This window comes from Crassostrea angulata, chromosome 2 (assembly GCF_025612915.1).
Source record: "Crassostrea angulata isolate pt1a10 chromosome 2, ASM2561291v2, whole genome shotgun sequence".
Taxonomy (NCBI): Eukaryota; Metazoa; Mollusca; class Bivalvia; order Ostreida; family Ostreidae; genus Magallana; species Magallana angulata.
Window position 1 is genome coordinate 55,862,475 of NC_069112.1, and position 137,283 is coordinate 55,999,757.

A 137,283-nucleotide genomic window follows, 5' to 3' on the forward strand; every position below is an offset into this window, starting at 1 on the left:
GCGCGGTAAGGCGGTCGATCTACACCTCGAGATTGTACTTGATGGTAATGGAACAGTTCTCAAAGCGGGAGTTATTCAAAACTCCAGATTTAATGCTCGAGTCGGACATGGTGGAACAATTAAGTTCATTTTTGACAGGTAAATTGGAATTTTCAGAATTATAGGGAACGATTTGAAGATTCTGTGATTGTTGGCCGGAAATTACACATGAATCTTCAGATGGATCATTTATTTTGACACTTTTGCGGTGGTTATTGTAGATAAAGTTGCACTCGCACTCACTTTTTTGGGGGGTAGAAGACAGTTCACGATTATAGCTACGTATGGAAGCTTCGTTGCGATGCCCGGAGAAGTACATGATGTGTCTTGCTTCAAATCCAGCGTCGTTCATGGCCTGAATTGCTGTCGCTCTTAGACAGTGAGCTGTGTAACGTTTGCACCCGGCGGCCTTGCAAATATCCGGAAGGAAATTAACATATGATCGCTTTTTCATGGGATCGGCTGTGTACCATATGTTGCAATCTTTCGGGTAAGAAATGGCATCTTTAACGCATTTATTGAAAAGATGAGACGCATTTGGGTCCGTTTTAGACAAGAAGAACTTCAACATCTTCACAGGACAAGTTTCGTTTCCAGTTTCATACATTCTTTTGTCGTTCAGTGCTTCAAGTTTGTGAATGCCACCTTGATAGTTTTTTTGTTTTGTTTCATGCTTCAAACAAGCATATATGGAGCCTTCTTCGTCAACTTTGAAATCGAAGGAATCTACCCGAAGCTGATGATGGAATTCAAGACCACGAGACACAAAATGTATCGCGATGATGTACCACATTGCAAGTCGCAGATTGACTGGAGAAGAATATGCACTCTCCAGGTAAGCAGAAATTTTCTGTAAATCTGATTTGTGAATGATCTCCTTATGAGTTGTAGGGCGAGAAGTTCCAGTGACCATTCTATGCTTCATGAGACCGGTCAAACTTTTATTTGCAGTTTTGAATGCTTTATCGTTTACAATGTCTATATTTCGACCGATGTCGGATAAATGCCTGTTTATGGCGGCTCTGATTGCTTTCATGGTATTTTTATGATATTCGGAGGTATGCTCCTTTTTCGGGTTTTGGGGTTTTGCTTCACAGTAAAAGCGACTGAGTTTGTTCGCCAAATCCTCCTCGCAAATCTCAGCCAGATCTAGAGGGACTCCAAACGTTTCAATATGCCAATCTGTAATAGAAAACGCACAATGGTATCCATGTTTTGACAGTTATTTGAGAAAAAACTGTAACTGCATAATATGGGCTGTTTTTTGTTTGCGTTTAATTGCTGCTTACTAATATTCACTTTTTAAAAAAAAAGAAGCGTACCTGTAAGAATCTTTAAACCCCATTTGGTGCTTTGTTTTGTAGCCTTTGATTCTGTGAGTTCCTGAAATCCTTTAATTTCGTCGTCGGAAAGCTTGGCAAAACGAGTACTTGTTGGCGTTTCTGGGGCTGGCAACCCGGGATCATCGGATTTTTTCAAATCGGCAAATGCCTGTTGGGTTAATGTTATATCGAAGTCCGAAACGACCATTTCGGATAGAAAATTGTCAAAATCAGAATCAAAACCTTCTAATTTTAATTCTGGCAGGAGGGCTTCATAATTATCCCCACTAAATACTTCAAAATCGCCATATTTTACCGCATCTGATATATCGTCGTTCATGGTGGCTGCATTCGATCGAAATAAAAAATGAAGTGATCAGCAGACGATCATTATAAGAAATCTATTCATCAGCAGACGAGCCGTTTACATAAAATATTTAAATTGCATATTAAGATATTTTTCTATAAATTTTATTTTAAATGGTAACCTTTACATGCTCATTTTAATTTTCATTCATTTTGTGTGCGAAAAGAAAACATTTCAAAACCACTACTTTTTTTATTTAGCACATGCAATGTATTACTACGCGCGCCGTGCAGCCAATACCGTTTTTCGGTTTTGCTATAAGACACGCCCATTTTGTGTCACTCATATTTTTTGATGTTATTCGGTTTTAGGGTTCAAATTGATTTGTAATGTTATCACAAACAAAGACAGTTGAAAATGTAAATATTAAATGATAAATGTGGATTTTCAATTAAAATAAATATAAGTTATGAATATATGTCGATAAAATTGTCAATTTTATAAACATTACGTTTTTTCTTTGAGACCTCTAGGTGTTTTAGTGGACACAATAACTTCTCAAATAAAAGTCAAACTAAAGAACTTTTTAGACTGGTCAGAATGCTTTCAAAATAGAAAGAAAAAATGGTATTATGATGCATCATGCAATACCTTTCTTATGGACTTCAAATAATTTCAAGATCTCAAAAATATGTGTTCGGGATTTCAATAAGGAGAATTTTATATTGAGAAACAGGTTAAAATGCATGTTGCTGACTTTGAATTGTGTAATTTATTGCTAAACGGATTTATGATTATTTTCATTTTAAGCAATATTCAGGTTAAGGATAAAGCGTTTATTAAATTAAGGAACACCTGAACATTTAAACACTTGTAAACATAAAATAAAACAATGATAAAAACACAGTAATGTATCAAAGTAATAGATAAATATCAAAGATCAAGTTATAGTATTGTAATGAAGTAATACATTTATATCAATATATATCTTCAAATATCTATGTCTGAAAGAAACATTATGATAATTATTGGAAAAAAAACTTTTAGGCAAAAACATTAATTATATCATGTAATAAAAAACCCATGTATTTCCATATCTAAAAGATATTACTTTACTATGACATTATGAAATTACTTTGACTATGACAGTGTATAAAAACAAAATTGCTGTGGGTAAGAATTAAATCTTGAGTGCATATATGACCTTGAACATCACTGCAAATACAAACCAATACACTTTCACATTTATGATGTTTTATCATACTTAAAAATTATAAAAACTCAATAAAATAATGAAAATAAGATTGTTAAAATATCTACCATGATAAAAAACGACTTTTTGAAAATCCAAACGTCAGTAACGTGTTAATAATAGATCTATTAAAAAATATATAACACCACATTTCGTCTATGAAATAAAACACCACTCACTGCATGCTGATAATCATACAATTTTTCTGTGTATCGTATACCTTATATATATATATATATATATATATATATATATATATATATATATATATATATATATATATATATATATATATATATATATATATATATATATATATATATATCTCATAATGATGATGATCAGAAGTTATATACATTGGTGTGGATTTTATGAAAAAACGCAAGAAGAATCAAAACAGGGTGAACATATATAGTAAGTTGAAATGCGAAAACAAATACTGATTTTTAATAAATTGCATATATATGTAGAAGCAGATGTACAAGCAAAGCAATAATAACTGCTGATTACTCAGGTATAAACCTCAAATAAACATGTACGTATCTATACTTTGAGATTGTAATACCGGTATCTATGACAACTTACCTGAAGTTCGCCCCGAACTTTAAAAAAAAAACATCGTATTAAAATACGTGTTACTAAGACAGAACATGGATAACTGCCATGGCGTGAAAAACCCCACAATTTCCATTCATTTACCATGACTAAAAATAAGCAGAGAAAAAAAAAATATATAAAAAATGTTGATAGATTTCTTGGATTCCAAAAACTTTGCTTTGTTACGCAGTGTGTTGTTTATACAACAAAATGAACAATTGGGTCATATCTGCATTATTGCGATTAAGAATTAGCATTTTTTAAAGGATTTTTTTGGAAATTTTACACCCATCTGCATTAACGTAGAAATTGCTTATTTCTGGAAAGGCGTATCATAGAGAAACGGCTGGGTAACTTCTCCTAGCGCCTGATAAGCTGAGTTATCTCCCTCAACGTTGACGTAAAAATCAGGGTTGACGGCGGTGTGACCAAGATCGACTCTCTGTGGTTGATTGGTGACTTCGTTGAGCTCCTGGTATGCCGTGCCGTCATCAACGTTAACGTCGTGACCAGTTGTAGATGGTGCAGTGTCTACAGGTTTGTTGTCCTTCGGTTGCTTATGCTGATGGCACTTATAACATTGTTCGTTTTTGCATAATCTGAAATGATATATATTTTCTCTATAAATCATTAACAAAGCAATATCAGTGAGTTAATATGAACGGAGTTGATGTTAAAACATTCTAATTAAGTCCAAGGAGTTGGGTTATAAAAGAAGAGGGCATTACCGCCTTGTATAAATTTAATGTTTAAGCATTTGATTACATAACACCATAGACCATTCATATAAATAAAAGCTAGTGACACGGATCAAATAGATATCAATCTTTTTACATTAAAGGAAACACATTTATATACAGGAGATTTCAAACATAATGTTTGAAATCTTATAATAATTGCAGAGGAAACTGCAACAAAAAGTTGTTATTGGTAAATTAAATTTAAAAACAACCTTAGGAAAGTCTGACAAAAATATACAAAAATTCTTAAAACAAACCTAAAACATATATAAAACAGATAACTTCACCTATTAACACAGTATTTTAAAAAAAATCACTTCATGAACTTTTAGATTGCTTTAAAGCATTTTTGATTAACTTAGCTTTTTCCACATTCATAAGCTTTGAATTTTATTTGATATTAATCATATGTTATTGCAATGATCTTACCTTAAGGTAAGAAAAATGATAACGATAACACAGAGAGCGAGCAATGCAGAAACACTGTAAGTAATGGAGGGATGGTCAGCAGACTCTGCTGACGGTGGGAGATACTGTACTGTAAGTAACATTTAAAAATGAAAAAATCTTAGCATATAGTTCAAAATTTGACGTCAGAATTTTAAAAAGTTCAATGTATAAATGCTTTCATGATATAAAAAGTTTATAATGTTTTGCTGATAAAGTGCAAAATAAAACTACCTTTGTCACACTTTTCTCCTTGAAATCCCACAGCGCATCCTTCTGGGCATTTTCCGGTCACGTGATGACATTGTTGTTTGTCAACGCAGTTACCACAAGTCAACGAACAAAGGAGTCCATACGTGTTGTTACTACAAGCTAGTAAGAAAAGTTTCAAAAGAAACACAAATGGTCATTTATCATAAATTTACAATTATTTGAACGTTAATACATCGAGGATGCACATTGGCTAACACAAAAATAAATACTGATATGTACATGTACATGTAAGCATGCAAAATTGATGTATAAAAAGTACGAGAGAGATGATAAGAAGAAAATGGTGTTAGAGAATGATTAATCGGTGACCGAATACAATTTATACGTACTTTCTTTACAGTTGTTCCCCGTGTAACCAGTGTCACAGCCATTGGGACACACTCCAGTCACTGTATCACACTCCTCTCCATTCCGACAGATTCCACAGTGCTCTTGATAATTATATCCATATGTATGACCGTCACATTCTGCGAACAATAATTATGGTCACATATTTTTTACTTGGAGGCTGAATATCTGATAGAATTTGAACATTTTTCATTTTATTTCAGATCTAAAGGCTTGAATTGTTTTATATGACATTAACATTACATTGCTATTAGATTTTAAATATGATTCCTTCTGCAATTACCTTTCCTGGGTATTTTGGGAAATTTATTGATATTATAAAAGATTTTTATTCTACATTTCGAAATTTATAATATGTTGTTTAGCGCGAAACAATAGTTAAAACGACGATGAATTGTAAATAAAAGTTTTGTACCTTCAGTGCAAGTGTTTCCAATGTACCCTGAGTCACATCCAGTTACACATGTTCCGTTTATATGATGACATTGTTGGTGATTAAGACATCGTCCACATGATATGCTACAGTTCACTCCAAAAAGTCCACCATTACATTCTATCAATAAAAGGATATATGCAATTTAAAGGCTATAAAATTATTTGAAGAGATATGAAGCTGTAAATAGTGAGGTTTCAAATCATCTTTACTGAATGTTATACAACTTTATAAATGGTTGACCTCTCTCTTGAACGGCGGACTAAAGTACGGACGAAAATACATAAAACAAACACTTATTCACTATATTCCAAAGTTATACCTGTAAACCATGATGAACTTAATAATAAAAGAAAGTATCTCTACCTTCCGCGCAGTTGTCACCCATAAACCCTGAGTCACATCCATCTGCACATGTTCCGAATATATGATGACATTGTTGGTTTTTAAGACAGTGTCCACATGGTGTGCTACAGTTCACTCCAAAAAGCCCACCATCGCATTCTATAAATAAAACAATGACTCCGATTAAAAGGGTATAAACGTATTTGAAGAGATATATAGCTGCAGATAGTGAGGTTTTAAATCATATTTCCTGAATGTTATACAACTTATACAATGTTTAACGAACGGTGTTCAGTTTTTAATCCAAGGGAATGCAAAATTGATGTATGAAAAGTACGAGAGAGATGATAAGAAGAAAATGGTGTTAGAGAATGATTAATCGGTGACCGAATACAATTTATACGTACTTTCTTTACAGTTGTCCCCCGTGTAACCAGTGTCACAGCCATTGGGACACACTCCAGTCACTGTATCACACTCCTCTCCATTCCGACAGATTCCACAGTGCTCTTGACAATTATATCCATATGTATGACCGTCACATTCTGCGAACAATAATTATGGTCACATATTTTTTACTTGGAGGCTGAATATCTGATAGAATTTGAACATTTTTCACTTTATTTCAGATCTAAAGGCTTGAATTGTTTTATATGACATTAACATTACATTGCAATTAGATTTTAAATATGATTCCTTCTGCATTTACCTTATATTGATATTTTGAGTAATTTGTTGATATTATAAAAGGTTTATATTCTACTTTTCGAAATTTAAAATATGTTTTATAGCGCGAAACAATAGTTAAAACGACAATGAATTGTAAATTAAAGTTTTGTACCTTCAGTGCAATTCTTTCCAATGTACCCTCGGTCACATCCAGTTACACATGTTCCGTTTATATGATGACATTGTTGGTGATTAAGACATCGTCCACATGATATGCTACAGTTCACTCCAAAAAGTCCACCATTACATTCTATCAATAAAAGGATAAAATTATATGCAATTCAAAGGGTATACAATTATTTGAAGAGATATGAAGCTGCAAATAGTGAGGTTTCAAATCATATTTCCTGAATGTTATACAATTTATACAATGTTTAACGAACGGTGTTCAATTTTAAATCCAAGGAAATAAACGAAATAAAAGTACCCTAAAGATAACGATGTTTCTCCCCAAATCAGTTTGTGTGTAAAGCAGAAGAGCAAATAAACGGTTTAAAGATACATTGCAAATAATTCAGAAATCAATTTAATATCTTATGTATTATAAACATTTCTCTTGCCATTCTTGGTTTAGTAAGATTAGTTGACTTAAATAGTTCAAGTCTATCCGTTTATATGCTTTTGATACTAAATGAGCTAAAAATGATAGTAAAAATCTATTAATTTATTTCTGTGCGTTTTAGACATATAATATGAATGGGTAGTACCAAATCTTGAATATCATTGTTTTATGTTTGAATATTCTTATGACCTAATGATTTATCACGATACATACTTTCTGTACAATGTGTCCCTTTCCATCCCGGATGACATCCAAGATCACAAAGTCCAGATTTTTTATTACAGCTGTTACAGTTAGCAGGACATTCTCGAGCACAGTTTATGCCAAAGTATCCATCTTGGCACTCTTCAAAAAAAAATAAAATAAAAGTGCATGCTAATTTATCTAAAGAACAATCTGGTCCGAGTTAACAATAAAATAATAACAATTATTATTAAAACAATCTTTATATCATAACATATTATAAATAACTAAATTAGTTTATAATTAGTTTATAATAAGAATAAACTACGGTTCTCATTATTTACATCTTGATCTATATCATAAGTTAATGACAATGTTAGAAACAAGTTAATGACACAATTAGAAATAAATGACTATGAAAAAAAAATATTTATAGTAAAGTTTGAAACATAGAAAAGTAATATATTCTTGAATTGAGTGTCGCTATTCTATACCTAATTCACACTGGTGCCCTTTGTATCCAGGTTTACATCCCCCCTGACAGGTACCCGTCTGGATGTGACAGTATCCACAGTTGACGTCAGGACAGGGGAGGTCACAGTCAATACCATAGTATCCGGGTCGGGGACAACCTAGGTATATATAATCTTAACTTGTTTTCATTCTCCATTTACATTATCTTGTCTACTAACTTAATATATGCATTGTGGAAATGTATTGTCAATTGCTAACAGATATTAACAAGTAAACGACATTGTCACTATTGCATGTCATTATAAACAATATGATACATTGATGCATTGTACTGGTTTTCCAGTTAATCAAATGCAAACTTAGTGAGGGTTGTAAATTGATCAATTTGATCAAATTTGTCAATGAAAGAGATACGATTACTGAAATGTTTACGTACCTATTGAATACAATCCATACAAATTTTATACATTGTGTTTTGAAATTTATTTTATCTTTATTATTTGATTAAAAATGCAAATTTGACATTCTACGACGAAACTATAAACATAAACATGTCTACCATAGACTTCTACTTCGCAGAGTTCGTTAATAGCGTAGTCAGAATATCCACTAGGATAGGTAACTCCTGACAGTCTCTCGTTGTAGTAGATGACGTACTGACCATGAACAAAGCAGGTGGTGTTAAAGACAGCTGGTATCGTGCTCCTAGTGAAGTTCCTGTCTTTGTAGCAAAGTTTTCCCTCCGACTTGTCTGTTGTGTTTGAGACATATATTGAAAATCCAAGAAACCTCGTTGTATGCCCGTTTAATGGACCTTCAATAAAAAATATACTTTATGCTCTCAAAACATACCACAATGAATAAAACAGAAAAAAAAAATAAAGCAACAAAAAGAACTGTCCACTCGTTTAGTATGTGTAACAAAAGGACCCTCACTCTATAATACTTTAAAAGGTTTAATTGTATAGATAAATCTAAATGTATATTAATTATCAGGTAAATGCCTACATGTGCTTAGGCCACCCACTCCTATTTACAGCTATATTTTAAAGTTTAACTTATTTTTTATTCATCGTAGGTAATTGTACTAAATTTTTTATATTATAAAAATATCGATTAACCAGTATTAACAATTCATGGCTTACGGACCATAATCCCTGACTTATCATCGACATGACTTTTAATTTTTGTAAAATAGCCTATAAATGTAACTTCTTTAATGACTTAACATGCAATAAGTTTTGCATAAGTTATGTCAATGTTCCGTATTATTTTGCAGGTAATACCAAAAACTAAAATCAAATCTGGAAATAATAGATTAGTATTATACTGTGTATATATAGAGTACATGTGTATTGCGATTGTATCACATTATCAGCACAAATCGAGTTCAAACTCTTTGGCATCATAAAAGGTGGTCCATACGCTGAGCACAAATATTGCAGTAGCAAATCGGTAAATCTCTGCAGAAATAATTGTTCATCGAGTATAGATGGCTCTCTAAGATATCAATTACTTAAATAATTTTTTTATCATGTACCCCTTACATTAAAAAAACACCTTTTGCTTGCTTTTGAACGTTTAAATTCTTTGCATAAACACTTGCTGTAATAATTACATCATAAATCAATTCAATTTATTCCCTCTTTTTGAGAAAAATAGATCCCATAGCATTTGGCATACGGCCTCTGAAAGTTTGAACAATACACCAAAAATTAGATTAAATTCTAATCTGATCCCTGTCTTTATAATTATTACTATTTTTAGCAATATCTTCTATTTCTATTGGCCCCGTTTCCTGCTAAAACGATAATTATAATATATCAGCGGTTGTATTATTAATATACAATTGAAAAGAACTATTTTAAATTAATTACAATTGTAAAAATATTACTGATATATTGGTACGTACCCCAGGCAAAATTCTCGGTCCTGTAATAGATACGAATGTTATGGATGCTATAGATGCTCTCTAGATTAACCCACCAGGTGGCAGTGCGTTGTTTCTCAGCTGATATTGAACACTCTCCTCCTAAACCGTTCAAGTTTGATTTGTTTCCATCCACAGCATTGCCGGCATTAACGTTATCATGGATGTATATTTTCTCCTCATATGCTGGTTTGCGTAGAGCCAAGTTAACTGTAAAATTATTCAGATCATCACTATTTGAGCCTTTTAACGAAAAGAAGTGTCTCACAAATGTTGAACTCTTATTTCGTATCACAGAAGTTTTGGGAATGCATATAAAATCTCGCTACTTGTAAATTCTTAAAATAAAATATCACCGTTATTATGCATCATACAAAAATTTAAACCTAACATAGACCAAAAAATAATAACTATTAGAGACAATTTCCCTCGAATAATTGTGTAACGCACATTTACATATTTCTCTCCTAAAATCGTATGATACACCGTTTTATATTTCATATCTCTAATTAAGAAGACTTGGTATATATCTGTTTTACGTTGTTCGTATTTGGAACTTAGTACAAGGTAACAAGTAACCTAAATACAACCTAGGTTACATGTGCGTCCTCCATATCCCTCTGCACATCCCTGTAAACAAGTTCCATCAACGTGATCACATTTGGAGCTGTTTAAACAATGTCCGCATTTCCTCTGGCATCGGTAACCATATGATCTATTTTGACATTCTATAAAAGAAAAAAAAAATTTAAAGCAATTGGTGCAAACTTATAGAGTTGTTCAAAGAAAATATTTTAAACGCAATAATAATATTGTTCTCAAGAGCAACACAGTCTTATAACCAAAAGATATATTTAGCTTATTACTAAGTATACTACATAAATAATATCTCTTTGTACAATTATTCTCAGTTTTCGCACTCAGTAAAAAAAATATGAATAAATCTGAACCACCTCTACCTATTAAGGACGACGGATCCAATTCAAGATTTCGAACCTCTGGGCAGTAATCTGCGCATATGCTATGATTATGACTGTCGTAATAACGTACATCAGAATAAGTTCTACTAAACATAACTTGTGATGCCGAAATATTTCAAGTGGAAAAATTTAAGACACAAAACATAATCCGAATTTCCTCTGTATGCGACGAGTCCGTTATGTTTCCAAGGTTTATAAGTACTAAAACGTCCAAAGTCAGTTTATAGTCTAGAAATCTGGTAGAAATTGAATTTATACCTTAACCTTACAATAATTATATAGATAGCACTTAATGTGACGTCAGGCAATAATTAATTATGTCCTTTTTAAATGATCTTTCTATAATAAAATGAACCACGCAGTAAACATTGCATTGGTAAGCTAATTGACTTTTTAATATTACAAATGAATTTTCAGAATTTTTAAAATATCAGTTTTTATACCAAACCTCAAAAAATTTCCATTACTTTCTATTATATCTGAAAATGTTCGTACCCAAATTCTGAAACGCCCCCAAATAAGGAAGTCGATGATCATGTAATTTTTTTAATTGATTTTCACTTTCCATTCACTGATTTACATTATATAAAACTTGGATAAAAAATCTATTGAAGAAATAAATTGGGTCTCACAACAGTTTTTTCAGAAGTTTTTCAAGAGCATACATTTACGTTGTTATTTGTACATTTCAAAACAAATACCGAATATTTTATTGGTCCTAGTTTTCAGAACCTAAGTGAGTTTTTCTTGAACAGACTAAGTCTCCATTATATCATGAAGTTTATGAAATGTTTTAGGATTGCAGCCTATCTACAGATCGAAATCTTGATAAAAACATATACTAAACATCAACTTTATTTTATTCCTTATTCGTAGATGCGTTGTGCTAAGTTTGATATGAACTGGTTAAGTAACTATTGGTGAAGAAGTATAGAAAATGTAAGCTGATTACAACTTCAACCCCCCCAACAATATCAAAACATCACCTATGGCTGACACAACCCTGTTGAACTTGAGGAATCTCTATTCTAACTTGACGTGTATATTGTACTCATATATGAAATGTTAAAAAACAGTTAAACTTAAATTTTATTTATTTCAAAATTGAGAGTAAAGTCTTTGAAATTTGTTTGATGATATTCTAATATACAGAGTACCAATTGATTCATACAAAATTTTGATAAATCATGCCAACGTGGTTTATAACTTGAATGTGGTTTTCGAAAAGAACTTTAAACCATAAGATAAACGATTTTGTTGTTTTTTTATTTTTTTAATCCTTTAATCCATGGCTAAAAGCGTGATAGGCAGAACACTTATTACCAGGTTTAATAAAATAATAGTAAATCGGTATTAAAACTACACGTATGAAAGAGAAGAAAAATACTGATGAATGTAAGTTAAATTGTGATGAGGAAAGCTCATTTTAGCCTTCGGACAATAAAGATGGGAATTATGACCTAAAAACTGAGACTGTGTGCAGGGAAAGTGGTCCTTGGTATTACTATTCATAGCTGTTTAACATAAAACTGGTCACTTTGTTAAGCTTTATTTTTTTAATTATAGAAACTTTTTTCTACATTATGTATAAAAAATAAAAGTGCTTACTTGTAAATGATAAGAAAACATACTTCGCTTATTTATGGGTATTTCGATACAATTAACTGGTAAATAATCATGAAGAGTTATTGATAACAATATGAAAAAGTTAAATATTAGGATTAATGGCCTAAAAGCAATGCATTGCCAGCACATGTTTATAGTTACGTACCCTGGTTACACCTTTGGCCTTCATATCCAGGATCGCAGCCGTCAAAACAAGTTCCATTTATATGGTGACACTGACTCATGTTCAAACAATGTCCACAGTTTGTTTGGCATCCGTCTCCATATTTGTTATTGGTACATTCTAAGATAAGAATATTCATTTGAACGGAATGACCAACATGGTATATCATTAATCAGCTCTATCAATGTAATGCGAAAACATTAGGGTGCATACAATAATCAAAATGAATAAGATAGCTCGCACCGTTTTATTGATTTCTGAAAAAGCGAGGCATGAATAAGCTTTACTTTTAGTAAACGAATTGTACTTCCAATTGATATTCTTACGCAAGGTATGTATGTATGTAAGGAAAAACGGAACTTGAAAAATTATGTATCTGACTGTATAAACGTTTTATTCTCAAGACAAACACATTAGAATAACGGTTTATGTCATCTACATGTAATTTAAGATTTATATGAGATTGTCATTGCACGGTAATTTAAGAAGTGCAAAGCGCAATGCGTGCGCAAATTGTAAAACTTGCCGGAAACCTCATATGGACACAACTGTGATCGGCCAAAGTCAATCACAATAATGGAGTATAAACTGTTATATTGAATAATTATGATGTTTGTAGAGGATGAAAAAAACTTTGTTGCTTGTTGATATATCATTAAATTAATTACTATAATCAAATGAGTTCAGTTAAAAAAATATACAGCTATTGACTGACCATGCGGGCAAATATGATTTCTATTTATGTCGTCAGGTCCAACAAATTATAGTTTCCCTTTATACCAAGTCAACAATTACTTTGTATTGCCTTCACTACAAATGCAAGTGTAATGTTAAGCAGCCACCAGTTATTAATGTAGGACAGCCCGTCGGCTCTTTTCATTCCTGCGAGTTTAGACGAATTTATTCATTGTGACGTAAACGACTTTTTATGTAAGACAAATTGACCCGGTATGCATCACAATGTTCAGACTGGTTGAATCATCAATTTTTTTTACTTGATCTTTTGTGATTACATGTAAGAACTAAGAATCATATTGCTGAAAATATGATTTTCTTGATTCCGGATTAAAGAACAAGTTCTCTGCACTAACTCTTGTCTATGTAACTTTCAGTCAGAATTTTATAAAACAATCACTCTACTCTTAAGAGCTTTGGAAATACTCGCTCTTGTCTATGAGGCAAAGACTGTTGATATTATACTGTATTATTTATTTCATTTTCTGTAATTAAATTTTTTTTTAAAATTACCTGACATAATTGAATGAAAACGTTAAAAGGCAGCGGGAATAGACCAAGAAAACGTCTAAAATAGGGAATATCGTCTGCTTGATACTATACAATTATGCATTTATTTACTGTAGTATAACACATAAAATGTATTAAGCATACAAGACAATTTATGCTTGTTGTTTCTGAAATTTATGAATTTTTTTGCCATTTAAACGAATTCTACGTAGACTGTCAACAGATCTTTTGTTATACTGATCAAAGCGTTCGTGTAATTAAAAATCCCCCGGAGTGTACAGCTTACCTTGATAACACCGAGAACCTCTATATCCCGGATCACATCCCCCAAAGCAGGTCCCGTTCACGTGGTTACAGAGCGACTTGTTCACGCAATGACCACATGTTTTATTGCATCCGTTCCCGTATGTTCCATTGTCACATTCTACAATCAAAGTATCGAAGTACTGAAAGCCTTGATCTTTTGATGTGTCATTATGCATAATGTGTAGTAAAGGCTAGCAACATCTTTCTCGTTTTTTCTCTCTCATGCTTTTAAAGTCGGCAAAGCGTCAGAGCGACTATTAACTATTTACAATAATATGTCTGTCTGGTATAAAATGAGCAGTGTGTAGAATTCCAAACATGTGTTGAAAATCCTCCTCCATTCGTTGATTTGCAGCCTTTGCATACCTTTGCTTTGTAAAGTAGTTCATTCAAAATTGCGTAGTCTTGTTTTAAAACACAATAACAAAAACACACTCGTCGCTGAATTTATTTGAATACCCCCCCCCTTCCCCCGAAATAATAGATTGAAAGGCGACACATGAACATAAAATAAATAATTCTAATTTTAAAGATATTTGAATATGTATAAAAACATAATATGATTGGGCATCAGGGGTTCTGCCTATCTAAGAAACCACACCCATGTTTAAAAATATTTTTTATAAAGGGAATCTTATTCTGCAATTAATTCTTGAAAGAAAATCCAAATCACACCTACGTTCATTGTCACGTATAGTTAGAAGTATTTCTTGGCAAGTAGTCATCCCATTAAATCAAATTAGTCAAAAAAATTCAAAATATCAAAATATATTTATAGGATCCTTTTAAGCCCTTTAGAAGAAGGTTGTTAAATGACCTAAAGTTTTTAGTAACTGCATTTAAATTCTTCGAAGCTATTTTAAACAGATATTGTTCAACCAGATGCCTTTTCTAATCAACTCTTCAAAGTTTTGCAAGAGAGAGAGAGAGAGAGAGAGAGAGAGAGAGAGAGAGAGAGAGAGAGAGAGAGCGAATCTAGATTAAAGAAACTTATTATAAACATATTATTTCAATATCTAAAACATAGAATATACAATATAAATAAAAGATTCTGGAGTTCTCTGCAGTTTCAGAGATACATACAATAAAGACAGATCAACAATAAAACAGCCAACCCCCCCCCCCCCCACCCCACAAAAAAGACTTAATATATATGTGTGACTTGCCGCTCACGACACTCGACTAAATTTCTTTGTTTGGATAATTCAAGTCGGATTGTATTTGTCCTAACATATAGGGCCAAAAAAGCCAACAGTGCATTCTCTTTTTGAGACAAAAATCAACGAAATCTTTACGTTCAGAGAGTAAAGGGATAAGCTTCAAAGGTTAATCATTTGTTTTATAACTACAGGAACACTGATACTGAAAAAACAGTGTTATAAACAATAAATGCAATAACTAAACCACAGTCTCACGTTCTTTGCACGTGTCTCCGCGATATCCTGGAAGACAGCCCTTTGAACAAATTCCATTGAAGCGACTGCAATCTGTTTGGTCTCTACAGTTTCCGCATTGACTCGTGCATCCTCGGCCATAAAAACCTACTCCACATTCTGAAACAGTATTTAAAGTTAGTTCTTTAATACCACATAATTGTTTTTTGTTTGTTTAGTAAAACCATTCTATTGACACTTCTACATGTATCTGTAATGCATGGGAGATATTTTTGGAACTTTTATGGAAAGAATGATTTCCAAGTACAATTGCGTGAATTCGAACTTTAAAAAACAAAACAAAAAACCATACGAATCGCTTTAATTAAATCCAGTTCAATGTTTAGTTACTAGCCAATGTTATTATATATGCATGGTCCAAACTTTAGTTACAAATTAACAGCTTTAAACAATAACAATGTTTATTGTATAGTTCATCTGAAAATATATACTACAATGATTGACAATTTCAACTTTCCAATGCTGTATAATATCTTAATCTAGTATAAATTCACTTAAAATAAACAATTTCAGACCGAAATGGCCGATTATATATGGAATTCAAGTTGACATTTACTGAGGATCTATCATTCCAAAATATGTCTTATGTTACGTACATTCTTTGTATTCAACCTAAATATACGTTTGAGCAAACATATTGACAACCAAAAGAAGAGCACCAACAAACAAAGAAACCTAACCAAAATTTATATAGTAAACTCAATTCCAGAGAATACCATTTTGGAACAATATTTGGTGAGATTATATGTTAATTCGTGCTATCGGGACGAATAATTATTAAATAGCTGTGACGATCAAACATGCGTTTATTCAATACACATACAACACAATTAAATCATACACCGAACCCGACCCGAATTCCGAACCTGTTCCAAATATTTAATACAGCATTTCATCAACATTATAATTCTGTTCTTAAAGTGTTCTTAAAGAATGTCTTTTAAATGCCCCTTTTAGTGAAGTGGATTTCTAGCTAGACTTTTCCTTTCCTTTTGAATGCTAATAATACACTAGTTAGGTTGGGAAAAATATCACTGAAGGTTAAATTAGCCCATTTAGCCCGTATAAACCATTCAATGAAGCATTGTGCATTTTACATAAACAACTCTTAGTTTTTTCGTTTCTAAAATTATAAAAAAAAAGTCAGCTTACATGTGAGTTACGCTGGGTGTTAATGAGTCCGATACAAAGTAAATGGCTGGTTAATATTAACATTAATTAAAATTTCTACAACTTGTAAAAGTCTTTTGACGTACGACAGTCTCTTTGTGTTTTAAATGTCACTTAAAATCGTAAACGATCAGAAGCATAGTAAAAGATATAAGCATGAAAAATAAAAATCATTTCACGATATTTACATTTTGCATTATACATTTCACTGAATGTATAATATATGTAGAATGTAGAATATAGCCAATTTTTGGATGTTGTTCAAAGATTTATTAATTATGAAGAAAAATCTGAAAATTTGTATTACACAAGTACATGTAACACAGAATCGACACAGATGACAAGACAATTGTACATAATCACACATATGCAACGCATTTTATACAATTTAGAACTTTAATTAATTATATGTATTCTTAACGGGCAAACAGACCTAGTACTTATAGCATATCCCTATACAAAATTTTTGCCAGTCCCGTTCAAGGGCTAGGCAGAGAGTTCCAGTTCTGTGTACGATTTTGGCGTGGAAGGGTGATGAATTAATCATGTGACCCAATCTTGTCTTTGCTTTCATTAAAGATTTTAAATATTCACTCTACACATGTATACAAACCCAACACTTAACGCCAGTGCAATAATTAAATGCAGAAATATCGTTATATAAATGGTTATCTATACGTAAGTAATTTGATAACAGTAATTCCTTTTAAAAAGTCAATTTGATTAAAGTAAATCATTAAAAGGACTGGGTGTGTTCTTACGATTTACCTGATAAAATCTTTTTACGGTTTTGTGAGTAGTAGTAGTTTACATAACAATCGCAAGAATAAAAAACTATTAATAAATCGCAAATTAAAGTTAGCTTACAATTAAAAATCAAATTCGAATTTATTGTTGTTGATCAGGGTAATGTATATCAAGATATATACTGTATACCAATTTTTATTCGCGATAACTTTATTTCGCGATTAACTGCCGAAAAACTGATTCGTTAGTTATATTTTAGTAAATAAATGGCATAAAAACGACTAATGTTTGCGACTTAGCCGTATTGAGATCAACGTTGCAATGAAAAAACAACCGACAAAGACTGGTTCATGGCGAGAAATATTGGCGGTGACGAGGCTTTCGCTAACACCGCGAAAATTTCTCATTTGTGAATGAAACTTGGTTAACATTAATTAAATTACCATTTCCCATTGAAAAGCAACCTTGGTTATAAGTTCATTACCATATAACTATAACAGAAAGTTTAATTTGTTGAATGATACATAACGATACATGTAACTTTTTTGAATAATACATTACGAAGTTATCAACAAACTTTTCGATTACGGGTAACTTACCTTGATCACACATTTGACCTTTGTACCCTGCCTCGCACCCCTGTAAGCAAGTTCCAATTACGTGGTCACATTGCGCTCTATTTAAACAATTCCCACAATTCCTTTGGCATCCGTCTCCGTATTTTCTATTGTCACATTCTATGGTAAAAATGATTCAAAAGGTAGCGTGAACAGTTTGGAATTTGAAACGAAGACGCATGTGATGTATTTATACAGTATTGCATGCAACTTTGAGGCTCATTATAGCTTCATTTAAATCAAGGAGAGAAAATTGTAGGGAGAAAAACGCAAAATGTTTGAATAAAAATAGTTTGAACGTTCCTTTACCTGAAAAGTGCTAATATAACCCTGAGCTATGCATTTATTTGTTTGTCGTAACTAAACATATGCACTGATTAAGGAAAATGTTTATGTAAAGTACAATACAAAAGCATTGACTATAAAAACGATGACAATATATTAAAATAAAATAAAAAAAAATATGCTGATTTCCTTGATGATGATGATGATGATGATGATGATGATGACAATGATGATACATGTATATGAGAACCCTTTAAAATGTAAATAATAATTGAACATAACAACTAACTTAGTAAACGTTTTCAGAGAATTTAATTTTAAATGAATACCCAATTCACACTGGTGCACTTTGATTAATTGGTTGTAAAGAATAACTAAGAAAATACTTTTAGAGACTTTCATTTTAACTGTGTACCCAATTCACACTGGTGTCCTTTGTATCCAGGTCTACATCCCCCCTGACAGGTGCCCGTTTCGATGTGACAGTATCCACAGTTGACGTCAGGACAGGGAATATTGCAATTGATACCATAGTAACCAGGTGTAGGACATCCTACAAACGTATGATTTATTATAAAGTAATGTTTGATTTGAGTAATCACAGGGTATGAGTAAAGTTGAATAGTTCTCTGAATTGAAAATAATGGTTATGTTTGTATTTTAATTTTTGACCGAAAATGATGGCAAGGGGAAGCTTTTTTTTGACAATTTCCTCCTAACAAAGTCACAATGAGTATGCTATTGAAATTCGGAATATGCATACACGACAATTTTTTTTTATACATTAGTCACCTGCTTTTGTATGTAAATCAAATAAATTAAAAAGAGGAATTATAAAAAGCATAAATTTATTTTTAAAAAAATCGAAAACGTTTATTAGTGATAAAAGAAGACGCCTTTTAAATTTTTTTCCCAGAAAACCATAATTATTTCGAGTGTATTACTCGAGTTGAGAATTAAACTATTAGTGATAGACAGGCAGATATTAGATACAAACTAGTAAACATTAAATTGTTTACCATAGACTTCTACTTCACAGAGGTTGTTATAGGCGTAGACAGAATAACCACTAGGATAGATAACTCCTGGTAGTCTCTCGTTGTAGTAGATGACGTATTGACCATGTACAAAGCAGGTGGTGTTAAAGACAGCTGGTATCGTGCTTCTTGTGAAGTTTCTGTCTTTGTAGCAAAGTTTTCCCTCCAACTTGTTTGTTGTGTTTGAGACGTATATAGAAAATCCCAGAAACCTTGACGTATATCCGTTTGCTGCATCTAAAATAATCAACAGTCTTTTATTACAATCATCGAGAATTTTGTAAATTCTCTATGCTTTTCTATAGAGAAAAATACATGGAACAAAATGGACGTACAGCGCTAATGTTACAGGCATTCTAAATCACACAATCAACACATCGCCCTTGAATATAAAAATTTCATATGCTTACGTGTTCCTTTATTTATAAACAATTTAATTTATCTGACGTTTTTAGGAACATACCCCAATATACATTGTCTGTCCTGTAATAGATCCGGATGTCGTGGATACTGCGGGTACTGGTCAGATTGACCCACCAGGTGGAGGTACGTTGATTTGAGGCTGATAATGAACATTGTCCTCCAAGACCATTCAGATCAGTCTTAAGTCCATCAACAGCCTTGCTGGCGTCAGTATCAAAAGCATTGTTGTATGGGTACTCTTCATGAGCTGGTTTATTAAGTGCCAAGTTTTCTGTTGAATAAAAATTTAACCCAAGTAAATATGATTTACAGATTATATGATTATATAATTATCAGTTAAAAAAGATGCGCCGTTTTAAAATGTTTTGTGATTTTGTATTCTGCTTAAAATTATTCTAAATATGATATCTTCTTCCTTTACTAAAATTCTGCACTTGAGCCGGGCTTTCTAATCTCCATATTCGGGATTTTGATATTGTAAACCAAAAGATATACCATGATTATTTTTCACACGAAGTTGAATACATGACACATTCTGTATGAATACTATTGCATAACTAATGATGATCAGTTGGTTTCTTGAACCTTGGTTTTTGTTCTGTTTTGCAACCCTGTGTTAATTTATGATTACCTATGATTGGAACTATAGTAAACTATAACATGAAAACAATGTACATGTCAACTATTGACATATTTAGGCATTACTTGTTTACATTATTTATTTTAAAATTTTAAAATATGTTTCATTACTGGACGAATTCAACATATAAGAAGAATCTATTTGTCCAAAAATGTAATAAAGCGGCATATGCAAATGGAGCATGTTCAGAAGAATGTTAATCGGTTGACAATACAAAATTAATAAAGAAAGGTACTGTATACAGTGTAATTTTCGCCGTGTGTGATTTTCGCCCTTTTACTCTTGAAACAGTTTCCGCCCCGTCTTAAATTCGCCCAGACAGATGTGTTTTAAGAGAGGTAGTTTGAGACATCGTAATTCGCCCAGTCTTAAATTCGCCCGTTGACAACGAGGGCGAAAGAGGCAAAAATAAAACGGGGGCGAATATATTCCTGTATACAGTATATGTGGTGGTTCAAAATTCCAAGAGAGATAACTCTATCTTAACCCCTATTGCTTTATGTTCAGTCATTGTCCCTGTATTGTGTGAGGTGTTGTTTCGACTTTTATAAATGTAAAAAAAAAACGTTTTTAACTTTTGTACAGATAAACCTAAGCTATTTAACCACCTTTATTACACTTCTAGCTAGCAATCACTTACATGAATGACTTAGGATTTTGTCATTACTAAATGAAGGAATGTAGTATATGTTACATATATATGAAACACTTACATTAGAAGTTTAAATATTTGTCATCATAAAGCCATGTTACGATGCTAATATTGCATTTTGATTAATGCAATTAATTAAACTGAGCATATCGTTCAAAGAGTCATAAAAGCAAACGGTTCCCGTCAGATGAAGTTTTTTTTAATGTTTTGTAAAAGATCACGCCTTAGAACGCCGAAATGTCATTTACCAATGGTTAAACTGCAAAAAGGATTAATATTGTCAAAAGTCATTTCTAGGGTGAGGGCATTTGGATCAAAAGTAATAATCATGATAATTGATGTAATCATTTCATTGTTATATGAAATCCTTATTCCCGTAATTTTTCGTCGGTAAAACGCAAAAAAAAATTAATAATTATATCCCAGGGCAAAAACCGTGAATGTATAAAAAAAATTCTCTTCATTTCCCTAAATAAATAAAGGGAAGTATTTCGTATTGTGGTATGTGAATTGCTCACACAAAGCTAGCTTTCATAGTCTTCACAACGAATAAGAAATAAGTATACTTATAAATGTTTGCTTACCGTAAGCAGAAGAGAAGGAAAACCATAAAGCAATACAAGTATTTGTCAAAAACATTTCTTCAAGGTCTTTTAAAACAAGAAAACATGTTGGTCTCCAAACTTTTTTTTAAGTGCGAAAGACTAAAATCTTCCTTGTTCCGGGATCCCCCAATCGTATTTGAGTCATTTTGGTAGCTTTATTTAAAGTTGTGATAAGAGCACGAGAAACTTTAAACATGTACATGTATGTAATATGTAGTTCCGTTTAATGCATTATATCGGTTAATTGCGCCTTTCTTTTAGACAGAAAAACATTTGTACATTTAAATGGGTTTTTTTCCCTATGAGTTTCTGGTAGTTTGATTTTTATAAAGACAAGTTCGGTTTTGTTTAAAATACATTGTTAAGAAAAAAAAAACAATAAAGATAAACACAGAGAGAATAAAATACCGTATAAAGGAATAATTTCACTGTCGTGAAATTTACGAATTTGTTCGGAAACTCGCTGTTTTTACATAATATTTTTTCATGTTATTTTTTACGAAAAGAGAAATTGCGTACAAAATAATAAAAAAAAAGATTCCTATATTATTAAATTGTATAAAATGTTATTTCTGAAATATAAACCTTTTATCTGCAGATTTCTTTCATCAGAACTTCATGTGCGCGACATCAAGTATATACAAATATGTATTAAGTATCTTTTTTTTGGGGGGGGGGGGGATACGTTAATATTTTATTTGGTCCGATTAAGTCCAAAATAAACTTTGAACTTTTAACGGCAAATAATTCTTTTTTTTTATGATAAAAGTATGCCGAATCCGAGAAAATATGCTGGTCTTCAAGAAAATGACATTTACTAGGTCAAAATGGCGGACAATTAACATTCAATGGTATTAATTAAACTTCAAATGTAAAATTTAATTATAGCTTAGGGACATTCTACATGTATTACACGTGTTGAAATACCAACTGTAGAAGCGGTTACTTCATTGCAGGCGTTTGGTAGTTTATTTGCAAATTGTACTAATTTATAAGTATTTTCTTTTCCTCGTGATTTCTAGTAATTACAAAATTGGTCCCAAGATATTTGAAACCAGGTAAAATAAGGGAAGACATCTTATAAGTAGGATCTTCTGTACCAAGATATTTGCAATAGTTCAGTATTTCTTTTAATTTTTTAATTTTATTCAATTTTTTTTTTCATCTCATTACCAACGAATATGTTCAGATTTTTCTGAGATTCCCTCTAGCAGTTTGTCTTATAGGAATTTTTCAAATATTTTAGTTTCATATTAATGTGGACTCCAATAAAATTATACAATTTCATTTCATGTTAATATTGGTTTTTTTGTTTCAAAACTTTATAACATTTCATTTTCAAAAGGATTCAAAAATAGATATGTTTAAAAATTTGAAAAATAATAATTGAAAAAAATTAATCTTGAACAAGATTGATATATTATATTTTTAGTACAAAATAGAGCATTGTTCTTTAAGGTATTATTATATTGTTTAATACCGTGCCTACCAATGGCATCAGCTGCATGCAACAAAATCTCCTACACTTATTTGATGTATAGATCCACCTTAAATATCATCATTTCATTTTCAATTTCAAACGATTCATTATTTGAACAAGTTTGCATATTGATAAATGATATTGTTCAAAATTTGGTGCGGGCTTGATGAATCCTTTAAATGGACAATTAAAAATTATTCAAGTTAAGGTTTAAAACAGGTAGTGTTTGTGTGGGTTAAAGGCATCTGTTTCATTTCATATCATAATCCTAAAAAAGTCTGATGTGAGGTTTTGTTTTATTGACAAATAATTATTAAATTATGATAAATTTTATGCTTTTTTACTTCATTCGTTTGCTTAGCTATACATTATATGCACTTTCCAGTAAACTTGACATGACATACATCTTGTTTCATGTATAAATATATTTGATATTTGGTGTCATCACACCTGCACTGTATTACAATACATTATATTTGGTTATATTTGTAAGCCTCCCCCAGAAATTCCCACCAAAACCCCAATAAATCTTAATTTATTGCCTTTGCTAAACTTTGTTCGTAAATTAGTGATTTTTGTTAAAATAAATCAACTTTCATCCACAAATGTTTGAAACGTTGCTACATATCATAATTTTAGGACAAGGAAGGATATAACATCTTAAAGCTAAAGTGGGAAAAAGAAAAAAGAGGCAAAAATGAATTTTATAGGAAGTTAACGCAAAAGTGATGGTTGAAACGTGAATAACATTGACAGATGTGACAAACAAGATAACACACAGTGAATACTAGACTACTCTGCTCTTCTGTGATAAGAAAATGAACCTCTTATAAAATTAAAGTTATGTTTTTCTTTTTAGAGAAATTTATTATGTTAAAGGTTAACAAATTCTTGTAAAGAGTACAGTTAACGGGTTGGAATTTTAAATAAAAGATGAAATCACAATTATAACACAAACCAATATCTTCCTTTATCAGCTGAATTTAAAACAAAAATTAAACATTTTCATACGTAAGTAATTTTATTGAAGTCTTTAAGCAATCGTACTTTTCACAATGACATTCAAAGTTTATCTACTCTTTATCTTAAGTTTCACCATGCACTGTTTCTTGATCCTACAATGTAACAACTATGTTCGAGAATAAACAGAAAAGATACTCCATCGCTTGCTTAGAAGTGATGGAAAAAATGTCTATTATATGCGAAATTGTTAGACTTTTAAACCAAGTTACAAAAGTTTCCGTCGGAAGAAAATATGGCGCTTCTTCAATATATATCATATATTTTGGCCAAAAAAATAAATGAATGAAAATAACTTATGATTGTTATAGTTTAGATTATTAAGAAATCTTATGAAACATTCATATGGCTGTGTTTCATGTGCTCAACGAGGTTATTTTGTTTTTTCTGCTTTCTTCTCAAGACTTTTGGTCTAAGACTTGTTTAAAGTATATCATTATTCATTTGACAGGTTTTGTAAAATATGTCTTGTTACAACTCAATAATTAATCAAATCAATGCATTGTCCACCTGAAAAACAAAGTTGAACTAACTCTTTATGATTGCAGATGACCCCCCCCCCCCCCAATTAATAAGCTTTTTCTTTTTTTCGGGCAACATAAACTTGAACATTTTGCTTTTACTTACTTATATTTACTATACTTATATTGTATAGACTATATGATATTCTAGATTTCAGCTACGTTTAATGTCTGGAATTAATTCACAGTTGTGTTTCGTATTTCACCTATAAATTATTAGAAAAATAAAATGCTTCCTATGGTATTTCCATCCTGTTTGAAAATACCTGTAGTGAAAAAAGAAATCACTAAACGAAACAAACATATTTATCAAAGCAATATGTATATATGTTTTTTTTAAAGCTACTTTTTGCATTGGTGAGTTACAAATAAAAAAAAATACAAGATATTATATATATATATTATGATAAAAAGAATACAAAAGAATAGAAAAAAACCAACAGTATAAAAGAGGTTGCATAAAATAGTTTATCAAATGAGAATAGGATTAACAGTCAAGAAACACCTGTCTATGGTACATGTATACAGTCAGGTATATATATTTCTTAAAATTCAAAAGTATTGTTTATGTTCAACAATGAAGGTAATAACTGTTTTTAACTTCATGACGCTTAAGTTCTGCAATCATGTAATTAAATTAATATAATTTTGATGAACGAATACAAGTTGCTTATGTAGTATTTAAAAAAAATTAAATTGCAGATATAATGCAAATAGAAGTTAGCATTGATAAAGCAGACACAATAATATAACTTGTTCTTAAAATTTCCTCTCATCTTACAACGAACTTAAGATATATTGTGAAAATGGAACTTAATTGTTAATATGCTTTCTATATGACTACAAGTATATAAAAGATCTCATACCGAACGATTAAAACTAAGATAAGTAATACACTGTGAGGAATCTATCGTAAAAATACATTTAAACCACCTTATTGGATGCAACATAAATCTATGAGAAATATCCGAGTAAAAAGTAAAAGCAAAATTTGTACATTGAACATTTTATAGTTAACTATGTTAAAATTGTTCTTTTCCTCCGGTCTGCAACATTTCTCTTTTTCTTCCACAAATTAGAAGTTTAATCAGAATTTGCTTCATTTTCCTGTTAATAAAGATATGAAGATTCAAAATATAGCGAATTTTTGCTCAATGTATAAAATTAGTCGTGACATTTTAAGTGCCTTCAAATTTTTGATATTTCACTATTTTAATTTTTTTGCAAAGAATCTGAACTTGAATGTTGACGTTTAAGTCTTACTTTTTCATGAGAAACACTTTGTGGACAACTTGTTGACATTGTTTTCTCTGACATTGATAACTCAGACGTCTTCACTTTGGTTTGCCGAAATCTTTTAAGCAAACTCTTTTTCTAAAAAGAAAAAAAATGTTATTTTCTCTAGTAATTACAACCCAATTGATCCTCTAAAAATGCGAAGATTTATTATAGATCGAAGATCATAGAATTGCAAAGCTAGCCTTTAACTTAATTTAAGCATGATACCGTTTGCGACTAAAAATGATTGAAGGAATTCTTTATAATATCGATTTTTTAATCTAATATAAAAAACAATTATAGATACTATTGATATTTCATATTTGATTTCAAAATGATAATACTATTAATGATAATCATTTATAAAATAACATTCTTCCCTCACCTTGGGTTTCATCAATGGTTCATTTGATTTAGATGTCGACGGGCTTTGTGAACTAAGAGTAGTTTCTTTTGTTCCTCGCTCAGCGAAACTCAATATTGTACTCAAACTCGAGTATCTATTTACTATGCCTTGCCTCACCTGACAAGAAATTGCAAATATAATATTTGCTGTAAGATATTTTAATGAAATTCCCATATATTTTTTCTTTGAAATAAAAAAAAGGAAGAAGGGTCATATCTAAATCAAGATTAAGATTTTTTTTAAAAATAATAATAGTCATTTTTATATATGTATAGGTACATCATAAAATTTATTACACATTTTAAAAGCTGACCTTTTTGTCCAACAAAACGTGTGAAACAAAAATGAAGAACCCCTGAAAAATAAATATTTATTATAAAAATGGCAATGTGTAAGTAAAAAAAATGATTCTGATTTTAAAACAACAAATCAAATAAAACTTAAGAAATATGAAAGAAATAAAACTTTTTTTTCAAAAAAAAATAAACTACCCCAAACACCTCTGCAAATAAAACAAAGTTAAAAAAATAACCAAACACGAAAGAAACCTAATAAAGATATCAAACCTGGAATGAATTTGCAATGACAAACAAATACTGAAACACAACTGCATTTTCGTTAACTGCCAGGATTCCGAACAGCCAAGTCACTCCTAGAACTGGCAGAAGAGTTCCGAGGGACCGCAGACCGGATCTAGTAATTATTGAAAATATTTGTTTTATCAGAACGTTTTACAAATATAACATGTTTTGTTATGCATGTATGTTAGTAAGTTTGTGGCTAAGAAGAAAAAAAATATGTACAAGTATTTTGTATGTTTTGTGGATACACGCGATATGTTTGTGAAAACTAGTATTATTTTATTATGTTCAACTTTATGTTTGATATTCAATTGTCGGATTATGTTGGGGCATATGTACTAATAAAACAAGTTTTTTCTATACTGCTGGTAGACCAAATTATATGAATTTCAAAGCTCTTTTTGGTTTGACTCACGACGCTTTCCTCTGCAGTGAAGACCTTGCCATTATGCTCGAAGCAAACAACACCCTCAAAAGTGAAACAATTATAAGAATGTTGATCTGAAAGAAAAACATTTAATTTCTTTTAGTTAGAGAACATTAAATTTCAATTCTATGACAAACATTTAAATTCGCTGCCCACGAATAATCACCAATTTTCTTTACGCTTTTAAAGACTTTGATGTTAAAGAAAGAAATGAATAGTATAATTTGTTGCTTAAGACCTTACCAAACTAATCAGGCAGACTGGAATGATAAACAAATAAAGTGAGCCACTTTCTATGGACAACCAGCAGCTAAAAGTTCAAAAAGAGTTATCTTTTCAACGACTGAAGTCAGTGGTTAAAATATGTATGGGAATAAATCCTTTATTCAAGTATTTATGTAAGGGTACACACAATCTATAGTTCTTGCAAAGATACAATACTATGTAAAATACGCATACTATGACTTCAGGTGGTATCCTTTCCCCCAAAACGCTCCAAGATTTGTTGCAGTAATAATGACCGGTATACCTGCAAATCAACCGCTATGAGAATGGAACAATATCATCCTTATTTTTTAATACTTACATCTAATTCCATATCTGTATTTTAAGCTACTACCCGACTCTCTTTTGGATCAATGTATACCGTAATCAAAGAACAATTTGAAGATAATAATTCAAATGAGGATTTATTTTTGTGATGATAGTTTATCCCACCAACTCCAAAAAAAATAAAATTTCAACGCATTTTGATACCAAAAAAAAAAAGAAAAAAAATCGGTCACCGAAACGAATGTTTGAAAAGTCGATACGACTTTTTAAAATTTTAAAATTTATTCAAATAAAACAAAAGGAAATATCTTACGATGAAAATATATCTAAAAGGTTAAATCTAACTCGTGAAATGTTTATTCAGATACATACCCCAGATTCCACCCAGAAACCAACGAATCCTTGATTTCGACTTGAAGTTGTTTGCAACATACAGGGCATAGTAAGTCACTGTAATACTCATGAAGTAATAAACACCTAACCCGAGCATACTGAAGAATGTCACTAAGAAAAGGTAGTGGATAATGGCCGTTATTGCAACGCAAGCAACCTGAAACATAAAAAATAATTAAACGCCGGTGATTAGATATATACTCAGTGTCGGTACATGTATACAGATTACTATTTTACAAATATGAATCCAATAATTTTCAATATATTTCAGGTACAATTTTACATGATTGTTTAATGCATTATGAATTTTTTTGGATTGTTTTCTTTCTTTAGAAAATCTACGTACATGTATATATAATTAATGTATAAGAAATATATATTCACATATCGGTTACCAGATACCATTAGTGTTTTACGTAATACATTGTATATTTTATTAATTTATTTTGAATGTTTCTTGTAAAATCTACGTTTGTATCTTAATTATGAAGTTATATATTTACATTGTACACTCAAATACCTATTACTTATCAGGAGGTAGAAATCAATTTTTACCTCATTCGATGTCTGTTCCACTGACGATATAAATATTGTATACGACAGTATTAACGATCCACAAATATTCAGCATCATGATGTTTTTGTCACTCCTGATAAATCTGAAATTTACATACAATTAGATGATTTTGAATTTCTGTAGTACATGTATACTCGTTGGAGTTATATTTGTGCATGCATGATACAAATCAGTCTTACATACCTCCATGTCAGGATGTAAATCAAAGAAGTAAGAAACGTAAAAGCTATGGAGAGAGCTACCCCAACAAGTGACATCGTCTTTAAGAATGGACTTTCTTCTGTTACCTAAATAAAATGTAGTCAACTGAAGGTAGTTTGAAATACCAACAGTAAATTTTATTTTTGATTTCTTTGACTGTATTTGCATAAGAAAGGGGCGTTTACCTGAGTGTATGGTCTCATTAAAATAGCAAAGTTTGTGAGATGGTTGCACTGGCAAACTGTTCTCTGATTATTTGTTTGGTTCACAGTGCATCCTTCCTCCGACCATTTACTTAAATTAATGTTGAAATTAAATTAAAATTTCTAAGATTAATTTAAATAATAACATTTTACTTAAATTAATTTCTAGTAAATTAATTGATAATAATAATAATAATGATAATAATAAAAAAATGGTGAATTTAAAAATACACATCAGATTGCTGTCACTTTTGTATTAAAAAAAAACAGGCTTTGATTTTAAAATTAGAGAAAACAACTTGTTGACAAAAACATACTTTAGATTGAAATCCCAGGACACACATACAGCACGCATTTCTGTGGACTTATTCTAAATAAACAGTTAAAGTTACAAAGAATTAAAACAGCTTTAAAAAACCAATGGGATTAACCTAGGTTATTGCACTTTTACATACGTCGCTAATAATAGGAAACTTTTAAGTTAATTGTACATCATGACTTTATGTCAATTGTTAACCAAAATCATATATTTCTGATATCTCACTTTAACAGTGTGTCCAAAGATAAGATTGAGAGGTGGGTCCAACACTCCTCGGTCTGTTTGTGTCGTAAGGGACAGTATTGGGGAATTGACAAAGGATCTTTGCTTAGACTTTTTCGCCTGTTTACCTTTCAACTCTTTACTGATTGGTTTAATTGATTTTCCAAAAAGATATGAGTAAGATGTATCAAGTTTAGTATCGAAGGAAAAAGAAAATCAAACATTATGATAATATCAAATCAGACGTTTGAGTATTTGTCAGATTTACAAAGATTTAGCGATATGTAAAGAAAGATTTAAACGAAAACTGAAAACTTGTTTTAACAGTTTACCTGTTAGGATCAGATCCCATAATGTCTGACATTGTTTTATAGAGAACAGCAACGTAGTTGATCGCTTATAGCAAAAAAAAAGTCATTGAGAGAATGGTTAGTATACTCTTTTCTTTATCAATAATTATAATTTAGTCTAAAATTAAGTCGTGTTTTTGCATATTTATTATTAACAATAAAAGCATATAACGAAGTTGATCGCTTGTGGCAAAAGGAAAAAAAATTAAACAAATAAATTAAAAACATTGATAGATTTGTTGCTATACATTTCCACTATTAATAATTGCAATGAATCTTTAATTAAATTGTGATTTTGCATAATTGTCATTAACAATAAATGCAAATAAAGAACGAAAATTAGTATTTTACCTTTTCTAGCGTTTGATGCTTGTTTTGGCAATTCTAGAAAGGTTTGAATGTCTTCAGAGTTTGCAGAAACGTTGTTTGATTGTTCATCCGGAAAACGTATTACCGTTTCATCGATTTTTGTTTGGTTGATAACAAGCTCTTTAAAAAACATCAATTTATACTGAGTGTTTTTTCATTTACATGTATTGGCAATTTAAACGATAAGAAAATGCTTGTTTACCAAAATTAGATCCGTTGAATTTAGTTGCTGTAATATTGTCGTTTTGGAGTGTAATCTTGCTGAAACGGTCCATATTCTTTAGGAGAAATGTGGGGTCTTTTTCTGTCTAAAAGATTACAAACTTTGTAAAATACTAATAGATACTAGTGAGCAAATAAACCACAATGAAGCGATATACTCTTTTGCTGGATGCATGCAATATTTTTTTAAAATCTTTTATTTCCTTACCTTATTTATAAGAGTTTTCTTACATTATGTGTTGAAACTATAGTTCCCGATAAATTTAACACCATTCCAATTTTTTTGAAATCTGAGTTATGTGATCGTTTATGTTAAATGAATATTGTTATGCTTCAGAGATGTTTTGACTCTGTACCAAAAGAACAATGCCAAACACTTGTCACAAAATACAAATTTACATTAAATATTATGTTTTGTTCGTTTAAAAGAAAGCGTATTCGAACTACTGTTAGTATTCTTTGTAGCACCTCACTCTGAGTCAGTAAGTGTTTACAATACCTGGATTACGTGTTAACCATGCACATATGATCGAAGTATTATAACTGGTCAATGATATAATAAATATTTTAGGTTTGACATTAAACGATAGATTGATTGTGCTCAAGGCCACAAGTATGCTCTTGTAAGTAATGAAAACTTTTAACTTTGTCATATTTAGTTAATAAATACACAAATACAAGAACTTCATTAAAATTGTTATACCAAATGATTTGTTTTAAATTGATTTTACAATATTGTTTAATGTAAAATTACCTCTTTGTTTACAGTAGTCCAAGAGTTTGAGTTATCGGGCGACAAAATGTTATCAATAACAGCGTAAAATACCTGAAATTAATTAAAACATACTGTTTAATTCATAACGACATAAACACGCGCGAACCGTATTCTTTGTGTAATTGTAACTTGTACATGGCGACACCCTAAAGGACACACTAATTATTCCAACACCGTCAAATATCTTTTCTCTTTTGTGTTTGTGCATTATTCAGGTATTCGCTAATGACGATAACATGAACATTATACACCAATAAATTAAGAGACAATGAACGTTAAGTGCAAATTGCAATAAACATAAAATGATCTGTTCCCTTAATGCAGAGAACTGAAATTAGAGAGCCATATGCAAATATTTTTGTCCTAACTAGTTTGTTGTTGATAATTTTCATTACATATTTTAGAAACACAAGAGTTTATGAGTAAACGCTCTTAATGAAACATGTTAATTGGACTATTTAGGTAAGATTTTACATATTGCTTTGAACATGATCCATTGAATAAATCAAAAGGAGAAGGAAGGATAAATGTACCGCCACTGAATTTAAATTTAACAACTAGAATCACAAACGAATTTTACTTTGTACATGTTACTTGCAAATGTTATTCTACTGTTCATAAGATTTTGCTGCAGGCATAGGAAATAGGTAAACATATATATTACAATTATTATCTCTTTAACAAAGAAACTAATCAGTACTTTTGAGTAATACGGGGCAATAAAAAATATACAGGGTTGATAACGATAGAAACTTTTTCGCTGACTTTTCACAATTTTTAAGTCCAACACCTATTAATAATGTGTGAAGGAAGGAGGGGTAATAATGTAGATGATTCCAACACATGACCTCTTTTTCGATAACTGATCCCGTAGCGTTTGTTACTGTAACAATCTGCTCTAAAACGCCCAGAGAGGAGCTCAGATCCCCAGGACTGATTCCGATGGACGACGATGTAAGCTTTTTCATCAGTTGTAGAGTATTGTTAACCGTCTCCTGGATTTTGAATTTATCCTGTGTTTCATTTGCAATTATACCTTCCAACTATTGAAATGTTGAAAAAAAAAACTTGTATTGAAAGATTTTTTTTTATCTACAGTCAACAATTTGACATACATGTACAGATATTATATTATTAATCATTGTTTATGCAGTGTTTGAGAAAACGTACAAGTGATGATGCATTCACCAGAGCTTCGTTGGTGCAGTTGATAAAGTTGGGAGGTTCCCATTCTCCATGTACATCACATAATCTGGTTGCTGCTCCTATATTGGATTGTATCAAATGAATAGTAAGCCATTAAAAATATCATAGAAACCTTCATACATACCATTTTTATGTGATCTAAAAGATACTTTCGATTTTTTCTTCTTATCGAAACAGAAAATCAAGGGAAAATGTTAATGTTAATTTATTTCATTACATTCTCAATAATTGGTTTTATACTTTTGCTAAGTTCCTGGTATTCTATTGGAAAGAAATTCTGGCTTTAAAAAAAAAAGGGGGAAAAATTTGAGAATGTTCTTTAATGAGAAAATCTGAACATTGCTCGTATTTTAACTAAAGTTGACAAATGCCGAGGCATTTTTAAGCTGTATGTACCGTATTTACATGTAACTCTATTCTTGCCATGTTGGAAACCAGACCAAAAACTTCTCAGTATGATGAGCTGTATAAAAGAAAACCTTGCAACAAATGCAAGAGTATAGCAACCTCTAACAATACGATATCCACTGAAATTTCTTAAGTGGTCAAAATCCTGACATTATTAAAAAAAATTTTCATTAAGGAGCCTTGCCGTCCACTAGTGATACAATTTTGAAATGTTATCATTAAGGGACAATATTCACATCCACTTATAATAAAAGAGTAAAACGCAAAATAAGTGCATTGTTGACCTTAAATGATATAATTTTTATGTCATTAAAGGATGAATTTCAACCAATAATAATACAATTATGCATGCTATAGTACTATCCTAAATATAGCATTTGTGCATGTACCTCTTCATACAAATATGAGTGGCAAGCTTAAGTGCACTACTTGTCCATTGAAGGGGTAGGTAAGACTCTCCTCTAGGCCGTATGCGATATAAAGATTAATCAATATTGGTCAACGATGTACTTATTTTCAATTGTTAACTATGTAGACAATTCATCTAATACATTATTTTCAGCCGACAGGGAAATAGACAGAGGGATTCAATGAATGGTTCAATTCCATAACCTAATGCAATAAAAGTTATATCAATAAAGGTCTTGTTTTGTGTTTTATTTCACATCATAAGTTGATCTAGTGTGTACTAGGTTTATAGTAAATTAAATCATTAATTGTTTTAATCCTGTCCACTAATGTAACTTTCCATAATTAGAGATTGTTATATCATTTAAAGTTACTATAGCGAGAGATTGTTTATTGGTATAGATGGAGTACTATCCCTACCAAAATGAATTGTTTGCGGCAAATTTGCAGCAAATTTGTCGCAAATTTTCGGCAAAATGATTAGTTTACCAGAAAACTTTAGAACTTGTTTGCCGATCTTTGCCAGTAGTAGCAAACTTCTGGTAAACCTCTTTTATTTTGCCAGAAGTTTACCAGACACCCAATTATGTTTGCAGCTTCTTCGTCAGTAGTGGCAAACTTTTGGCAAACTCCTAAAAATTTGCCAGAAGTATACCAAAAACTTTTCTTCTTTTTCTCTGTTTTGTTTACTTCCTGAGCTTGCCATAGCTTTACCAGAAATAAGACTTATACAATTTTACACATTCAGCACAGCTTTAAGACTGTCACTTATAATGAATTGTTTCTATAATTTTGAATAGAGAAAAGATAAATCTAATTGATATTTTCGGATTTAAGTTTTGTTCTAAAATAGTCTTAATTCAAATTTCTATTATTACGATTATAAGATCAACTTTAATCGCATGATGTTCAAACTTTCAATACATAAAAGGTAAAATGACCCCCCTCTCCCCTCTCCAGACCCCACGTATTACGTGAACACCAACCTGTCTGTTTAATGTTAAGCTACGCGCGCGCTGATTGGTCGATCAATAGCTAGCCGCCAATTTTCACTTTCGATGCTGCCATGTTTTTTGCCATCACCGAGATAGTAAAATGAATGAAAATAAGAGAATAAGGCTGTGCACAAGGTAAATAAAGATTGTCAATGGAGTGTTTACCTTTTGAAAATCCACGGCTAAACAGAGGAAAAATATAAGTGAATGCATCGAGTCACAACACCTAAGTCCATTTCACCATCGGCATGATCATGAGCACGTTTTTGAAAAAGTAAGTGAAGTAGTGAAAATATATTCGTTGAATGGCAGTTTCAACAGTTGTAGGAATATAAAACAAAAGATTGTGATCTTTTTAATGAATTTGACAGTTTAAGGCAGTCCCTATGAAAATTCCGGCTGTCAAATCAAGCAAAACGCTCGTTATTGACAGCGTTGTGATGCATGAACAAATAATTTGAATTCAAAATTGATTTAAACAACGTCAAATTTAGGAAATTATCATTACATAGTGTGTAAATACATTTTTTATGATTTACATTTCTATTTCTTAAATAAAAGAATTCATGTTCTACTCACATAGTCACAGTTAGTAGTGCAAATTTGTAGCTTTATATAGATAAATAGATTAAGTTTATATGTAAGGCTAACCTGTTTTTCTTAGAAACTGCTTTAAATTTAAAAACAATTGTGCTTATATGAAATACATATATCTTCCCAATAGGTCTGCCCTGGAGACCGGGTTACACAGACGTAAAGAAAACCATGCATGAACAATTAACTCACTGATTTTATGATCAAATGGTGCAACCAAAAAAAGAGACAGTGAAGACAGACTTTGTGAAAGACTACGTAGAAAAGCATATAAACAACAGTGCTGAAGTTTGACCATTCCACTGTGGACATTATTATGATATTCGACTATTTGTGTGATATTGTTTATGAGTGAAATTAAATTGGAGACCACAGGAGACTGTCATAAAGAGATATAGACAATGCCTTAAAGAATGCTGTGATTAATTGTAATATGACCAGTGACTTCGCTCATTGTACTTGTGAAGATTTTTTCCAAGTCCATCTGTGCATGTTGTGATCAAACTGCATTCAAGTGTATCGATCTGCAGCAGCAAATATCACCGATCGGTTGAGTACTATTTGTCAAATTTCATTATGGTTTGTTCCTCATTTTTGTGTTTATTTTTGAAGTTTATGAAATGTATAAAATGTAAAGTTAAGAATTTTAACTTGTGTCCTTCATATCTAATTTTGCTGCAACTGTTCAAGTTAAACATCCTTGTTAATCACCAGGAGAAGTTAATTGTAAATTGATTGAAAAGCATTGTACATGTATTAGTTATTTAATAACTCATTATTAAATGATTATTAGTGTTTACTAATTGTTTTTCTTATGTTGTAATATCTTAGAGTTGCTATTTTTATCTGTAATTGTGCGGCAAATTTGCGGCAAACAGTTTCCCAGAAGCTAATTTGCATACGAATTCTGAACTTGCCGCAAGTTTGCGGCAAACAGTTTCCCAGAAGCTAATTTGCATACGAATTCTGAGCTTGCCACATCTTTGCCGCAGACAGTTTGCCAGAAGCTAATTTGCATACGAATTCTGAACTTGCCACAAATTTGCGGCAACTGTTTGTCGCAAATTTGCAGCAAACTCTCCGCAAATTTGCAGCAACTGTTTGCCAGAGGCCTTATGTTTTGGTAAGGGTAAAGTTCATGAGCAGATGTAGAATTTGCTTCAGGAAAAGTCAAAAGGATAACTATGTTTGCCAGGGGAATTCCGAAACCATTTTCCGGTAAATTTACGATGTGAATTTAAAACATACGCGCCTGAAAGGATAAATGGATATTATATTTATGCATATTTATATACTTACGTTTGTGTTGAGTTGCGCATGAAAAAGAGGCAGGACAGTAAGTTTGTCGACTAACTTAATTTAAAAAAGTTGTATGAAAATACTCTGATACCTTTAGAACATCCCATGTTAACAACATATATTAACTTTTTTCTTCGAATTGATTGCCCACTACCCGCAAGCGGACTGCACTTTCGCATCGACCTTTTTTGCGTACTAAATTAATAAAATTGTACTGAATTAAGTTTGTGACACCACATGATAATCAACTCTTCAAATAGGGGAGAGTGTTTACAAATCGAACAGGAATATAAAACAAATATTGACTTGTCTAATATTAAAGTATTCAAGCATCGTTTTGTAATTGAATCCAGTTATTTATGTTTATTAAATCGAAACAATATCTTTAAACGCACTTCTAAAAAACGGAGATTGTAATTAAACGATGAGGATCATACTAAAGGCAATCAATATTGGTACAGTATGACTCCGTATCGTCCGACCTTATGCGACTTGACTCATTTACTCGACGTTTGGTCGACTGCAGTTTTTATCATATTTTTTGGGACTTGGTAAAGTAATAAATCTTTTATCAAATTTTAACTAGATAAACAAGATTTATGTGATGGATCCTTATTACATGAGAATTGTTTTTTCATAATTGAACTCATTGGTCTTATATTTTTCATGAGTCCATTATTCTTTTACCTATTCACACTGAGAGTTGGCTATCATTAGATCTAGAGTGGAGAGTAATGCTTTAATTGTGGTAGTTATAGTAGAGAGAGAGAGAGAGAGAGAGAGAGAGAGAGAGAGAGAGAGAGAGAGAGAGAGAGAGAGAGAAAGAGAGAGAGAGAGAGAGACAGAGACAGAGACAGAGACAGAGAGAGAGAGTATGTCGATAAGTAATTTGTTAATAAACAATTGTAGTTTCTGCATAAGTCATGGCAATACAAAAAGGAGTACAGCTGTATTTTTTGTTGACTATATTTAAAAAACTGTCGTTGCCTTTTGTCTACCTTTTTGATTTTCTGGACACGGTTCTTCTGCAGTAATTCCCGCAATGGTAGTACCCCATAATATTCCGTATTCTTGTTGATCGTTGCAGCTCATTTGTTCTTTAAAATCTACAAAACACATGAAAGTAAAATATATCTTCAAGAAATTAGCCAAATGCATCACTCTTTGAAAATTGAGACGCTTAACAAGATATATCGTGTGAGAATTTCTTCACATACATGTATGTAAATACATGAGTGTATCAGTTACCTCGAACTTGTAGCTTATATTTTCTTGTTCTATGTATTTGTTTTTTAAGCATAAATGTTACATGTAATACGTATACTAGATAAACATAAGTTTTTATAGAAACGTATTGTGTTATACACTTTCTTGCACAACACGCAAAGCTGAATGTTGGTTTTGATACGTAATATTTGCTAGAATAGATCCTCAATGTAACAGATCTGCGGAACATAGATAAGGCTTTTCAATTTTTTTTGCGAAACTCAATCAAATTTTTCACATTTGTTATTGTTCTACCCTTACTTTTAATTTTTGCTTTGCGTTGTGTTGTTTTTCTTTTTTTTTTTTACAATAATACGATGTCACAAAACATACTGTTTATTATTTTAAACTTAGAACACCTCAATTTAGCAAAGTGAGTTAACGATAGCATAACCATAGTCATAAGGTAGCTAACGATGGGTAGTTTTTCTTTGTAATAAATGACGTATTGACAATGCAGAGGACATGAGGTATCATGTAGTTCTAAAAAGATGTCTAGTGTTACATTTATATCAAGTTTTCCCTCTGACTTTTTGGTTGTGTTTGAGACCTACATTAAAAACCCTAATATACCATATAACTATAATATGTTCTAAAATATGAACCTGCACGATACAATTATAAAATCCTGAACGCCGCTATGCATGCCAGTTTCTCCAATCTGAATCTATAAAACCAATTGTATCTTTAATGAAATGTCTTACCTGTCATACTAAAACACAAAGAAAAAGAGAATTATAAGTAACGATTTTCTAGTTTTCTACACAAATAATTCTTACTTGCAACGTACTTTTGTTCATGTCATTGTTATACTTTTTCATTTGTAATTGTAGAAGTACTTGTTATTGCTGGCAATTATCTTGCACTTAGAATATATCAGCAAAATAAACTTTGAAGCCAAAGAATAAATTAAGCTGCTTAACATCAGGGTAAAATTACATTTAATTGGGATAAGATTAGGTTTATCAATTACATTCTTGATGAATTTTGTATTTTTCTCCAAATACATGGAGAAAGAAATCTGTGAATTGTCATTTCAAAACTTATATATCATGCATTATATTTTCTTTATATGAAACTGCAAAGGTCCGTCAAACGAACCAAAGGATCGCGGAAAGTACGCACGGCCCAGCGTAAAAAAATGTCCGAACTTTTTAATTGGGTTTTTAGATATTAATATTCACAATTTTCATAAAACATTTCAAAACTTCATTACCTTCTATTATGATGTAGTCGTTATGGTGCACCTCATTTTCATACGTCGTTTGAAGCTATTTTCAAACTAGCAGAGGACAAACAATTAAGGAAACAGGAAAATCATCAAAATAGTTTGAGTTTATTTATCCACAAGTGGCACAGTCGATAATTTCATGGAGTATGCGAGTGTACCCTCTGACCAAACTGTGAATGCAGCATGTTACTCTCAGGAAAACCCAAGACTAAGACGTTAAAGAAACGTCGTTATAAACCAACGTCAGACTGGGCCGTGCGCCCTATATAGGCAATGTATATTTAAACAATAACATGCTTTCTTTGGTGATTCATTCGGGATATGAAGGTAGCGACATTGCAGACAAAATACATAACCCGCGTTAGCGGGTTATGTAATTTTTTTCTGTAATGATCGCTACCTTCATTACCCGAATGAATGATAAAAGAAAGCATTTTATTGTTTATATTAACACCTTTCTTTTAGCCAATTGATAAATTGAATATGAAAAGTAAGTAAAATTCACTAAATTACTGTTTATGTACGTAAGTACGTTAACTAAAAGAAACAGCCAAATCGTCTCCTGTGAGACTTTGAGTCTGACGTTGTCATGATTATTTCGTGCAGTCCGTGATTTTTCCTAGGTAGTTGTAGGTCTAGACCAATCGATAAACAGGGCGTGTCAAGTTTTGGTCCTGTCACTTTCTTGTCAGTTTCAGCCGCTGTAGATTTCGACCAATCAATAAACGGGGCGTGTAGATTTCAATCTGGCTGTTTCTAAAGAGCTATGAATTAACTATAAGTTTCCGTAAGAAATAGAGGGAATAATACTTGGTTTATTGTAATTATATCATGATAATTTCAATATAAAAATGTACACTGCTCTGAGTTTTATGCATATACATTATCATACTCTATATTGAAATATTATAACGCTTTAGTAATAATGGCGCCGTTATTTGGAATAAAATTACATGTGTCCACGAACTTATTGGACAACCCTATATCTAAATTGAAAAAACCTTATTGGCATTGTTTACAACGATCTCATAAGAATTTTTTTATCTTTGTTAAGTTTTGTCAAGTCGCAATAGCAATGCTTTGTACACAGTAAAGTCGATGAAATACGTACACTTTCATATCATGGTAAATATTAACTCGCTTGTTTTAGCAAACGAGTCCTTTGTTCAATTTTCTAGGGCCCTCGTTATATGCAAGAAGAATAATGAACAAGAAAACTTTCATATTTTATGGATTTGGATAAAATAATATTAATTAAAACTAAATAAAGGATGGTTGTATATTGTGTTGGGAAATCGATATTTTCGTAATAAAAAAAATTTACTTAGTGGAAAATAAGAATAAAGTTTTTCATGTATTCTCAAGTTAAATATCGTTGGCATTCAATCAATAACATGTAAACAGATAGCCATGCTATGACCTTGAATTGCTAGTATTACATAATGGTCACTATGCTATTTATGTGTACCTAGGTACTGCGCACTGAATGGTGTTAATGATAATTAACAGAATGAACTCTGTGACTCTGGTAGCAATGCGTAGTATTCCTAAATGATGTTATGAAACCAGGTGCAAAATACGGGCATAATAATATCCAAATTGAGAGTTTAACAACAAGTGACATATTTGGCGATTCTGTGTCTGCAACGATAGCTCTAGTACTCTATATTGAGTCATGTATTGTGTATTCTATATATTAACCTTTGTAACCTTTTATGCTATGAATGAATGAACGTATTTTGAGTAAGTGATGCCTCATACTAGGTGGGGGACTCCGAGACCCAGGATTCGGAGACTCAAATCCTGCATCCAGACTCTTTGATTGGCAGTTTTGACGGTTTTGCTACTTTATTTAGAAATAAAATATTAATCTTAATTTTGAACACTAAATGTTCACTCATGATCGTCGTAAATGGGCCGAACTAGTCAGAACTGTCCATCATAAGTAAAATGTTATATATACCCATGTAAAATGATGTTGGAGAGATTAAGAGAGATTGAGATTTAGATAGATTCCGCTTATAGAGATTCTGAGACTCCTGATTTGGGCTGCTATTAGCTGATGTAATTGTAACTATACGATCACGCTTAATAAAACCGCTTGAGAACGCAGCTAGGTTAAGGCCTCCCATAGATTTCACCTCATGAATATCACGTGACATTTCATGACGTTAGCTCCGCCCATTATTCATGTTTTCATCTTTTTCCTACTTTCGATAAAGTAAAGCGATCGCTGTAAAAATTTATCGATTGACTGCTTTAAATAATCATTTTGAATTTTATCTTACAGAATATTGTATCGAAAATATGTGACTAAAGGTGTTTATTTCTTAAAATTACATTGTCGTTTGCTTACCATCCGCGTCAACACAGCGCTTTCACTCGCCTTGTTTTGGTTGCGAACAGCTGACAGCGGTGTGTCAACATTTTCATAAGATGCATGGCCTGCAAGACGCCGAGAGTGGAAAATGCAGCTCAACCATCGTTTAAGAGATAATAAAGGTATGTTTTAATACAGAATATGTAGTGTTGACCTTTTCCTTTCAAATCATTTGCTCTTTTCAGTCCATGCAGTGTACATGTACGTTACACACGTGTTGTTTTGCACATTATCGCTGTTTTGAATTATCATTTCTTATTAGGCTATTATTTTGTGTATTGAACTACACACCAGACACTGTAAACATTGCATTTGAAATAGGTGGGATTCCCAGGGTACACAATTATAGAATTCATTAGGGCTTACAAAGTGCAAATGCATGTTTGCATGGTGATTATACACATGTTTTGCACTTCAGTAAATTTTTGGATCTTAGATGATATAATTCATTTTGCTGGTATAGTTTACAGTAGATATCTGTAAAACTGTTTTGAATTCTTATTTGTTATTATGCTATATATACATACTGTATGTACATGTGTGTCTTAGTTCCGGTTTGTATTGAACTATTGTATATACACACCATAATACATGTAGCATACACTGTATAAACATGTGGGGTCCCATGGTACACAAGTGTAGAATGATGTAATCATCAAGTGCATGTATGCATCATGATTTCTTTACTTATTTTAATAAAACAATATTGTATCATATTGCCATCCACAGCTTCATTTATGAATTCAAAAGTTCAGAAAGATTTGTATGTGCTGCATTAAAAATATATGATTAATATATTTGATGTGTTAAATATGTGCAGTTATGCTTCATAATAATCTGATAATAAACCCCAACCAGTAAAATCTAACATATGTGGTGGTCAGACTCGGCCGCTTGAGACCAGGTTGCATAGTGGCTAGATAATACTCGAGGGGCACAAGCTTTAAACTGACCTGGTTTGTTATTATTATTCACTACCTTATCCACATGTACATGCATACAATAACATATACATTTCCTCAATAGCAGACTTTTTAAAAAAAATTAACCAATGTAAATTAAACTTATATGCTATTCATTTATGTATTTTCTTAAAAGAAGATTTTAATTTTAAAATTGAAAAGAATTTAATATATATATTACCTCAAGGTCAGAATTTTTGGGTATTTATATTCCCTGATATTCATAATACAGTCTTTTCTGGATTTTTTTTTTACAGAATCATTGTTATTTGTTCTGAGTTATGGTTTATCTTTATGTAAATACATATTGATTCACTTCTCGGTAAAGTGTTCATGCATAGCACATGTACATTGTATACAAACAATTTTGAGATAACAAATACATGTGTATGTTTAATAAATTGTTACTGTGCTCAGATACATCAGCTTATGTGTGACCTTATGGACAATTCATTGATAGAAAAAAAAATGAAACTAATGGAATTATAATGTCAAAGATTATTTCGAGAAGAGATATATAGTATATCAAAAGAAATTAAATATTTACTACATGTATCACACTTTGAGTAAAGCAGACTCTCTCTCTCTCTCTCTCTCTCTCTCTCAATTTGATATGTGTTAATAGTTTAGACCTAAGCTATTTGGTTTGGTTTTTGTACTGCCATCTTGTCATATGCACAGATCCAGAAATTTTTTTCCAGGAGGTGGGGGGGGGGGGGGGGGGGAGGAGGTCCGAAGGGTAATTGGTTTTTTTTTCATGTGGTCTGAGGCATACAATGTTAAATCTTCCTCCCTTCTAGATCCGCGCATGTTTTCATACATATGACACTGCATGATCAGTGTATTTTTTGTAACAAATATTCATGTTTTTGCTATGCATATGTTCCCCCAGCTAATTGATTTTTTAAAATTTTTATTTCAGCCCAACATGGACTTCTGCTACCACCTGGCAACATGGGTTTTGCGGGTCGATTCTTGTGGTTTCAACTCTTGAGGTTACCCTGTCTTCCCTACCCACATATTCCCTGTGTTCTTCAGACTATTTAATAAAAAAAATAACCTGATAATGCATATAAACATGATGGATAAAAAGGTGCTCATCATCATGCTTTGGTGTATTTTGAATGTGTGAAGACATTATTAAAAACAAAATTAAAAAGCTGTTTAAAAAAATTAAAATTGTGAGTTTTGAAATTTTGCTTTTCAATAAAAGTATATATTGATGCCTTTATTTTGTATAATTCATTTGATATCATATGCACTATTTTTTATGACAATTTTATACAATTATTTATGAAAATCTTGACAAATATGAGGTTCAGTGTGTCTTAAAAAGAATTCTGTATCTTAATATGATGAAAAAAAATATTCTGACTTTATGGTAGAGATACTCTTATAGTTATAAGCAAGATTAACTTATATCGTGGCAGAGACACCATGCGCGGATCCATAAAAATTTCCAGGGTGGGTAAGGGGGGGGGGTGTCTGAAGGATGAGATTGTGATTGCCGCCGGGGGGGGGGGGGGGGATGGTCGTGTCCGAGGCATATTTGCTATGATTTTACTAGACGTATGTAAATTTAATAAATTTTCATTTTGCAGGGGGGTTGGGACTCCTCTTACCCCTCCTCTAGATCCGTGCATGGCCACACTTGATAACAATATCAAATTACATATTTAATAAACAGGGGTAGATTGAAGCAGGTACGTAGAATACGATGGGGGGGGGATGACCCCCCCCCCCTGCTTTTTCTTGCCGAAATTTTTTTTTAAAATTTACATATAAGAAATTAATATGCATGGAGTTGGCCCCCAACTGTTTTGAGAGTATGTAAAGAAATATTGATTTTTTTTCTTTGCTTGTCAAGGTTTTTTGGATGAGTCTGCCCCCTTTCAAAAACGATCCTACGTACGCGTGGATCTGGCTTCTTATTTTTTTTCTTTAGCCTGTTATATATACACTTTAATTAGTCTAAAATTATAAGGAAGACATTTATAGAAAACCAGCACCCACCCCAGACCTTAGATCCGCGCATGGGGTTATCTGATTCTGTTCTGGTGCATTGACGAATCTATCACTCTTTTCTGTTTAAACTGAACAAAAAATAATAAATTGGTAATATTCCTGTGTATTTTACGAATTGAAAGGTTTAAAAGGTTAATGAAATGTGCAGGTAAGGAATAACCAACGATTAACAATGTAAATCTTTAAATTTTCCGCGCTTCACAACGCCAGATTATCTGCCCTTGATCCTGATCATCAGTGCGTTTGAAAATCGGCTAATTTGCATAAAATCATATACATCTGTCTAAAATTGCAAAAGTTCAACGATATCCCGTCAAATTTAAGGATTGTGTTTAACTTTTTTATTTTCATTAAATACCAGTGATTGTAAAAAGTGCTGGGAGCAAGTTGTTGATTGAAAGAAAATTTTTTTTTGACACGTGAATTAACTCGGTTATTGAAATTTTTTTATTAAACTTGAACGATCAATGCTAAAGTTAAGCATGTTGCTGGTACTGCTATAGTTGCTCCCAGCATTTTTTAGATTAAGCAATTAATTTTCTTTTAAGTGATATAAACAACAATTTAATATTTTATTCGTATATCGTCGAACTTTTGCAATAAATGAAGTCATATGTAGCTGCTCTATTTTTAGCGTATCACGTGATAAACAGCTGATGCGGTGGCTGTGTTCCGGTGAAAAATGTAGGGGAGATCGGTAGTTACATAATGATGTATAAACTTTATCATTGCCATATTTGGATGAGTTTGTATACTTTGTCTGGAATAAAGTCCGTTTTTAGTGTATTTATTTCATACGGTAATCCATGGGCGTCCTTAACCTAGCTGCGAAAGAAATACTGGACTTGTCATCACTAAGTTTGAGCTGACCCTCAATTGGATCCTTAAGACAGAAGGCTTACAAAAATAATCTAAAGGAAAAGTTAATACTTTTCTGATTAGACCTAAATTTTCAAAAAGCAGTAAACAATTGGTACAGGGCAAAATATAGTTTAGCGAGGTTTGGAGGAAAACTAAATCAAGTTGATCAAGCAGATAATAACACGTCATGTTTCAACAAACTATGTTAATTTGTCCTGCAAAAAAGCTGTATTATCGTTACTATGAAGGGGTCAATAGTATATATACAAAACCTGAAGCGTACTACTATACCACACGGTTGCTGCATGCTCGCTACACACTCGCATAGTGGTTCGCATGAAACGCTGAATGGTTAACACGAAACACTACACGTTTTGCCCGAAAGTCTAAGCAGTAAAGACGAAACGCAGGAACTATCACATCGGTAGTCAACCAATCAAAATTGAACTTATTCAATTTAAGTTCCATATAAATTTCAGAATTATTTATTTTCCAGATTGAATTTTTACAGTTTCATTTACTCAATTTGAAAATGTTGTTTCACTTAGAATGATATTTTATGTAATTGACACGATATTGCTTTTTATATTTAATATTATTATAAATTGATACCATTACTGACAAATATTTACCAAAAAAAATATTGTTATCAATCGCTCAATCGCTCATAAGAAGTGTCTTTTACTAATCAAAAAATTTTGATTGTCAATAAGTTTATGACTAATTCGAAAAATGAAGAGCATTGAGGTTTTACGTACGTGCGGTTTTATTCAATATCAAAAAGTGACCGACACGGGGGTGCATACCCTGTTTGGAAAAAATGCGATTTTGTTAAAAAAACAAAACAAAACAAAAACAAAAGGTGGCGAATAAAATCCTTTCTTTAAATTATTCTTGTTTAGGGGTGTAAAAGTCACCAGCGCACGTGTTCATACAAAACATTGATGATGATGATGAATAAGAGATGGCATAACAATTTGACAACGTATTTTAAAGTTGATAGAAACTTGGACAATACTAAACCCGCACACAAAAGATAGCTGGCTTTGTGCAATCTATTAAAATCCGTGTTAAATTACTTTTTCGCCTGTACAATTTACCTAACATATCAATTACTTACAACAGCAGCAGGTGACAAAACAGAGAAGAAATAGATTTAACAACCCTGACCAACGGTAAATGGTAGACGTAATGTTACATAAAGTTAACGCCGAACAGTGGATTGAGACATGCCATTGGATTAAAAGAAGAATTTAATAGCTCTTCTTACACATGTTGTGATCTTTTCTTATTAATCAAAATATTAAAAAAAGTATAATTTTAGTTAATTTGAAAATTAGATTTTCCTCATAACAATAGTACTAAAAATCGTATCAATGGCCCAAGAAAATACGTTCCGTAGATAAAGCCAGAAAAAAATAACAACAGAAGTGCATTGAAATAAATAAAAATAATTCTAATTTTAATTTTTTTTTAGAATGAAATCATTTTTGCTTATAGCAGATTGTTTTTTCTAAACATTTAAAAATGGTTTCAAAAGGAGAATAAATTAATTAGAACTAAAGCAAAGTCCGTTGCAAAGCAACAAATTGGTCTTCAGTTGGTGTTAAAAGTAAAAGTCGAAAGTTGCTGTTGAAAAAAGTCGGGGTTCCAAATCAGAAAAAAAAATTAAGATACTCGATTGAAATAGGAAAAAATGCATCTTGGTATGACTCAAGAAATCCGAGAAATACCAGGTACGCATTAACAAATTATTTAGAATACACACTCTTGCCTAAACAAAAAGTTCCAAATTTTTTATAGGTACTTCTTTTCCTAGTTTAATGAAACATTTCAAGTATGTGCTAGTATCTTTTACCATCTACTTAAAACTTATTTTCAATCGTGGTTTAGCACGAATTACCATTAAGGGTCTGGTCAGATATGTCCTTTAAGGGATGCTTTACCAAAATTTTATGGATAGAATATTTTCAAAAGCATGATTTTGAACATCTTTTGTTCAATAGTCCCTATAAAATTGTTTGAAAATAAAGTTACACAAATTTAACGGTAAATCGCTGTGATCCCTTGAAATACCTAATAACGTAACACATGAATACAGATTATATTTTTTTTGCTTCTGCAACAGATAACAAAGTGACGTCACTTCCGGTACCGATTAGGTTTGTATTTTTTACGACCTATTTTGTGCAGAGCTGTCTCAGAACTTATCAGATATATGACTATGAAATTTTCAGGATAGGTAGACCATAGTTTTAAGTTGTGCACTATTTATTTGTTTTATGCCAGTGGCGCCATTTCTAGGGGCTCGCCAAGGCTAAAAAATATGTACAAATTTTGAATAAAAATGTTCATACGTTTTGGTCTATATCCTTCTATTAATTGGTATTTTATGTAGAGATATTAAACAAAAGTTTTAGAATATCAAACGTGCTTGCCCAAAAAACATTCAGAAAAAGGGACCGTCCCCTTCAATCAGGAGCCAAGAGACTCGTAAAGTCTATTACAAATAACTTAAAAAACGATAAAGATTGTGTAATGCATTATAGAAGCAAAGTTGTTGATCGTTACAAAATCTGTTTATAAAACTTATTGGCCCGCCGATTATGAAGTAATTGGGAATTTTTAGGGGCCAATGTTTTTAAACTTTGACGTAATATATATATTTTTTTATAATATATATATTTACATGTATATATACATATATACATGTGTATATACAAAATATACATATTTTGTTAAGCATTGTTGACGTGAAAATGTCTGCATTGATTATTCTAATCGATTCCAATAATCAAATTAAAACACCAATGCCTGTCTTCATTAAGGATAAACAGGACTAGCCTCTAAAATCTTTAACCATTTTCATCTCAAAATAACAACAATTTTAGATGGATGTAAAAACAAAAATCCTAGTACTTTTGAAACCTTTCCAACAGAATCAAGAAAAAGGGGCAGGCGTATTTAGTTAGGGGGCAAAAGACTCTTTAAGTCTATCACAAATAAGTAAAAAATAATAAAGATTTTGTAATACTTTATAGAAGCAAAGTTGTTGATTGAAACAATATATGTTTTAAAAAAAACATTGCAACGCCTATTGATGACATAATTTGGAATTTTACTATTTATCTGAAAGTAGGGGTAATTCAGAAATCGTATCGACATTTCATATGATCATTTAAAAAAGAAATCGCACGGAAGACCTACTCGTTACTCGTAACAAGATCGTATCTAGTTATTCTTCTTATTGGTCTACCTGAACTTCTCGGTCATTGCTTAAAGAATTTGAAGATTTTTTTACGATTGATGTCTTTAGTGAATTTCTCTTTGCAAACTATTTCATTTATGAATCTTTACCACTATTAGTAGATTACTTCCCAATTTCATGCATGTTTGAAGCTTATTTTGTCAACGCATCCTCTCTAAAACTATCAAAGCTAAGGACTTGAAATTTTCCTGCACGATAGAGTCATTACAATGAATGTGATTTTTTTGTTTTTGATTTGACAAGAAATATATTTTCTTAAAAATTCACGTAGGCCCAAAATTTTTTTATGTAAATTTATTCTGAAACTAACATTTGATCTCAAATATATATGTTTTTCTTTAAAATTTTGATAGGACACGTAATTACAAAAAAATATCTTTACACAAGCTTTCATTTGAAATCAAAAAAAGGGGTTTGCCTCGAAAATTAAAAGCACAAATGGGTCTAAAATGTTTTATCCATAGCTCTTTACTGAATACTAGTTTGTTACATGTTTCAAAAGCAAAAATGCGCATCTTGCAATGATTTACCTAATCACTATAATATTTTTCTGCTAAAATCTAAAAAAGCTGAATTTTTCTAAAATGAAACGTGTGAGTTCAAACAATATTTAATTCTTTGATACCATCTAATATTTCTTTCGTAAAAAGAGTTCTAATAATAAATATAATAGTCAAGATCATACACACATGCACAAGTGTAAACCGTACCCGTAGAAATATAACACATGACCCCTGCATCCTCGTGGTGCCCACAGTTGTGAATACCAAATCTATTCTGTGAGCAATTAAATATATTGGTGTCATTATCTGTGCAGCGAAGGTCGTCCATCCAAATTTTACCATTTCCTTGTCCAAAAAATGCATTATGTTTGGCCTTAGCATTAGTGCTACAAAGAACAAAAGATATAGAATCAGGAACTTTACAATCCATTTTTCATTAACACCCACTTTCTTCAACAGGGACAACAATTCTAATCTTTGAACAGACGATGGGAACATTTCATATGATGGTTATTGCAAACTACCCCCTACTTCCTTCATGCACACTCTGGTTTTACCTGTTGTAACCCAGCGTTGAGCAAACGACAGCTGCATCGTTGTCATCGAAATAATCATCACACACTGTCCCCCATTCTCCATTATAAAACACCTCTACCCGTCCTTCAGTCGACGAATTTCCTCCCACAAGTCGAACATTGTTCATTTGAGCTGAAAAGAATTCTGAACTTGCCGCAAGTTTGCGGCAAACAGTTTCCCAGAAGCTAATTTGCATACGAATTCTGAACTTGCCGCAACTTTGCCGCAGACAGTTTGCCAGAAGCTAATTTGCATATGAATTCTGAACTTGCCACAAATTTGCGGCAACTGTTTGTCGCAAATTTGCAGCAAACTCTCCGCAAATTTGCAGCAACTGTGTGCCAGAGGCCTTATGTTTTGGTAAGGGTAAAGTTCATGAGCAGAATTTGCTTCAGGGAAAGTCAAAAGGATAACTAAGTTTGCCAGGGGAATTCCGAAACCATTTTTCGGTAAATTTACGATGTGAATTTAAAACATCTGCGCCTGAAAGGATAAATGGATATTATATTTATGCATATTTATATACTTACGTTTGTGTTGAGTTGCGCATGAAAAAGAGGCAGGACAGTAAGTTTGTCGACTAACTTAATTTAAAAAAGTTGTATGAAAATACTCTGATACCTTCAGAACATCCCATGTTAACAACATATATTAACTTTTTTCTTCGAATTGATTGCCCACTACCCGCAAGCGGACTGCACTTTCGCATCGACCTTTTTTGCGTACTAAATTAATAAAATTGTACTGAATTAAGTTTGTGACACCACATGATAATCAACTCTTCAAATAGGGGAGAGTGTTTACAAATCGAACAGGAATATAAAACAACTATTGACTTGTCTAATATTATAGTATTCAAGCATCGTTTTCTAATTGTATCCAGTTATTTATGTTTATTAAATCGAAACAATATCTTTAAACGCACTTCTAAAAAACGGAGAATGTAATTAAACGATGAGGATCATACTAAAGGCAATCAATATTGGTACAGTATGACCTCCGTATCGTCCGACCTTATGCGACTTGACTTATTCACTCGACGTTTGGTCGACTGCAGTTTTTATCATATTTTTTGGGACTTGGTAAAGTAATAAATCTTTTATCAAATTTTAACTAGATAAACAAGATTTGTTGATGGATCATTATTACATGAGAATTGTGTTTTCATAATTGAACTCATTGGTCTTATATTTTTCATGAGTCCATTATTCTTTTACCTATTCACACTGAGAGTTGGCTATCATTAGATCTAGAGTGGAGAGTAATGCTTTAATTGTGGTAGTTATAGTAGAGAGAGAGAGAGAGAGAGAGAGAGAGAGAGAGAGAGAGAGAGAGAGAGAGAGAGAGAGAGTATGTCGATAAGTAATTTGTTAATAAACAATTGTAGTTTCTACATAAGTCATGGCAATACAAAAAGGAGTACAGCTGTATTTTTTGTTGACTATATTTAAAAAACTGTCGTTGCCTTTTGTCTACCTTTTTGATTTTCTGGACACGGTTCTTCTGCAGTAATTCCCGCAATGGTAGTACCCCATAATATTCCGTATTCTTGTTGATCGTTGCAGCTCATTTGTTCTTTAAAATCTACAAAACACATGAAAGTAAAATATATCTTCAAGAAATTAGCCAAATGCATCACTCTTTGAAAATTGAGACGCTTAACAAGATATATCGTGTGAGAATTTCTTCACATACATGTATGTAAATACATGAGTGTATCAGTTACCTCGAACTTGTAGCTTATATTTTCTTGTTCTATGTATTTGTTTTTTAAGCATAAATGTTACATGTAATACGTATACTAGATAAACATAAGTTTTTATAGAAACGTATTGTGTTATACACTTTCTTGCACAACACGCAAAGCTGAATGTTGGTTTTGATACGTAATATTTGCTAGAATAGATCCTCAATGTAACAGATCTGCGGAACATAGATAAGGCTTTTCAAATTTTTTTGCGAAACTCAATCAAATTTTTCACATTTGTTATTGTTCTACCCTTACTTTTATTTTCTTTTTTACGTTGTGTTGGTTTTTTTTAACAATAATACGATGTCACAAAACATACTGTTAAATATAATTTTAAACTTAGAACACCTCAATTTAGCTAAATGAGTTAACGATAGCATAACCATAGTCATAAGGTAGCTAACGCTGGGTAGTTTTTCTTTGTAATAAATGACGTATTGACAATGCAGAGGAGATGGGGTATCATGTAGTTCTAAAAAGATGTCTAGTGTTACATTTATATCACAAGTTTTCCCTCTGACTTGTTGGTTGTGTTTGAGACCTACATTAAAAACTCTAATATACCATATAACTATAATATGTTCCAAAATATGAACCTGCACGATACAATTATAAAATCCTGAACGACGTAATGCATGCCAGTTTCTCCAATCTGAATCTATAAAACCAATTGTATCTTTAATGAAATATCTTACCTATCATACTAAAACACAAAGAAAGAGAGAATTATAAGTTTTCTACACAAATAATTCTTACTTGCAACGTACTTTTGTTCATGTCATTGTTATATTTTTTCATTTGTAATTGTAGAAGTACTTGTTATTGCTGGCAATTATCTTGCACTTAGAATATAGCAGCAAAATAAACTTTGAAGCCAAATAATAAATTAAGCTGCTTAACATCAGGGTAAAATTACATTTAATTGGGATAAGATTAGGTTTATCAATTACATTCTTGATGAATTTTGTATTTTTCTCCAAATACATGGAGTAAGAAATCTGTGAATTGTCATTTCAAAACTTATATATCATGCATTATATTTTCTTTATATGAAACTGCAAAGGTCTGTCAAACGAACCAAAGGATCGCGGAAAGTACGCACGGCCCAGCGTAAAAAAATGTCCGAACTTTTTAATTGGGTTTTTAGATATTAATATTCACAATTTTCATAAAACATTTCAAAACTTCATTACCTTCTATTATGATGTAGTCGTTATGGTGCACCTCATTTTCATACGTCGTTTGAAGCTATTTTCAAACTAGCAGAGGACAAACAATTAAGGAAACAGGAAAATCATCAAAATAGTTTGAGTTTATTTATCCACAAGTGGCACAGTCGATAATTTCATGGAGTATGCGAGTGTACCCTCTGACCAAACTGTGAATGCAGCATGTTACTCTCAGGAAAACCCAAGACTAAGACGTTAAAGAAACGTCGTTATAAACCAACGTCAGACTGGGCCGTGCGCCCTATATAGGCAATGTATATTTAAACAATAACATGCTTTCTTTGGTGATTCATTCGGGATATGAAGGTAGCGACATTGCAGACAAAATACATAACCCGCGTTAGCGGGTTATGTAATTTTTTTCTGTAATGATCGCTACCTTCATATCCCGAATGAATGATAAAAGAAAGCATTTTATTGTTTATATTAACACCTTTCTTTTAGCCAATTGATAAATTGAATATGAAAAGTAAGTAAAATTCACTAAATTACTGTTTATGTACGTAAGTACGTTAACTAAAAGAAACAGCCAAATCGTCTCCTGTGAGACTTTGAGTCTGACGTTGTCATGATTATTTCGTGCAGTCCGTGATTTTTCCTAGGTAGTTGTAGGTCTAGACCAATCGATAAACAGGGCGTGTCAAGTTTTGGTCCTGTCACTTTCTTGTCAGTTTCAGCCGCTGTAGATTTCGACCAATCAATAAACGGGGCGTGTAGATTTCAATCTGGCTGTTTCTAAAGAGCTATGAATTAACTATAAGTTTCCGTAAGAAATAGAGGGAATAATACTTGGTTTATTGTAAATATATCATGATAATTTCAATATAAAAATGTACACTGCTCTGAGTTTTATGCATATACATTATCATACTCTATATTGAACTATTATAACGCTTTAGTAATAATGGCGCCGTTATTTGGAATAAAATTACATGTGTCCACGAACTTATTGGACAACCCTATATCTAAATTGAAAAAACCTTATTGGCATTGTTTACAAAGATCTCATAAGAATCAGGGGCTCTTGTTGAATTGCCTCCTTTTTTATTAAAAAGTTTTTGTTTTTTTATATTTGTTAAGTTTTGTCAAGTCGCAATAGCAATGCTTTGTACAAGGTAAAGTCGATGAAATACATACACTTTCATATCATGGTAAATATTAACTCGCTTGTTTTAGCAAACGAGTCCTTTGTTCAATTTTCTAGGGCCCTCGTTATATGCAAGAAGAATAATGAACAAAAAAACTTTCATATTTTATGGATTTGGATAAAATAATATTAATTAAAACTAAATAAAGGATGGTTGTATATTGTGTTGGGAAATCGATATTTTCGTAATAAAAAAAATTTACTTAGTGGAAAATAAGAATAAAGTTTTTCATGTATTCTCAAGTTAAATATCGTTGGCATTCAATCAATAACATGTAAACAGATAGCCATGCTATGACCTTGAATTGCTAGTATTACATAATGGTCACTATGCTATTTATGTGTACCTAGGTACTGCGCACTGAATGGTGTTAATGATAATTAACAGAATGAACTCTGTGACTCTGGTAGCAATGCGTAGTATTCCTAAATGATGTTATGAAACCAGGTGCATAATACGGGCATAATAATATCCAAATTGAGAGTTTAACAACAAGTGACATATTTGGCGATTCTGTGTCTGCAACGATAGCTCTAGTACTCTATATTGAGTCATGTATTGTGTATTCTATATATTAACCTTTGTAACCTTTTATGCTATGTATGAATGAACGTATTATGAGTAAGTGATGCCTCATACTAGGTGGGGGACTCCGAGACCCAGGATTCGGAGACTCAAATCCTGCATCCAGACTCTTTGATTGGCAGTTTTGACGGTTTTGCTACTGTATTTAGAAATAAAATATTAATCTTAATTTTGAACACTAAATGTTCACTCATGATCGTCGTAAATAGGCCGAACTAGTCAGAACTGTCCATCATAAGTAAAATAATATATATACCCATGTAAAATGATGTTGGAGAGATTAAGAGAGATTGAGATTTAGATAGATTCCGCTTATAGAGATTTTGAGACTCCTGATTTGGGCTGCTATTAGCTGATGTAATTGTAACTATACGATCACGCTTAATAAAACCGCTTGAGAATTAAGAAATACTGGACTTGTCATCACTAAGTTTGAGCTGACCCTCAATTGGATCCGTAAGACAGAAGGCTTACAAAAATAATCTAAAGGAAAAGTTAATAGTTTTCTGATTAGACCTACATTTTCAAAAAGCAGTAAACAATTGGTACAGGGCAAAATATAGTTTAGCGAGGTTTGGAGGAAAACTAAATCAAGTTGATCAAGCAGATAATAACACGTCATGTTTCAACAAACTATGTTAATTTGTCCTGCAAAAAAGCTGTATTATCGTTACTATGAAGGGGTCAATAGCATATATACAAAACCTGAAGCGTACTACTAAACCACACGGTTGCTGCATGCTCGCTACACACTCGCATAGTAGTTCGCATGAAACGCTGAATGGTTAACACGAAACACTACACGTTTTGCCCGAAAGTCTAAGCAGTAAAGACGAAACGCAGGAACTATCACATCGGTAGTCAACCAATCAAAATTGAACTTATTCAATTTAAGTTCCATATAAATTTCAGAATTATTTATTTTCCAGATTGAATTTTTACAGTTTCATTTACTCAATTTGAAAATGTTGTTTCACTTAGAATGATATTTTATGTAATTGACACGATATTGCTTTTTATATTTAATATCATTATAAATTGATACCATTACTGACAAATATTTACCAAAAAAAATATTGTTATCAATCGCTCAATCGCTCATAAGAAGTGTCTTTTACTAATCAAACAATTTTGATTGTCAATAAGTTTATGACTAATTCGAAAAATGAAGAGCATTGAGGTTTTACGTACGTGCGGTTTTATTCAATATCAAAAAGTGACCGACACGGGGGTGCATACCCTGTTTGGAAAAAATGCGATTTTGTTAAAAAAACAAAACAAAACAAAAACAAAAGCTGGCGAATAAAATCCTTTCTTTAAATTATTCTTGTGTAGAGGTGTAAAAGTCACCAGCGCACGTGTTCATACAAAACATTGATGATGATGATGAATAAGAGATGGCATAACAATTTGACAACGTATTTTAAAGTTGATAGAAACTTGGACAATACTAAACCCGCACACAAAAGATAGCTGGCTTTGAGCAATCTATTAAAATCCGTGTTAAATTACTTTTTCGCCTGTACAATTTACCTAACATATCAATTACTTACAACAGCAGCAGGTGACAAAACATAGAAGAAATAGATTTAACAACCCTGACCAACGGTAAATGGTAGACGTAATGTTACATAAAGTTAACGCCGAACAGTGGATTGAGACATGCCATTGGATTAAAAGAAGAATTTAATAGCTCTTCTTACACATGTTGTGATCTTTTCTTATTAATCAAAATATTAAAAAAAGTATAATTTTAGTTAATTTGAAAATTAGATTTTCCTCATAACAATAGTACTAAAAATCGTATCAATGGCCCAAGAAAATACGTTCCGTAGATAAAGCCAGAAAAAAAAATAACAACAGAAGTGCATTGAAATAAATAAAAATAATTCTAATTTTAATTTTTTTTTAGAATGAAATCATTTTTGCTTATAGCAGATTGTTTTTTCTAAACATTTAAAAATTGCTTCAAAAGGGGAATAAATTAATTAGAACTAAAGCAAAGTCCGTTGCAAAGCAACAAATTGGTCTTCAGTTGGTGTTAAAAGTAAAAGTCGAAAGTTGCTGTTGAAAAAAGTCGGGGTTTCAAAATCAGAAAAAAAAATTAAGATACTCGATTAAAATAGGAAAAAATGCATCTTGGTATGACTCAAGAAATCCGAGAAATACCAGGTACGCATTAACAAATTATTTAGAATACACACTCTTGCCTAAACAAAAAGTTCCAAATTTTTTATAGGTACTTCTTTTCCTAGTTAATGAAACATTTCAAGTATGTGCTAGTATCTTTTACCATCTACTTAAAACTTATTTTCAATCGTTGTTTAGCACGAATTACCATTAAGGGTCTGGTCAGATATTTCCTTTAAGGGATGCTTTACCAAAATTTTATGGATAGAATATTTTCAAAAGCATGATTTTGAACATCTTTTGTTCAATAGTCCCTATAAAATTGTTTGAAAATAAAGTTACACAAATTTAACGGTAAATCGCTGTGATCCCTTGAAATACCTAATAACGTAACACATGAATACAGATTATATTTTTTTTGCTTCTGCAACAGATAACAAAGTGACGTCACTTCCGGTACCGATTAGGTTTGTATTTTTTACGACCTATTTTGTGCAGAGCTGTCTCAGAACTTATCAGATATATGACTATGAAATTTTCAGGATAGGTAGACCATAGTTTTAAGTTGTGCACTATTTATTTGTTTTATGCCAGTGGCGCCATTTCTAGGGGCTCGCCAAGGCTAAAAAATATGTACAAATTTTGAATAAAAATGTTCATACGTTTTGGTCTATATCCTTCTATTAATTGGTATTTTATGTAGAGATATTAAACAAAAGTTTTAGAATATCAAACGTGCTTGCCCAAAAAACATTCAGAAAAAGGGGCCGTCCCCTTCAATCAGGAGCCAAGAGACTCGTAAAGTCTATTACAAATAACTTAAAAAACGATAAAGATTGTGTAATGCATTATAGAAGCAAAGTTGTTGATCGTTACAAAATCTGTTTATAAAACTTATTGGCCCGCCGATTATGAAGTAATTGGGAATTTTTAGGGGCCAATGTTCTTAAACTTTGACGTAATATATATATTTTTTTATAATATATATATTTACATGTATATATACATATATACATGTGTATATACAAAATATACATATTTTGTTAAGCATTGTTGACGTTAAAATGTCTGCATTGATTATTCTAATCGATTCCAATAATCAAATTAAAACACCAATGCCTGTCTTCATTAAGGATAAACAGGACTAGCCTCTAAAATCTTTAACCATTTTCATCTCAAAATAACAACAATTTTAGATGGATGTAAAAACAAAAATCCTAGTACTTTTGAAACCTTTCCAACAGAATCAAGAAAAAGGGGCAGGCGTATTTAGTTAGGGGGCAAAAGACTCTTTAAGTCTATCACAAATAAGTAAAAAATAATAAAGATTTTGTAATACTTTATAGAAGCAAAGTTGTTGATTGAAACAATATATGTTTTAAAAAAAACATTGCAACGCCTATTGATGACATAATTTGGAATTTTACTATTTATCTGAAAGTAGGGGTAATTCAGAAATCGTATCGACATTTCATATGATCATTTAAAAAAGAAATCGCACGGAAGACCTACTCGTTACTCGTAACAAGATCGTATCTAGTTATTCTTCTTATTGGTCTACCTGAACTTCTCGGTCATTGCTTAAAGAATTTGAAGATTTTTTTACGATTGATGTCTTTAGTGAATTTCTCTTTGCAAACTATTTCATTTATGAATCTTTACCACTATTAGTAAATTACTTCCCAATTTCATACATGTTTGAAGCTTATTTTGTCAACGCATCCTCTCTAAAACTATCAAAGCTAAGGACTTGAAATTTTCCTGCAAGATAGAGTCATTACAATGAATGTGATTTTTTTGTTTTTGATTTGACAAGAAATATATTTTCTTAAAAATTCACGTAGGCCCAAAATTTTTTTATGTAAATTTATTCTGAAACTAACATTTGATCTCAAATATATATGTTTTTCTTTAAAATTTTGATAGGACACGTAATTACAAAAAAATATCTTTACACAAGCTTTCATTTGAAATCAAAAAAAGGGGTTTGCCCCGAAAATTAAAAGCACAAATGGGTCTAAAATGTTTTATCCATAGCTCTTTACTGAATACTAGTTTGTTACATGTTTCAAAAGCAAAAATGCGCATCTTGCAATGATCTACCTAATCACTATAATATTTTTCTGCTAAAATCTAAAAAAGCTGAATTTTTCTAAAATGAAACGTGTGAGTTCAAACAATATTTAATTCTTTGATACCATCTAATATTTCTTTCGTAAAAAGAGTTCTAATAATAAATATAATAGTCAAGATCATACACACATGCACAAGTGTAAACCGTACCCGTAGAAATATAACACATGACCCCTGCATCCTCGTGGTGCCCACAGTTGTGAATACCAAATCTATTCTGTGAGCAATTAAATATATTGGTGTCATTATCTGTGCAGCGAAGGTCGTCCATCCAAATTGTACCATTTCCTTGTCCAAAAAATGCATTCTGTTTGGCCTTAGCATTAGTGCTACAAAGAACAAAAGATATAGAATCAGGAAGTTTACGATCCATTTTTCATTAACACCCACTTTCTTCAACAGGGACAACAGTTCTAATCTTTGAACAGACGATGGGAACATTTCATATGATGGTTATTGCAAACTACCCCCTACTTCCTTCATGCACACTCTGGTTTTACCTGCTGTAACCCAGCGTTGAGCAAACGACAGCTGCATCGTTGTCATCGAAATAATCATCACACACTGTCCCCCATTCTCCATTATAAAACACCTCTACCCGTCCTTCAGTCGACGAATTTCCTCCCACAAGTCGAACATTGTTCATTTGAGCTGAAAAGAAAAACAGGACATAAACGGATAATTAAAAAAAAAATCAAGTTGTTTGACCAATTAACACCACGTGATCATCAATTTTAATAAGTCAAACACAGCAGAATGTTTTCACTTTAATTTGTGGCGCGCAATAATAAGCCATGCCTAAAAACTTAATATGTTTGAATCAATCAGTTATCATGTTCATGATGAAAGGGAAGAAACACGAGCGAGGATTTATGTTTTTATTTTATTATCACCATGTAAAATGTATATTTTACATGTTGCGAACGTTTTCTATGTTTAAGCTTGTTGGTAAATGAACGTTATTTACGCTTCTTAATTATCGTGAAATTCCTCCTGACTGTGATGTGATAGAATGTAAATTAATGTTTATCAAACGTCTTAACTGTAACAAAGAAATAAGTGATGTCATCTTTTAATAACACGAGTCTTAACACGTAAATTGTTTATCATCCAATATATTTTCCAAAACATTCCAATTAGTATTTGCATATACTTATTTGACGGCTTCGAATGATATACTTGGCAAGTGCATAGATTCGGGATAAAGACTAGCACAACGGAACACGATAACAGAAAAAAGACACAGACACATGTTTTTTTTTTGAATTTTCAAGTTAATGAATCAGAATTTAGCATACAAACCCCCAACCCCCCAAAAATAATGAAATAAAATAATAATGATAATGATAGAAATTAACGGTGGTTCTTGTCGCTAAATATTATTTGGTGCATCTAATTTTATATTTAAGAATGTATACATGTATAGCATATTCTTTACTCACAATAGGCAAACCTTGATGAAAGGCAACAGTTCAGAAAAAGAACTGTCATGAACATACTCTGTCAATCGCTGAAAACAAAAGAAACAATTGCCAAAAAAATAAAATAATGAGAATATTAAGATAAAAATTAAAAGTTCTTTTTTTGTAAAAATAAATGAATATTTAAGCATACTGAATATAGTCACCCTGACCTATTATTTGTATGACAATGTATATACATTTTTTTTGCACATTTTGCCGTTAAACACAACAATATATGTTTGTCATTTAAGAGACATTTCAGAACTTTGGATACAAGAACTCTCATCAACTGTACTTAAATACGAGAATTACATTTGTAATAAATAGGACAGTGACACTCAAACATTTAAGTGCACAACTCAAGCCAGATAATACTATCTACGTACTTCCTTTTTAAATTCCTCTTATATGCAGTATACAGACAATATAGTAGTTTTGTTTTTTATACAAATAGACCATTTCAATTCGTTGGATAAGGACAATATAAAATCACACAATTATATATGTTTTACTTATCTCATACAATTGAATTTAAATTATAGAGCTTTTTGGACAGCCCCTTAAAATGACGCAAATTGATTTGTTTAAGCCTAATCAATGATGTAACGTTTTGTGACCTTCCGCGATACAATTTAGTACGACATTTCAGAGATAAAAATAACTGTTTTAATGTAAATGTTGACTGATATAGACATTGAAATAAAATTATATCTACAATTTTTTTTCTTAGAGCTTAATCTCTTTCAAATGGAAATACTAAAGATTGAATAGTATAGAGTGTTGACTTGCACAAAGATGCGAATATTCGTTAGTTTTTAATTTTCTCGAACGAGGAACAATTGTTAATGTTTTATAAAACAAATACTAATGATTCGAAGTTAAAGATATTGATTCAGGATGCTTACTGGTGGTAAAATAAAAGTCGTCAGAGGCATTTTTCGGTAAGTTCTTGTGTATGTAATAAAACACAACCAAACCGTTCTGTTTTCACTGCGTCGTCAGCGTTAAATCCTTGAATTTATAGCATGATTAGCAGTCTTATAAGCTACACACTTTTGTTTCCCCCATTTTTTAAATTAATGTCTTTGACAAATTTTTTAATCATTTTTTGTAGTTGAAATAGTTTTGGGAAATATGCAGGAAAACTTTTAGAAACTAGGTCACTAAAACATTAAAACGAAGGGCTGTGTCAAAAAAAGTTCTGACCAGAAGTATTTGATAAAGCATCACCCTTTTGAAAGACCAAAGGTTTAGCACACGAGTACATTTTGTAATATACAGTGTACATCACACGTATGACATAAAATATTTATCTTATTTTGGTTATAGAACCACGTCTAACTATATTAATATTACTATGTTTTATATGTGTATTTGATATCGGTCATGTCGGATGTGCAGCAATGGCGTGATGTTGAATATTGTAAAAAGTAAATGATGATATGAAGGTCTACTATATATGTATGTCCTGTTTATTAAATAATCATAACCTCTAAAACGATTCATATCTCATTGATGAACGGTCATATATGTACTAGCTGTTGAAATAACAACGATATATTTTAATTACAAGGTGCAAGTAATACAGTACATCAGTAAATTCATTAATAGAAAATTATTCTTATTCTTTATGTCAAAATCCATTAGTTTAATTATTGTGACTTGATTTAAATCTATGAAATAACAGGTAGATAGACCAATAGTGTTGTAATTATTTGTTAGTCAAATAGTTATAAAAATAGAAAGTACTGGACTACTCAAAAATCAGACGGGGGAAGTTGCAGAAATAAAGACGTAGTTTATAAGTACCAAATAATCTTCAAAAAGATTTTTAAAATTTGAAAATAAACATGGACAATACCAAAAATGAAACCTATAAAAGATAATTGTATAAGAATCATATCGAAAATACTTACATTTCAAAATGTTCTTTTGAACTTATATGTGTATCACATCGCAACACTGTATGCAACTGTCTTTATACGAATCCAACAGGGATATTAATAAGCGGCTTTCCTTGGGGATATTGAAACTTGCAGTGGGAGTTTGTGATACAATTAAGGCTGCATAAGCCCTTTAGATAAAACAAAAGAAAATAGGGAGGCATATACAACAATTTAAGGTTCTTGACACCCCGTGCATTTTACTTTTTATGACAGTACGTGGCTACATGGCAATTTTAGCTCATTGTGAAACTGCTTATGTCACCATAATTAAGTACCTGTAGCGCAGTGGATATGACTTCAGTCAACTAATCCGTAGGTCTTGAGTTCGATTATTGAAGGTATTTTGCTTTTATGAAAAACAGTAATTCTTAAAAGTTGCTTTTTCTCCAAAATTGAACATTTTTCCCGTCATTTTCAAGTTAAATGCATGCTTATATTTCACTTCTTCAAGGCATATAAAAAAACCGGGACTTGTATTGCAAACTTTTCCAGAGGGTGTGGGGGACCCTTAATGCGATGTCTTACATGTCAGTTATATCATAAACAATATGAAATAGGAAACGAATCGATCCCATGTCTTTTTTGTAATAACATGAACTCTGTTTTTTTTTAATATTTTACGTTTTAATGTTCGCTGTTAGTACTCTTTTAATCACACTGCAAAATGAGCTTCGCATTTTTTTGAGTATCACATCTTCATTGACGTGGCAAATAACCACAAAACACTTAGCTTTACAATGCACTTCATACAGCTAACATCAGCTAAGAACTTCCTTTATGTGTTTCGTTTTATATGCGGTAGTATTAATGTCGAGAACAAAAGAGACAGAGAATTCGACAACGATATTAACTTTTATTATTAAATTGGATAATTTTTACTAGTGTTGTCTTGAAAAAAATTAATACGTACAGTTTGTCTGCCTACAATTGCTGAGTGAATAAATACATATATTGATAATCGTGTATGAAAGAAATGATTTTCCCCCATAAGTTTATTGTTTTGGGTTATTCAATAAAATCTTTCTTGTAAATAACACTATATCAGACTTTCTTTTTATGCTCCGTTTTCCGTTTTGCGTTTTAGCTGAATCTGGTAGATTTCCAAGATCGTACGAACGATTCGAACAATTCTCAGGCCTTTCCGACAAACGGATAAAAAGAGCCTCGAATATGATAAGACATCCATAATAATTCACTTTTTTGCATAACCATAATTTAAGACAAGCCAGAGAAAAATACGATTAATGAATGGAAATATCCGCACAGCCATTTCACGGATTTGAAAGAAACACTCTCTCGAGATATGAAATGCTCGATGTGTACACTATTCTTTAACCGTCCGAATCTTAACAAAACTTGTTTCAAAATGCTCATTTATATGACCATAACTCAATCATCGAAAGAAAATTTGTAGGTTGAAAATACAACTGCCAAGCATCATGCGCGGATTCAGCGGGGAGGGGGGGGGGTCGGAGTGAGATTTAAGTTTGCTAAGTCCGAGGCTTATTTTTGGTAATTTTACCATGTAAATTTATGAGGTTTGAATTGTGAAGGAGGGATAGGTCCCCGATCCAGCAAGAACAAATAATCGATTTTTCCTAAATGAAAAAAAATCAAGAAAAATCAAACAAAAGTTTTATTTATGCCCACAAATAAAAACCAATGTCCATTTCGTTTTGGTTAGGAGACAATGATCAGAGAGAGGTTTTATGTTGTGCTAGCACAAATAATGTACATTGTAAGAGGGGACTTTAGACTAAAAAAAAATGCCTTATTTCAAACCAAGAAATGGTATGCTTCATTTTTTTAATGAATTCGTTTTACTTTTTATTTTATTGCTCTTGTACTAAAAATGCACACAATAAGAGTTCTCTTTTTTCACCCCTGCAAATGTTGTCATTTAAATTTAGATCACGTGATTTTATTTAACCCTTTGAGATTCGCAGTAAAAATAGCGGGAAAAATTGTCCCGTTGAAATGGTTTATTTCCTACAATGTGGTACTTTAAGTCATATATAAAAAAGACAACTGTTGATTTTATTTGAATTGTATTTATAGGTTATAGTGTCTTTGTTGTGATAACATTACAATGTATAGTCCAAAACATATCATCAATGACTGTTTTAACATTTAATCACACAATTGCAAATTGCAGCTCTGTAGCTCCCGGTCTGAAAAAAAAATCGGATCAACGACCTGGGAGCTACAGTTCCGTACGTGTTAAAGAACTTGCAATTAATATGATTTTAAAAAAAATTACATGTACTTCAAAAACGTTTCATGTTTTATGGGGATGTTTCAGTTTCGGGCACTGGTGCTTAATACTCGGACCCACAGAGTGTCCCTACATGGATAGTTAAACTGGCGCACTGTTCCGCTCCCCAGTTACCCCACAAAATTATTATACGGCCAACATCAACCAATTACTTGTAATAGTGGAGTAATGAATATTTCCTGCAATATTTATTGTCAAGTTCTATTTTTATAGGTCGTGGATGTTGCCAGACTCTGTGTCTTTCAGGCAAATATTATGTATTGTGCTTGGTCAGATTGGTTGATTCATTAATTAATAACATGTCATATTTTAAGTTGGTATGCGACACCTGTCCATTTTAAAGTGGATAAAAGGTCATTATATAATTGGTAAAATTTAACCAGTCTTAATATTTGACAAAAATATTTTAATTTTTTTTTGAAAAGGTTAATATTATAAAAGCAGTATTTGAGTTAATGACTAACAGATTAGTATTTTACGGTGTAACCCATTGCGTTAGATAGTAAATATGAAAAAAAAACCACTTCATACTTTATTTTATTATTAATTTCAGGTAGGAAATGCATCACAATATAGAGGTGTCCCATACCATCTTAAAGACAATGCTATCACTGCACGATCAACAACTGTGTATATTTTGCGCATGTGTGATGAAAAATCACATCAGAGCGTATCGAGCTCAAGAGTATTTAGATATGTGAATGAATTTTAATTATTTTTTTTGGTAGTTTAAGCTCACTTGAACCAAACGTTAAAAATTGTTTAAACCCCCAAACCCAACAACCAATACTGGAACTTTCAGAAGTTTGAAACAGTTACCTTTAAATCAAATATGTTTTATAACCTTACAACAACTAATAATATAAAGATCATATTCACAATACTTTATAAGCATGTTTTCATACATGCATGATTAGCAATATGAGTCAGGAATAAATCATTGATAGCTACCGATATCTACGAAGGCTTTTCGGAAATTACTGTGACATTTACTCTTATTTTCTCGGAAAAATAGATTAGCTCTTGAACATTATATAGAAAATTGGCCCGAAAGATGTTATCAATGCTATTATCTTCTTTTCAATGACATTTGGTCATCCCTAGAACTCTAGTAAGCAAGCAAACTTGCCTACTTTCAGTGACCCGAGACGACCGCACAAAAAATATAAAAAAAATAATAATACCCCCCCCCCCCCCCATGCTCGAGAGTCTTTTGGGTTGTTTCGCAATCTTCTATGTATTACAAGGCGCGCTCTCTCTCTCCCGTACGGAACTAATACTGGGTCATGAAACCTCCAACAAGTCAACACGCATTTTAGTTTTCAGATTTTTATATAGACTTTACATGAATGAGTTTAGTATGCATTAGTATCGAAAGTCTGATTCCAACTGACTATAATTTACAATTCAGAACTATATATAATGAACAATGGAATAACACAATGAAAGATTAACATAATATATACAGAAGTAAGTAAATCAATTAAAGAACAGCAATTGAGTAACTCGTGACATTTTAACAACATGTACATAAAAGGATTAATAGGATGAAAGAAGTGTCAATAAGCATAAATAGAAGTCAATTAAAAAATCAGCTGTCCATCACTGATTGTGCCTCACGTATAATAACATGTAATATTGCGCGGAATTTAAAACGTTTTTAAAACAGTTGTTGAAATAGAGGAAAAGTTTTTGTAGCAATTAACACAAAGTCCGAAATAGTTAATTTACACAATAGTTAAAAATAGTCCGAAAGATTGAATTTTACACTTTGACATATGTACTGTTATTATAATATGTATGTAGCTAAATACTAAATAAATATTGTTTAAACTAAAGCAAGACGTCATTTAACAGCGTGTCAATGCCACTCTTTGTCATTTTCTTTTGATCATTTTTAAAAGGTAGCATTTCCATCTTATGTCCATTCTTGATTTTTTTAAACATGATGTTAGAAAGAGTTAATACAAAAACCGATATCAGATTAAGTGTTATGAGTACTTACATATGTAAACTGAAGCCTCTTTGCTTTATTCTTTTTTAACAATCATTAAAAATCCCCAACAAAACAAAGCTCTTAGACCTTTCGAATCGTAGAGTCTTTGTTATTTTTTTCTAATCGCCAAGTTTATGTATGCTTTAAACACCCTGACCACCGACTTGTTTACGTATCGTTGTAAACAAAAGAACCTCGAATATGTTGAATGACTATTTAGTTTAATCATACATTGAGCTTTTGTTCAGTGTTTATTTCAATTTGAAACAAAAATCTGCCACCAAGAAGAGAAAGATAAATATGATGTCTTTAAACTTTCCGAGCAACCCTATAATATTATTTATTATTTCAAAAATATCGGAGTAATATTTAGAAATTAAACAAAAGGGTTATGGCTTGCATCACTCACTCGATAAGTATGATCATTACTGGCCCAAGTAACCAACTAGCTTTTGGTATTCAGAGAATCAAAAAGAACGACAATCTTTCACTTAATAATTAATGTTTCCCTCCCTTGATTTAGTGGTTTCATTTTTATTAAACATTAAATTTCTTCAGACTACATGTTTTTCCATATATAAATAAATATTACCTTATTTTTATATTTGTTCCTACATGTATGTAAATTTGGCCACAAGTGTGTACTCCGTGACCTCTAAGGTTGATTATATGAATACACGTACATTATTTATGTATAATATACTATAATACCAATAATTCTGCTTTATTCTGTTTTTGAAATAAAAAAGAACCATACCTATCTAAAAGCAAAAAAAAAAAAAAGAAAAAAAAAATATTCTTTGAATAATAAATTTAAAATCATTTTTTCTGTATGTGTCCATAACAATGGTATTTTATTCGCTTGATACGTTTACATTTTAACAGACAATTATGGTAACGAACAGGCAATACTTATAAAAACAAGTCCTGTAACTAATTTGTCATATGCAGTGAAAAATTGAAACGCACACAACACAAACAAACAGAAAACATGCAGGAAAATTATGGGTGAGACGAAATTACCAATAGTTAAAATATGTTTTGGCTTTGAGAGCTTTCAGTTTCATGCCGTACGACTTTTGCAAAATCTTCTTTTACGACAAAGTGGTGTCTTTTTTTTTGTTGAAAAGTCTGGTCATAATAACACCGAGAGTTGATTGGTCAAACCTGTGACAATCCGAAGGAACCCACCTTTCGGTGCAGTTTATATGAAGTTCCGCATTCGGAAAGTCCATGCAACCATATTCAAGAGCACAGCCCACCCATGGCCGCATTATATAATTAAGTGTAAAGTATGTGCGGGATATAATCACCATCCCAGCTTGTATTTCAGGAGAATTAAACATGCACTGATCCTCTTTAAATCGCTCAAAAAGCCGCGTTTGAGTTCTGACAGCAATTGAACCGGATCCCTCTAAAACCTGAATTCCTAGGCATTTCGCTTTTGTTCCTCATCATAATATATAAAATGAACATTTTCACATTGATCTGGTGTGTCATCAATCTGATTCAACACATTGTTGTTCATGGGTTTCCGAAAGAGAGAATATGCCACTCCAAGTATGTACACACCAACGCATACAGCTAAGAAAGAAGTAATAGTAAGCGACTTTGGTTTAAAGGGGATTCTTTTCATGTTGCAATCTAAAAAAAAAAACACAAAACATTACAATCTAAATATTTTTTGTTTCATCCTTGCTGCTTTTTTAGAAAACTGATATTTCTAAAATCTTCAGCGTAATATTATTTCTTTAATTATACTTCTTTCTTGTTTATTTTGACACTAAAAATTATAGGAAAGTATGTTCACGGGAGAACAGCTTGAAATTCTAAACTGTTAAAAAGCCCCAATATTATCACATTTCAGGATTAAGTTTATCAAAAGTTTAAAATGTCCATAAATATCTTCTTGAAGTCCTAATTGTTTTTTTTCGAAACAATACCAATGTTATAATAAATATCGACATGTTATCCATTCATTTTTTTTCTTTAAGTAAGATTTGATTTTTCACCACCGTTTATGATCCAATGTCACTAAATGCCATGAATATAATTAGTGTTGCGATTGCAACGCTTACTACTATAAATCATTGCATTTTCTGTTGCCATCTCAAACCGCTGATACAATATCGCCTTTTAATGATATATTTGTAACATTAGGCGACACAAATGCACAGCAACCCTTACGTTTGATGAAACCTGCACATATATACACAACCGCTAATACTACAAACTCTATTGTTTTTCATTAAGCGTTTGTTCCAATTTGTTAATGATACAAAGACAAACAATTGAATGCAAGTCTTTTATGAAATAAAGCCACTTCATTTCGCACAAAGTTGGGTTTTTTAACACCTTGTGATAATTGTTGTTTTTGTACGTGATTAGGATTTACAAATAACCTCTATTGTACATGTTACATTAATCTACAAAAAAGTGAAATATGTGGTACGTCTGTCTACATAAACATCGTAAAACCAACATTACCTGCTGTTTGAAGTAACGGTTGTTTTCTGCTCCCTCAGGTTTTTCCAATTGAAATATAATAAAATGTATTTAAGTCACGGGGAATAAAAATCACTTTGCTGTAAGCGTCAATTCATTATAAGCGTGTTCGCTATAACCGAGTTTTACTGTATTATTATTTATTTTTTTCAAAGTCACAGAAGATTTCAGACATTCCTGTTTTGCTTCATGTGCACAAAGATTAGTCGTGTTTCGCAGTGGTATGCGGACAATATGAAACTAACAAATGCATTAATTGTTCGAAGCTAAACACCCCCATAACTCTTTCAACGACAAAAACAACTTCCTGAAAGCTTAATTCATTTCTATATACATGTACGAGAACAAAGAAAAAAACCCCAAAAACAAAAACGGAGTAATGAATAACTAGCAATTAAATTTCAAAAAGCGGGAATGAATCTACTTCCCTGAAACAATTACGTATGTGTTTTGCCCCAAATGTCTAAAGGATAATTAAAGTTCGTGCGAATTAATGTTATTCTACTTAAAACAGGCAGGAGTGAGGACATTGACTAACACATTACACGTTCAATAAATGATAATAATTCAAATCAACAGCTGTTAGCCACTAACATAGTTTTGACGGATAACTAATTTGAATTATATATAATTCGCAAACAATAACAAACAGCTGTTTTCTAAGGATATGCGCAATAAGGCATTTTTTTCTCTTCATTTACATGTATCAATATCAAAGGGTATCTTCAATGCCTGTCATTTTTTTTATATGACGGAGATCTGTGTGGAAAACATCATCCTGGAAATTTTACTGCGATCGCATAAGTACTTTCCATGATACTTGGAGAAAACCCAATGTCATACCTGAACGATTTTTGAATGAAGCCGATTTGGTGCGAAATGAAATCTGACGTCACGAGATTAACGCCGCTGTAAGAAAAAAAACAAGAAAATCGTAGGGAACTGTTTATTTTCGTGCATAGAAGTGTAAATCGGACTGTTGCCAATCCACTGCATTGCTTGAAGTTGCGTTGGAATTATAGTGACCTGAAAATTAATATATTGGTACACTAATCGCTTAATTAACTAAAGTAAAAAAAAGAAATATATATCTTTTTTGTTAAGTTCCTGTAAGTCTTTAAAAAATCATGCAGATGTGTATAGTATTATATCTAATTCTCAGTTGTTTCACTTATTTACATAATGCCCCAAATATGGAAGAAAAAAACCAACGTTTAGTTATCTTCATCCATCAACTTTTTACCTTCGCACGTTTTCACCCCCACCCCAATGTTTACTTATCGGGATGACCGATGGATATATTGGTAGCAACGTTACTGTTGACAAACGACACAGACAGACGACACTGATAGCGTCACGAACAATCACGCGCAGGAAAGATATTTCCATCGCTAATAAAAGTAATGAAAAAGTGTCTATAATATGCGAAATTGTTAGGCTTTTAAACAAAGTTACAAACTTTTCTGTCTAAAAAAAATGGCACTGCTTCACCTTATGATAAATTCTTGTAAAAAACAGTAATAACTGTTATAGTTTTGAAAATAGAAAACGCAATGAAACATTTGATAGGGTTGTGTTTTTTGCGTTTGCTTTTTTCTCAAGACTTTTGTTCTAAGACCTGTTTCAAGTATATCAACATTCATTTGACAGGTTTTGAAAAATAAGTCTCGTTTCACACCCAACAAACAATGCATGCATTACAAAAACAAAGCTCAACTGACTCAAACTGCTTGCAGTTGATCTCTCCATCAAAATGAGATGTTAACATGGACATTTCGTTATTACTTACATATATTTACTTTACTCATATATTATAGACAATGTTATATTCTAAATTTAAAGTACATTTCATCATTGCAATTAATTCACCGCTGTTCCGTATTTCACCTAATATCCATTTAAACAATAGAATACTTTCTATGCTGATACATCCCTGCTTGAAAATAGTGAAAAAAGAAATCAATGAACGATACAAACATATTGATCAAAGCTATTTGTATATAAGTTGAAATCAGTTTTTAGGCGTTCTAGAGGTATGCGTACATTCATAGGAACAGGTTGCTTTGAATTCAGTAAAAACTGAAGCATGTATATTTTTAAGATTAGTTTTGTTTTGTTTCATAATGAATTTCACTCAATTTTCTTATGAAATAGAGTACAAAATAGTAAGCTATGGTGCATGAAATATTTGAACAAATTTCAAACCTTTATATAGCTGCTGTTTCTAAAATAAATGTCTCGGCCTTTTTGTTTGTCATAAGCATGTTTACAAGAATCTATTCTATTAATTTCCATAATAAACTTTAAACATTGATGGAAGGCCCTTTTTCCCAAATGATTCCTATTCGAGCATTTTGAAACTAAAAAATATGTAGGCCTACATAATTAATTTGTTTTTATTTTTTTTTAAATTAATGCCTAAAAAAAATATTTTTTACGAACTCTCTGTTTCAAATTTTGTGTATTTCTATGAAATGAACAAGAACGACAACATCAAAAACTGCCACACCATAAAAATTCTTTTTTCTACTTTTTCTACTAAGTGAGGTATGAAGAAAAACAAAAAAATATATACAAACTAGTAGACTTTTTGTTATCGAACAATTAGAGGTCGTTTCACCTTAATATTTTTAATGAAATGCTAAATTGCTCAATAAGATATAAAAAAAGATATACCTTTGATATATGTTATATTATAAAATGAAAAAACCACAAAGCCATAAATGATTTTTATAGATTTTTTTTATTTCCGGCCATTTCTTTAAGAATTATATGTTGTATATGTTGTATATCGTAAACATCTATTGAATTACTTTTCTGAATTTTTTTCCCACTTACTCAAAACTGAGCCAAGTGAATAATATTAACACAGACATATAAACAGAAAACCTAAAAATAGAAGAGACTGTTCTAGAGGCTAGCTGTGTACAAAATGAATGTTCCACTTGAGTAACCACAGGACTTGACGTGATACCTGGCCGACCCAATTGAATACCTTATTGCGCAATCCAGCAAACTATTGAAACCCTTACTATAATCCTGTATTTCAAAAGATATGAAAATTCATTAATTAATAGATTTCCAAATGACATTGACATTTGACTTTATGTCATTTTGCCAAGGTAGTTGCTTCTATTCCAAGTGGTCCGAAGTCGCTATAATAGATAGTAAAAGAGTTGGAAGTGATTTTATCGAAGTTTCAATACTTTCAGGGGCAATAACTGCTAGAAAGTGGCCTCAGATCGCTTTGGTATGAATAGATTGAAGAACTATCAAAGTGTACTGAAGACATTGGTAAAAGTTGCAAGTCTCCATGTCTTATTGTTTTAAGAGGAGTAGCGATAACAAGCATTTCTCAAAGGGCAGTAACACTGCAAGTTCTGGGAGTTTTTTGACACAGGGTCAAATGGCATCATAACTTTAATGAGCAATTACATAAGGTTTAAATTGTATGGATAACCTTAATAACAAAAAGTGACTCCGAGAAAAAAAGAAAGAAGAAGAAGAAGGAGAAGAAGTAACATAAACAAGAGGTCTTTAACCTGAAAGGTGGAAAGATCTAAATAACATATCGTATACATATAATGAAAAATCATACAAAAGAATAAAAAAGAACACTTAAAATATGGTTGTGTAAAATACTTTTATTTACAATCAAATAACAATAGTATTTACAGTCCGGGAATACATAACCGGTTTCAATGTCATGACATTTGAGTTTTGCAAACATGTACTCAAATTAGTTGCTTATGGATTGTTTAAAAAAATTAAATGGCAGATAAAGTGCATGTAAAAGTAAGCATTAATAGAGCAGACACAATAATATTACTTGTTTTTAAATATAATCTTATGTTTCAATGTAACTAAAATCTATTGTTAAAATGGAACTTAATTCCTAATGCTTTCTATAAGACAATATAAAAGATCTCATACCGAATGATTTATACTAAGATAAGTAATACACTGTGAGAAATCTATCGTAGAAATACATTTAAACCATCCATATTGCATAGAACATAAATTAATTTCTTATACTTTCATGTTAAATACTGATTGGTCAAGACGCAGTTGATAATCCGTTCTATTATACTTAGCGTTAGCAACAGACCTGGCAACGAATAACACAACGAATTGTTACATGCGTGTAAATTATGTGCGTATGGTTCGACGTAGAATTAACGTCATTTCTACATGAAAGCAACTAAGTTTTCTTAAAAAGTTAAGACATTCGGTATCATAGAATAAATAGTGCCTGCTTGTAAGGGTAACAGTTGAATTTGACATCCCTCAGAAACCATTGTTAACCTTCGCTTCGCGTCGGTTGACAATGGTTTTCTCAGGGTATCGATTTCAACTGTTATCCTTCCAAACAGGTACTATTCATATAGTGTTACATCCTAGAAATAAGTAAAAAAATTTGTACATTAAGCATTTTACAGCTAAGTTATGTTAAAAAAAATTGTCCCCTTCGGTCTGCGACATTTCTCTTTTGGTTCACACATTAGAAGTTTAATCAGAATTTGTTTCATTTCTTTGTTAATAAAGATATGAAGATTCAAAATATTGCGAAATTTGCACAATTTATAAAATTAATCGTGACATTTTAAGTGCCTTCACATTTTTAATTTATCATTTATCTGAATTTTTTTTTTGCAACAAATCTGAACTTGATTGTTGACGTTTAAGGCTTACTTTTTCATGAGAAACACTTTGTGGACAATTTGTAGACATCGTTTTTTCTGACATTGATAACTCAGACTTCTTCACTTTGGTTTGCCGAAATCTTTTAAGCAAACTCATTTTCTAAAAAGAATTCTCTAGTAGTTACAACCGAATTGATCATCTAAAAGTTCGAAGATTTATTATCAAAGAATCGCAAAGCTAGCTTTTAACTTACTCTAAGCATGATATCATTTGCGATTACAAATTGATTGAAGAAATTTTTTATCGTCGTTTTTTAATCTAATAAAAAAATATAGATACTATTGATATTTAATAATTGATTTCAAAATGATAATCATGTTTAAAAAAACATTCTTCCCTCACCTTGGGTTTCATCAATGGTTCATTTGATTTAGATGTCGACGGGCTTCGTGAACTTAGAGAAGTTTCTTTTTTCCTTCGCTCAGCGAAACTCAATATTGTACTCAAACTCAGGTATCTATTCCCTATGCCTTGCCTCACCTGACAAGAAATTGCAAATATAATAATTGCCCTAAGATATTTTCATGAAATCTCGATAGATGTTTTTTCTGTGAAATAAAAAATACAAGGATCACATCTTAATCAAGATTAAGATTAAAAAAAAAATAATAGTCATTTTTACAAATGTACAGGTACATGATATCATTTATTACAAATTTTAAAAGCTGACCTTTTTGTCCAACAAAACTTGTGAAAGAAAAATGAAGAACCCCTGAAAAATAAATATATATTATAAAAATGGCAATGTGTAAGTAAAAAACATGATTCTGATTTTCAAAACAACAAATCAAATGAAACATAAGAAAAAAAAAATAAATAAAACTTCCTTTTTTTCAGAAAACTACCCTCAACACTGCAAATAAAACAAAAGTTATAAAACCCACACACGAAAGAAACATGATAAAGATATCAAACCTGGAATGAATTTGCAATGACAAACAAATACTGAAACACAACTGCGTTTTCGTTAACTGCCAGGATTCCGAACAGCCAGGTCACTCCTAGAACTGGCAGAAGTGTTCCGAGTGACCGCAGACCGCATCTAGTAATAATTGAACATATTTTTTTTTATTAAAACTTTTTACATCTATTACATGATCGATTCAGTGTTTCATTACACAAGTCTATTAGTGGCTAATTAAAAAAAACCATGTGCAAGTATTTTGTATGTTTTGTGGATACCTGCGATATATAAAACTAGCATTATTTTATAATGTTAAACTTAATTTGATATTTGATTGTCGGATTATGTTGAGACATGTCTACTAATAAAACAAGTTTTTTTTCTACACTGCTAGTAAATCAAATTATATGAATATCAAGGTTCTTCTTGGTTTGACTCACGACGCTTTCCTCTGTAGTGAAGACCTTTCCACTATGCTTGAAGTAAACAACACCCTCAGAAGTGAAACAATTATAAGAATGTTTATCTGAAAGAAACACAGTTAATTTTTTTACGGAGAAAACATCAAATTTTAATTCTATGACCAGCATCTATATTCGGTGCCCACGAATAATCACAAATTTTCTTTACACTCTGGATAACTTCGATGTGCAAGGAAAAATTTAATAGTAGAATTTGTTGCTCAAGAACTTACCAAACTAATCAGACAAACTGGAATGATAAACAAATAGAGAGAGCCACTTTCGATGGACAACCAGCAGCTTAAAAGTTCAAAGAGATTTTTTTCTTTAACGACTGTAGTCAGTGGTAAACATATGTAAGACAATACATACTTTATTCAAGAATGTATGTAAATATATATACAATCTTTAGTTCTTGCAAAAACAAAACTATGTAAAATACACATACTACGACTTTAGGTGATATCCTTTACCCCAAAACGCTCCAAGATTTGTTGAGGTAATAATGACCGGTATACCTGCAAAATAACCGTTATGAAATTAAAATCTCGTAAATAAATAAATACTTACATCTCATTCGATATTTGTATTTTACGCAACTTTTTTTTACCAAGGTATAGCGTGTTCAAAGGGAAATTTAAATCTTTTCAAGTCAAAATCCTTTAAATTGCGTCAAATAGACTAAAAATAATTACAACAATTCCATGTATAAGGTGGAAGAAAAAAATTGACCAAGTGCTTTAAAAATACGTAAACATACATCCATATAACTTGTATATAAAAACATGAACTTGTAATGATTCCATAGAAATTGTGTTAGAATTATTCAGCTGTTCATAAGATTTTGTTTATGTTAATGTATATGTAGCCTGGAGATATAATTCAAATGAGGGTTTGTTTTTGTGGTGATAGTTTATCCCACTTATCTAAAAAAATATTAAAATTTCAACACATTATGATACAATATATTTTAAGAAAAATCGGTCATTAAACGAATACTTGAAAAGTTTATACGACTTTTTTATTTTTACTTTTTTATTTATCTAAATTTAACAAAACAGATATATTACGACGTAAACATATCAAAAAGGTTAAAATCGTGAAAGGATCATTCAAATGCTTACCCCAGATTCCACCCAGAAACAAATGAACCCTTGATTTTGACTTGAAGTTGTTTCCAACATACAGGGCATAGTAATTCACTGTAATACTCATAAAGTAATATACACCTAATCCTAGCATACTGAAGAATGTCACTAAGAAAAGGTAGTGGATAATGGCCGTTATCGCGATGCAAGCAATCTGAAACATAAAAATAATTAAACGCCGGTGATTACTCAGTGTCGGTGTATGTATAAAGAATATTAATTACAATGTGAGTCCAAAAATGTTCAAAATATAATTTAGGTACATTGTTACAGGATTGTTTTATGCATTATGAATGATTGTGGATTGATTTCTTTCTTTATAAAATCTACGTTTATATTTAATATATAAGATCCACATATTTACGCATCGGTTACCAGATACGAGCAGCATGGTTTTAAGTAATACATTTTTAAAATTTATTTTCAATGTTTTCTTTGTAAGATCTACGTATGTATTTTAATTATCAAGTTATATATGTACACACAAATACATATTGCTTATCAGGAGATGGAGATTGATTTTTACCTCATTCGCTGTTTGTTCCACTAATGATATAAACATTGTATTTGACAGTATTAACGATCCACAAATATTCAGCATCATGACGTTTTTGTCACTCCTGACAAATCTGAAATTTACATACATTTAAATGATTTTGAATTTCTGTACTACATGTATACTCGCTGGAGGTATATTTGTGCATGCATGATACAAATCAGTCGTACATACCTCCATGTCAGGACGTAAATCAAAGAAGTAAGAAACGTAAAAGCTATGGAGAGAGCTACTCCAACAAGTGACATCGTTTTTAAGAATGGATTTTCTTCTGTTACCTGAAATGTAGTGAAGATAGTTTGGAATATCAGCAGCAAATTTCATTTTCGATTTCTTTGACTGTTTTTTTTATTAAAAAGAGGCTTTTACCTGAGTGTATGGTCTCATTAAAATAGCAAAGTTTGTGAGATGGTTGCACTGACAAACAGTTCTTCGACGATATGTTTGGTTCACAGTGCATCCTTCCTGTGACCATTTTCTAAAGTTTACAAAATGGTGAATGAAAAATAAACCATCCAGTTGCTGTAATTTTTTAATTTAAAAAAATGCTTTTATTTTAAAATTGGAGAAAACAGCTCGTATACAAACACAAACTTTAGATTCAAATCCCAGGAGACACATACAGAGTGCATCTCTGTAGACTTATTCTAAATAAAAAGTGAAAGATACAAATAATAAAAAAAAACAGCCTTAAAACGCAATAAGATTAAACCTAAATTAAATTAACTGCAATTTAACACACGTCGGCAATAGTAGGAAACGTTTTAGTTAATTGTACATAATAACTTTATGTCAATTGTAAATCAAAATCATATATTTCTGATATCTTACTTTCACAGTGTGTCCAAACATTAGATTGAGAGGTGGATCCAACACTCCTAGGTCTGTCTGGGTCGTGAGGGACAATATTGGGGAATTGACAAAGAATCTTCGCTCAGACATTTTCGCATGTTTACCTTTTTTCTCTTTACTGATTAGTTTTATTGATTTTCCAAAAAGATATGAATAAGATATATCAAGTTTAGTATAAAAACAAAGTAAAAAAAAATAATAATCATACATAATATCATATCAGATGTTTAAGTTTAGGCATATTTAGCTAGGTGTAAATAAAGATTTAAACGAAAACTGAAAACTTGTTTAACCGTTAACCTATTAGAATCAGAACCCAGAATGTCTGACATTGTTTTGTATAGAACAGCAACAAAGTTGATCGCTTGTAGGAAAAAAAAAATTGAGAGAATGGTTAGTATACTATTTTCATTATCAAAAATTATTATTTAGTCTTAAATTAAATCGTGTTTTTGCATATTCATTATTAACAATAAAAGCATATAACGAAGAAAATTTTGTTTTACCTTTTATATCGTTTGATGCTTGTTTTGGTAATTCTAGAAAGGTAGGAATTTCTTCTGAGTTTTGAGAAACGTTGTTTGATTGTTCCTCCGGAAAACGTATTCCCGTTTCATCGGTTTTTGTTTGGTTGATAACAAGCTCTTTAAAAAACATCAATTTATACAGAGTGTTTTTTCATTTACATGTATTTGCAATTTGAACGATAAAAAAATGCTTGTTTACCAAAATTAGATCCGTTGAATTTAGTTGCTGTAATATTGTCGTTTTGGAGTGTAATCTTGCTGAAACGGTCCATATTATTTAGGAGAAATGTGGGGTCTTTTTCTGTCTAAAATATTACAAACTTTGTAAAATACTAATAGATACTAGTGAGCAAATAAACCACAATGAAGCGATATACTCTTTTGCTGGATGCATGCAATATTTTCTTTTTAAATCTTTTATATCCTTACCTTATCTATTACAGTTTTCTTACATTATGTGTTGAAACTATAGTTCCTGATAAATATAACACCATTCCAAATTTTTTTAAAAATCTGAGTTGTGTGATCGTTTATGTTAAATGAATATTGTTAAGCTTCAGAGATGCTTTGACTCTGTACCAAAAGAACAATGCCAAATACTTGTCACAAAATACAAATTTACATTAAATATAATGTTTTTGTTCATTTAAAAGAAAACGTTCGAACTACTGTTAGTATTCTGTGTAGCATCTCACTCTGAGTCAGTAAGTGTTTACAATGACCTGGATTACGTGTTAACCATGCACATATGATCGAAGTATTATAACTGGTCAATGATATAAAAAATATTTCAGGTTTGATATTAAACGATAGATTGATTTTGCTCCAGGCCACAAGTATGCTCCTGTAAGTAATGAAAACTTTAAATTTTGTCATATTTAGTTAATAGATACACGCATGCAAAAACTTTATTAGAAACTTTATACAGAATGAGTTGTTTGTAATTGATTTTACAATATTGCATAATGTAAATTTACCTCTTTGCTTACAATAGTCCAAGAGTTTGAGTTATCGGACGACAATATGTTATCAATAACAGCGTAAAATACCTGAAATTAGTTAAAACATATTAATATCGTTACTGTTTAATTTATATGGTCATTCACACGTGCAAACAGTATTCTTTGTGTACATTGCAAGCTGTACTTTGCGACATTCTAAAACACACTAATTATTCAAACACCGTGAAATATCTCTTTTTTTTTGTGTCTGTTCATTATTCAGGTATACGCTAATGAAGATGACATGAACATTATACGTCAGTAAAATAAGAGACAATGGACGTTAGGTGCAAATTGCGGTAAACATAAACTGATCTTTCACGTAAATTCAGAGAAATAAAATAAGAGAGCCATTTGCAAATATTTGTGTCCTAACTAGTTTGTTGTTGATAATTTTCATTAAATATTTTAGAAACACAAGAGTTAGTGAAACAGTTAATGAGTAAACGCTACTTATAAAAAATGTTAATGGACTATTTAGGCAAGATTTTACATATTGCTTTGAATATGATCCATTGAATAAATCAGAGAAGGACGGAACAAAGTATCGCTTTGAATTTAAAAAAGCAATTAGTATCTTAAACGAATTTTAATTTGAACATGTTAGTTACAAATGCTATTCTACTGTTTTAAAATTTTGCTGCATGCTTAGAAAACAGGTACACGAACATTTTACAATCATTTTCTCTTTAACAATGGAACTAATCAGTATTTTAAGTAAAAAGGATCAAAAAATTATACAGGGAAACATGTTCGCTGACTTTTAACAATTTGTTAGTCCAACACTTATGAATAATGTGTGAAGGAAGGAGGGGAATTATGATGTAGATAATTCCAATATTTGACCTCTTTTTCGATAGCTAATCCCGTAGCGTTAGTTACTGTAACAATCTTCTCTAAAACGCTCAGGGAGGAGCTTAAATCCCCAGCACTGATTCTACTAGTCATCGATGTCAAGTTCTTCATCAGTCGTAGAGTATTGTTAACCGTCTCCTGGATTTGATCCTGTGTTTCATTTTCGATGATACGTTCCAACTATTAAAAAAAAAAACCAAAACTTATATTGAAAGATTTTTACTACAAAAAAAAATGATTAAAACACATGATGTAATTAATCATTGTTTATGCATTATGTACGATAACTTACAAGTGCCGATGCATTCATCAAAGCTTCGGAGGTGCAGTTGATAAAGTTAGGAGGTTCCCATTCTCCATGTTCATCACACAATCTTGTTGCCACCCCTAGATTATATTTGTTTTGTTAATGAACGATAAAACATAACAAATAATTCTATAAGAAGCAGCATTCTCATATACCACTTTTTTAAGATGGACAAAATATTTGTTCTATTTTATCTTTTTTTGATAATATTCAAGAGAACAAATGACAAAGTAAATGGTTCCTTTTAATTGATATAATCTAACTTTCACCAGTTTCTGGTATTATATAGAGAGAAATGTTGACAAAATTTAAAAGAAAATAATAGGGACATTTACTGTAGGATGTGCTTAAACAACAATTTTAAAGTTGTAATAGAATTTTACATGACAAGTGCGACATCGGAGTGAATTGTGTTATAAGATTATTTAGTGTAAGGAGAAATAAATATTATCTTTTGAACTTTTATATTTTTATTTGCGCATGTGCACGGGAAACCTTAAAAGCAATAAGAGAGAGCGAAAGAGAGAGAGAGAGAGAGAGAGAGAGAGGACGCCAATTTTTTTAAACGATCTTATCAAAATACACTTTTAGTGTATATGTATATATAACTGTAAAGGTTACTAACATTGTATATCAATATATGATTTCGACTTCTATCTTTTAGTTACTAAAGCTAATCAACTGATGTAGGGTCCTTATGACTCTTGAATCATCCGTGCGATATCTAAAGCAGTTTGATAATTTACTAGACGTTTGTTATTGTATTGTAGTAGGTGTTAATTTTCGTTTTTTTTCTTTTAAGATTAAATGATTAACTAATTCTTTAACGAGGTAAATTGAATTGACGTAAGTTTATTTAACTGAATAATCTTTGTAATAAGAAAATATTAATTATTTTATGTATTTAGAAAATATAGTATATAAATGTATGAAGCAAAAATCTCATAATAAGGTTTTAAGTATGCATCTTTTGAAACGTATCTTAGAGAGAGAGACAAAGAGAGAGAGAAAGAAAGAGAGAAAGAGAGAGAGAGAGAGAAAGGGAGAGATAAAGAGAGAGAGAGAGAAAGAGGAAAGAGGAGAGAGAGAGTACGTCGATAAACAAACTTTTTTTTTTACACAAGTTATATATGTAGCAATACACGCGTAGGTAAAAACTTAAAACTGTTTTTGCAATTTAAAAAAAAAATAACAACTGTATACAACTTTTTATAACAATTTGCTCTAGGCTACCTTTTTGATATTTAGGACACGGCTCTTTTAAAGTTATTCCCGCCATGGTAGTATTCCATAATATTCCATATATTTGTTCATCTTTGCAACTCATCAATTCTTTAGGATCTTCAAAACACATACATCTGTTAACTATAGCAAAATGTGTCATTAAGGAAATTTATTCAGTTCACAAATCTTTAAGAATGGAGATAATTTACTAACAAACATGTATGAATATACATGGGTGTAGAATGTCATTTACACATATGTTCTAATTTTTAGCTTATTTTGTTACGGATTTCAAAAGTCAGAGAATACACTTAAGCCCTTCTGTAGCAATATCTTAGGTTTAGGTATCATTATTGTTACGAACCCTCGATGTTGAGGTACAGATATATGACGAAACAGTAATGCTTAATCTCCAAATAATGTTGAAGCAACATTAAATATAAAAAATGGAAGTTTGAAACGTTAACATATCGTTATTATTTCATTCATAAATTTATTATTTCATGAGAAGTAAATACCAAATACATATTGATGTTTTGTATATCTCGAATCACAGCCCTGACAGGTGCCCGTCTTGACGTGACTTTTGCGACAATCGGGGTCAGAACAAGAAATGTAGCAATCATCACCGTTGTATCCAGGTACAGGGCACCCTAAACAAATAAAGATTTTTTTTAAATTCTTGGTTATAAAATTTAGATTTGTTTTTAATTACTTTATAGTTTAAGATGAAGTTGAGTTAATATTTTTCTGAATATAGACATAGTAAACGGTCTCAATTATTTAAATTTAATGCAAAACTATTTTTTCTAAATGATGGTTTCAGACCCAGAATATTTTTTTACAATGATGAAATAACTAGTCAGAATATTATTGTAAAAACTTCAAACAGTAACAAAATAAGTAGCTGATAAGGGGTATTTATGGTGTGTCAAATTATTGACTGGTAAACACTTTGTTTCAAACTTATATAGAATGTTGTTGCTGATTTCACAATCGACAATTATAATGCGTTCTTATTTCATGTAAACAGTATAACCTGCCAATTATTCATCTTGTTCATTTACGTGTTGTTTACACAGAAAACAAAGTTTATCAATTAAAACTTCGTAGTTGGAACAACATGCAATGTATATATTCGGTTATTTCGCTAACAGGCCAAATCTAGCAGAGGATGATTAGAAAAGAAAAAAATGTTGTTCTTAAAATTGTTTTATCCATCATTGAAAGGATTTACATTTTGTTTAGTCAATGATATTTTTTAAAAAATAACTTTAGTGGACGAATTAATAAACCAATTTGCTTGGCTGTTGAGGTATGTATCGTCGCCCACTGATGAAATCAATTTTCCAAACAAAATGACAGCCCAGTTGAAATAGCTGCGCCAATAAGCTTGGCATAGAGGTACATGTAATTATACATGTATACAAGACATGTAAATATGCACTATTTAAACCTATGCCTATAGATACGCATTGCATTTACTTATCCACAACACCCGAATTTAGATTTGTAAGGCTAATAATTTTACTTTGTAAAACGTTACAATTTGAAATTGAATAAGTTTACTTCTCTGTAAATCATCCTGTTATACGCATGAAATACGTACCATACACTTCAACTTCGCAAAATAAGATGCGTACATAATCATAGAAGTGAGGGTAGGGGTAGGTAATATTGGGCAGTCTCTCGTTGTAATAAATGACGTATTGTCCATTCACAGGACATGGGGTATCAAGGACTTCTGGAAAAGCGTCCACAGTAAAGTTGTGGTCTGTATAACACAAAACCCCATCTGATTTTTCGGTTGTGTTTGAGACGTAAAGAGAAAATTCCAAGCTCTGGATTTTGGCCCTGAATCCCCAGTTTGAATCTATATCGAAAAATTTAACTTTTAATAATTAATATGAACTATAATTAGTAAATACAAATATATAGAAAGCGTTAAAAATTGTAAGAAACGATTGTTAAGTTTTTCTCTTCATAAAATACTTCCTTGCAGATAACTCTGTACATGCCATTGCTATACTTTTGTATTTCTAAATGAGTATTTAGAATGTTTTAGTTCTTGTTATCTATAGTAATTATCTATGGTCTGAAATGTACACTAGAACAAAATCCACAGCACAAAACTAGATTTTCTTAAATACTTTTTGTTAAATAAGTTAATGGGGGACACATGTTTTGTCGAATGAATTATTACATTCATAGATAAATTCATTGATTGTATATCAACTGGAATTATATTAAGTTTTTATTGCATTTCAGAAAATATGTTCCTGTTTATTTTCATTCTTAAAAAAAGAAAAATATATAAAAGTTCATGTCAGCGAGATTCTTCAATCTAGACTCTATCTTAATTCACCTCATTTTTTTGGCTGTTCACAATAAGATGTAAGACACTACAATAATCGAAACGAAAAAACAGAACTATATTGACATATGTACAAAAGGAGTCAACCAATGTCCAAGGTTATGTATGATGTTTGTACACAGTTAAATTATATTTCAGTTACATTTATCGATGGTAAAAAAAAGTCTCTTTCAAAATTATGACACTGTCAGAATTGATTTTCATTTTCTAATAAAACCATACACATATGATGTACAATGCATGATGTATTTGAATCTCGTACTAATATAAAAAAATATAAAATGCATACTCTTCAAGTTTTATTTTAATGAATTTCAATTTTTTTTAAAACATGGATGAATTTCTATGATTACTGTTTTCTAGCTATATTTTCATAAGTGTACATTTATATACGTAACTGTTTTAACAAACACGGTTTATTTTGGGAAATGTTATACCCAGCACTATATTGAAACAAAAATATTTTGAATATGTTCCTTATGAAACCTTAAGTAACGACTCACACATTACTCGCACAATATTTTGATGTTGAGTACATAGTCTCTAGAATAACGTTGAAAAAATTACCAAGACTTCGCCTCACAAAAAAAGACCGGTATCATGTCATTTATGTTTTTAAAAGTGCTTAAAAGTGTTTTTGCAACATTATATACAGAAACATACCATTGCGGTAATATACCCGGATATCATGAATGCTGTAAATGCTGGTAAGATTAACCCACCAGGTGGCGTTTTTTCCTTTATTAGTAATTGAGCAATGCCCCCCAAAGAGGTTTAAATCCGACTTCTGCCCATCTACAGCATTGGTTGAATTTGTGCTGTAATTGACGCTTTCTGGATATTGGTATGTTGGTTTACTAAGCGCTAAATTAACTAAAGAAAAACAAAGAAATGTACATTATTTTGTGTAAGTTTTTAAATATTTAGATTTTTTAGTGTTACATCCTATTCGCAATTCTCTATTTCCCTTGTTTTACTTTTTAACATGATACCCCAGATATTGAAAATGGAAACGAAAGAATGCATGTTTTTTACCTAAATAAAGAAACCTTAGATAGAGAAATTGTTTTTACTGGTGGCTGACATAATGAAGAACTCTTTTGTATTCAAAACCAAAAAAGAATGATTTTTTTTTACGTCACACCATCTACTCTGGTTTGGTTTCACATATGCAATGAAAAAAGTGCTCTGAAAAAAAAACTGGTTTATACCTTTCTTTACACAAGTATCCGACAGAACAAAATTGATAATGTTTAGGTTCACACGTCGATCTAAAGAATAAATGCATGTATGCATAAATATATGCATTTTTTGTTAAATAAATGACAACTTACATTCAATGTTGAAAACTACTTCGAGTAAATTTTATGCTTAAATTACATTCTATAAATAATAATTACTATGCCGAAATAACGATGGCAGATATTTTCTAAGATACTTGGTATCTGTTGAAAATTTCCACATCTACGCGGAGATTTCTCTGAAAATAACCTCTGAAAGATTTCAACGAACTTTTTTCGTTTGAGGTTGGTCTGTAATGTTGTGGAAAAGTCAAAGGTAAAAGTAAGGGTCTCAGATCGATCTTGTTTCAAATTTTTCCAGAAATTTTCATTTGGAGTGAAAATCATTATTTGTTTAAACTGATGCTATGTTTATGAAACAAACCGTAATAGATGGCGTGACGTCATATAATAAAGTTCCAATAGCAGATCTCATAGCGGCGAGACATTTAAATGAAGCAATCGATTTTCTAGATTTAAAAATTGTCTCAGAGAAATAATGGAAAAAAAGAAAGAACGAAAATACGATTTACAATTATAGTACATGCTACATGTAATTAATCGTTTAATTGTACAACATGTTTTTAGTCTCCTGTTTCTTTAAATCACCATTACCAGATGAATATATTAGTTAACGTTACATTTCTTTCTTTTAATTTCTGTTTTTAGCGTTGTACGACATTAAAAAGTTTTTGGTCATCAAGAGAGTTTTGTTAGTTACTCTATTTTCTCGTTACATTGATGTAAAACAAAAAGGTTCGACCTAACAACGAAAATGACGTAAAGTTGGCTTAAAAAATGGCCATTTCTACAATTAAAAGAAATATGGCCATCATAAAGATTAATTTTGTCGCAATTTTTTAATGTTCTTAAATACAGTCATCATTTCTTATCATCCAGTACCTTGTCATATGCATTTCCTGTATATGTCCAATTAGTATTTACATGTACCTTTCGGACGCCTTTCAACGCCGTATATAACTGGAACAACCAGCACAACAAAACACATCAAAAAAGAAAAATGATACTCACCGTAAGCAACGCTTGATGAAAGACAAAAGTTAAGACAAAGAATAGTCTTAAACATATTCTGACGATCGCCAAAAACAAAAAACATCATTGTTAAAACTGAAAATATAAAAATTATATACTAGTAATATTGACTACTCATATATAGTATGGGAATTACATTGAATTTCTTTGTCAATATCCTAGAGAACCTAATTATTTTCTTAATTATCTCCATCTTTCACTTAGAAAGGTTACCGATTTGGCTATAAGTGATACCTACAGAGTAATAATTAAAATCACAAGAAAATATTTGACACCTATTCATAATTTCGATCATTAATATATTTAGTCATTGAAAAAAGATAAAAACACTTAGGGTTACACTACTGAAAGAACCAGATTGCTTAAGGTTTTCAATACCAGCAAACATTAGTTAAAAGTAAAGCAAATGTGAAACAGTAGATGTATATATCATAGTTTGCGCATGTTTACTAAAATAGATGAAATTAAAGATTCATTAAAACTCTGCTTGAATCAAATCCCAATTTTTGACATTTACCATTTATTGTCTCAAGATTACCTTTAGATATTTATTTAAATAAACGAATTTTTTAAACAACTGTTCTTTTTTGCAGAGTATTTATGAATATCAAATATTTTTTCAGTTTAGTTTTGCACTTTTATGAACATTATATCCTGATTTATTTGTTAGTCTTAAAATTCCTGATGCATTTCTATAGTTGTACAAATTATGTTAACAAGTGTTTGCCATTCTAAAGAACAATTCAGAACTGTAGATTTAAGAGCTCTCATAAAAAGTAATTAGCTACGAGAATCACAATTGCAAAAAAGAAAACTACTCTCCAACAAACGAGTGCACAACTCAAGCCAGAAAATACAATTTAAGTACTTCCTTCGTGAATTTCTCTTACATGCAGTATACTGACACTGCATAAACACTATAAATACGAAATTTCTTTCCGTATAGTTACGTAAGATTTTTTTTCATTTACAAAGCTATCTTTTTTTCAATTCATAAATACTAAGCTTTATGTTACTGATAATTCAAATACATGTAAAGTATTGTCGATCCAACGACTTTGTCAGCAAATACAATCTTCCAGTGAGTCGCATGCTGACCGACGTTTTTCATACTAATTGTTAGACCATAATTATTCCCCTCACTGTCTACGGCCTTCTCCGTTTCTTCCCCGATTACGACAAAGAACACATGGCGGGTGTGACCGGTCAGCATCTTTAATGCTCATTCTTCCATAGCACCTGATCTTACCTCTATCTTTTGGCGGTCCGTGTTGCTCTGCTTTCAATTTGTTTTTCGTTTTTTGAGATGGTTGACAGTGTGTTATTGTCATTTTTTCATACATGATATTGTGAACTTTGTCGGATTTGCAGCACTGACGTGTAAATTAGAACATAATGCATGTTGTAAAAAAATAAATGAAGAAAAGAAAGTCTCTTACTTTCATTCATGACAAAACTCAGTCTTAAACCTATCTATCAATAACAAATTTTTGTTCTTGTTCAAAAAACAGCGATATAGTTTATCAATAAGGTTAAAAAAAAAAGTACATCAGTAAAATTGACTAAAAAAGTTAAAGTGTATATGTGACTTGGCTAAATTCTTAATGCCATCATTTAATTAAAATAGCTTAATTTAAAATCTATAGATAAAAGTATAGTTAGATCAATAGACGTGTATTGATATGATCGCCAAATAATCATAATAGTAGAACAAACCTGACTTGGTCAACAATCTGATAATATAATTATTATTCATTAGTACAAAACAGTTATAAAAAAATACTATTAAAGAATAAACCTGGACAGTACCAAAAGCAAACCGTACAGAGAGAGTAATGCATGAAAATCACAGAAGTAGTACTTACATAACACTGTTCTTTTAAACTTCTATCATCACACTACTCCGTGCAACTGCCGTTATACGAATCTAGGAGGGATGTTAAAAAGCAGTTTGTGATGTAATTAAAAACGTTTAGTGAGAGTTTGCAATACAATTAGGGCTGTATAAGTCATCAACTCACAAGAAGAAAAAAAAATATGAGAAACGTGTACATATAATGTTGTAAAAATATGGTGTTCGACTATTAAATACGGATCAATGCATTTATGAGCGCGTTGGCATTTTCCAATTAAAACGATAGACAACAATTAATTGTATAATGCAGTAAATTTCTAACGACTTTTTAGTCAGTTGTTTCATAAACATTGGCAATTAAGTAATGAACCGACCCAGTTAATGTTTAAAAATACAATGTCACATTTTAAGACGAAAACGGTTTATTTAGAAAAAATTGATTATTCCAGCAAAATATAATTTTTCTATTTATTGATTATCCCCTTCATATTATCAGGTAAGGAATATTTCTGATTGTGCAATGTTGCTGAAAAAACAACACTTCGCAACAAGACACACAGTACAGGCAACGCGGATCCCGTATTGGCCCGCGTTACCGTCACGGTATTTTTATCGTTCCCGCGATACACCATCGCGGTTTTTGATCGCAGTATGGATTGCAACCGTGATGACACCGTGACGGTGTGATTTATCGTTATTCCTGCTGCTGCTTGTTGTTACTTTACCTGTATTGTAATCCACGTCAAATATGCGACTTCCGATTTAAGCATAATAGCTGCATTGTAAATAAATTCTGGTCCATATTATTATAAAATTAATAAATTATATTTATGAAATAGAATTTCATGAAATCGGAAACTACATTCGAATTACAACATAACATGATTATTACGCTGTTAAATTTTGTGATGTGTAAATAAGAACACATATCTTTGTATTTGACGTGCTTATTTCAGTTATTATTTCTATTAGTTGATAATCCTGTTTTTATTACAATCTTAAAATTAAATATTTCCATTAGATGAACTCGTATCAATGCAGAGCAATTTCATCTTCTCATTTTATAAGTTGACACGCATAGCGCCGTAAACTGTCAATACATGACTTGTGTATGTTTTAAATTGAGAAATGAACAAATGTCGGGAATCAACTAACAAATCTATTTTTCCATTCAATAATAAAATTATCAATCATATATAAAGTTGGTGCTGCGTTAAAGCACATGGAATCATAACGTGTATCAGTATTCGTTTCCTGTGTATACATTTAGAGTTTAAGTCACGATCATTTTATGTGTATACATGTAGTGATTAACAAACTCAGGGTAGAAAACGACATACCCTTGAGGGTTTCCACACCTATTTACGACAAAAGAAAAAGTCTATATCGAGTACGGCTTCGTCTAATCGCACACCTTACAGGAGAGAGAGAGAGAGAGAGAGAGAGAGAGAGAGAGAGAGAGAGAGAGAGAGAGAGGGGGGGGCGTTTAGGCGTAATTTAACGTACACTTATTGAAATATACTAATATCCAATACTAAATATTCATAAAATTAGTATTCATAAAATAATATGGTACACTGTGATTGAATCCATCATGCAATTTCAGATTTGAGTCCACGTGCTGCACCTGTCAATCAAATCAGCCCGCTAGCTCTACCATGTGTTTCCTCCATGATAAAGTGTCGTTCTTTTAGTTTTATTTTTAATAAAGAAAATAAGAAGTATGTTTAACAATCAAGTTTTTTTTTCAATGTTCGTGATGCATGATATATTGTGTTTGGAAAGTTTAATTTGTTGTGTTTTTTCTCTATCTCTCGTTTAGTTTATAATGGAAATTTTTGCGGGAAGGAACATCTTCAACACGTTCAGAGGTTAAAGAACGCAGTAGAATGAATCAATTATTTGATATAACTATTAGTTAAATTGTTTGATATGCATGTAGAATTCTTCTTGGTCAATCGTTACACAAATTATCTACCTGCCTCATTCCTGTGTATTTTGTGCGTTCAAGCGTAGAGCGATTTCCTGTCAGTGCGACGGTTTCACACCTTTGTGTAAAAACAATTGGGACTAAAGTAAAAAAAAGTTAACTTCGACAGTCATAAAGCGGTGGGGGGTGAGGTTACGATAACGGGAAACGGGTTTACATATTTGTAGTAGCTTTATATTCAATAAGATTACATTTACATGCACACATAAAATTATATCAATACATTTACTGAAACGTTTAAATGATTTTTTATCGGCATGAAATATCAACAGCAAAACTTTCAAAACATGTTCTTAATTTCTTTGAAATGTGTAAGAACATAAGAACGGTTTAACAACATTTCCTTCTCAAAAAAAATTATCTAGTTATTCTGTTAAGAGAGAGAGAGAGGGGGGGCTCGGTCGGGAGCGAACGCTAACCTCCGTCACGACTGGTAGCTGGTACACCATCACGACACCATGACATGGGATACCCACAATATCTTTCAATTACATAATTTTATGCAACTCTGGGTATCTCTTAGGCTCCTTACTCTCTATTTGTTATAATTCAGTTCAGAGAGATACACGTTAATTTGATTTTTTGCATTACAATGGGGCGTATTCGAAGGTGGCAAAGAAGTTGATGAGAAAGGAGAGGCTGGTAGACACTCAGTATCTTCCATCTCTCACAGCTTGGCCCTCATGTCCTGCTCACATTCAGCATGCAAGACCACAGCCCAATCGACTCCCTCAGGCCGGCCCCACTGAACGTCATACTCATTTCCACACTGAATATTCAAGTCAGACTGAGTCTTGAAGAACACACTGCTTCGCACTTAAGGATTGTCGTCGCAAACGTAACGCACTAGAAAGTGGGAATCCTCGCGCAATGACAAACGACGAGCCATACATGTACCTAAAGTAACGCAACACAAATTCACTAAAACGTGAATTCACAAAAAATGTTCTTTACACGTAGAAGACCTTGTAAGAAATGAACGGAACGTGCTAAAAATACCGGGTTGGTAATTTTTAATCACTTGCTCATCATTAGTTGACACGCATGGACTTCAACAACAAACAATACAAATGTAGGCGGACCAATTAATTGTTAAGAAAAATGTAATCACACTGCGTACACATTTATAATTTTATTGGCAATTAAAATCATTTCATGATAATTTTTAATTTAAGGACCTTCTTAAAATATGATAATGGATTCGAAAATATTTTATTTGCAATTGCTGCACAAGTATTAAATTAAATACTTTAATAGTTTATTTAATGGCTATGAAATAAATAAAAATAGTAAAAAAGACTTTCGATTACACCAAAATCTACTTAGATATCGTCATTTAATATAAAGAAACATGCAATTTATTTGTCATTCGGGGAGATAACTCCCGGTTGTATACGATACTTTTCCATCGATAATTTTACAGTGGCGGGGACAGATAGATGATGAGTTTACCGTGATGGGAACGCGGTATACCTGTCTCACCTGGCCGATCACCTCGATGTGTTTATACAGTGACAGAGCGCGGGAAACACGGGATCCGCGTTGCCTGTACTGTAAACATCTCCTTAAGATTAAATGCGTTTTTCATGGACTTTTAATACTACGAAACTGTTAATAAGACTTTTAATGTATTCATTGTAAATTAACATTTTTCAGAAGTTTTGCCTCGGATTATCACCAACATAATACATGGCGTATTTAGATTCCCTATCTAGATTTTGGTATGACTCGATTTGCATCAAAGAAAAAAATAATCATTGCACATTTTTAGCTCATAATAGATTTCATGTATGTGTTTCATGTGAGCAATCTAACGTGTAATCTATTAATCTAGTAAAATAGGATAATAAGGAAGAAATGAAACAACCATGTTCAGAAAAATGCCCTCTACATTACTAATTTCCTAAATTAAGGAAAAAACATGTTTTTCTATCTATATGAAATTTGTTTTGCTATTTCTCTTTTTCAGTCTTTAAAAATCTTTGTTGTTGGCCATTTTAATAATAACACTGAAATAATAGCCTGGCATGTTTTTTTAGCATCACATATTCAATATATGAAGTGGCAATTTACCACAAAACACTCAGTTAAACAATTCATGTTATCCAGCCATCATCATATTGTAACTTCCTTTTTGTGTTCGTCTATTATGTAGTAGTATTAATGTTGAATAAGAGACACACTCTTAAATAGTTTCAAAAGAGAAAAATGTATAAAACTAAACAGTATTTACAAAGTAGCGTAACAATTTCAATAACGGTATATCATTTAACTTTAAAATGTAAGAATATATTTTATTTTACTAGTTGTATTAAACTTTTCAAGGAGGTAATTGGTTGGCTGCTTTATATTATAATAATTGAACACATTAAGTGTTGCCTATCTTATAATATATTGACACAAACCCTCCACTTCGTTATATCTAGTTTTAGTCTTCTTGGGACTTTGTTCTAGTAATTGGTCGTCATACTTCATGAATATGATATATTATGAATTTTGTAAGTAATCAAATCTTCCAAGAGGCCCTTAAGACTTCACATGGTTTGATCACGTCACCAACCAAGCTTACATATTCGGACGAACATTTTAAACTAACTAATTATTTAAGAAATAAACAGCAATTTAAAAAGTTAACAGAGATATGAAATTGGTTGGTCACATGATCAAATTATGTTAGGCTTGATAGGTTTTTCAGATCATTTAATTACGTACCAACCAAGTTCATATCCAGGTGAACTTTTTAACATTGCTGTATGTTGCTTATATTTACATGTGAAATAGGAAACTGTTTATAATTGTAAAAATTACCGAGATTTTATGTTTTCAATAACCCAACCAGCAAGCAATAAGCGTGTGCTATGATCATTGTGACGTCATGAAAAAGTTCACACAGAATGAAATGTTTTCACTATTCTAGAGGTTCATATAAAGAAACATTGCAAATGTAGATATTTCTTAGATGAATTTGGTTTGAAACGTGTGACGAAAAACAAGTGAACATATTGAGGAAATTTTAATCAGGACAAAACCAGCCAATACATTTACACGAATTTAATGGACTATTTGATTACACAAGATGAATTTGAATAATTTTAAGAAAAAAACTAATTGCTTTTACCAAAATTGCCCATTAGAAAACCACCTAATTTTTTTTAATGTACTCTTGACATTAAAAATTACCAAGATGAATATTACAGCATGCAGTAAATACATGATCATTATTGTTGTTCAAAACAGTTGTTAAAATGTAAAGTATTGAGATTAAAAGGAAAAACAAACCCGTTAAATCAGGTAACATTTCAAATGTTCAAAAAATCATTACATGTTCAATGCATGAACTTAATACAGAGTATACAGGATTTTCTTTCATTTTATTCTTCAAGGAAAGAAAACTAATAATGGCGAAAAACATTCTGTTGCTTTTTGTCATGGATCTTTTAGGAAAGAGCGCTCTTAGATTTTTGACTTTGATTTTTGACTTATACCTTTAGTTATAACCATCTCACAATAAAATATGTTGAAATCAAACAATTACTTGATGATTTTCTAATTGAGTTCAACTGCACCAGAGTAAGCTCATTAATTTATGTTCTATTTAAGACAAATAGACGTAAACGGCTTTTAAAGTTAAGGTTTATTTACCCAGGTATAAATACCTTCTTTATTTCTTTTAGTATCTACACATCTTGTTCTGTTAAAACTCGGTCATTGTTATGTCTTTTTTCTAATCGATGACAATTAGTTTGTCATTTGCATGCATTCAATATATTGGAATTTTAAGATTTTAATCATGAGGATACAACAGTGTAGCAACACACTGTGGTTGTGTTTGTTTTTGTGTGTGTTTTTTTGGTGTTTTTTGGACATGATATTATATTGACAAATAATAATAGAAGACGCTATTTTTTTCTGCTTCTTTTAAAGAAAACGTGCATTATGTAATCCGTGTCTCTCGTGCCTGAGAAGGTAAGATTGTTAAAGGGACCAACAGATTATATTAGTTAATTCAAATGATAGACATAAATGTCTATCATTTGAATTAACTAATATAATCTGTTGGTCCCTTTTCTGCACTATTGCAATGTTATTGCCTGTTGTTAGAACGGTTACCGCCATTTAACATCAGTCTAAACACTTGTGCCTGTCAAGCACCATCAATAAAGTCAAAAGAGTAGATCATTTTGACCTATGAATAATAAAGACAAATCGATCGAATTAAAATGATAAATAAAACATATAAAAATACCATATCATTTTCATTTGATCTGCACTAGGTTCTTGTCAGCTTTTACATTAATGAGAAACTACTAATCTTGTTTTGTTAGCATGATTTCGTTCTCCGTTTTTTGCACCAGTTTTTCAAAACCTTTTGAATTTGTTAATTCTTCTTTTGCCATCGTAGTGTTTAATCAACATTGTTATTATCTCCTGATGAACAATATAAATAAGGTAGCCTGTAAAAATATATCGACAATCTGGAGTGTTAATAATTACAGTTTTGAACAAATCAAAACGTGCATAAATGATTTCTAAAAATTGTTTTTTTTTTCATTTTTGAAACTCAGAATAACAATACTGTCACCTTTGATATCATTGATATTTTCACCTTATTATCAACATATGTATATGTTCTTTTTTTTCTCAAATAAATGCAATAATGAAACATTTGCCATTGTCTTAAAGTCTTCCATTTGATCGAAAACAATCCTATAAAAGTACAACGAATTCAATTAGTTTACAGCCATTTAAAAGATAAATGATAGCCACTTAACAGACGTAAGGTTTGTTACCAGCTAAATCCGATGATAAATCAATTGACCTTTCGGAGTTCCCATTAAAATAAAAAGACCTGTGCGTGCATCAATGGTTTACCACGGGTATTTAACTGAACCTTTCAGACATTAAAGTGGAACCATGCGACAATTATAGAAAGACAACTTATCTGTCTTTTTTGTTTCTATCAAAGCACTTAAATACTTTGTGTTATTTTTAATGATCGAGTGACAGGGTTTGATTTAAAAAAACACAATACAAAACAAAATAACGTCAATACTAAATAAGAATAGTTTTTACCATATTTTAATTCACCATTTAATTAAATATTTGATACACTGCAATAAGAATGTGCACTCTGACATTATTTAAGAGCAATGTTTTAGGACAAATTCGTTCAATATGAAAGAAAAATTGTCAATGTGTATAAAACTATATGATATAAATTTTACGTTTAAACATAATTTACACCATACTATGCAAGAAACTTAAATTTGTTTAGGTCGATTTTTTAAAAACGTGATATGTCTTTATAAGATATAGATTGAATTATAGTATAAAACAAAAGCGACATTTAAATGGAGATTGAAAAAGATCTAGATAAGTACGTATTTTGCTATCGATTTATCAATCTCCATAAGTCGTTTTATTTTATACATTAATCTTACTCTGAATCTTTTAGGGGTCTTTTACTAGTCAATATGTTTTTACATGAAATGTGCCTTTTGAGTTTAATTACCCCTAATGTTGATCTATACTTATACTAATGAAATGTGTATACATTTATGAATTTTTAGGAGAAAAGACACATGCTTAATTCATTATTTTTGTTTTTTTTTTATTTTTGTTACCATGATAAAAAATTAAAGCAAAATATCATCGTATAAGTCATTATGCCACTTTAATCTACTCTTTCATTTAAAGGTTATGTGATTCCATGTATATACACATTTCACCACAGCATGGCTACTCCAAGTCCTTATGCAACACGGCAGTGTTCGAACTGCCAGGGGGACACGAAATTCATATGTTCTTCATGCAGACGTGATTTATGTTCCAGCTGTAAAGAGGAGCATGTGATTAATATAAATACAACTGACCATGATGTGATGATATTCCGCAGGAAAATGACCTCCTCCCCGATTCAAGAGAATTGTGCGATACATACTGATAATGTTTATGATAAGTATTGTGAAACTTGTGAATTGCCCATGTGTTCCTCTTGCTCTGAACATACCGAACACAAGACATTAGATATTAAATCCTTCTATGATTCACACCATCAGCGACTCAGAAAAACTTTTAACGTCGTGAGGGGCAAGATTCACTTATATGAAAGTGTTTTGATGACCGGCATCAAAGCTGATGTGAAAACCTGCCAAAAAGAACTGTGCAAAGGTAATGCAAGTCTTATTTTGAATGCCACACGGCTTAAGGATATCGTTGATAAAGTTTTATGTGACGTTGAACTCATACACAAGTGTTTTGTGCAAAATCTGAAAAGACACATACATATTTCTAGTTTGGTGTGTTCCAAACATTCATTTGAACAGTCAGCAAAAGATCCTGTAAAATTCCTTTTATCAAACTCTGCCTTTAGAACATTAAAAGAACGGTATGGATTTTCAAAACATGCCAAGCTAAGTGTAACTGAAAGACTGAAAGCAAAGGGCGTGGCGATGTTATTGAGCGATATAAAGGTCACAGAGGGGCGAAAACGACCTACAGATATTGAACTAAAGTTGATGCCTGCACCTGTGTTGCAAAAGTCTTTTATGACGACAGATGTTGACTCCTGTTCCCACATGGCTTTTGTGACATCAGATAAGATATGGATTGGATGTAAAAACAAGTTTTATTTGAAAGACACAAAGGGCGGCACACTTTTTCATCAAGAGGGACCACTTAATGATTTTTCTTTTTATTACCCTGCTGCATATTTTACAGTAACCAATGAAAACAATTTGGTGTTTATAAATAACGATCATAACATCGTTAAACTGTCACACGATATGGAAAAAATAACGACATTAATTAACACACCATACAATAACAAGGGACCATGTTGTGTGTATTTCGCCCCCTTCGCTGGAGATCTTCTTGTAGGTTTCATAGGATATGATGATTTTAATAACAAAACCTGGATAAACCGTTACGATGAATTGGGCCGTCTGAAGCAAACAATTCAGTATAACGAATCAGGATACCCTCTTTTTTCCCTTCCTTCCCATATAGCAGAGAACAACAATGGGGATGTTGCTATTTCGGATAGAAGTACAGTTGTAGTTACAGACATTGAAGGTCGACATCGCTTCTCTTACAATGGAGGGCCATCGGATTTTGGGGTGGTTCAAGGAATTTGTACTGATCCACTTTCGCACATACTAGTGTGTGATAGCTACAGTAGCTCAGTACATATGATTAATAAAGACGGCCATTTTCTAAAATATCTTCTAAAGCGACCACCGGGTATACTGTCACCATGCAGCCTAACTATCGATGTAAACACACACCTTCTCTGGGTGGGATCATCAAGTCTAAACACAGTGCTTGGTTATAAGTATATAACCCAATATGATAACACCTACGGTATGGCACATTTCACTCTTATATGTTACTAGTGTTAATCTCTTATTTATTTTATAATTACAATTCAATTCGTTAATTCAATTTTGCACAAACGTATGCCATAGGTTATTAGAATAAGTATGTTATATATATATATATATATATATATATATATATATATATATATATATATATATATATATATATATATATATATATATATATATATATATATATATATATATATATATATATAAAACCATAAACGACTAAGTAAAATAAAGTTGCATGGTATTGCATTTATTCAAACAAAATTAACATATTAGTTTGTAACTTATTATGTTTTTTTTAGTTGAACCCTCACTGAGTGCCGTTGTAAGAAAATCTGCTGGACACTCAACAGTACAAACGGGGGAAGAACATTGCTATGTAAATGAACTACTCTATTTAGAGACACCGGGTCCATTGCTACTGAATGCAATTAGAGTGGAAGACATCAGGTGTTGTTCCCATTTGTCACTTATTTCGGCAGATAAAATGTGGGTCTGTGATCATAAAAATCTCGTATTGATTAACACTAAAGGTGAATCAATATACCATATTAAAGATTTATTCAGTGAACGAGAATTCGGAATGCACACAGTTACCAGTGATGGTGAATTGATTTATATAAATGAAGAACATAACATAATGAGACTGTCGGCAGATGTGAAGACAAAAACTAAATTCATAACGTTATCTAACACTGCATTGCGACCTTTAAGTGTGTATTGTTCCCCTTTCACTGGAAACCTACTTGTCGGAGTGACAAAAGAAAACCCAAGGACAGGATCTATTTTGCATTACAACCGGGATGGAGATAAGACGAAAAACATACAGCACAACAACAGTAGAAAACCGCTTTATCGTAAACCTGCATATATAACAGAAAACGGTAATGGGGATATCGTGGTGTCTGACTCGGGCCTTAATATTGTAGTGGTTACTGACAGGGAAGGAAATTATCGTTTTTCATATACAAGTCATCGCTCATGTTCTTACACATGGTTTCATGGAGTATGTTGCGACGGTCAATCGAACATCCTTATATGCGCTCCATACTCGAACTCTGTGCATGTCATAGATACAAATGGACAATTTTTATCACATTTTCAACTTTCTGGGATGTGAAGGGTATACTGTCTGAGTTATGACGTCCTCAATAACCTTCTTTACGCTGGTATTGACCATAATCAACAAACACTGGGTGTTTACAAGTATATATTCAGACAGGATTCGTTGTTAAGTAAGTGTTCATGCTTAATGCTTAAAAAATAAAATTATCTTACATGTCGTGATGAGGTTAAAAATTATAATTGAAAAATCCATTACAATTTTATATTCCACATGGTTAATGCTTTATCAATGCTTAATTCGAAAGTCAACATTTAAAGCAAACTATTTCTATGATTTGATATCTGACTTAGTAAATTTTTAACTATTTATGTCGCATTCATAATTAAGAAAGACATTTTGTTCTTTCATCACACTTCATACGTTAAAAACTGTTTGCCATGCATGCAAATACAATGTAAATAAAGGTTTTCTAACAATTCTAAGTAATGTTTTGTCAACATTATTAATGTTCTTTCCAACCATTCTCTACCTCTGTTTTTTTCTTTGAATTACGTTTGCTACACACATGCGCAAAACACATGTTCGTCAATCCAAATGATGTTGCACATCCTTCCTTTAAAAATTATTCATCTAAAGATGCATATTTTTTTTTTACTTTTATCAAACGCAGTTGTGAATTTGGTGAGAAATTCATAGAATAATTTTTTTTACCGAGACGAATTAGCTTACTCTCGTTGTAAATAATTTTGGACTTTTCTTTTCCATATTTTATATTTCATATCCAATAAAATCTTTTTAGCTCACTATTGTTGAGGGAGGTTCATCCCTTGGAATAATTGTACATTCATTCATGTTCCTTAACAGAAACTGCTAGTACTTAACATGAACTATTTATGCAATACATAATATACCATATATTATAATAATTACCTAATATGAAGACAAGAAATTACTTGTAAATTTAACATGCGGTGAGAGTCAACGTATTTATAGCCTAGTTCTGTTTTAAACATTCGTTTTACATTTTTCGTAGATCCGGAATCAATCTCTGATGATTTATCCTATTCAAACAACAGAGACTAAAGAAAGAAAAGTAGGAAAGAAAAATCTATTGTCATCACCGTATAGCCCGATCCTACACAAATACTTGTCAATTACTGATGTTCGGTGTAGCAAAAGTGTATCTGTATGCGCAACAGGTACATGTAGGATATGGGTGAGTGATGATCATGGCATTGTATTAGTCAACGAACTTGGTGAAACATTACACCAAATCAAAGATCAAATCAAAGATTATCGCGATGGATCTTATAATGGGTCGTATGGATTGCACACGCTTAACAGTGATGGTGAACTAATTTACGTAGCAAAGGATGACACTATACTCAAATTGTCAAAGGATTTGAAAAAAAGTACCGTATTCATTCAGAATACGGATTCAAATCAATGGAGACCGCAATGTATATATTATTCCGCATTCACGTGTGATATCTTTGTCGGCAGGGCAAATATGAATTTAAGAAGAGGAAAAATAATTCGGTTTAACAAAAATGGCAAAATGGTGCAAACAATACAATGTAACGAAGAAGGACTGGACATCTTTAAATATCCTCGCTATATAACAGAGAACAACAATGAAGATATGGTGGTGTCTGATACTTCTGGCGCTGTAGTGGTCACTGATTGTGCAGGAAAATTTCGTTTCGCATACACAGGGTATCCACAAGAAACAGCATTAGATCCACTTGGAGTGTCCACCGACGCACTGTCAAACATATTGGTATCCGATTATTACACAAGCTCAATACATGTTATTGATGAAGACGGTCAGTTTTTGTCATATCTATCGATAAACCTACAGTGCGTCTCCACACCATGTTCTATTTTCTTTGATAAAAAGACACATCTTCTTTGGGTCGGCTCAGAGTACAACAATACAGTAGCTATCTACACGTATTTAAGGAATGAAGATGTACTGGCAGGTAAGATAACAAAACTCTTATTTAAGATTAATTTGTTTATTAGTGCGGTGCTGGAGGGCGTAAACACACACAAATAATAAATGTTTGAAAGTAAGATAGATGCATTTACATCAGTACAATAAACTTTTCTACAATGTACCTACATGCATTTAGTATCATTGCTATAAAAAGAGTTTTCAATATATTACACAAGGACATGCTCTTCGTATGAACAGTTTCTAAGGCGAGGGTAATTACTGACAACAAAGTTAATAAAACTGGACTACCAACAGTCTCGTTTGAATTCATCTTTTCGTAAGTTCTATGGTCGATACATCGACCTTATTAGCAAATACAATCTTCCACTGGGTCGCATGGTGACTGACATATTTTATATTAATTGTTAGACCATAATTAATCATCACCGAGTTGTCTATTGACTTTTCCGTTTTTTTCCTGATTACGACAAAGAGCACACGGCGGGAGTGACCGGTCAGCAAAGGATGCTCACTCCTCAATGGCACTGATCCTACCTTTATATTTTTAGAGGTCCGTGTTGCTCTGTGTTGAATTTGTATTTTGTTTTATAGATTTTTGAGATGGTTGACAGTTTATTAATGTCATTTTTTTGTTACAGATTTCATAACACATAATATAGACACCGGTATAGTATATTGGAAAGATAAACTCACAAATATTGGTATTTGCTAAAGTGACAACGAAATGTATTAAGCCGGTTGCATTATATAAATTTAAGATACTGACACAAACTATAATTGTTACATTTAAGGTTTTATATAAGATTTTAGTTTAAATAAACACGCACCGAGGGCGGGCTGCTACAATATTAAATTTGACTTTTATTTTATGATTGTGTCATAGATCAAAATAAACATTGCGAGGCTGTAAATATGATGCAACATGACGTCGGAGATGGAACTTGTTCGAAAAAGCAGATATTTGCCCCAGCAGTACAGAACTATTTCACAGTGAAAGACTTTAAACGCTGTTCCCATTTATCATACGGCATATGCGACTGCCTTTTAATTAATGAAGGAAACAACTTCATCATTACAAGTACATCAGGTGAAACTATACACCATATTGAGGATTTACGCAGTAATGCCCATACTGGATCACACTCAATGAACCTATCTCGGGAAGAGTTGTTTTTTATCGAGAAGGACTATAACATTGTCAAACTGTCAAAATATAAAGAGAAAACAAAAACAACTTTTATCAAATATATACAGGAAACCGATTCTGCATGGAGACCATGGTGTCTTTACTGTTCTCAAATAACTGATGACGTTTTGGTCGGTATGAAGAAATTGGACAGAATACAAGGCAAGGTTATTCGGTACAACAACCTCGGGGAAGAAATACAGGAAATACAACACAACGAAATTGGAAGCGATATATACAATACACCACGTTATATAACAGAAAACATTAACGGGGATGTCGTGGTGTCTGACTCGACAGGTGCTGTTGTGGTAACAGACCGCGAAGGAAGACATCGTTTTTCGTACAAAGGACATCCTCCTGGATCAGAACTATCTCCACTAGGAATCTGCACTGACAATCTGTCACATATCTTGGTATGTGATGAGTTAACCAACGCAGTACAGATTCTTGATAAAGACGGACACTTCCTATCCAATCTGCTAATTAAACCATCAGGTATAGTCTCGCCTAGTTGCCTGTGTTATGATGTCAAAGCCGACCTTCTCTGGGTAGGGTCAGACGTCAACTACTTAGTATGTCTCTACAAGTATATACCAACACAGGACCCTCTTACTGGTAAGATTTTTAATTTTATATTCGAGTTTTTATGTTTGATGCCAACATTGGAAATCACTAAATATTTAGATATATACATGTAGTGTGCTATTTTTACATTTAATGCCGAACCAATTGTAACAATTATTTATTTACATTGACGATACACAAAATAAATAATCAAGTATAAAAGTCAAACATAAATATTCTATTCGGTACACTCACCGTCTTTCATGACATCGTCGTTTGTTTTCGAGGAAAAAGAAATCAAAGAGAAAATCTATTACTAGTATGTTCAAATTCATTACCCAAGTACATATTAAGACAAAGATAACAAAAACAAGTAATACAGCAGTGATATGTTTATACCTAAACGTTAAAAGTGCGTATTAAAATGAACATAGTGAAGGAGTACATGTATGAGTCTCCTTAAACAGGATGTCAGCCTTAATCAATATCAGTACTTATATTTTAAGCACCAGAAAAATATATAATTACTACCCTTATTCAAAGAAGTATAATTTAATTTTTTAAAAGAAATACTTTGTTTGGCAGTTTTTTTTTATAAAGGTCTAGATCTAGTAAATGATATCAGAGTGTCTTTCCGGTGCTAGAACCATTATGACGTCATAATTGATTTTTGTTTTTCCCCCGTATTTTACGGCTTTAAAGGAATTATGTAGAAAATAACACACAATTTTGACATTCTATATTTCATCAAGGGAAAAGTAATCCCGGTATCTATATTCAATTTGACATCATTTCAAAGAGGAGGTCAAGAGCTTGTTTAATGCCATTTTTGGAGAGACTGTAGGCAATCTACATATCTACATTTCATTAGTCAAAAATGGACAAAACTCCGAGATTTGTTACTTTTGCCCTTCATATTTAACAGAAAATGGTTGTTTAAAACATGATTTTTCATTGTGTTTACTAAACATTTGAGCCCCGGTACACCCTATGAAACAAAGATATTGTTATGAAGCATCCTTAAAAGAATTTTTATCTTGAATTTCAAAAACCTGTAGGCTCCTTTCATTTAATAGATCTTGACCTTAAAAATCACATTGCCTTTAGATTTAAATTTCGCAACGGTCGATTGTAAAAAAAATAAATAAAAATAAAAATACCTTATTTTCTTTGCCAATATCATACAAAATGCAACAATGTTTTTTAACAATTTCAAGTATTAAACACTGATTCCACACAATTTTTGTTTTATTTTGCTTTAGTTTTAGTTTGTTCATCTGTTGTTTCTTAATGTCGGGCAATATGTATATATGTTTCTTGATAAATTTTTATTCAACCTTTTATAAATGATTTACAGATGAGAATCCAGTATTAGAAGATGAATATGAAGAGTGCTGTCTGGTTCAAGCAGACTTTTAAAGAAATTCTTTGGAGAAGGACACAGTGATTCTAAGGAATGGGGGGGGGGGGGGAGGGGGGGGGTTAGGTTCTTAAAGGTTTATTGTTTTCATCCTATTTTTTCCTGTAAGATGTGTTCATTAAAAAAAAGTTTCAAAAAAAGTTATTAGATGTAATCAACTTATGATATAAAGAATGTAATTGTATGTTGTAAACAATTTAGTGTATGCCTCTGGTTTACAATGATTGGTCATATCTTATCAGTACGGTGTTACTTCTTTACGTTTGTTACAACACCTTAAAAAGTCACACATTTTGAATTCTTTTTTTTTAAGTGCGTTAAAACTGGGAGTAAGTTTACTAATTTTGATTCTTTAAAAAAAAAATACAAGCGCGTTGAATGATCGATATTAATGCATTTTAAAAAAAAAATGTACAGGGCACAGTCGAAGTTCTTGGGACCTTTTAAGATTATTGTTTGAACTTAGCTTAGCCCGATTGGACATCAACAAAAGTATTAAAAAGACTAGTTATTCTGAATTGCAATTGCACAATGAAGAACAACAGTTCAGGAGTTCATTCAGATTTGTTGTCAAAATATCAAGTCAACTGCGCCGATTAACCATCATGTGTCCTTTTGTTTTGTTTGTTTTTGTTTTTTGTTTTGTTCTATAAATCTTTGTTTTGTATATTATTTAATCAATGCGTTTATTCAATACAGTATTAATATGATTCTTTTTGAAAACATTATGCAAAAAGTGCATTCTGATATGCCTTTTATAAAGTAATTACAATGTAATATACATGTACATGTACATGTAACTTCCTTACTTTTTACATCGAAATAATTCATTTAGATTAAATACGAGAAGAGGTTTTATGACTAGAAACTCATTATAACATGTAAAAGGCTTTTGATTGCATTGGGCAACTTATTTTTTTATGACTAAACTTTATCTATCAAAGTTCAAAAATATGATATGATGTTTAGGAAGAAAAAATCGGTTGCATTTTTCGAGTATACTCAATTTGATCATTCGATTAATATTTCGGAAATTTGACTGTATCAGTGGTTGTCGTATATATAGACCAGATTTAACACGGTTATAAAAAAAAATCACACTTATTTTGAATAAATGCAATATCAGTAAACAGTTTTATAAATGTCTTCATGAAAAAGATATGAATGTTTACACTCATTGCTCATTTTGAAAAAAAAGATCAAAGTGTTCTGATTTGGTCCCAAAATTAACTCACTTTGATGAGAAAAGCCAAAATGAGCTGATTTTGTAACAAGTTAGACGCACATTGAAAATTTTTTTTCAACGTGCGCAATATTTTAAAGCAAGATGCACTGCAATTTTCATGCTGAAATTTTTTGTAACGATAAGATATTTTCTTCTAAAATGACAAAAGTACCATGGTTCTTAAATTTCTGCTAGCCTTATCTTAGTGGTAAAAGCTGTTTAGAAGCCTAAATTGAAGAAAAATTGAATTATTGTGGTCTTGTACAAATATTGATCTGCTATATATTTCAAAGAAAAGAAATCTTTCTTCTGACAAAAATTAATAATTTTTCGAAATCTTATTTATCATAAAAGTTTAACTTACATGCAACCTAATCATACTAGCAGGTTTTTGCAGCAAAATAAAATTCTAAAAAATACAGCTCATATTGCTTTAAAGTGTGTTGCCACAAGCCTTTGCATGACTGGCAAACGTAGAAATGTACATTTCAACAATAATAAATGAAATGATATCGATTAAGTGTTTACAAAACATAATTAAGAATGCATTTCAATTTTATCTTAATGCTGAAACTTTCACTTCAGCAATATTTAGTATGACCATAGAAGCCAAGTGTTTAAACTATTTTTGTTAGTTATGATTATAATAAAAAAAATGTTGTCTATTCTGTACTTAGTTAAAAATGTTTACATTGTTTTATAAAAGCAAGTTTATATTACAGCAGAGCACATTCGAATAGTGAAAAATATGTGTAACAAATTTGAATCCGATATGCCTAGCCTTTGTAATAATATAAAAGTCCCCCCCCCCAAAAAAAAAATAGGTTTCTAGGGGTAGTTTAGATTCAAATTCAGTTTATTCACCATGGCCATACTAAAGATGGTATCTGAGGCTCAGAAAAAATATACAATGTTCAAATGACGTCAGAGGAAATTGTGTTACAATACAAAAAGAAAATACAAGTAAAGTGACATATATACATAATTAGGTAACTGCATACAGATATACATATATTGTGTGTGAAGATTCTAAGGAGGACAGACTAAATCATTGATTTTTGTAAAAAAATGCGAAGTTTTTTTACTGTGTGAAGAATTGGGAACGGCTTGTATTGCCATCATTTTACAAATTACATGAATAAAAGCATTATTAGAAATGTATGTTAAAGAAATTACGAACAATATGCTGTGGTTTCATCAATGATCGTTGAATACCAATTTTCGTGGATTCTGTTGTAAAGCTGATCCACAAAATGAAATGTTCATTGAAATGCAATTTCTATTACCATGTGTATTGATAGGGTCATTTGCCACAATTAACTTATTCTTGAAACCGTGATTTTCACTTTATCCACGAAACTTGATACCCTTGAATATTAATGACATCACTGTAATACACAAAAGACAAAATACCAATAAGCAAGTTACTAAATATATGAACGAATGTCAGAAACATTGATTTGACTGCCCAAACGATATTTCAATACAAATATAAAATACATGTATCATTAAATACATTACATAAGACTGTCAAAAAATGATTCTATGGTCAATGAAATTTAAAAGGTATCAATAATCATTTCGGTCATAATTGGCAATGATTTGAAATTGATCGACTGTTGCGGCAACACAGGTTGATAGGAAAAAACCCGCTGTCAAATAACTGTTTTGACAAATGAAAATTATACAGGAGAGGAATAATAGTAAACAAAACAAATGCATGTAAGCATTAAAAAATTGCCGCCTGTAAAAGTAATAATGAAAGCAATAAATCCAAGTGTAAAGATTAATAACAAAAACTATATCCGGACCTAGAAACAAAAAATAACAGAAACTGTTCTAAGGAAGACAATGCAAAATTTATAGAAAGAGAATGATATTCACGTTATAATTAAGGGCAGCTTAAAAAATAGTAGTCTTTGGATCTTTACCATGGACAAATGTACAACGAATATTTTATACTGTGGTTACATTAATATTCGTTGAATACCAATTTTCGTGGATTTCGTTACTAAGTTGATCCACAAATTAAGTGTTCATTGATGTGAAAGTTCTATTAACATTTTGTATTATTATACTTTCAAGTTAGATACTGAAATCTGATTGGTTTAGACGCAGTTGATAATCCGTTCTATTACCCTCAGCGTTAGCAACACTTTTAGCAACGGGTAACACAACGAATTGTTACATGCGCGGTAATTATGCGCGTACGGTTCACCATGGAATTCACGTCAATTCTCTATAAAAGCAGTAAAAACATATATAAAATTAAGACATTCAGTATAATAAAATAAATAGTGCCTGTTTGGGAGGATAACAGTTGAAATTGACACCCCTCGAAAACCATTGTCAACCTCCGCTTCGCATCGGTTGACAATGGTTTTCTCGGGGCTTCAATTTCAACTGTTACCCTCCCAAACAGGCACTATTTATTTTTTTTTCAAAGGCAAGAACAATTATTATTCTATTTAGATAGCCCAAGTTCCTCATACAGAGAGAAGTTTTCATATTGATATTGCGAACACTCGGGGATAGGCATTGGGTGCTCCAACTCTTTGTTCCTTTCACTTTCACTTTTCAAGTTCTTTTGATGTCTGCGCATTGTCTTTCTTCGTTCTCTGAGAAATCTTAATAGAATTTCAAAATTACTTATAAACCTGCTTTGATATTAAAAAATCAGAAAAAAAATCATAATGTATACATATTTAAACGTACCTGACAACCAAAATGACGTTAAGTAATCCACTTAAGATAAGAAATGTCGTACAGACATAGAGTGAGGTGGATAATTGGCTCTCAGATACAGGATGAATTAAACCTGACTCCAAGTTAAAAAAAATATAAGATTAAAGCAAATTCAACCTTTTCAGATTTATTTTTTACGAAATACAAATCGTTTGTCACGAAATTTTTTTAGTTAAAGCTATATTCATTTATTGTTAATTCTTTAAACAACATTACAATTCCAACATATTCGATTACTGTCCTTTACATGAAAGTGACATTACCTTCAAAACCCTGGTCACAGCGATCGCCATGGTAGCCAATGTCACATCCTCGTGGACATTGACCAGTCACGTGATGACATTGTTCTCCATACAGATATAAACAGTTCCCACATTTAAGCAAGCATCCATCTCCATGTGTATTATTACTGCAAACTATACAACAAGATCAAACATTTTTTTTGATATACAAGCATATTTTTTTTTTGTTTTTTTTTCTTTACGATTAGAATAAGTTTTCTTATTACTCGATTAATTCAGGTATAACTTCAGAATGGATTAACAACTGAAATATAAATGCAAAACAAAAAAAACCAAACAACGTTTTTTTTAATCAAATACTTAAATTTTGTCCGACAGTTAACAAATCACAACCTTTTTCTATTCCTTCCTTGAAAACATCTAGCATAAATTTTTAGGAGCTATAACATTACAATTACCCTGTGTACATTGACTTCCTTGATAACCAATATCACATCCATTGGGACATGTACCATTGATGTAATTACATTGCTCATTGTCAAGGCAATGTCCACACGAATGGTTGCAATTTTGACCAACCTTTCCTTCATTACATTCTGCAAAATGCAGCAAAAAATAGAAATTTATTGTTTAAATGGAGCAAAGTCAACATTTGTAAATCAAAATAAAGTACCTAAATGTAATATTATGCAAGGCACAAAATTTGCTATAAATTCTAATTGATTTTTCTATTAATTTTTTGATTCATTGGTTAAGATTGTTACTTCTTTATTGGTAAATGGATTATGTTGATAAACGTAAAAAAAAAATGACTATGTACGTGTATCGCACGTGGCCCCTTCCCAACCCACTTGACACCCTCCCTCACACTGCCCTGTCATCCTGTCACATCTGTATGGAACTCCACAGTTGATGTTACAGTGCTCCTCACAATAGTAGCCATATCGACTTACAGGGCAGGCTGTAATTGCGATATAAGACATTTTTTGAGACATAACTAATACAGATTGGTTATTTTATTTTATCTGTTTAGAATATTAAGACAATATAATGGTAAAAGAGGTTAAACTACGATCATATACTTAAAACAAATTTAACATGTACGTACTTAGGTCACATTTTGTGCCATAAAATCCACTGCCACAACCGTTTATACAACTTCCGTTCACATGATGACACTGTTCATTGTTTTTACAGTTTCCACAATTTTGCTGACACTCTTGACCGTACGATTTGCCGTTGCATTCTGTAATGTAAAAGTTATATCATTGAGCAAAAAGTTTAAAATTTTAGTCTGAGTAACAAAGAAGTCCAATGGTTAATAGAAATATGTTTGGTTATGGGTCATGGTTGTTTAAGTAGAGTTTATTGTAAAGAGTTTCATTGAAACATTTTTATGGATCGCAGACAAATTGAAGTTTAGATAATTGTCAAAAGATTGGTCATTTGAAGGGCATACATACATTTGAAATAGTTTTCATCATTATACATATGAAACGCAACTTATTGAGAAAAAATCATAGAAATGTTTGATAATTTAATTTTTTAAATTGGCATTTTTGTGGGTTTTTTTTTTACATATATCTATTTTTCTTTAAATACATAATTAAAAAAAAGGTTGGTGCAAGATACTTCTTTAAATATCAGTCAGTTTTTACAACAACAAAAAATGTTAGACGACCTTCTTGATAATATGTTGTTATATGTTCATGACATTTTTTAGACATGGACCCGTTTAAAAATGTGTTACAGTACGGATATTGATTGACTTAGACACTGTTATGGATCTTTTATCTAAGTACTCATATAAAACCGAAATCAACGTTCTCTAAATCAAATTTAAACCAGGTTGGATACACAATTTTAAAACTATTGATTAAAAGTTATTACTATGATTATATTTGTTACATATACTTACGTTCATTACAAGTTGGACCTTTGTATCCATCGGTACACCTCAGACAGGTTCCATCCTCGATGTGACAGTGACCTTCCTGACAGTTCCCTGGACACGATAAAGAACAGTTCTCTCCGTAATATCCTGGTGTTGGGCAACCTTAAATAACATGATGATTTCCGTATGTTTGAAACAATCCTTTAATGATATACATTAACAGTGTATATAAAAATCAATCTAAGAGCAGCACGTAAGGTATTTTTCATTTTTTGTACAATTGGTTATTCTTATTTTGTTGATAAAAAGGGATAAAACAATCATTATTTGTGCTTTTGTTTAGAAAGGATATTTACAGCATGTAAAAGAATTTTAACAATAACAATCAAAACATTTTTTATGCTGAAATTGTCGCCGTCGGATCCTACCATAAACCTCAAATTCGCAGATTTCGTTGTATGCTCCATCTGTAGAATAGCCAGAAGGAAACGGGGGCTGTGTTCGATTGTTGTAGTAGATAGCGTAACGTCCGTGATTAGGGCAACTTATCGTTAAAGGATTCTCTATTGTTGCTCTAGTAAAGTTTCTATCTTTGAAGCACGTTATCCCGTCCTCTTTATTCGTTGTGTTTGATATGTAGACAGAGAACCCCAAAAATCGTCCCGAGTATTTACTAGGATTTCCTGTTGAAATAACATCTTTAAAGAAAACTCACATTTTCGGTTAGGGTTTTGTAATATAAGTAAAAACTTGGAAATTCGTTCCTTCTGAGTTTATATTAAATATTATTGTGAACAACAAAAGTAATTAAAACACAGAAATCCAACATATTTTGGTTTTTTTTAAATTTTAGATTGAACGTAAAAAAAACCACCCATCAATAAGTATAATTTAGTAATTAAAACAAATTTGACTGATTAATTACCCTTCATCCGACACACTTTATTCAACAGTATATATATATATATATATATATATATATATATATATATATATATATATATATATATATATATATATATATATATATATATATATATATATATATATATATATATATATATATAAAAGTATATAAGTACCCCAAGGCTCATTGTCCGTCCTATAGTATATAACAATATGATGCATGCTAAGGACTTCTTGGAGATCCACCCTCCATTCTGCCACTTGCTGATAATTCCCGGATATTGTACACTGGTTGTCATATTGAGATAGGTCTGTAAACCGTCCGTCCACAGCACGATCTGCTCCCCACCAAGGTCGACCGCTATACGGAAAACGCTGCCATGCTGGTTTCCTCAGAGCAATATTTTCTTGATAGTAAAATATGGTTATTTATTGATTTCAATTGTTTTTTTTCTTTTCTTTTTTCCATTTCTTCTTTTAATACGATGCAATTTTTACACTACCGTTTTAATAGAAAATATGAAATTTTAAAGAATCCAATTCAAATCATATGCATCTATTTGTGAGCCTTTCTATTTTAATGAAACATCAAGGATGTTTTTTTTACAGGAAGTTGTCTTAGTTCTTTTTTATGATGTCTGCATACAAGCCTCAATTGATTAAAGCATTCCCAAAACATGTTCATATTATGCATTGAGAGTCAAAGCCATTTCACACATACGAAAAAAAGGCTATTAAAACATCATTAAATCATTTTTTTTTCTTAAGAGGAATGTAGAGTTAACTTCCTGTCTGTGTCATAATATAACAAGTAAAACAATGGAAACAGTTATGATTAAGCAGTTATCTAATGAGGATATCAAATTTGTAGGGTTTAAAATGCCTTTGACATGAATGGAAGTGTTACTGTATATTTGCTAAAAATGTTGACTCCAACTGCTATTTATTTTGAATAAAATTATATCCTTACACTTCAAAACAAAGATAGACTGAATAACTCCTAATTTTAAATAAAATTGAAATATCACGCACTAGGAAAAAAATATAAAAGCAAATACCTTACCGTATGCATTGATTAAGATGAATAAATGGAAAAATAAATGCAGCCAGAGCAAATGCATGTCTAAAATGGAAGGAACTAATGAAAATTTAATTCTTTTTTAAACATACACGTGATATGTTTAACCTAGTTCCGGGAAAAGTGTTGTTGACCTTTTTGTTTCAATGATCATGAGTCATGTCTAAGTTATATAGTTTTATGTTGGTTTGTATAGGTATAAGTATCTGCGGCATACAATTGCGCATCAAAAATGTACAATAACGTTTAAGATCATAAGAAATTAATTATACTGACAAAGCCCGAACATTTATTAATTGAACGTAAACCGTCCCTGGTTTTAATGTAATAGATTATTTCATATGCTATAATTAATAGCTTTATGTACCAATTTCCATGTTTATACATCTTTTTAAAAATCACTAAATGTAATACACCATATACTAATGTATGAGCATGATTGTTTGTTGAAACGTTGAAATTTATTGATAATCTCTTAGGCACAAAAAGGAACAAAGAATGAAAATGCAGCTACTTATGATATGATCAAGTAGAAAAATAATGCACAGAAAAGAAATAATTGACACTGTTTCAGCTTGATTTGATTTTTGAAAATATATCAAAGTGCAGTGCATATGTATTAAAACGATGAATAATAGTAATACGAAAATATAATTAATGTCATATTTTAGATTATTTTACAAATGTACTCTTTATATGTTTTTAATGTTATTATGAAGTGTTTTTGAATTGTATACCAGACAAAAATCTGAGCAAGGAATGTAAACAAAATAAAAAACACCCCCTCCCCCAAAATAAAACCCCCTAAAAAACAAACAAACAAACACACAAAACAAAACAAGAAACTAAACAAATGAATCTCAGTCAGTTTAATTTTACATTTTTACATTTGTACAGTCAGGAATGATACACCAGGGGAGTGTGAAGCAAAACCAAAAGAGGTAGTAACAAATGCAGTATCGTTTTGAAGAGTTGTACTCAAACTATAATATATAATTCATCATATTAATGATAATCTATCAGGTGAATATACAACTTTGACCTTAAAGAAGCATATATGTTATAGATATGTATCCGTTACAGATATTTATCCGTTACATGTATTTATCCGAAACTTATCTTTGATTAAATTGTAATCATATTTCATTAACAGGACGAGATACCAAATTATAAGAAGTAGACGTGTTAAAGACAAAATAAACCATCAAATAAAAAGAAATATATTTATATGCAATAGAAATATACTCATTTGATATAAATCTATTCTGGGGGACATGTTATAAGGAGAATTTCGAGATTCAATATACGAGATTCAAAATTCAAGATTCGAAATTCGACATTCAATATTTAAATTAACGAATCAAATTATCGATCTGAAACATGTATCCTAGCAACATCAAACTGTTCTAATTAAAGATAATGCGTACTTGCTCTTACCTTCAAGTAAATGTCTTATATATCTCTTATTTTATTTCTCTTATATCATGTTTAATATAACTTAGATGAATTAACCCCAAACAGTATAAACAATACTATTAGTGATGTTCTCCCCGATGCATTTTAATCCGTAGAGTATTCGCCCCTGTTCCGTAAAAATCGCCTCGCAAGGAAAAATCTGTTTAAACTAAAAAATTAAGATTGAGTGCGGTTTTAACTATGGAAAGAAAACCATCGAAGATTTACAACCTCAACAATAACAATCCAAATGCAAATGTTTTTTGGGTAGTGTATCACTATTCCATGGTCGAAATGAGAGAGAGAGAGAGAGAGAGAGAGAGAGAGAGAGAGAGAGAGAGAGAGATTCGTTGTGTCAAATTTAATTCTGTTTGAAATACACGATAATTAAGCCTTTAAAAGAGAAGAGAATAGACAGGAGGTAGCTAAGGTAGGGCAGTTCTACTATCAAGCATTAATTCCCTTCATCACCGGTAGCGCACGTGCATCGCTGTTGCATCTCTTTACCCAAATGAACTCAAATAAATCGAATTGATGAGTTTTGCAGGGCGCGGGGGGGGGGGGGGGGGGGTTGTTGGTTGAAACCCCTCCACGTCTAAATCCGCACCTGTTCCCAATTGAAACATCATCCACATTTTCTTTATTTCATTTTGGTGTTATGTGCGTGTATGGCGACTTAATTTACATTGCCCCCATTGCCCATATGTGAAAGGTAATTGTGGATAAAACATTAAAACCTCAATGCATTGCAGTTATCCAATATGGGCTAATGTAAGTATCCCGTATGGAATAAATGCACATTGTGAGAATAGAAAAAAATATAACAACATTTTATGTCAACACATTTTAATGCAAAAAACAGGGTACCACTATAGGAAATAATATGAATGGGAATATTTTAGCGATCATTCAATACTCCATATAGAAAGCCACTAGCCCAACACATTTTTTTTCGAGAAAAATGATAAAGGAGTGGCATGTTTAATTACATCCCTTTCTGTTTCTATATCGAGACACGGTTGCCTCCGCAGCGGTAAAAATCGCAAATTCGGATAAACTTCACAAGGCATAATTCGCACATATGGGGATCCGTCGACAGCAAATGTCGTTCTTTTATTCGGTTGCGCGAATTAATTTTCAACAACCGTCGTCAGTGGGGTTTCAAATGTGACTGGGTTCATTATTTAAATTAATCACAGGTTCATATGAAATAAATATATTAAAATCTACATTGTATTCTGTTCAACGTAATCTAAACTTTGACCGCAATCTGGTTACAATGCATTGTTGAATTCGAAGATGGTTTAGGGCACAATGTCCATTAAAAAATCTGCATAGAGGTTTTCAAGTATCACTCTGTCACTTTGAAAACAATGAATGAACAACAGCTAGTCAAACACGTGACAAACTTTTGCTCATTTTCTGAAAATGATGCAAGGTTGGTAACGCCGACATTGGAACCCTCAATGGGATATTTTTGTATGCGTTAAGACAAATGTTTAACGATGTCAATTTAAAATACGAAGGCATCAAAAGAACCATTTAATAGATAAAGCACAGGTTGAAACAGATATTTCATACATAGTTTAACTGTTTTGTGATGTTGTGTAAAAGATAATGTGTAATAGATATACCATATATTTCAACTTCTTTTGTTGTATGATGTTGTGTTAAGGATACCATGGTTTGGGATTCACGACCCGGAGTAACCTCACTCGACTTCGTTTCGTGAGGTTATATCAGGGGCCATTTACCAACCATTGTATAATTTACACAACACCACAAACAAAAACAGTTAAAAATATAAGGTATATCTATTATAACGTTGTAGCAAAGTGCACCTCCCTTCCCCACCACCACCCTGATTAAATTTGAATTATAATAATCTAAAACTATAAATGGTGAGAAAAAATAACATGCAATCAAATTTTTAAAGTTTTACTGTTTTCTACACATGAAAGCGGCAATGTGAAAAAATTGGCACCCTAATATCACTACATTTGATCATACAGAATTTGTATCCTTCTATATTAAAAAGAATGCCAAAAATCAGATTCATCATATAAAGTTACTCAGGAAAAGAAGTCTTTACTTTCACTTTGATCTGCGAAACACACTGCATTATTACTAGTCTAATAATAACTGCCATTTACAGTTATTTACATTTGGTAATTAGAATAAAAGCACCGAATTCAAATAATAGCATCATACAAGTGGCTTAGAATTATGAGTTATTGAATAAAAAACAATAAGAAATCAACATTTTTTTTATTGTACAAGATCTTAACGTGAAATACAGATACGGCTATGATATCTTAAAAAATCAAAGATGAACAGTGTTTATTTCAAAAACATAACTGATAAAACAAAATTAAATCATTTAATTTCCTAATGTTATACCAGGAAATTGAAATACTGATACGTATATATACATGTATAAGTTGGAAATTTTGGGCTTATAAAGAATTTAAAATGTACTTAGTTAGGAAGTAAATGTATCACGTACAATGGAAATACACGTACTTTTTTTGTTACGAGTCGTGATTTTTCACAAATTAACAATGTTTTAAAAAATTGTCAAAATATTAAAACTTATCAATATATAATCCAATATAATCCAATTTTCATTAAAGGATGTCACAGCATTTGTAAATATGAAGTTGTTGTCAGGTAATATTTCTGTTTTCCTAGGTTTAATGTGCCGTTTGTTCATGCAGAGTCTGAGGAGTCTGTAATGATAGACATTTCAAAATGCATAAATATCTAATCGCAGTGTTGTCATGTGTTTAATTATATGTACATGTATATCAAGAGAAAAAAACAAATAAATCATATTATGCAAAGATATCTTACCGAACCATTAATCCAATTTTGATTGCAAAAGAGATAACAAACAATGCACTGAGGATGTACAGAAGATTTTTCATTTGGAAGCATGAGTTGGAGACACCTGATAGATGTTAAGCTTCAGCTGATAATAAATCACAATAAGGTACAACAATACCAACCTATCTAATATCTGACATATTTCCTTATATGTTTAAAAAAAGAATACGACATTTAATCGACGTAATTTTTTTTTTTTTTACTTTTGACATCAATTTCTAATCCTTAAAGCAGGATTACCAAAGCCAAGGTTTAATGTGATGTTCTTGTTTGTATAATTAATATACAGCAAGCTACAAAACGAATATATCTTTTATAGAAACAGTTTTCGTGCAAATATAAATTGGCAGACATACGATAGCTATGTTTAAATACAAAATGGATGTACATGTATATCAGTATCCCTTGTACATCAAAATATACATACGTTATGATAGTACATGTATATCTTTTTTGTTCTTTCTTTACCGAGTGCATACATGTACATCTACTAGGATTGTAACAACCTTAGAGCAATACTTACTGGCTTTACATTGTATACCTTTGTAAACATCAGCACACCCTAGACACGTTCCATTCACAATGTCACAGAAGCCTTACCGACAGTTCTGGGGACACGTTAAAGCAGTCTTCTCTTTACAATCTGGGCGGTGGGCAATCTTTTCCAATGAAATTGCAGAGCAAAGTCAAATAAAGTTTACGTGCATCTAATTTACAGGTTTAAGCTGTGCTTAGATATGCACTTCTTAAGCAATGTTACATTGTATATATATATAATGTTAAATTTGTAAATATTGTATCATTAGAAGTCCCTACTAAAATTAATATAATCGAATAGTACGTCTTTGGATAAGAAAAATTTAATCAGAAATATAGGTGAGCCTACATGGAAATGTTACTGTTAAATTTAATTAATTTACCATTTTCAAGGAGGGTGAATTATGCCTTATTATGTATAGACTGTTGAAAAAAGTATTAATGGAAAAGTTCAGAAATAAAAAAAAGAAAAGAGGGTAAAGTTTTATACTCGTGACTCGTGTTTAAATCGGAGACGTTGATAAATATCACAAAGGAGATTGTTGATAAAAACAATGAACATTGCAGAAAATGGCATACATTTATTAATATATAAATATGAATAAAACATGTACAAAGAATTCACCCAGCCAAAATCCCTTGTTTAACCACGATGAAAAAGACCTGTTGCATGACATTATGTGTAATGTTTCAAATGAGTTTAAAGTGACTTTTTTCAACGATATATACATGAACATACCATTAGCGTAATATATCCGGATATCATTGATGTTGTAAACACTGTTTAGATTCACCCACCAGGTGGCACTTTTTGTTTTGTCTTTGAAAATGAGCATTGTTCACACTGTAGTTTTGATCTGGCTTTATCCCATCTACAGCTTTGTTTGAACCAAAGTTGTAACGGAATAGAAGTGGATATTACTCAAATGTTTCTTTATTGAGCGCTAAATTAACAGATTGAGATTTTATATCCTCCAACATCTAGCTTTGTACTAAATTATCAACTGTTCTTACATGTGTAATGCCTTAGTCATAAATAAGGGTTTAACCAAAAGAAAATATTTTCCTTTCATCAATTTGTTTGCATACTTTGGCCCAGAATTAAGTTGTAACCGAAGATCGATTATAACATACTTTAATATTAGTTTACAATAGTTTGTAGCAAATGTAGCCTTTTAAGAAAAAAAGCTGATTTAAAGATCGATGGCTGACTTACAAAATCTAATGTCATTTTCAATGCTGCATGTATTTGTTTGCACCATCATCTCTTACGGAATAAAGATATTTTTAATTATATATGATATAATTTGATCGCCATTAATTAGATGAGAAGCAATTCATAGGTCCCAATTCTTTCTTTTTCTGTAAACAAAGCTGGTGCCTTGCTTTTTTACATATGTGATACGTCTATATCAGTAAACATTTCTTCAAATCTTTATTTGTTTCGTTTGTTAATGGTTTTTTCGTTATTGTACTATATTTTTCCGTTATATTTGAAAATAAGGCTCGAGCTTTGTCGAATTTTAACATGATTAAAAACTATCTATCTGCTTAGACCTACAAGTTTAATCAAAAATTTGTACAAACTCAATTTCTCCCTTTAGATGTTCAAAGACTAACATAATTATATCCATAGAATTCAGTATTAGAACATATATTAATCTCCTTTTAAACAACGAGAAATTTTTGGACTACATTTTGTATATGTGAACAATTTAGCACGTAATTGAAGAAGAGTGTAAATGAATTTTCTCCCTTAATAAAATGCCAGCACGTTTATAATTGCACAGCGGTAAATATTAGTAAATAGTTTTTTTTTTCTATTCAATAAAAGGAAAATACGTCCGTTTTAACAGTAGAATTACAGAAAATACACAATATTTATTTTTATTTATTTTTATTTAAATGTCGTGGTCATGTGATAGTCAAAGAAGTTGAATTTGGAAAGAAACCAGACTGGACATGTTACAATAAAACTATACTGACAGTCGTAATTGTCTTTTGAAAACATCTAAACGTTAGGGATTTGGCTAAAATTTGTCAGAAAAAATGATTGATTATTGATGTATAGTAAATTTTAATGCAATAAATACTTTTTGATTGTCTTATTTATTCAAATCTTGGACAGCAGAACGAAACACATTAAACTAAAAAAGACGGGCATGCATCTAATTATTAAATTTTCAACTTTAGGAATGCAACTCCCCCCCCCCCCAAAAAAAAAAGAAGAATAGATAGCGATACCCCTTGCCCTAAAATTATTAAAAACAACATATAAAATATTTAAACATTGTAAATAGCATGTATACTCACCATAGGCAAAGCTTGATGAAAGACAAAAGTGAAGACTAAATATTGTCTTAACCATATTCTGACGACCGCTGAAAGCAGTAGAAATAATTCAACCAAATAGTTCAACGTTTTAATACAGGCAAACATTTAAAAAAAAAAAAAAGAAAAAAAAAGAAAAAAGGTTTTGTGGTGTATACCCTAGCATTTGCTTTGATCTAACATGAATTAAATTTCAATACAGAAATTTTTGCAATGTTATTTCTGATTTAATAAAATATTTCACATTTATATTGCCCTTAATAAACATTGTTGCTTATTACATTCTTTTTATAGCAGAACTTGTTTTATATATACTAAAGTGATTTGTTATAATATCTTAATCTAGACTTAATTATCAAAATGTGTTTTTTCATCATTATTTTCCTGATGCATTTCTAAATATTTAAGATGTACAATACAATAAAAAATACCGTCTGTTATTCAAGAGAACATTTTCAGATTCTTAGATATGATTCTGCTTAGATATGAAAACTCTTGTCAACTGTACTTAAATACAACAAATTCTTTTGCTCTCAAACACTTAAGGTGGCAGGGGACAGTTTTTTTTGATACAATTCTTTGTAGCCAAGGGATGCATGTCTTCGGAACTCTGTAACTAGAATTTCCTCAGTTCCCATTCAGCACAAATACCTTTAATTCACTCTTTATAAGGCCAATCACCAATTTCTGAAGAAAATTACTAATCAAAACCTGTAAAATTCTCTACACACTGGTTTTTATGAGATTTTGACCCTTTCATCTTTTGCTAATTTTTCATGATTTTTCAGCTTTTTAGACCTCCCCCAGCTAATTCCCTGCAGAGGGTTGACCTTCCGTACCGCGTGCATGTTGCACTATCACATGTCACAAACTTACCGGTGTTTAGTTTTCAATGTCCCATCCACCTACTTTTCGAGTTATTTTACCTCCCGTCTGTAACTTGCAATTTCACTGTGTAAAGTCAGCACAACAGTCATAGCCGCAGGTTTCGCATTTTACTTCTGATTCTCATGTACCTAACATAAGGGGCCTACATATTGCATATCAATTTCAACAATAGACACCCCTCTAACTAATGATAATCATTAAAAATCATTTCATGAATTTTAGCAACACTCATAAGCCTTCAAGTACAGCAACTCTCAATTTTACAAAAATATTGACGGGTACTTTATTCGAAACTGTCCCTTGCTACCTTTAACATACACTAACATTCTCTGAAAAGTCATCTTGTCTTAAAATTAAAAAGCTTATGCTATTCTGAAAAAAAGTACACCACATTTTGCCAATTCCATTGAGGTTTAATAAAAATATGGCCATTTAAGTGAACCCACCATTTCCACTCTCCTCTGTTTAACACAGATTCACAGGGCTCTCCATAAATAAAGCATCTTTACCTAATCTTTTAGAGGTCAACTGTTGTTCAACCTCCTTAAATAAGAAACCTTATTCAATACTACATACATCTGCTTGATATTATTAGGATAAAAGCATCACATCACTTAGAAATCCCTTTACATGTATACCCTCCCCCTATCTTTTGATTTTCACATGAAGCATTAGTTTGAACACTTTAACCTAATATTATGAAACTTGTGGCAGTTTCCTTGAGTCATTTCTTACACATAATTGAAAACAACCATCACTGATATCTAAAATTGATTTTTTTTTGGTAAATGGATGATTTGTAGCATTTTTATTCACAAAAAGTCATGTCGCCCTACATGTGATTTCTTGTTTTCATGAAAAACTAAGCCTATAATCATATTTAGTGGATATCTTATATAGTCTTGTTTCTAGTCTCCTTTTAACTTTGCTAAATTAGTAAGACCTACAAGTGTGATGTGTGCATTTAATTAAAATGAAATTCAAACACACCCGGGTACCTGGGGACGGATGAGAATTCTATAACAAATGTTCAAATTTTACATGTTTTTCTACATTTTTGATGCATATATACAATAAAAGGGTAAAAATATGTTGTTTTTGTTCATTTCAAGAGTAATTATCAAAGCAGATGTTATTTCAAGGTCAAATGTACATTTACATATCCTACATGTAATGGTAATGGAGTCCATTGGAAAGAAGGGGTGGCTTTTCCAATTCTGTAAATACATCTAAAATACCATTTTTTGATAGGAAGGAGCAAAAACTTCAGTTTTTTGACATATTGTATACTTTGATAACTGCATTTGTCTACATGTAAAGTTCATTTGAAATAAAAATATGCTGTTTTAAAAAAATTGGGTGATATAAGTCAGGTGGATTAATGTTATTTCATAAAATCAGACAGCAAAATGGCTGCAAATTCATAAATTTAATGATTTAATTGATAAAAACTGTTTTAAAGTATTTATTCTTATCTCAGTAATTAACTTAAGCCTATTAATTGTCATCAGGATAGGAAATGCCTACTCTCTAAGCCAATTTACTCTAGTGGTGGTCATTCTACACATTGGAGAGGGAGTTACTCCCCTTGAATATTTTGGCTAATAAATCATGTCATGACATCTACAGCCAAGAAAATCATCCATTTTCACAAAATGTATTACTTATGGTACAAAATCCACTCAAAATTAAACTCAAAGGAGAAATATGAAATACCATGTAGTCTTGAAGGTGGCAGGGGACAGTTTTTTTGATACAATTCTTTGTAGCCAAGGGATGCATGTCTTCGGAACTCTGTAACTAGAATTTCCTCAGTTCCCATTCAGCACAAATACCTTTAATTCTTTATAAGGCCAATCACCAATTTCTGAAGAAAATTACTAATCAAAACCTGTAAAATTCTCTACACACTGGTTTTTATGAGATTTTGACCCTTTCATCTTTTGCTAATTTTTCATGATTTTTCAGCTTTTTAGACCTCCCCCAGCTAATTCCCTGCAGAGGGTTGACCTTCCGTACCGCGTGCATGTTGCACTATCACATGTCACAAACTTACCGGTGTTTAGTTTTCAATGTCCCATCCACCTACTTTTCGAGTTATTTTACCTCCCGTCTGTAACTTGCAATTTCACTGTGTAAAGTCAGCACAACAGTCATAGCCGCAGGTTTCGCATTTTACTTCTGATTCTCATGTACCTAACATAAGGGGCCTACATATTGCATATCAATTTCAACAATAGACACCCCTCTAACTAATGATAATCATTAAAAATCATTTCATGAATTTTAGCAACACTCATAAGCCTTCAAGTACAGCAACTCTCAATTTTACAAAAATATTGACGGGTACTTTATTCGAAACTGTCCCTTGCTACCTAAGTGTACAATTCAAGCAGATAAATATCATCTAAGTACTTCCTTCATGAATTCCTCCTTATCACATGCATAATACAGAGACTGTCGTAGCTCTTTCATTTTGATTTGTGTCCCAATTGTGTAATTGAAGTATTGTGTGGATTTACCAAACTTAACTATTATTTCATAAAAAAGCACACATCAGCTTAAAGTTACTGATAAAATACTGTTGTGTAAGTTAGAACAGACTGATGGTCATCGTAACTTGAAAAAAGTAAATGAAAAAATTCATTATTATTCTTAAGAAAATAGAACATACCTGGCGCGTCGAAAGTTCAGACAGAGAAGTTACATAAGTAAAGACATTGTTAGAAAATACAAACAATTTAAAAAGAAAGAGAAATAAAAATTAAGATATAAAGAATGAACATGGACATACCATAAGCAAGACCGTTGATATCATTAAGATAGTCATACAAAAAAACGAACTTACATTTCAATGTTCTTTTGAACTTTTATCATCACACCACTGCATGCGACTGCCGTTATACGAATCCAACAAAGACATTAATAGGTAGTTGTCGTGGTGTGATAGCGCAGCGCCGAGAACCAGTGCGCGCCAAAAAAGAAGGAGCTAAACCTACAGATTCATAAAGAAATGTTGGCAGTATCCTATAATGCTCTCTTGTATGAATGGCTGATATTTAACTCGTTATTTAAGGTTCCTTGAAGTTTGATGAAACTATTTGAGTATTGCACAAGCTTTGGTTAGACCCAAGATATTTTTTACATGCAGGTTGATGCATTAATTATCTTTTTGTATGAAAATTTCTCACTTGAAGTTTTTGACAACAATGCATCCAATATATATCTTACAACTAACTCGTCAATTGTACATGTATAATCACAATTAGTAAACAATAAACAAATCGATGCCGTGGATTTAAAAAAAATATGAAGTCATCTTTTTCATTTCTAAATGAACTCTCTTTTATTTTGTCTGTTTACTCCTCAATACTCTGGTGTTAGTTGTTTCTTAATCACAATGAAATATGAGCTTCACATTTTTCGAGTATTGCATCTTCAATGAAGTGGCAAATAGCCACCAACCACTTAACTACAAAATTAATTAAATCCAGCTAACATCAGCTTAGAACTTTCTTTTTCTGAACGTTTAATATGCGAGAGTATGTTAGGAACAACGGAGAGAGAAAAATCGACAGCTAAATTAACTTTTCTGATTAAGGATAATGTATACAAGCGTGGTAATGAAGAGAAGCTTACTTTTCCTGAATAAATTATTAAATGCATGTAATTCTTTTGTGAAAGATATGATTATTTGTCATAATGATATTGGTTCTGGCTTGTCAATACATGTACAACAACAACTTAACAATGTACATCTAGTAAATAGCATTATAATTATCAGAGTTTCAATTAACGCTCTGTTTTCCGTTTGGCGTGTAAGAGGCCTCCGGTAGATTTCCTAGATCGATTGAAACAATTGCAACTTTTCAGGCCTATTCGACAAGTGGAAAAATCCTAAAATGTAATACAAGGGCGTAAATGACAATTCAGCTTTTTTCTTAACAAAAATAAATTATAAAAATAGCCAGAAAGAAATGCAATTAATGAATGGACATTCTCGATCACGTGTTCACTATTCTTTAATCGTCCGAATCTTAACAAAACTTATTTTTAGTGTACTTTTCAACGACCCACAGAGAGAGAGAGAGAGAGAGAGAGAGAGAGAGAGAGAGAGAGAGAGGGTTCTAAATTGTAATAGCTAATAGCTAGAATATTTTTAGATGGGGCTGTAGACTTTTGCTTTAAATTGCCCAATCTTAACAATAGAAATGAAATATACTTCATTTTTATAAATTTATTTTACTTTTGATTTTATTGCTATAGTACTAGAATGCACACAATAAGAGTTCGCGATTTTTTACCCCTGCAAATGTTGTTATTTAAATTTAGATCACATTATTTTATTAGACCCTTTCAGATTCGCAGTAAAAATAGGAGGGGGAATTTCCCCGTTGTCAAAGTCTATCTCCTAGAATAAAAATTATAGGTACTTGTAGTCGCATATAAAATAGACGATCATTAATTGTTATTAAATCATATTTATAAGTTCTTATGTCTTTGTTGTGATATCACCACGAATCGATTTTGTAATGCATAGTCCGAAACATTTGATCAACGACTACTTTAATATTTAATCGTACAAAGAATCGCACAATCGTAAAAATAATATAAATAATAAGGAAACATTCATAGAATATTTTAAGATGTCGTAGATTATTAGATGCCCGATTATATTGTACCTGGTGATACTCAAAAAATGATACCCTTATCCTGAATTAATCATTATCGTTTTCCATTGGTGGATAACATTATTTCAGTTAATACTTTTGGCAATAAGACACTCTGCTGTTACAGTGGCTGCAGCTCTTTAACTCCCGGTCTGAAAACAAAATTTGGATGAAAGACCTAGTAGCTACAGTTCCATACATGTCAAAAGGTTGAATTTACGGCGCACAAACAACTGTGCTAGTTTATATAGATATGCAACATATCTTTCTGTTACATGTACTACAATAACACTTCATGTTTTAAGGTTATATGGGACACCTGTCGATTCTGACATGGATAACATTTCATTATAATTGTTAAAGTTTAACAAGTCTAGAATTTAAAATTTTAGAATATTTGACAAAAAATATGCTGAAATTTTTTAGAACATTAAAATAAAAACGGGATTTGAGCTGATGGCTAAAAGAGTAGTAGTTTACGCTGTACAGAGCCCATTATTAACCAATTAGATAGTAAATATTAAAAGAAAACACTTATACAATAATACTGTATTTCATTTTTAATTTCAGTAGGAAGTAGGTCACAATATGGAGGTGTCCCAAACCATCTTAAAGCCCATGTTGTCACCGAACAATCTACAACAGTGTATATTTTGCGCATGTGCAATGAAAAAAAAAACACATTAGAGAGTATCGAGCTCAAAGTTTATTTAAATATGTGTATATGAATTTCAATTGTGGTTTTTTAGGTAGTTTTAGCTCACTTGATACCAAATGTTCAAAATTGTTCAAACCCCCAAACCCCAAAACAATTACTGGGGCTTACAAAAATATGTTAGTTACGTTGTTTTAAAAACAAATATATTTCATAACATGCATGATTGACAATATGAGTCAGGACTAAATTTGTGAGAGCTACCGATATGTACGAAGGCTTTTCGGAAATTATGGAAACATTTACTCTTATTTTCTAGGAAAACTAACGTATACAGAAAGTTGGCCCCGAAACATTTTATTAATGTTAATATTCTCAATGACACTATTTAGTGTCATCCCTGATAAGCAGAATAACTTGCCTATTTCAGTGTCCCGAGACGACTGCCAAAAAAAGAATAATAATATTAACTAGATACGATCTCGTTACGAGTAACGAGTAGGTCTTCATTGCGATTTCTGTTTAAAATCATACCATGAATAATCGATACAATTTTCAGTTATTTATAATAGAGTTTACAAGTGCCTTGGCCCCTAAAAAGGGGGCCAGCCTCTTTTTCTTGATTTCTTTGAAAAGGTCTAAGGAATACTAACAGTTTTTGTTTTTATGCCTATCTAGAATTGTTGATCATTTCTGAGATACAAATGATTGAATATTTTAGGGGCCTGCCCTCTAGATCCTTAATGGGGACGTAAATTCGTGTTTTGATAAGAAGGAATCAATTTAAAGCATTAATTCAAACATTTTCTCTTCTACAATGCTAAACAAAATATGTCTCCTTTTCAAGATATATTGCGTCAAAGTTTAAGTACTTTGGCCCCTAAAATTCCCTAATTACGTAATAAATGGGCGTGGCAATAATTTTTTGTGATAGATAATGTTACGATCAACAACTTTGCTTCTATAATGCATTACAACATTTTTATCGTTTTTCGGTTATTTGTAATAGAGTTTACAAGTGCCTTGGCCCCTAAAAAAGGGGGCCAGCCCCTTTTTTTTTATTTTGTTGGAGAGAAATTTTGATTATCTACTACTTTTGTTATACTTAATTCTTAACAAAATATTAACTGATAAAAAAATACAGATCAAAACGTATAAAAATTTTGAACAATAATTCGTACCCAATTTTCGGACCCAGGCGAGCTCCAAGAAATGGCGCCACTGGCGTAAAACAACATAATTGTGCGCAATTTCAAAGTTTAGACTATATATTCTGAAAATTTCATAGTCATATCTCTGATAGTTTCTGAGATCAGCTCTGCACAAAATAGGTCGTAAAAATATACAAAATGGCCAATAAATCGGTACCGGAAGTGACGATAACAAAAATTTCAAAAAAATATATAAAATTCAGATTACATCTCATCATCTGTGAAAAAATGGTTTAAATCGGTCCAATAGTTTTTGAGAAATCGAGTGCACAAAATTTGGAAAAAAAATAAGAAGAAGAAGAAACAGTACGAAAACAATAAGGTCTTCCGTTGGAAACGGAAGACCTTAATAAAAAAACATCCAAAGATTAAGACGTCATTGTAAAGCGTTTCGTTGCCAGTTTATTATAATCACTTTTCAAACGCAATTCTTTGTCATTTTTTTTGATAATTATTTGCAAATCATGTTGAATGGTTATTTAGTTTAATTATACATTGAGCTTTTGTTCAGTGTTTATTTCAATTTGAAACAAAAATCCGCCACTTAGAAGGGGAATATAAATATGATGTCTTTAATCTTTCTGAGCAATTCTATAATATTATATATCATTTCAAAAATACCGAAGTAATATTTAGAAAAGAAACAAAAGGGTTATGACTTGCATCACTCACTCGATAAGTATGACCATTACTGGCCCAAGTAACCAACTAGCTTTTGGTATTCAGAGAATCAAAAACAACGACAATCTTTCACTTAATTATTAATGTTTTCCATATATAATTAAATATAACCTTATATTCATATTTGTTCCTACATGTATATAAATGTTGCCACAGATGTGTACTCCGTGACCTCTAAGGTTGATTATATGAATACACGTACATTATTTATGTATTAGGTAATTAAAAAGCTTCTACTTGATATTACTATAATACCAATATTTCTACTAAATCCTGTTTTTGAAATGAAATAAAAAAGAACCATACCAATCTAAAAGAAAAAAAAATAGAAAATATTCTTTTAATAATAAATGTCAAATTTTTTTTTTCTGTATCTGTCCATACAATTGTATTTTAGTCGCTTGATACGTTTAAATTTTAACAGACAATTATGGTAGCGAACAGGCAATACTGATTAAAACAAGTAATGTAACTAATTTTGTCATGAAAAATTGAAAAGCACACAACACAAACAAACGGAAATCATGCAGGAAAATTATGGGTGAGACGAAATTATCAATTATTAAGAGATGTTTTGGCTTTGAGAGCTTTCGGTTTCATGTCGTAGGACTTTTGCAAAATCTTCTTTTACGACAAAGTGGTGTCTTCTTTTGTTGAATAGTCTGGTCATAATAACACCGAGAGTTGATTGGTCAAACCTGTGACAATCCGAAGGAATCCACCTTTTGGTGCAGTTTATATAAACTTCCGCATTCGGAAAGTCCATGCAACCATATTCAAGAGCACAGCCCACCCATGGCCGCATTATATAATTAAGTGTAAAGTATGTGCAGGAGATAATCACCATACCAGCTTGTATTTCAGGATAATTAAACATGCACTGATCCTCCTTAAAACGCTCAAAAAGCCGCTTTTGAGTTCTGACAGCAATTGAACCGGATCCCTCTAAAACCTGAATTCCGAGGCATTTCGCTTTAACAAAATATGGGTCTGTATTTTCTAATCTTACAGAAGTATCCAGCCACATCACAAAATCAAATTCTTGAAGCATCATTTGGATGATGATCGGTTTCCACGTATATCCAAGTACATTTTTCACGTGTTTAGGGAAGGTATTGAATGGGAATGCTCTAACCTTGCAATTGCACATTTGCCGCACCAGTTTTGAATTTTCTTTTGATAACCCTATGTCGTACACAAAGATCATTAACTGTGGGTGCTTTGTTTCTTGATATATTTTAAGACTGTTGATAAGTTGTATGAATTCTTGAAAATGATTGTCAGACAGAGCCGTCACAAATATAGGAAGCAATTCTTTGCTCCTTCTTGGTGTTGATAGTTTAATGATACCCTCTCTGTCTAATTGTAAACGTTTTAACAACTTATTTGAATCATTAAATAAATAGTTGTCTACTTTCTGCATATTTTTCCTTAACACTTTTTCAAAGTTTTTGTCAGAACCTTTGCATTCTTTTAAATCTTTAATGTTTTCATTGTTTTGTTCCTCATCATAATACATAAGATTAACATTCTCACATTGATCTGGCGTGTCATCTCTCTGATTCAGCACGATAAATAAAGAATTGTTGTTCATGGGTTCTCGAAAGAGAGAATATGCGACGCCAAGTATGTACACACCAACGCATACAGCTAAGAAAGAGGTAATAGTAAGCAGCTTTGGTTTAAAGGGGATTCTTTTCATGTTGCAATCTAAAAAAAACAAAAACAAATTACAATCTAAATATTTTTGGTTTCATCTTTGCTGCCTTTTTAGAAAACTGATATTTCTAAAATCTTTAGCGCAATATTTATTCTTTAATTATACTTCTTTCTTGTTTATTTTGGCTCTAAAAATTATATGAAGGTATGTTTACGGGAGAACAGCTTGAATTTCGAAACTGTTAAAAGCCCCAAAATTATCACATTTTAAGATTATGTTTATCAAAAGTTTAGAATGTCCAAAAAAAATTGTTTTTTTCCCAAATCAATGCCAATGTTATAATAAATATCGACATGTTATCCATTCATGTTTTTTCTTTGAGTAAGATTTGATTTGTAACCACCGTTAATGATCCAATGCCACTTAATGCCATGAATATAATTAGTGTTGCGATTGCAACGCCTACTACTATAAATCATTGCTATTACCTTTGCCATATCAAACCGCTGATACTATATCGCCTTTTAATGATATATTTGTATCATTAGGCGACACAAATGCACAGCAACCCTTACGTTTGATGAAACCTGCACATATATACACTCTCAACCGCTAATAATACAAACTCTTTTTTTTTCATTAAGCGTTCGCTCCCATTTTTTAATGATACAAAGTCAAACAATTGAATGCATATCTTTTATGAAATAAAGCCACTTTATTTCGCACAAAATTGCTCATCATTAGTAATAGGTCTTATTAACATCTTGCAATAATTGTTGTTTTTGTACGTGATAAAGATTTACAAATTACCTCTATTGTACATGTTACATTAATCTACAAGAAAGTGAAATATGTGGTACGTATGTCTACATAAACATCGTAAAACCATCATTACCTGCTGTTTGAAGTAACGGTTGTTTTCTGCTCCCTCAGGTTTTTCCAATTGAAATATAATACAATGTATTTAAGTCACGGGGAATAAAAATCACTTTGCTGTAAGCGTCAATTCATTATAAGCGTGTTCGCTATAACCGAGTTTTACTGTATTATTATTATTTTTTTTTTCAAAAGTCACAAAAAATTTCCCCTTTTATTGATTTCTTTGAAAAGGTCTAAGGAATACTAACAGTTTTTGTTTTTACGCCTATCTAGAATTGTTGATCATTTTTGAGATACAAATGATTGAATATTTTAGGGGCCTGCCCTCTATATCCTTAATGGGGACGTAAATTCGTGTTTTGATAAGGGGAATCAATTTAAAGCATTAATTCAAACATTTTCTATTCTACAATGCTTAACAAAATATGTCTCCTTTTCAAGATATATTGCGTCAAAGTTTAAGTACTTTGGCCCCTAAAATTCCCTAATTACGTAATAAATGGGCGTGGCAATAATGTTTTCTGATAGATATTGTTACGATCAACAACTTTGCTTCTATAATGCATTACAACATTTTTATCGTTTTTCGGTTATTTGTAATAGAGTTTACAAGTGCCTTGGCCCCTAAAAAAGGGGGCCAGCCCCTTTTTCTTGATTTTGTTGGAGAGAAATTTTGATTATCTACTTCTTTGTTATACTTAATTCTTAACAAAATATTAACTGATAAAAAAATACAGATCAAAACGTATAAAAATTTTGAACAATAATTCGACCCAATTTTCGGGCCCAGGCGAGCTCCAAGAAATGGCGCCACTGGCGTAAAACAACATAATTGTGCACAATTTCAAACTTTAGACTATATATTCTGAAAATTTCATAGTCATATCTCTGATAGTTTCAGAGATCAGCTCTGCACAAAATAGGTCGTAAAAATATACAAAATGGCCGATGAATCGGTACCGGAAGTGACGATAACAAAAATTTTAAAAAACATATAAAATTCAGATTACATCTCATAATCTGTGAAAAAATGGTTTAAATCGGTCCAATAGTTTTTGAGAAATCGAGTGCACAAAATTTGGAAAAAAATTAAGAAGAAGAAGAAGAAACAGTACGAAAACAATAAGGTCTTCCGTTGGAAACGGAAGACCTTAATAAAAAAAACATCCAAAGATTAAGACGTCATTGTAAAGCGTTTCGTTGCCAGTTTATTATAAACACTTTTCAAACGCAATTCTTTGTCATTTTTTTTATAATCATTTTCAAATCATGTTGAATGGTTATTTAGTTTAAATATACATTGAGCTTTTGTTCAGTGTTTATTTCAATTTGAAACAAAAATCCGCCACTTAGAAGGGGAATATAAATATGATGTCTTTAATCTTTCCGAGCAATTCTATAATATTATATATCATTTCAAAAATACCAAAGTAATATTTAGAAAAGAAACAAAAGGGTTATGGCTTGCATCACTCACTCGATAAGTATGACCATTACTGGCCCAAGTAACCAACTAGCTTTTGGTATTCAGAGAATCAAAAACAACGACAATCTTTCACTTAATTATTAATGGTTCCCTCCCTTGACTTAGTGATTCAATTGTTATTTAACATAGACTTTCTTCAGACTACATGTTTTTCCATATATAATTAAATATAACCTTATATTCATATTTGTTCCGACATGTATATAAATGTTGCCACAGATGTGTACTCCGTGACCTCTAAGGTTGATTATATGAATACACGTACATTATTTATTTATTAGGTAATTAAAAAGCTTCTACATGTGTACTTGATATTACTATAATACCAATATTTCTACTAAATCCTGTTTTTGAAATGAAATAAAAAAGAACCATACCAATCTAAAAGAAGAAAAAAATAGAAAATATTCTTTTAATAATAAATTTAAAATTATTTTTTTCTGTATCTGTCAATAACAATTGTATTTTAGTCGCTTGATACGTTTAAATTTTAACAGACAATTATGGTAACGAACAGGCAATACTGATTAAAACAAGTCATGTAACTAATTTTGTCATGAAAAATTGAACAGCACACAACACAAAAAACAGAAAACATGCAGGAAAATTATGGGTGAGACGAAATTATCAATTATTAAGAGATGTTTTGGCTTTGAGAGCTTTCGGTTTCATGTCGTAGGACTTTTGCAAAATCTTCTTTTACGACAAAGTGGTGTCTTCTTTTGTTGAATAGTCTGGTCATAATAACACCGAGAGTTGATTGGTCAAACCTGTGACAATCCGAAGGAATCCACCTTTTGGTGCAGTTTATATAAACTTCCGCATTCGGAAAGTCCATGCAACCATATTCAAGAGCACAGCCCACCCATGGCCGCATTATATAATTAAGTGTAAAGTATGTGCGGGAGATAATCACCATACCAGCTTGTATTTCAGGATAATTAAACATGCACTGATCCTCCTTAAAACGCTCAAAAAGCCGCTTTTGAGTTCTGACAGCAATTGAACCGGATCCCTCTAAAACCTGAATTCCGAGGCATTTCGCTTTAACAAAATATGGGTCTGTATTTTCTAATCTTACAGAAGTATCCAGCCACATCACAAAATCAAATTCTTGAAGCATCATTTGGATGATGATCGGTTTCCACGTATATCCAAGTACATTTTTCACGTGTTTAGGGAAGGTATTGAATGGGAATGCTCTAACCTTGCAATTGCACATTTGCCGCACCAGTTTTGAATTTTCTTTTGATAACCCTATGTCGTACACAAAGATCATTAACTGTGGGTGCTTTGTTTCTTGATATATTTTAAGACTGTTGATAAGTTGTATGAATTCTTGAAAATGATTATCAGACAGAGCCGTCACAAATATAGGAAGCAATTCTTTGCTCCTTCTTGGTGTTGATAGTTTTATGATTCCCTCTCTGTCTAATTGTAAGCATTTTAACAACTTATTTGAATCATTAAATAAATAGTTGTCTACTTTCTGCATATTTTTCCTTAACACTTTTTCAAAGTTTTTGTCAGAACCTTTGCATTCTTTTAAATCTTTAATGTTTTCATTGTTTTGTTCCTCATCATAATACATAAGATTAACATTCTCACATTGATCTGGCGTGTCATCTCTCTGATTCAGCGCGATAAATAAAGAATTGTTGTTCATGGGTTCTCGAAAGAGAGAATATGCGACTCCAAGTATGTACACACCAACGCATACAGCTAAGAAAGAGGTAATAGTTAGCAGCTTTGGTTTAAAGGGGATTCTTCTCATGTTGCAATCTAAAAAAAACAAAACAAATTACAATCTAAATATTTTTTGTTTCATCCTTGCTGCCTTTTTAGAAAACTGATATTTCTAAAATCTTTAGCGCAATATTTATTCTTTAATTATATTTCTTTCTTGTTTATTTTGGCTCTAAAAATTATATGAAAGTATGTTTACGGGAGAACAGCTTGAAATTCTAAACTGTTAAAAGCCCCAAAATTATCACATTTTAAGATTATGTTTATTAAAAGTTTAAAATGTCCATAAATATCTTCTTAAAGTCCTAATTGTTTTTCTCCCAAATTAATGCTAATGTTATAATAAATATCGACATGTTATCCATTCATGTTTTCTATTTGAGTAAGATTTGATTTGTCACCACCGTTATTGATCCAGTGTCACTTAATGCCATGAATATAATTAGTGTTGCGATTGCAACGCCTACTACTATGAATCATTGCTTTTACTGTTGCCATCTCAAACCGCTGATACTATATCGCCTTTTAATGATTTATTTGTATCATTAGGCGACACAAATGCACAGCAACCCTTACGTTTGATGAAACCTGCACATATATACACTCTCAACCGCTAATAATACAAACTCTTTTTTTTTCATTAAGCGTTTGTTCCAATTTGTTAATGATACAGAGTCAAACAATTGAATGCAAGTCTTTTATGAAATAAAGCCACTTTATTTCGCACAAAATTGCTCATCATTAGTAATAGGTCTTATTAACACCTTGTAATAATTGTTTTTTTGTACGTGATAAAGATTTACAAATAACCTCTATTGTATATGTTATATTAATCTACAAAAAAGTGAAATATGTGGTACGTCTGTCTACATAAACATCGTAAAACCAACATTACCTGCTGTTTGATGTAATGGTTGTTTTCTGCTCCCTCAGGTTTTTCCAATTGAAATATAATAAAATGTATTTAAGTCACGGGGAATGAAAATCACTTTGCTGTAAGCGTCAATTCATTATAAGCGTGTTCGCTAAAACAAAGTTTTACTGTATTATTATTTTTTTTTTTCAAAAGTCACAAAAGATGTCAGACATTCCTGTTTTGCTTCATGTGCACAAAGATTAGTCGCGTTTAGCAGTGGTATGCAGACAATATGAAACTGACAAATGCATTAATTGTTCGAAGCTAAACACTTTCATAACTCTTTCAACGAAAAAAAAAAACTTCCTTAAAGCTTAATTCATTTCTATATACATGTACGAGAACAAAGAAAAAAAACCAAAAAACAAAAACGGAGTAATGAATAACTAGCAATTAAACTTCAAACAGCGGGAATGAATCTACTTCCCTGAAACAATTACGTATGTGTTTTGCCCCAAATGTCTAAAGGATAATTAAAGTTCGTGCGAATTAATGTTATTCTACTTAAAACAGGCAGGAGTGAGGACATTGACTAACACATTACACGTTCAATAAATGATAACAATTCAAATCAACAGCTGTTAGCCACTAACATAATTTTGACGGATAATTAATCTAAATTATATATAATTCGCAAACAATAACAAACAGCTGTTTTCTAAGGATATGCGCAATAAGGCATTTTTTTCTCTTCATTTACATGTATCAATATCAAAGGGTATCTTCAATGGCTGTCATTTTTTTATATGACGGAGATCTGTGTGGAAAACATCATCCTGGAAATTTTACTGCGATCGCATAAGTACTATTCATGATACAGTGCTGCTATCCTGAAAGTAGACAAGGATAGGATAGGATAGGATGCAGGATGCACGATACATGATAGAAATATAAGAGTTAAGTTCTATCCTATCCTATCCTATCCTGCATCCTGTAGCCAATCAGATTCGAGTATAAATTTCAGAGTTATTTTGCAAAACGAAAATTGGCTTAACAATGTATTTTCAATGTCAATTTAATACGTTTTACAAGTTAAACCATAAATTTAAGAATAATTATTTTATCAAGAACGCGGTGCATAACATTGATGCGCGCTAAAATGTCGGCGCTACATCTTTGTCAATTCGTACGTAAGTACGGAGTTACTGCGAGAATTCAATGCAACGTTTGACAACGTCAGAAATAGATTTCTGTATTTACTTCATTTAAAGTCTACAAAGTAATAAAAGCTTGAATTTATAAACGACTAATTCGGCATTTTAAAAGATAAACATGTATACAAGAAACAGAGATTGTTTCACGTTTCATATAATTTCTTCGATGCCCAATAACAGGGACGCATATTTCTGTCCGATATTAACCTGAACATATCGAATTAATAAATGTTAGCTAGCTATATATGCTTGAGAATTTATACTTTAAAAAAAACTCTGAGTGGTTTAACTATAAACGATATGAACTTCCTAAAGGAATTATTTATTTCCAGATCGTGTTTACATTTATCGCCGAACAAATCGCTCGAATAATGATAATTACGATCAGTTATATGTGATAAGAAAATAATTTGATAAAAATATGTGACTAAACAGTTCCTCAATAAGTGCATCGAAGTTATCTATATGTTGTTTTTTTATGCATATATATAATAAAATCAAAAATAGAATCGCTTACCTGTTTGTTTACGTTATTGTGTCCATCCCGCGTTCGATTTAATATTACCGTAGCACAGGTAAGTAAGTTATTCTGCTCGAGGAATATTCGGTTTTAAGATTTAATTATTCATTATGAGTACTACATTAATTGATAAAATCATTTAATTCTTAAATTTCGTTTCATTTAACTTGCATTCCTATATTTTGAAGGTATGGGATAGGATAGGATAGGATAGGATAGAGCTTATTTGCAGGATAGGATGCAGGATACAGGATATAGGATAGGATAGGATAGTTTTGTCAACTTTCACGATAGCAGCACTGTACGTGGAGAAAACCCAATGTCATACCTGAACGATTTTTGAATGAAGCCGATTTGGTGCGAAATGAAATCTGACGTCACGAGATTAACGCCGCTGTAAGAAAAAACAAAAAAATCGTAGGGAACTGTTTATTTTCGTGCATAAAAGTGTAAATCCGACTGTTGCCCATCCACTGCATTGCTTGAAGTTGCGTTGGAATTGTAGTGACCTGAAAATTGAATGTTGGTACACTAATCGCTTAATTAACTAAAGTAAACAAAAGAAATTTATATCTTATTTGTTAAGTTCCTGTAAGTCTTGAAAAAATCATGCAGATTTGTATAGTATTATATCTAATTCTCAGTTGTTTCACTTATTTACATAATGCCCCAAATATGGAAGAAAAAAAACCAACGTTTTGTTATCTTCATCCATCAACTTTTTACCTTCGCACGTTTTGCACCCCCACCCCAATGTTTACTTATCGGGATAACCGATGGATATATTGATAGCAACGTTACTATTGACAAACGACACAGACGATACTGATAGCATCACGAACGATCACGCTCAGGAAAGATATTTCCATCGCTAATAAGTGTCAGTAATAACTGTTATAGTTTTGAAAATAGAAAACGCAATGAATCATTTGATAGGGTTGTGTTTTTTGCGTTTGCTTTTTTCTCAAGACTTTTGTTCTAAGACTTGTTTCAAGTATATCATCATTCATTTGACAGGTTTTGAAAAATAAGTCTTGTTTCACACCCAACAATCAATGCATGCATTACAAAACAAAGTTGAACTGACTCTAACTGATTGCAGTTGATCTCTCCATTAAAATGCGATGTTAACATGGACTTTTCGCTATTACTTACATATATTTACTTTACTCATATAGTATAGACAATGTGATATTCTAAATTTGAACTACATTTCATCTTTGCAATTAATTCACCGTTGTGTTCCGTATTTTACCTAATATTCATTTAAACAATAGAATACTATCTATGCTGATACATCCCTGCTTGAAGATAGTGAAAAAATAAATCAATGAACGATACAATCATATTGATCAAAGCTATTTGTAAATAAGTTGATCTTTTGTAAGCTAATTATTGCCTTTGAAACCAGTTTTTAGGTGTTCTAGAGGTATGCGTACATTCATACGCACACAGGTGCTTTGAGTCCAGTAAAAACTGGAGCATGTATGTTGTTAAGATTAGTTTTGTTTCATAATGAATTTCACTCAATTTTCTTATGAAATAGAGTACAAAATAGCAAGCTATGGTGGATAGAATATTTGATAAAATTTCAAACCTTAATATAGCTGTTGTTTCTGAAATAAATGTCTTGGCCTTTTTGTTTGCCATAAGCATGTTAATAAGAATTTATCCTGTTAATTTCCATAACAAACTTTTAAACATTGATGGAAGGCCCTTTTTGCCATTGATTCGTATTCGAGCATTTTGAAACTACAAAAATTGGTAGGTTTACATAATTAATTTGTTTTTATTTTTTTTAAATAAATGCCTAGAAAAATAAACATGTTTTTTAATAACTCGTGCAGAGTTAATGAGCAATTAGATAAG

The 137,283-nt window shown here is 31.5% G+C and overlaps 9 protein-coding genes across 9 annotated transcripts; 1 reads left to right on the forward strand and 8 right to left on the reverse strand.

Moving 5' to 3' along the window:
- Positions 1-3,298: 3,298 nt before the first annotated feature.
- Positions 3,299-22,044, reverse strand: LOC128174523 (multiple epidermal growth factor-like domains protein 11). The gene is made up of 21 exons (XM_052840058.1): positions 21,911-22,044; positions 20,075-20,305; positions 19,594-19,848; positions 18,990-19,127; positions 18,272-18,409; positions 15,717-15,854; positions 14,282-14,419; positions 12,733-12,870; positions 10,572-10,709; positions 9,964-10,191; positions 8,611-8,865; positions 8,072-8,209; positions 7,608-7,739; positions 6,945-7,082; positions 6,511-6,648; positions 6,125-6,262; positions 5,741-5,878; positions 5,307-5,444; positions 4,939-5,076; positions 4,687-4,795; positions 3,299-4,116 (listed from the first exon to the last, which is right to left on the reverse strand). The coding sequence occupies exons 1-21, from the start codon at positions 21,963-21,965 to the stop codon at positions 3,831-3,833; spliced, it is 3,345 nt and encodes a 1,114-aa protein (XP_052696018.1). The 5' UTR covers positions 21,966-22,044; the 3' UTR covers positions 3,299-3,830.
- A 2,977-nt stretch (positions 22,045-25,021) lies between these two features.
- Positions 25,022-26,997, reverse strand: LOC128174524 (uncharacterized; the record flags this gene model as incomplete). Its single annotated transcript, XM_052840060.1, has 4 exons — positions 25,022-26,059; positions 26,216-26,326; positions 26,616-26,753; positions 26,950-26,997. Coding segments are annotated over 4 exons (321 nt in total), but the record flags the coding sequence as incomplete, so codon positions are not given.
- A 199-nt stretch (positions 26,998-27,196) lies between these two features.
- Positions 27,197-62,252, reverse strand: LOC128174525 (adhesion G protein-coupled receptor E3-like). The gene is made up of 24 exons (XM_052840061.1): positions 62,163-62,252; positions 60,226-60,293; positions 59,284-59,434; positions 58,934-59,112; positions 51,285-51,392; positions 49,790-49,940; positions 49,440-49,618; positions 37,735-37,842; positions 32,997-33,091; positions 32,675-32,869; positions 31,806-31,877; positions 31,032-31,137; positions 30,812-30,949; positions 30,443-30,506; positions 30,114-30,252; positions 29,887-29,939; positions 29,552-29,660; positions 29,349-29,452; positions 29,145-29,247; positions 28,569-28,746; positions 28,104-28,173; positions 27,888-27,954; positions 27,633-27,718; positions 27,197-27,329 (listed from the first exon to the last, which is right to left on the reverse strand). The coding sequence occupies exons 2-24, from the start codon at positions 60,278-60,280 to the stop codon at positions 27,197-27,199; spliced, it is 2,643 nt and encodes an 880-aa protein (XP_052696021.1). The 5' UTR covers positions 60,281-60,293; positions 62,163-62,252.
- A 5,058-nt stretch (positions 62,253-67,310) lies between these two features.
- On the reverse strand, positions 67,311-80,049 carry LOC128171567 (adhesion G protein-coupled receptor B1-like). The gene is made up of 18 exons (XM_052837361.1): positions 79,098-80,049; positions 78,320-78,425; positions 78,100-78,237; positions 77,894-77,957; positions 77,573-77,711; positions 77,336-77,388; positions 77,111-77,219; positions 76,916-77,019; positions 76,712-76,814; positions 76,162-76,339; positions 75,486-75,555; positions 75,271-75,337; positions 75,017-75,102; positions 74,588-74,714; positions 74,343-74,384; positions 74,015-74,152; positions 73,661-73,771; positions 67,311-68,107 (listed from the first exon to the last, which is right to left on the reverse strand). The coding sequence occupies exons 2-18, from the start codon at positions 78,390-78,392 to the stop codon at positions 68,096-68,098; spliced, it is 1,614 nt and encodes a 537-aa protein (XP_052693321.1). The 5' UTR covers positions 78,393-78,425; positions 79,098-80,049; the 3' UTR covers positions 67,311-68,095.
- Positions 79,071-86,281, reverse strand: LOC128171591 (uncharacterized). The gene is made up of 8 exons (XM_052837385.1): positions 86,194-86,281; positions 84,545-84,754; positions 83,117-83,380; positions 82,026-82,160; positions 81,517-81,624; positions 80,269-80,363; positions 79,968-80,156; positions 79,071-79,169 (listed from the first exon to the last, which is right to left on the reverse strand). The coding sequence occupies exons 1-8, from the start codon at positions 86,279-86,281 to the stop codon at positions 79,071-79,073; spliced, it is 1,188 nt and encodes a 395-aa protein (XP_052693345.1).
- A 4,402-nt stretch (positions 86,282-90,683) lies between these two features.
- Positions 90,684-103,648, forward strand: LOC128174526 (uncharacterized). Its single transcript, XM_052840062.1, has 4 exons — positions 90,684-90,840; positions 99,716-100,498; positions 101,360-102,280; positions 103,587-103,648. Exons 1-4 carry the CDS (start codon positions 90,684-90,686, stop codon positions 103,646-103,648), a joined length of 1,923 nt encoding a protein of 640 aa, XP_052696022.1.
- Positions 103,649-105,724: 2,076 nt separating this feature from the next.
- On the reverse strand, positions 105,725-111,853 carry LOC128171570 (multiple epidermal growth factor-like domains protein 11). Its single transcript, XM_052837364.1, has 10 exons — positions 111,725-111,853; positions 110,838-111,068; positions 110,184-110,438; positions 109,780-109,917; positions 108,970-109,107; positions 108,682-108,822; positions 108,320-108,457; positions 107,883-108,035; positions 107,590-107,692; positions 105,725-107,501 (listed from the first exon to the last, which is right to left on the reverse strand). Exons 1-10 carry the CDS (start codon positions 111,780-111,782, stop codon positions 107,339-107,341), a joined length of 1,518 nt encoding a protein of 505 aa, XP_052693324.1. The 5' UTR covers positions 111,783-111,853; the 3' UTR covers positions 105,725-107,338.
- Positions 111,854-127,600: 15,747 nt separating this feature from the next.
- On the reverse strand, positions 127,601-129,739 carry LOC128171583 (uncharacterized). Its single transcript, XM_052837379.1, has 2 exons — positions 129,609-129,739; positions 127,601-128,763 (listed from the first exon to the last, which is right to left on the reverse strand). Exon 2 carries the CDS (start codon positions 128,753-128,755, stop codon positions 127,616-127,618), a length of 1,140 nt encoding a protein of 379 aa, XP_052693339.1. The 5' UTR covers positions 128,756-128,763; positions 129,609-129,739; the 3' UTR covers positions 127,601-127,615.
- Positions 129,740-131,642: 1,903 nt separating this feature from the next.
- LOC128171584 (uncharacterized) lies at positions 131,643-132,852 on the reverse strand. The gene has a single exon (XM_052837380.1). The coding sequence runs from the start codon at positions 132,850-132,852 to the stop codon at positions 131,713-131,715; it is 1,140 nt and encodes a 379-aa protein (XP_052693340.1). The 3' UTR covers positions 131,643-131,712.
- Positions 132,853-137,283: the final 4,431 nt, after the last annotated feature.

Excerpts from the sequence above, each read along its gene's own strand:
- LOC128174523 (XM_052840058.1), bottom strand. The coding sequence starts at position 21,965 with ATGTTTTTGACAAATACTTGTATTGCTTTATGGTTTTCCTTCTCTTCT. Across the intron at positions 19,849-20,074 it reads GACAGACAATGTATATTGGG|ATGCAGCAAACGGATATACG; the intron begins GTATGTTCCTAA and ends TGATTATTTTAG. Across the intron at positions 8,210-8,610 it reads CTGCGAAGTAGAAGTCTATG|GTTGTCCCCGACCCGGATAC; the intron begins GTAGACATGTTT and ends ATATATACCTAG.
- LOC128174525 (XM_052840061.1), bottom strand. The coding sequence starts at position 60,280 with ATGTTCATGACAGTTCTTTTTCTGAACTGTTGCCTTTCATCAAGGTTT. Across the intron at positions 59,113-59,283 it reads TCAACGCTGGGTTACAGCAG|CACTAATGCTAAGGCCAAAC; the intron begins GTAAAACCAGAG and ends TGTTCTTTGTAG. Across the intron at positions 31,878-32,674 it reads GATCAGTTATCGAAAAAGAG|GTATTTTACGCTGTTATTGA; the intron begins GTCATGTGTTGG and ends AATTAATTTCAG.
- LOC128171567 (XM_052837361.1), bottom strand. The coding sequence starts at position 78,392 with ATGGACCGTTTCAGCAAGATTACACTCCAAAACGACAATATTACAGCA. Across the intron at positions 76,815-76,915 it reads ATTTACGTCCTGACATGGAG|ATTTGTCAGGAGTGACAAAA; the intron begins GTATGTACGACT and ends TGTAAATTTCAG. Across the intron at positions 76,340-76,711 it reads TGGAACAAACAGCGAATGAG|ATTGCTTGCATCGCGATAAC; the intron begins GTAAAAATCAAT and ends TTTATGTTTCAG.
- LOC128171591 (XM_052837385.1), bottom strand. The coding sequence starts at position 86,281 with ATGATGTTTTTTGTTTTTGGCGATCGTCAGAATATGTTTAAGACTATT. Across the intron at positions 83,381-84,544 it reads CCGGGTATATTACCGCAATG|ATTCAAACTGGGGATTCAGG; the intron begins GTATGTTTCTGT and ends TTTTCGATATAG. Across the intron at positions 81,625-82,025 it reads AAAACATCAATATGTATTTG|ATCCTAAAGAATTGATGAGT; the intron begins GTATTTACTTCT and ends TGTGTTTTGAAG.
- LOC128174526 (XM_052840062.1), top strand. The coding sequence starts at position 90,684 with ATGAGAAAGGAGAGGCTGGTAGACACTCAGTATCTTCCATCTCTCACA. Across the intron at positions 90,841-99,715 it reads TTTCCACACTGAATATTCAA|GTACATGTAGGATATGGGTG; the intron begins GTCAGACTGAGT and ends TATGCGCAACAG. Across the intron at positions 102,281-103,586 it reads AACACAGGACCCTCTTACTG|ATGAGAATCCAGTATTAGAA; the intron begins GTAAGATTTTTA and ends AATGATTTACAG.
- LOC128171570 (XM_052837364.1), bottom strand. The coding sequence starts at position 111,782 with ATGCATTTGCTCTGGCTGCATTTATTTTTCCATTTATTCATCTTAATC. Across the intron at positions 111,069-111,724 it reads CATCTTAATCAATGCATACG|AAAATATTGCTCTGAGGAAA; the intron begins GTAAGGTATTTG and ends TTTACTATCAAG. Across the intron at positions 108,823-108,969 it reads TGGCACAAAATGTGACCTAA|CCTGCCCTGTAAGTCGATAT; the intron begins GTACGTACATGT and ends TCGCAATTACAG.
- LOC128171583 (XM_052837379.1), bottom strand. The coding sequence starts at position 128,755 with ATGAAAAGAATCCCCTTTAAACCAAAGCTGCTTACTATTACCTCTTTC.
- LOC128171584 (XM_052837380.1), bottom strand. The coding sequence starts at position 132,852 with ATGAGAAGAATCCCCTTTAAACCAAAGCTGCTAACTATTACCTCTTTC.